A 117,426-nucleotide genomic window follows, 5' to 3' on the forward strand; every position below is an offset into this window, starting at 1 on the left:
GGAATGTCACTCATTATATCAGAAGTCTTAGTGATAAAGTTAAACAAGGAAAATCTCCACCAATTTGGACTGTACCTCATCAAGGCAATTTCTGTTTGCAAATCAATGGCCAAACTACTGCCCCCGAACAAAGAAAAAGCTTTTGTTCCCATACTTACATCCACTCCTCTCAGAATTCGCCGCCATTAGTGCCATCTCAGGGCACATATTTCATCTGTCACGATAGAGCCTATACATGGTTGCCGACTGGTTTTTCTGTAACTTGCTATATAGCTTTTCTTCTTCCCCCTACATACACTGCTTCTTCAAATTTTCATTAAAACAGATATGGCAGAGGAATTATTGATTCCAAAGACACAGCAGGTCAAGAGGGAGGAGACTTCCTAAAGAGATTTCTTCCTTTTTGGGGTCTTATGGCAAACAGCAGGAATATGAGACAACTGGTTCGTGTCGTAGAGACTACCATAGACATCACTGTAGGAGCTTTGAGTAATATTACAGCGGAACTACAGGCGGATCGTCTTATGACTTTATAGAACCGAGTTGCCTTAGATATCATTCTTGCAGATCGTGGTGGAGTCTGTAAATTGATCAAATAGAGTTGCTGTATTTATATACCTGATGACGCTCCGACTGTATACCAGGCCATCTCTAAATTACATATAATCTCTGAGTCAATTCATCAGGACGAAGGAGATTGGTCGTTATTGGGATGGTTTTGGGGACTACTCTCCAAATGGGGTTGGAAAGTACTAACATTCCTTGGTGTAATTCTAGCCATCGTATTCTCTTGTTGCCTTTGTATGCACTGTGGTCCTGCCATCTGCGACCTTTGTGCTACTATGTGCATTCCAAAACCCAAGGCACAAAGAACAGAGAATATTAGAATGATGTTACAGCAACAGCTTGATGACCTCATGGCCATCGACATAGACTCAGATTGACGTGAGTCTATGTATCTTGCCTGAGTTCTGGCAAAAGGAGGGTCTGAGGAAATTCGATTTTCGATCACGATCGCATTGAGCCGCCATTTTGTGTTCTGCCGCCATTTTGTGTTGCCCTCACTCAGGCAGCACGACGATCGAAGTCTTTTTCTGCTTTTCCTGCAATATTGTGTCAAAATAGCCTTGTGCCTCTGTTTACGAAGCTGGTGTTAGAGACTGGCCGAGTACACTAATCCCTGTCTGGTTCCTCTAATCCCTGTCTTAACTATCTGTTGGTTCACACTATACTCTTCTGACTTTATATCATCTTCTGGCCTTCGCTGTCCTCCGCATGTATTCTCTTGTTTCAAAACTGTCCTCCAAAACACACAAACGCATCTCGCCACCTGCAAACCAGTTACAAACATGTTAATACCTTAACCTGTGCGAGGGATGGCAAACACCGTTGGGGGAGAGGCTTCTTCAAGTTACTCGATATCCTTGTTTTTCAACCTTTTCTATTTGGCATGACTTGTCTTTAACTTTACCTTATTGGTCCTCTATGTATGTTTTAGGTGTGTTCTTGGTTAATGTATATGTTATCTATGTACTATATAAGATTGTGCGCCACGGAGTGAAGTGGCAGTCTCCTGAGAACATACTGTGTGTACTTCTAGGACAACTGTACTAGCTGCAGCTAATAAAATCTGATCTTTTACGCCGACAGAGTGTCCCCGTGTCTCTGTTAGCTGAAGCAGGAGAACCCAGGAGATTAAGGCGTACCCTGCGCCGCCAGGTCCAAAACGGTTCTGGTTCTTCAGTGTCGCCGAACTGCCGCTGTCGCTTCACAACACAAAGCGCCTCGCATCACCAGAGAAGAGGATCGACGTTGCACCAGGCGCCGCCGCATCGCTGGGAAAGCGTGTTGCCGCTGCAGTTGTCGCATCGTTGCCGAAGCGCCTCGCATCGCCGGAGAAGAGGATCGACGTTGCATCAGACGCCGCCGCATCACTGGGAAGCGTGTCGCAGGGCCTTTCGCGGCTCAGAAGAATTGTTGAGTCACCGCGGGGCAGTCGCATCATTGCCGAAGCACCTCGCATCACTGGAGAAGAGGATCGATGTCACATCAGACGCCGCCGCATCAATGGGAAACGTATTACAGGGCCTGTCGCAGCTCAGAAATATCGTTGAATCGCCGCACGGACGTCGGGCGTGCACGCATCGTGTTGCATCAAGAAGAAGACGCCATCTTTGTTTCATTGCACCGGATCTTCATCACATCACGGCGTTGCGGGTCGCACCGCCACAAAAGCACAGTATGAAACCGACGCATCACCTCCCCTCGCAGAGAAGAACCGACGCATCCCCTACGCATCACTAGAGACCCGACGCATCACCGTTCTTGCGTGTAAGGAACCAATGCATCACCTTCCATGCAACACTTTTGTTGTATAGCGTTACGCATCCTAAGGTACATTGAACTCAAAGTGTCGCATTTTTTATCTAAAGAGAACTAAGCTAATTCTACCATTTTCAAAGGACAGTATTGTGGATTTTGTCGTTTGTGGTCTTGTGATAAGTCTATATAAAGAATACTTATTTTTATACTACAACTTGTGTGGTGTCCATCTGTAGTGTTGTCACTGGGTTACTGTATGTGTTTACAAATGCTTTACACACTGCCTCTGAGAAAAGCCTGTCTGCTTGTGCCAAGCTACCAAGGAGGTGAGCAGGGGTTATTTTATGAGTGTACCCACTTACCCTGACTAGACGCAAGGGTCCCTATTTGGTCAAAAGGTACCTACCTCTGCCAACTAGAGACCCCCAAATCTAACAGAGATCTTATGGATTTAGATGAGGAGGGGTTGCGAGAGGCACTAGCATCACCCAAGGAGGTGGCGATATCATCAAAGTTGAAACTAGTACAATTGAAAGTACTGCATAGAATATATTATACAGGGCCCACGTTGGTCAAAATAGGCTACAGGGATAATGCTAGCTGTAGGCGAGACTGTGGTCAAGAAGGCATGTTCCTGCACATACTATGGGACTGTCCGTTCATATGCTAAGTACTGGGAAGCTGTCTTCAGGTGCATGGGGGACGTACTGGGAAAGCACTTGAACCCAAACCCTATGTTGTGTTTATTGAATGTGGGGGAGCCAACAGACCTGGGCACTAAAAGAGAGGTCATGGGTAGCCCTGGGAGGAGCAGTGGCCAAGAGAAATGTTGCACGAAAATGGGGGGCGCAAAAGGTGCCAACAAAGAGGGAGTGGATGGAGGATATGGATTGGTGTATGTTACGTGAGAAAACAGTGTATGTTTCTAGGGGGTGTCCGAAAAAATGGATGCAATTATGGAAGAAATGGAATGTCTTCAGAGGGGAAATATGTACTCCGACGAAACTGCCGGATCGAACCTCCCTGGAGGAGATGGAGATGTAGGGGCAGACTTTGCCACTATATTGTGGACACAATTTACGGACAATGAAGCAACTGTCATTTAGATGTGATGAGAACATTAGCCACTGTATTACTTGTGAATCTGTGCTGTTTGCCGTTTGTCTTTAATAAAGAGAATTTAAAAAAAAATTGTCTTCATGGCCTTTCTGTCTTTCTTTAATTATCAGACGGTGATCATTGAGTTGGCACATCCAGAAAATTGCAAAGTGCATTCTTCTTGTTTTTACAGTTTACAGTATGTACTGATGAAGGCAAAAATGCCAGCTTAGGGTGCTTTCACAATTTTTGTACCAGCCAGGAAAATAACATATGGGTCATGCCAGTTAAAAACCCAGGTGGTAACTGGTAAGTGGGTGATTCAGAAGGACCCACTTGTGAACTGGTGCAGTTAGTGAAGGCAATAATCCAAAGAGACCAGTCCAGCCCTGGTCAGACATAGTTACTTAATTATTAGGATTATTGTGGATGTGCATACTGAGCAGCATATGCTGCAATATTTAGGTTGGAGCTTCTTAGTATTGTGGTGGGAAGTATGCCTTAAGTTATTTAGGAGGTGGCATTTGTGTCAGCGGGTGGCTCGGACTGTCAGCTGGCACTAGGAGTGTAATGTGGGCAATACCCTCCTGCAACCTGTTGTGCACTTCATGTAAATTGTAACACTGTAATTCCAGATTTGTGAAGAACGATTTATCACCCCTAAGGTTATCCAGGCGCTGGTGGCCATCAGTGAGATTAAGTGAGCTATTGCCCAGAGTCACACGATGATGAGTTAAGCTGCAGTCGGCGATCGAACCGCGAGCCCTGCGCTCCGGAGTCAACCACTGTGGCCGCTGCACTATGAATCCTGACTGTTAAATCCCGAACACTTTTCATGCTGGTACTAGTAGTTTGCTGTTTGCCTATAATACAGTATGGGTATACAAATCATAGCATTAAAAGTACACCTGGTTATTAAAAAAACAAGACTTGTAATCAATAGTGATTCATTTCTGGTGCTTTGCAGTACTTTCAAGATCTTTTTAGAGCTTCAAATTGCTTAAAACTGCGTCATTTCTGATATTCAATTCATCTGTTCCCATGCACTTGATTGCTTGGTTTTACTCGCGACAAAGCGTCATTCAAGTGTCTCACATTTAGTCATTGATTGTCACTCGTAAGTACACTGACACCACGAAAATGTCACACCTAAGCCGTCTGAAACCTTGGCAGCTATGCGTTTTGTTGTAAAGGAAGCTACAGAGTCCATCTGTACATGTAGGATACTTCTTTATTAATAGCTTGGTTCCAACATAGGTGGTCAGGATAGCAGGAGAAGATAGATGGTACAAAGATAGCCCCACCAGGAGCAAGCTCCTTACAGCTCAGCCTGAGTAGACCAACTGACAATCTCACCCAGAGAGGCACTCAGGCATTCTATGATGTCATGCAACATACTAACAGAGCAGTACAGTGGAGAATAGCTGACAAGTATTTTACTACACATCCTCTTTCCTTAGGGAACAACAGAAGTAAAAGTAAAGACAAATACGATACCCCAATAAATCTTTAGCAAGAAGGTGCAACAATGAGGTGCACATATCCACAGGTGTATTGCATGAGGTATCATGAATTTCACTGGCATGAACAGAAATGTGTTAAGATGCAAAAATAAGTTAAACATTAAAATCGCAAACAACATTACTACACGCCCCATCCCCGTCCCTTAGGGAAAACACAGCAGCTTAGATAAAAACACTGCAACAAAGAAGGGCAGTCACCCACACAACCTCCCCATACTCGGGTACACCACAGGGTAGACACCCTGTTAAACAAAAGTGGGTGTAAAACACAGACCCTTGGGAGAAAACAAAATCCCCAACAAAGAGATACAATAGGGGCTAGATACACTCTAGATAACAAGAAGAGTGCCACCACAACAACAAATATACTCCAGAGAGCAAACACTCTGTAAAGAAACACGAGGTCCCTTGGTAGAAGGCATGCTGACACTTAAAGAGGTCTAAACACTAAAGAAAAGCTTCCCACTCAAAGTTGTACAAGCGTGAAACCCTTGGCCACGAATTCCACGCAGGTAGACTTCGACCGGAGCATGGTGTCCACATGAAAGGAAGACCCAAGATAACATTAGGAACCAACTAAAAACTTCACCAGGAAACACGACAGGGTACTAACCCATGAAAACAAAACAACCTCCCCTAGACAGGGTACACCATAGGGTACACGCACCCAAGAAAACTGAAAACTAAAATAGAGGCATTGTTTACCCCCCATAACCTCCCCAAAGAGATGGGTACACTACAAGTTAAACACTTTACAAAACCACACGACTTCCCCTAGATAGGGTTCACCACAGGGTAGACACCCTGGAAAACAACAACACCTCCCCTAAATAGAGTACACCACAGAGTAATAGCTCCGGAAAATAACACAACCTCCCCTAAATAGGGTACACCACAGGGTAACAACCCTGGAAAACTGAAAACTAAACTAGAGGCATTGCCTACCCCCACAACCTCCCCAAAGAAATGGGTACACTCTATGTATGAAGACTAATAAATTAAAGGCATTAACAACCCCCACCACCTCCCCAAAGAAATGGGTACACTCTATGTACAGAGACTACGAAATTAAAGGCATTGACTACCCTCACAACCTCCCCAAAGAAATGGGTACACTCTATGTATGAAGACTAATAAATTAAAGGCATTGACTACCCCCACAACCTCCCCAAAGAAATGGGTACACTCTATGTATGAAGACTAATAAACTAAAGGCATTGACTACACCAACGACCTCCCCAAAGCAATGGGTACACTCTATGTACTGCGACTAAATCAGGACACCCACCTTCTAATGGCACGCTACACAGGAATAGACACACCCACAACCTCCCCCAAAAAAAGGATACATGCTGCGCTAACATAAAAGGGAAACGGAGTGCCACTAAAACCTCCACCCGCCAATGCATATTTCATAAAGTTGTCTGCGCAGTGCCCACCAAACCAGGAGCGCAGTACTTGCCCCTGCCAGGATAGACTATATGAGCTGCGGGTCCATGCATTGTCTGTTCCGCTGTCCGCACAACCACCACAGCACCAGGAAAATTGTTCTTGCTCCAGCTTAGACAGGCAACTCCCCGTGGACCTTGTCGGGAGCGTAGTGAACAGCAGCATGCCAGATCAGGAAGGCAAGACCGAGCACCTCAAGGAATATGAAGTCATCGCTTGGCTCGAAAAACGCTTCTCACCTCAGATCTTCTGAGCTCCCTGGCTCTACCTTCAGAGGAAGACGACCTTCATAGAGAATCGCGCTGTTACCGACTTCTTAGGGACAACGCGGTCTCGCAGCCCTCTTCTAGCGTTTCCTGCGAGACTACGCCATCCTTCAAAATAATGTGCTAAAGCCAAGCACAAGATGGCGGCACGTTTTTTGACGCTGGGCCGGGTGGCTCATGGCACGCATGCACTGGAAAGCGTCCAAGAGCAGCTGAGCAGATGCGGGAACGTCGGAAGAACTTGGGGTTTTGTGACGGAGGTAAATGCGTGCATGCTGGTGCTCGCGGCGAATATTAAAAAAAAAATATTCAAAAATTGCGGGCAGCACAGTGAACGGCTACACAACCAACTGTCTCACCTCAGAAAATGGCACTTCACAGTAAAGCCACACACAGCTTAACAGATGTCAGTTAAAACGCTCTGCTTCGCGTTACAGGAAACAGTGACCGATCAGATGGCTTGCGCAGCTTGCCGATCTCCTCACAGAGACACTTAGACATTATTAGGCTTGTCCTGTTACTGCTTGCGGCCAAGTCATTCCTCAGTAATCATTCGAGCAGAACGTAGTAGAAACAAGCCCAGTCACCGATCCAAAGGGCCTGTGCTGCATGCAGCTTCCCCAAACAAACACAGTAAATGCCGATTTGCTCACAGCAGGATGCTCAGACTGTCTAAAAAAAAAAACCCTGCCTTCCCTTTTTAAGTACAAGCTGCTCTCACAATAAGATTTTGATGGCAATTCACTGAAGGTGCAGACAAGTCACGACACTTCCAGGCAGGCTGGGGCTGAAATAAAGCAAGGGGACACCGCAGGCTTGTTGCCAGAGAGACTGTTCCCTCCTGAACTCTTACAGGTGACAGCAGGCTCCAGTGATGTGAATACAAACGCCCAGGCTGCAGGCTGTCCAGATGGTACAGGACACTGGTGGGGCTGGCCAGGGCGTTACCTCCAACTCTCAATTGACGTTTTGAAAGTCCTTAAATGCTTGTCCTTTAGTTCCTTGGTTGACCTTTTCTCCTTACTACACACATAGGTTCAAAATCGTCGCCAAAATTGTTGTAAAGGAAGCTACAGAGTCCATCTGTACATGTAGGATACTTCTTTATTAATAGCTTGGTTCCAACATAGGTGGTCAGGATAGCAGTAGATGGTACAAAGATAGCCCCACCAGGAGCAAGCACCTTACAGCTCAGCCTGAGTAGACCAACTGACAATCTCACCCAGAGAGGCACTCAGGCATTCTATGATGTCATGCAACATACTAACAGAGCAGTACAGTGGAGAATAGCTGACAAGTAATTTACTACACATTTTCACATCTCTTTTATCACCACCCAGAGCTAGCATCCTGTTGTATTCTATCTAGTGCATATTTCTATGTTTGCTTTTACCCACATCCATAAAGGCCAATTATTCCCATTCAGGCAGGAGGCTACAGATTTTTTAAGCAGTAATGGCTTTATTTTGGCTATTGCCCGCCTGAAATTGCCTCTTTCAATGAAAGTAAATAGGAAAAATTATTTTCCTTCGAAAATGTTTTCAAAATCTCCTTTCGCTATACTAATTCACCACTAACCCTTTTGGGTTCCAGAGTAGAGTGAAACTCGCTGGAAAAGCACTTCGACGCCTCGTCAGGGATAGTGAGCGCTACATAAATGCAATTACACTACAATACAACACTTTTCTCTTCTAAAATGTGGTCGTGTATGAGCATGGCCGGATAAGAGCAGCTGCAACACTCCGACGCAACCACACCCCCTATTCTAAATCGCGGGTAGCCGCAGCAGGGCCTTGTCACAAATTCGACCGGCTGTCAACGCCGTAAGCGGGTTTACTGCTCGACTCTTGATTGACTCAACCAACATTTTCCATAAAATAGATGAAAAACGCCGGCCTGGGGCCAGCGAACAGGTGTATGACGGATGCGGCAATATTTTTCACACCACCGAAAACGCGTGCAGAGTCCACAGCCAATTAACACATGGAATTCTGTGCAGCGCCCTCGGATTGGCTACGGTTCAGCCAATGCTCCAAGCTAACGTAATTTTCGAGTCCCGCCCACCACTTGAAAACTACATAAGACAGACATTGCGATTGGATGTCGAGTAACCCGGAAATAATAAAACAACCAACTATTATTTTATTAAAGAAATCGGATGTAAATTTTAATCCACGGACTGCCCATGTAAGTAGTAGACACGTGGTCACCTTAATGTTAGGGTATTTGTATCTCACCCTGCTTTGTATACCAGTTGCTCCCTGCATTCAGATATGGGGGGAGGGGGTGCCACTGGGTAATTGCTCCGCAAAGACTAGCGATACAGCACGCCAGAAGTGCTCAGCCACAGAGTACTTTAGAGCCATTTTGAAAAGTTTATATAAAAGGGTTATAAGCGCTTAAATGATGTTATTACAATAATATGCAACTTTAGTGCTTGAATAGGACCCCATTTATGTGCTGATTTATTTTTGAATTAATATTGTTGATGCATTTCTTCCTTCACACCATATATCTTTTCTTGCCTTTGTTGTTTCGTATAATACGATTATGGCTTTTCATCTTGTTCTGTTTGCTTTGTTTCCAGATTTAAAGTACACTGCTTTCGCAGCTGAGGTCTAAATGATTCTATGTGAAAACGATGTAAATAAGTAAAAATAAAGAGTGCAGGTGCTCAGTACTCAACCCAGTCTGCAGCTGAGCTTCTGTTAAACTAAACGAGTATTTCTGCCGGTACATGCCTGGTCCTAGTCTGTATCAATAGCTCTGCGTTAATGTCCCTGTTTTTCCCCGTTATTCCTCATGTATGTCTTGTGCTTCTGTATGCCTTCTGCCTGTCTGGAAATTCGGGCAGAGACCGCAAGTCTTCACGTAATTAAATGTAAAGTCTTCTAGAAAAAAACACAGGGTCTCGTGGTTTAAAGACAATGACCTTTATTCCTCAACCCTGTACGGCCGACTTCACCCATCCACCTCTAGTTCCAATGGTAGAAGCAGGAGTATACGATTTAAGGCTGAGGGCTTACCAGGCATGACTGACCAGGAGTCTACTGGGGTGGCGTATGTGTAGGTTAGAGGAAGTCAATTGTTATCTTGTTAATACGGTGTACTTTGTGGTGTTAGTATAACAGCCAATCCGTGAATCCGCCTTTGCAGATGGTTCGGTATGCCAGCGGTGACTCGACTTATTTGGAGGCTTCTATGGAGCATCGATGTTCAGTCACCCATGTGAATGTGGGCCATCAGAAGTATGACTGTGTATATTCCTCTCTTGGGTCATTGTTAATGTCAAAGAATTGTAGATGAATATTTTTGGTATTTGGTAAGTGAGGCTAGATGACTGTACCACATACATTTAATAAATTAATAAATCGGTAGACATGCCCATTGACTTACAGACCTATGTATGTATATAGCAATTGGTGGAAACAAGTGTTGGGTGCCGTAATAGCTAGCTATCAGTTCATCTCAGACCTTCCGATTTCCAGCTTGACCAGCCTCCAGTGGCGAACTGTATGATAACCTGGCACAGTTACACGCTGGTAGAGTGCCTGGACTCAATGATTTCCCGGCTGAGTTCTGGCGCCTACTGTGGCCACAGAACGGTCCTCTTTTACTAAAGGTGTTTCAAGAGGCCTTGAAAAAAGGAGAATTACCCACGATCTTAGGTCCGCCAAGATTGTGGTATTACCAAATCTGGGCACAGAAGGCACTCGCTGCGGAGAGTTTAGGCCTATTTCGCTCTTGAACTCAGAATTGAAAATTTTGGCCAAAAAGTTGGCCACCCGCTTAGTGGGCGTTGTTACTCGGCTGGTACACCCCTACCAGTCCGGGCTCATGCCCCAGCGCGCTACCCGGCTTAATCTGCGAAAGGCTCATAACACAATTGCCTTAAGTGGGGTCCAGCATGGACATAGAGCCCTCCTATCTTTTGATTTTCAAAATCCTTCGATTCGGTGGACTGGGCGTTTCAGTTCAACCTCCTGTCCATGTTCAGCTTTGGCTCCAAATTTATACAATTCGTGTGACTTCTTTATACCAACTTGGTAGCATGGGTACAGGTCAGTATTCTACATTGGGCTGGTTTCCAGTAGAATGAGGCACCCGCCTAGGGGCCCCCCTATCGCCTCTGCTCTTCGCACTGGTGATAGAGCCCCTGGCGGCCTGTGTGAGGGTAAATTTGCTCCTGAAGGGCTTTTACTAGTCCAAGGGGGTTTGCGACAAGATCCCGCTCTACGCCAATGATGTCCTCTTATTTTTGGAAGACCCAGATACCTCAGGTCCCAGAGCACTCCAGATCTTGAATATCTTCGGATCTCACTCTGGCTTTTTGATGAATGCGCAAAGGTCAGTGGTCTATCCCATCCTTCCCTGCCAGGCTGCCATACCATGGTCTGTGAGGTTACAGGTCCTCCCCCCTTGGGTTTAAGTTCCTGGGTTTACGTCACAGCTGACGTGACCCGCTCTTATGAGCACAACCTGGCACCTCAGTTGTTGGGCTCGGACGAGCTGTCCAGTTTCGATCAGCTCTACCCCTATCTCTGCTGTGGTGCTCGGCCATTTAAAAAATGTTTTCCCCTGCGCACCTACTCTATCATCTACAAAACCATTACTTTCCGATATTCAGCAACTTTTTAAACAACGTAAATGTGCAGATCCATTCACTACTCTGGGGGGGGGGACAGAGTGCCTCACATTGCTCTTCGGAAAAGCTGCTGACTGGCCCTGGAGGGCAGGTTGGCCACACCTGACATATTCCTTTACTACTGGGCAGTACATCAGCTGCTTGCGAATGATTGGTGGTGTGCAGGCTTTGCAGACCTGGCATATGCAGCGGATGGGTGGCTGCTGGGCGAACAAGATCTTACTCACCTGCTGTATGGTGAAGCTATTCCTGCGACTGTGCATCTCCAATAGCACAAACTGTCTGACATATGTGAAATGTTGTTATGTAATGTACAGGACCCAATGGTGGGGGTTCGGACAGCATGGGAGGGAGATTTGGGCCCACTAGATGACAATGACTGTAGAGAGGCAGTGGACGCCCCCAGTGAGGCGATGATAGCATCCCAATTCCGTTCAATCCAACTGACAGTGCTCCACATGGTTTACTATACGAGAGCCCGACTTCATAGAATGGGCCTTATCCTGACAGAAGACTGCCTACGATGCGGTGACCCGCAAGTGGATTTACCCCACAGGTTCTGGCATTGCTTGGTGTTCTCGAGGAGCATACTGCAGAAACTTGAGGGAGTACTGGTATTGACTATTCCCTGGGATCTTAAACTTATTCTCCTTCGCATTACAGAGGCACGCGCTACCAGAGGGCGCCTTTGTGCCTGAGATTAATTATTGCCAAGAGAGACATAGTCAGGGTTTGGAAGGAAGCGGAGGCCTCCATGGCAGAGGCATGGACCAAAGTATGGGGCTTGAACGTCCAATATACCTGTCACAGGGTTATCCCTAGAAATATTTGAAGATATGGAAGGACTGGTCGGAGGGCAGGGGGGTCCATTTGGAATCGCACAGAGACAGGCCCTGGGCGGCAGTTAGAACCAGCGATCTCAGAATTCAGTTACTTCTATTTTATGGTCTATGAAGATTGAACATGTCTATTTATTTTTTGTGTTATAAGATGCTGATGTATATGTATGCCTCACTTGGCGCACTGTTATTGCTTATTATGAAATCAATAAAATTGTTAAAAAAATAAAAGCACTTTTATCAGCATGATGCTTCTCTTGTCAGAGCCTGGTGCCTCCCCCCCCCCCCCCCCCCCCGGATCAATTAAAAGGCCCCCCAGGTGGGTCCGCACTGAAGTTTGAAGACCTTTGGTGTAGGGGCTAAAAAGAGCCTCTAGGGATCCCATAAGAATTGGGAGAGTTTCGAGATATTGCCTTCAGTCATACCAATGTGAGGCTGATTGGATAGGAATGAGGTGAATCACTTTAGGGCAGTACTCATAATCCCGAACTCTGGTCAAGTAGGGATAGCAGACATTTGTAATCCGTTGTATTGAACACTACTGTGAGTTTGAGAACTAGGAGGCAGAAGCTGCCACCATCCAGCATTCGATGGGCATTATCCAGAACTTTAGTGAGGTACTTTCCATGCCATAGCCCTTTCTGAACCCTGATGAATAAGTGGTAAGGAGGTTTCCTCTATTAATGTAGACTGTTCGCTGTAAAGCAACACAATTTTCCATAGCCTTGCCCAGGGAGGGAACATTTGATTGTGTCAATAGCTTGACTCCAATTGCATGTTAGTTTTTTTTCTTCTTTTCTTTCTTTAGAAGGGGGGTGATTTGAGCGCATTTTATAAACTCAGGAAAATCTCTTTGGCTAAGAGATGCATTCATGATTTTCCATCAGTGATCAACAAAGTAGGAAAAAAATCATTGATGATCATAACTGATATTGCATCTTTGTAGTCAGCTGGAGGATTTACAATTAATGATATTGGTATGGTCTTCTGTATTGACTAGTTTGAAGAAATATTTGACGTCTTGGGCGCTCTGTGGAGATGTTTGCTGCTGGGAACACAAGAGGCATGGATGTGGAGAATTTTAGAGAAATAACGTATCCAGAAATTGTTTAGACTTTTTGGCTGGTCTGATGAAGCTTTGACAATTGGGGTGATGTTGGCATGAATGAAATGCAAAAAGAACAATTGATAGACAGAATGCTGCGCAATGTCAAACATTCACCCTAGCACAGAGATCTGGGCCTAAATCCATCGTTTTTGTGTTCCCCATGCCATTCAAGTTCAGACCCAGACACATTCAAATCAGTCTTGACCCTGTTCCCCAGCCCGAACTGCCAGGCCAGGTCCTCCTTGGACTGGAAACAAGCATCCTGGGAACGGTTTCGGGGCATCACCCCTCATCAGCCAGACCATCTTGAATCCAGCGGCATAGAGAACGCAGGAAATGAACATTGTTCTGGCTGATTTGTGGGCTGTCGATTTTGAGGATTGATTTAGTTGGAATTGAAAAAACATCTGTTTTGTCCAACGAAATGCTATGGTTGTAGTTTTGGCTCTAAACTTAGGGGAGGTTGAAAGTATCCATTTGTTTTCTAGCTTATGAATGTATCCTTTTTAGGTCGAGGGACCGTCCGGTCTGCCGAAGGCAGAACCGGAAGTCCGGAGATTTAATGATTCTTAGAGTGGCTATTTAGCCCGCCTCTCTTTTTGCTTCTCCTCCATTGGCTGGCTTCCTAAACGGAGGCCAGCCATTGGAGGAGAGAGCCATCCCTCCAAATAGGCTCCGTCTTTTTCAGATTCGGGGGCGTGTTCCGTGCTCTTCTTTCCACTTTTTAGCCACTCCCCCGAATCTGAAAACCGTCACTGCGTTTCTCCGAGGCATTTCTGCTTCGCCTCGGAGAAAGGCAGTGGTGTGCTTGTTACAACTTCCATTAATCAATGGCCTCCGTTGCAACTTCGACAACTAGTGACACTGTGCTGCTGTTTAGACTGCAGACCTTGTGTGTTTCAGTTGCTGGTGAGTCTCCGAGAGCTCAAGAGGGGGTGTAGCAGCTGCAGGGTGTCCAGGTATGAGACGGCTGGGAGTTAAAAGAGAATCCGGACATCGCACTGTTTACCGTCCAAGAGACAACATCATTTCCTGTAGCTCCTCTAAATAGCAGGTTCGTACTACGGGGCACTGGGGTAAAGCCGGAAACCCGCCAGGCTCAGAGGCAGGCGGGGCTGCAGGAGCCATCAGCCGGAGATCTATGTTTGTTGTACGTTATGGGTCTGCTTCCCATGTGGAACCAGGTGAGAAATCTACAGGTGTGATGATTGAAACCTGTGGTGTTACAGTTTCCACTGTGTTTCTGTCCACTTGTAGTTATTGCTCGTATTTTAAGCGTCGTAAGCCCCGTTTGGCAGTTTCTGACAGGTTTTAGCGACCATATTTGCCGCATTCCAGAGTTTGGGGGCTCTGCATTTACCAGCATTTCCGCTGGCGTGTCAATTTGCATTTTCTGCCCACGCATGTTCTTTCGAGAATTATCCAGAAACTCCTCTAGGTGCTATCTAAAAAGCGACATCCGACTGCTCGGCGTGGATGTGCCTGGAGGGATTCAGTTTGGTGTGTTGTGATGCACGAGGCTCTTCGCTTGCACCAGTGCCATTGCCCAAGCTGATAACAGCTTGAACAGACAGACAGAGGACAGACAGGCAGATCTATAGAGCTGGATCTTGCCAGCGCTAAAAGTATATAATTGACAGCTCACCGGGTAGAGGAGGGGGTGGGGCTTTGAAGGAGCGGAGCTTTGTGTCAAGAAGATAGCTCAGTTGGGTAATGCATCTGCTGCAGAAAACTGTGCGAACTTCATGAGTATCAGGAAAATGGAAAAAAGTAACACATGTAGTTAGCAGGAAGGTGAGACCAAGCGTAGACAAATAAACTATCATTATTAATTATTATCCAGACAATCCACGCGATTCACTAGCTCTGGACAGCTGCAGCCAGAAAAGTGAATGTCTGATTATGATGAAAGTATAACTGTTTGCAGTTTCTGCATGAAATAAGAGCAACATCGATCTTTAAGGTGCTGCTACCCTGCTAGTGGCGCTGATCGGAATGCTGACTTGAGCTGTGGACTCAGACCACTCTAGTTCCAATCTCGGCGTTTCCACCTAAAGGGAATTATCCTGGGCAAACCCTCCTGTCTTCCTTCTTCCCCGATCTCTTCCCTGCCAAAGGGCAATCAATGTATGCTTCCAAAAACCACATGAGGGGGCGATGGAGGGGAGCGGTGGGTGTTGGGTGTTGGGTGCTGGCGGCGCTTTATAGCACTTTGGACACGTTCCAGTACGAGGAGGGAGGGGCTTTGGGCCCAGGGTGCGTAAACCTAGCTACAGAGGCACAGACCCTGTAAAACAGCGATCTGCTGTTAAAAACGTCTCATGCTAATGCCTTCGTTTTATGCGCACCGATAATATCTTTTTTTGTTGCTTGTCATTATATCATCCGACACTGTAGAAAAAGTGAAAGTAAAGTGGTTTCTTGCCGCTATTATTCCCCACGCGATGTACTAGGATTTCACGGTATGGAATCTGGTCTGTTTCTAGGTCTCGGCTTGAAGGCTGCGCTTGCGCAGTCTCGATCCGAGATTTAATGACTTGGAGAAGAGGGGCTTGAACCCGCCCCTCTTCTCCCCTGTTCTCCATTGGCTGGCCTCTTGAATGCTGGCCAGCCATTGGAGAAGAGGTCCGTCATTCCGATTAGGCCCCGTCCTTTTCGGATCGGGGGGCGTGTTTTTTTCAGAAAGTCTAATTATCTCCTCCAGCCAATGGCAAGAGGAGATAAAGCAAAACACGCCCCCGAATCCGAAACCGCCACTGCGTTTCTCCGAGGCATTTCTGCTCTGCCTCGGAGAAAGGCAGTGGTGTGCTCGTCCGCTCCCCCTGCTCTCGGCTCCCTCGGTGCCCCTGTGTCCGGCGGCTGCTCTGGTCTCCTCACCCTGTCCTCTCCGGAGCTGTGTGCAGTTAGCTGTACATTCTGTACAACTCGACTCTCACCTGGACCGCAGGGCGCCTAGTCTGAATTCAGGAGGTATGTTCCTTTCTGGTAGTAGATGTCTAAGGCAGTTGCTTTAACCCACTGAGCTAGCTAACCGGACAGTTTAGCAAAGGTTCTAGTAACAGGCACTTTAGTAAAACAATGTAAATTCTCCTCATAGAGGAGGAGCATGAGAGGGGCGGGGCGACGATCGGAATCGCACTGTTCTCCTGCAGCCACTCGAGGAGGCTTTGGAGGGGCTGTTTGAAGCTTTTGTAACCTGACTCCGGGGCCGGCCAGAGATCCTTTTCCGTGGTTCTCCTCCTGCCGGCCAGAGGTGGAGCCCACCCAGTCCCCTTACACTCACATCTTCCCCTCTGCTGCAGAGGTGCACTACAGGGGTGCGCAGGGAGAAAGAGGGGGCGGGAGCACGGAACAGAGTGGGAGAGGGGTCTTTGAAAGAGAAAGGGAGGACTGGGACAGGGTGGTCAGAAGAGAGAAAAGTGAGAGATAACCGGGAGGAGAGGGGCGGAGAGTGCGGGGTCAGCCGCAGAGAGTGGGGCAGGGGGGCTCTGTGAGGGATGCTCGCTGGAGGGAGACCCCTGCACGCAGGGCGGTGCTCCTGCTGACCGGAACCGGTGAGATGACTTCTGGGAGGGGGCACAGGGCACAGCGACCCAACCATTGAACAAAGCCTTTCTGGGGCCCCCCTTGTACCACAAACTTCTGGGCGTGAAGTGCAAGTCAACTGTTGGGGTCTTACTTTTTGAGGAGACCCCCCTCTTCCTGTCCTACAAAGGACCCCCGCAGATCGGCTGCCTGCTAGGAGACCGTGGCCCACGTCTTGGGGGTACTCGTGGGACAGCCCGCCTGGAAGGAACCCTGCCCCCTACTGCTGGAGCCCCCAACTTCCACTGACAGTCGCTGCCCTGCTGTATCCCGGGGGTAGCGGGGTGTCCGGTGTGAATCTGTGAGATGTGTCGGGGGCTTGCTCTGTGGGTCCAGGCGCTGGGACTGCTCTGTGCCCACCGGGCCCTGGCACAGCCTGGGGACCCGGAAGCTCACCTGAACATGCACTACTTCGATGACAACGGTGAGTCTTCCATGTGGGTGTCTGTCTACCTTTTTAGATATCCGCCCTTTCGGTCTCTTTCCCTGTCTGTTTCTGTCAATGTCTGACAGTCTCTGTCTATAGATCCTGCCTAACCTCTCCGGCCTGCCTGTCTCTGTCTACATTATCTTCCCGTTAAGCTGTCTCATTTCGTGCTCTCTCTTGTCTGTCTATAGTATCTGCTATTCGCCTTGTCATGCTCCGTCTCGCAGAATTCCTGTCTGTCTCTGTTCTGTGTTTATCGGCTGTTTTAGCTGCCGCCTCTGTCTCTTTTACCAAAGGCCACTAGAATGAGCAAATCTGCTACCACAGTGTTTTCCTCTTAATTATGGGTTTGACTGTGCATCAATCTATAAGGTGAAATGTAATCTGTCAAATGTGAGCATGAAGGAAAACTGTGCATTTTTGGAATATGCCCAGAACTGAAATTAGAAATGGGGGTTATGTATACTTCTGTAAATATGAGCTTAATCTATAATATCTGGTGACTTTGCAGGGGTTTTGCAAAATGTGTGTATTTATGCACATTGACTTGGGTTTGGTAGGCAAAAATGTAGCAAAAACAATTGATAATATAAATAATAACAAAGATTCTTCTGTTCTGCACTGCCACACATCTGTTAAAATCAGTACCTCACGTGTGTAAGTGGGCTTATTGCAAAAGGCAGGAAAGGCCTAAAACACATGGCAACATCAAGATTTATGTTTTTTATTTGAGAGAGATTAGGCTATTGACATTGTAAATAACAATGCAGTTTCTTTAACCCCTTCGATGCTGCGCAGATTCCGCCGCTGTGCTGACGGAATCTTGCGCGGGTGTGGTCATGACGGAATGGTTCCGTCATGAGCACAGCTCAACCGTGGGTCATGACGGAACCATTCCGTCATGAGCACCGAAGGGGTTAAATGTTTTAAAAACAAACATAAACAAAAATGTCATGAGCAATGCCAATAGCTCTAACTTTAACAATGCCGAGACCATTGCATTGTAAATGCTTGTTTAACACTGCGTGTGTGTGCGCGCACCCCCTCATGTGTTTCTTTCCCACGGCAGGGAAGCCCGGCCAGCCACTTTTTTAGCTCCACGCGCCATCTCGATGGGAAAGGTCAGGTTTTAAATTCTCCCCAGGGTGTTTGCGTTGTCTGCTGTGGAAATTAGCGTTTTATTATAATTTACAAAAAATGTTGGCTTTGTCTTCTGCATAGCACAACAGCTCCCTGTGCTTCAACCCACTGAAATGTCAAAACCTAGCGCTCATGGAAAAATGAGCATGCCTGATATTAGGCGCTATATTTAAAGAAAACGGCTCGAGCTTTTAGAGCCGGGAGAGAGTAAACCCATTGCAATCATTAAACAATAGCTCATCGGCCCCCCCATCCCCCTCAAAGTGCAAAATCTGCCACTGTGTAAATAAACGCGATGGGTTCAACTAGAATATGGACAAGTGTTACATTTAAAAAAAATCTAGGCAGACCAGACCCTCGAGAGAAAGCGAATAAAGGACTTCCACTGCACGTTGAAAAGCCAACTTCGGCTCCTACCAGAGACAGGAAGGAGAAGAGGGCAAGCGGGTGAGACAGACATTTAAAGAGGCACCGCTTTTACCTGCATGTTTGCTGCTACCTTTTGAACCCTCGTGAGAACCCTGCAGCCTGCGCATACTTTCAAAGGATGGCCCTTTAACTTGTGTACATTCCCACGTAACCCCGACAGCTGGTCTGCTCTACATTCCACTGACAGCATGGGAGGGAGCAGCCTGGAAGTGGCTCATATGGACACGGCTTTGCACGCCCGCCCTCCGTCACGTGTGTGAGCCTTGCCTCTGCATAAGAAGCTGCCATGGAAACCAAACAAGGATGTCTCCTCTATTTACCAAACCATGTTAAGAGCAGCGTCTGGCCAGTTATTCTAATAAAAAACAGGATATATTTTGCTCTCAGATTTGGATCTGGCTCCCTTCAAATTATACTTCACTTCCTGTTGTAAAAAAAATAATTACTCATGAAATCTTAATCTTCATAGAGCCTGTTGAGGGGTTTGTCAGTTGATCCAGCAAAAAGTAAATGTGTTAAATTTTGAGGTTACTGTGTGTGTGGGGGTGGCTCTGTGTGTGTGGGGGTGGCTCTGTGTGTGTGTGGGTGGCTCTGTGTGTGTGTGGGTGGCTCTGTGTGTGTGTGGGGGAGGGTCTGTGTGTGTGTGTGTGGGTGGCTCTGTGTGTGTGGCTCTGTGTGTGTGGGTGACTTTTTTTGTAGGTGGCTCTATGCGTGGTGGGTCTGTCTGTCTGTGTGTGGGTAACTCTGTGTGTAGGTGGCTCTATTTGTGTGTGGGTTGCTCTATGTGAGTGGCTCTGGGTGTGTGGCTCTGTGTGTGGGTGCAAATGCAATATGTCTCGCATTTAAGAGTTATTAAGCTATTGACATTGTAAATAACAATGCAGTTTCTTTAAATGTTTTAAAAACAAAAACATAAACAAAAAAGAATGTCATGAGCAATGCCAATAGCTCTAACTTTAACAATGCCGAGACCATTGCATTGTAAATGCTTGTTTGTTGTTAAGTCAGAGGAAACCTATGGTTGAGTGGGTCTTTGAGTTAGTTGCTACAGCTTCATTGGAGCAACTGTGTCAGCTGCTTGAGTGGTGAGGTTGTTGTATGGACCAAGCCTTGTATTCATATTGTAATTTTGGAGGAGAGTGGGCATTTTTGGGCATCTGTTGAGTGGTTTCTGAAAGATCATTTCCATACTTTGTGCAGTTAATGTTTAGAGGTAATGAAGGGATAAGGAGAAGGATCAGCAAAGGTATGGGTTAATGGTCCAACCAGTCGATCTCAATAGGACCCCTGCTATAAATCACGGCAGGTTTGGAAATGATGAGATCCAGAATCCAAAATTTGTTTGTGAAGAGAGGAGTACTGAAGATCACCCATTGAAGTAAGGGGCTTTGGGGTTTGAAAAGTTTCCATTTCTCATTTCCCCCAGTGAATGTTGACATCTCCTAGGTATATTGTTCTGAGGGAGCATTTGGCCCATGTAGTCTGAGTTTGCAACTGTAAATCTATGTTGAGATAGCGGAGTGTTAAATAATGTATAAGAAGTGGGTGTAAAATGGAGAGACCCAAATTACAACTTTGATGCATTCAAATGTGAAAAAGAATAATCTTGCAAGCATTTGATGGCCATTTTGTGGGTGATTGCAGTGCCCCCGCTAAGTTAGGATTGTCTGTCCTTGCAAATTGTTGTGTAGTTTTGAGGAACTAAGGAATAGGGCATTGGCGTGGAGTTTTCATTCAGTCAGGATTCGGTGATGCATAAAAGATCGAGATCTTTAGAAGTGATGAGGTCAGCAACATCAACATTGTAAGCGTTTGCTCCTGTGGGGTTGTGAAGCATGCTAGTCAGTTGATATTAGCACAGTGTTTTGGAGTGACAGCATATAGTAGATGTTAGTGGATGAGATTGGCTATCCTTACTACCTTTTTTATAGGTTTGGAGGAGAGTAGGAAGGTGTCCGAAACAAGCTATCAAGAAATATTGTGCTGCTTCTAGAGTAGATACATGCTACAGGTGAAGTGAAGCGTATGGAGAGAATAGAGGAGGGAAAAAAATGAGGCCTTGTCTCAACCGCAAGACACAGGTGGAAGCGTGGAGATGCGTGATGGGGCAAAGTTTTTCAGGATAAGAACGACACTCGCCTGTAGGGGTAGGATGGACACAAAAATGTGAGTAGGCCTTCAGGGCTATTTAAGAGGTTAGGAGAATTAGCATTCCAGGTGGGGATTAGGGGGAAGCTGGGTCTGAATGGGCTGGGACAGAATAGAGGAAGAACTTTGGAATGAGGTGCAGTTACCACCTAGTAGCCTCGCATGGTGGAGTAACTGAATGAATCTAAAACTGGAAGAGCAAAAAGGAAAGTAGAATGAAAGGAAGAATAAGGAGGAAGGTGGCAGAGGAATTTTGCAGCGGAATGAAGTGATGTGAAGCAGTAAAGTACTATCTGTTTGATTGTTACTAAGCCAGCAAGACCTTATACACTATCGGAGAGCATATTTATCTATTGTACACTTGTATCACGCTCCTGTAGTTAGATACAGCTGCTTCAAAAGGCATGGGAGGAAACAACAAGTTGTTGTTGTGGGGAGAGGGGACAAAGCAGTTAAACAGATAGGTCTTGAGTATTTTTTCCTGAAGCAGATAAGGTCACATGTGTCCTGGAGAGTATCTGACCGTTTCTGAAAGCAGATGGCAGATACAAGAAGCTAGAAGCTTCAACGTCCAAGCTAGTGAAATCTTGGAAGGTCCATCAGGGTGTTTTTTATGACTCGATTGGTCCGATGTGATAATTAGCCCTCATATCAATATTTGTTCCCATCTTACTTTTTATATATTTGTTTTAATCAAATGTCTCTCCATCCTATTCCTATAATATAGAACCTTATAACCTTAACCGATAATTATCCTCGCGCTAAGCACGCCTAGTGATAATTCTCGCCGGCCCTTGCTGATATGCCCCATGATTCCTAGAAGCCAGTCTACAGGGATCGATGCCTGTCTGAATTTCAACATCCTCTCAAGCTCAGTGCCTCTTATACATTTAGAAATTTCATCTGGTATAGTTTTTAGCTTTTGTGCTTCTAGCACCTTTTCAGTTCCAAATAATCACTTTTATGTCCTTTAGTACAATTTATGACTAGTTCTAACATCTAACTTGACTGACAGAAATATATTCTGTTACAGATACTCGCAGACAGTGACGATCACAGTGGAGAGCGTTGGCAGCTGAAATTCAGGATCAACAGTCTTCTACAGGTAAGTGTTCATTGGAGTCGCAACCGACACATTAAGCTGAACCAATCCTGATTACCTAGTAGTTGAGTGTGTGTTTGTTTTACAACCATTGCCTTCGAAAATGGCAGACATAATTTTGTAATCTCGCTCAGCTAGTTGTTTTAAGATTACTTGTGTATATTGCTTCATGTAGAAGACAACAGAGACTTGATAGTCTCACAGGACTAGCTATATCAAAGTGTCTGAGGGAGATTGCTTCATAAGTGAGTGTGCACATGTGGAATAACAAATGTGTTTTTTCCTGCTAACGGGCAGGACACAGCAGCCAGCTTCTACCTCCATTACTGCACCTTGGTGGTCCAGTTTTCCCACTGCACTGTAATGCAAATGTCCATAGCAGTACCCATCTTTAAAGACCACAGTGTCGGCAGTGTGCCTGAATTCTAGTGGTATTTCTCGTGAAATTGTCCTCGTGAATGGGGGGTATAGGTTTGTGAAATTGGTTCCCAGCACCATTCCTCTCGGTCCAAGCCATTCTAATATAACCAGTAGTAAACTTGATTCCTGATCATTTTAGAAACCAATATGTGATGTATATCATATTCTTCCTCTACATATTCTTCCTCTACATGTATCAGTTTATTGGAATACTATTGAACGATTGATTAATTGAGAAATAATCAGGAAGGAATTATATAAAGAATAAGAAATAAAAACAATGAACTCAAATTTATTTTGTGCTACAACATTTATTTGTTTATAGTATGTAACATTACTCCGCTCCTTTCTATTATATTTCCAATGTTTTGTATTTAAGTGGCTTTAACGGTGGGCCACTAGGAGTGAGCAGGAGACCATTAATTGTAGGTAAATGACATTATTACACTAGATATTACTCTCTGGTGCACACATAGCTGTAACCCTCATCGTTGTATTCATTGTATTAACCAAAAATAATGTTGCATTGGCCTTAGTTATACCTGGGTGTCAAGTTATCTTTGATTCATGACAACTTGCTGTTGCAGGTCAGTAGTTGGCACAAATAGAGCCTGATATTGTGAAAATGGATCTGCCTCTTGAGTTATTTGTGCTAAAAAGTTGTCAGAAGGGCTAGTGAAAGTTGCTACAATTGGAACATTTACTGAAGGAGTTGAATTGGACGCTAAAATCAGAGGTATTTCAGGTTGCTTTTCTTCAGGATCAATGACCTATATGGGCACAAGCATTAACCTGGGCCACTTCATGATGCTAAGGTCAGTCGCAAAAGAATAATGTCCAACTCAATTAACATGGTGTTAGAGCCTGTGCTGATTTAAAATACTGTTGGGTTTCAGTGATCTATCTACAGGGTGACAAGGCCTGTTCAGGCAGAGTCTCCATTCTTCAAATGAACACTTGATGGCCTAAAATTCCTCATCCTTGATACTGTAATTCATTTTACCGGGAGCGAATGTACAAGAACAATGTGCCATTGGGTGAACCTGCTCTGTGCTCTGAAGTATTTAGGACAAGATTCCTCTATGGTGTAATGAGAAGCATCCACTTCATCAAAAAGGCAAACTAGTATTTGAATGACAAAACAAATTAACTGTCGTGAAACAGGCCTTTAACCTTTGATAGGCAGCACCAGCTTCTGCTGACCATCGAAATGCTGTTCATTTTCTCTGAGAAGTTTTGCAGTAGTTTGAACAGTAGATGAACCGTTCTGAAAAACACACCTGTAAAAATGAGCTAATTAAAAACAATCATTGATAATAGCTAGAGTATGAGGTCCAAGTTAATTAACATATTACTATTTGTATAGTCTTTCTTGAGTATAAACATAACACAGGGCTCCTTATTGGTTTTTTCATAAATCAGTGGATTGATTTATTCAAGATCTGTTCCTGAAGTTGCGCACTGATCCAAATATCAGAACTAAACCAGGCCAGCACGTGTTTCATGATTTTATGGTCGCTTCATCAAGTCCAAAATAATTCAGAGTATCTGCATGATTAGATGACCATATTGCAACATATTACAGACCAAGATGACCAAACACCAGTATTCGAGTAGGTTAGTAAGTTTCAATGACAAAACCGGCTTTGCCAGTGCTTGTTCTCTGAGACCTACCAGGTCACCACTGTAAGGATGCCTGTAAGAACTCCAATGAAACATCATAGTGTGAGAAAACTTCGACTTTATGGCCACGACACTGACAGAATATAGCTCTCCAACCCTTATGACTTCCTTTGGCAGTGTCTACTTCCCGCACACATCAGCAAGGGCCAAGTTGTGAAGTCACTGCTCCGGTAATGCTACCTCATGCCATCTGAAAACCTCCTCCTCAGACTCTAGTTCCTTCTGGCACACCAATACTGTCCCTGTCGCTCCAGTGGAGACAAAAATAGAAGTCCACAGTCCCAAGCATGTAACAGTTATGGACTCTCTATTATCCATTAGCTATCGAGCAGACAGGCAGAGAACTGGAGCACCTCTGAAGCTTCAAAGTATGTGCAACCATCTTGGACCCGGGGTAGTGCTGCCTCCCCACGGTCTTTGCACTTGAACTTCTGTCTTCTAGGTAACGTCTGCATAAACGCTAGCGCTCAACACGCCTTCCGTCCATCAATTGTGTGTCTTTTGCAACACGCTTTCCTGGTCATCCTTTCATTCTGCTCCGACAGTGCTGATGCGTCGTGACCTGAACACTTCTTTCCTCCTCATACACATCATCTAACTCTCAACATAAAAGGTCACACCCACAAACACTACCCCACTTTGCAATCTTGCCCGGTAAGCTTTTGCAGACTAGAATAGTGCCACAACACCACACTAGTGTCAACAGTGCCCTATATCACTACACTGAAAATGAGTGTCATGAGTGGATCAGAGCCTTATGCAGGGATGTGGAACTCCTATATCCCAACACCCAGGACATATTATTTGGGATCAAGGACAACACGTTTTCATGATTATTTTGCCATAGGGGCAAGTAGGCCCAACCCCATGCAGCACAAATCTTTTAGCTTTCAGTTAACAGCACCGCATTATGTATCAGGGAAGGGTATATTGTCTGCAGTTCAGGTAATAATTGTGTCTATATGTTAATGCTGTTTGAACTTGTATTCATGGTTCATTAATGCAAAGCCTCTATTATTAGGGTGAATGCTCTAAAGAAATGTAAACTCGGACTGCACTACTAACAGTGGTTTGAGTATACACTTTTGCAAAGCTTAACAATATGAGTCTATGTATAATGCTCTCAGAATACTCTCTGATTAGTTGCAGATATTTGCAAAAGCTTAAAAGCAAGATTGATGATTCCTTGCTTTTAAAATAAAATGGTCACTTAAAAATGCAATTAGGAAAACAAAACTTATTGCTAAATTGCTTTGAAATTTTAGAGACCATTTCTTTGAAGCATCATTTAGTAAAATGTGTTGATGCTTGCTAGTATTTTAAAAAAATATTCATAAAGGAAAATCAGTGTAACCAGTTTCAACAAGATTATGGGAAACATAAAAATAAACAAGCGTTGGCAAAGCCAATAGGTCCTACATTGGTTATCATCTTTTTGGTTTATCAATGTGTGTCCTGTTTTGTCATGGTTTTTTAAAAATGTTATTGTCGTGGGAGCTGCCGCACCCTCACCGTTATAACAAATATTGGCATAAAGCCGAAATATTTTTTGGTCTCTAAAAGCAGCCATTGCCACAGTAGTCCTTGTCGCTAAAAGAATATTGGTTTGATGCCAGTATGCTCCTTGTAAAATAACAGAATGCTGCCACTCACAGTGAAGTCAGCTGATAGAGAGAGATAATTTTTTAATAAAAACAAAAGGACTTAGTTAACACCAGACCTAATTAGGGGCCGAATTCTTAAAGTCACAAAAGTGTGCCCATGATATATGTCCTTGCGTTAATGCTGATTTACGGCTTTCATGAATGCACAAGAATCGTACTTCTACAAAATATTTGTGACCTGAATTTTAGCATGAGCAAATATGCACGTGTAGATTTGATCATGCAAAGATCTCTTACAAGTTCACTTTCCCTCCAACCCCTTTTTTCCACAGCCACAGAAGAAGTTTTACTTCTGCCCTTGTCAGGAGTAAATTTCCAACCTTTCTGGTGAGCTGGTGAAAACTCTTAAAACATGCAAGTTAGTAAGTTTGCACATACTTAAAAGGAAATCCAAGCCGGGGACTATTGCTTACTGCTACCTCTAACTCCAGTATGTAGATCTATGGAAAGGTGGCAAAATAAGGCAATTGCTAGTATTCAGACTCTACTGTTGTACGAGCGCTGGCATGATCAGAGATGCTATTATCAGAGCTCTTATTATAATGAGATTGCTGCCATAATTTGTCGCCGTACTAGATGGCACCGAAGAGAGAAGTTGATTTTTTAAATTTTTATTTAACAGGACAAGTATATTTATTAAGCAACCTGGCCCATGATATTTTATTAAACTCCACCCCCTGTCAGATCTTGAGATTGTTGGCATGCAAAATCCATGTTAAGTACCAGGAAATTCTGAGAAGTCTTTTGTCCTATAGATTGTCCATCTCTGAAGAATGAAATACTGGTCATTCATGCTTAGCCATGTTGTATATAAAGCCAGGACCTCGCATATCGTAGTTTTAGGCAACTTGCCCATGATAAGTGGAAACATCTGCATTAATTTTTCTGAATGATGGTCGTTCTGAAGATGATGATGTTCACTCATCACAGACGCTTCCTATGTTCATTCTCTGCCTCCCTTCGTAGGAGCCTGTCCAGAGATGGTCCTTGCTGCCACCTGTGGCTGCACAGCTGCCAATGACCTTGAGAGGGCAGAGAGATGTGCTCGGTGAGAATTTGCGATGGTGGAGATTTGGACCAGTAAGTGCAGTTCCTCCTCTGCTGGCTTGCTGTACTGCCTGACTTAAGAGCAGGGTGTCAAGTTGAACTACCGCTCCAAATGGCGGGCTCATCTCTAGCATCATAAACCTACATACCAATAGACCCGATTCAGAATGGAGAGTTCTGGTTTTTGAAGCCAAAAATTGATTTATTTTGGATGGCTCCCATCTGAAATTGCCTGTGCTCAACAGGCGTCAATGGGGGAAGTACAGGAGTATTATGATTTCTTTGAGCGTTCACTGCTATGGTGAAATTACCTCCGTGTGTGTTGGGGACGCTTCACGTGGTGTCGTATGTAATGGAAACTTTACCAGGCCTAGTCCATAGTGTACCTGTTCTCCGTATATGGAGATTCTGCACTACTGCTACCAATGCTGTAGTGTTCGCCATACAAAAGCCGGAACTGTTGGTTTTGTCGGCGTCCCTTTAATGTTGCCTTTACAGACTGTTTCCCAAACTCATTCAAATTCATTGGATTGTTTCAATATTAGCTGCTAAACTGTCACTGACCAATGGAGATCTAGTAAAACTAGCTACTGCTCCATACAAGTGCTGACCAGACAGAAAGAAGCAAATGGCCTTCACTCTTAGTATGGTGGGAACCAGCATCAACCTTGGTCTACACAAACCAGGTCTGCCTTCTCATGAATAAAAAGCATTAAACTTCAACACCTTTAGTTGCTGCTGGTTTTGGTTGGCCGCATGCCGCTGGCTCGGGTTCAGGTCAGGTGTTGCCATCTGCAGCGTCTTTTCTGCCCCCCAGCACCAATTACTCAATGAAAACTGGTTCCAAAACCTATTCAATCCCAGTTTTGTCTAACCATTAAAATGGCTGGCCTCGAGGACACAAAGATTGCAGGTTGGGCTTGTAAATCGGCAGGTCAGGCATCACTTATTTTTAATGCAGTGCTATCCCACACGTTAATTCTTTATGTTAAATGTGCTTCCCGGAACAGGCAGTTTTCTCTAAGCAAATTAACAAGCTATTCCCCACCACACCAAATTAGGCTACTTATGTTATATAGTTGCTCCTTAAAAATCGAAATTGCACTATTTCTTTTCAATCCGCAATTTGGTATAGGAGCATCAAATTGTGTTGTAGGAGGGAATGGTAACTTTGGATTTGGGTCAGCCCCTTACTCATAAAGGATGCTTATGTTTTTACTCTCTTCCCTGGATAATTCGATTTGTGTCCTCCCTAGTCTTCATTTATTCTGCATTTAGTTTTCACAGTGCCCTGATTGGATGATCTACCCAGCAACTTCTAACGTCAGACCTTGCTTTCCAGTGCGTAGGAGGGACTATTGCTCACCCTGCTCCCCAGTCCCCTATCTTCCTCCAGTTTTCCCCACCTGGCCCCGACTAGCCGACCTCCTCTTAAACTGTGCCCCAGCCAAATGTTTAAAAAAAATGTAAATTAAAGTCAGTGGATAGCTTAATTAAAATGCTTTTTGAAACGTTTCAACATAGCCACCGGCTTACGAGCATGCGGACTCACGTGAGTATACCCACAGATGGTTTTATTTTATTAAATGCCAATCAAAGATGGCTGTCGCAGATGTGTGTGCATCCCACAGCTATCTTTGAACAGGTTTCATTAATATAAACAAAAATGCATTTGATGATGGCGGATGTGTATGCATATATTGCAGCCATCTTTTAATGCATTTAGTAATTAATGTTTTACAACCCTTTAAAAAATGGCCCCCTCAAATGAACGTGCATTCACTGCGACTATCTGAGACAAAAAAAATCATTGTGAAAGCCGATAGATAGCTTTTACTGCTCCTATCTATTTGCATTGCCAATGCTTGTTTGTTCCCAACATGCAAGCTTTGATCTATTTAATTTGATGGATTTTCAGTTCTTTACGGCAGTCTGTTCAAGGACCCCTTGTAATGAACTTTACAAAATGCTAGACATGCAGCCTCTGTTCTTCATTACGTATGCTGTAAAAGTTAAGCAGAGTTTTATTTCCTTGCCTTTATTTGTGGCGTGTTGAAGAAATATACAAACTCCTTCTCAGGGGTCTCACTGATACTTAGTCCATTCAAACCAATAATAAAGAATTTGGCACAGAAGCTGAAATATAAAATTAAATTTTTATTAAACTCAAATGAGTGTGACTACGTCACACAGAAGCCGTAGCAACTGAATGAGGTAGTCCATAGAATGGTCTTACTTCACGTCTTATATACTCTTTATCCTGCCCCAGGCATGTAAGGGAGTTGTACCAATTACATTCCTAAACAAATGGAAAATCTGGAGGGTCAGCAGGTGAGTAGCCTTTGGGGTTTTAGCAGGATATGGGCAAAGCATTATAATTACATAGTTCACAAAGGTTAATCTGATTTAGATGGCACTGCAGGGCATGGCATGATTACATGTACAGTATCTTGATTGGCAATCTCAGACAAAGATCGATCAGGGAAATTGGCTTTGCGAGGTCAGTTTCAGGTGAAGAGGTCAGTTTCTTACAGTTCATTCCAGAGTCAGAAAGAAACCTAGTTAATGTATACATAGACTAAGAAGGCCAGGCCACTTTGTTCGCCAGGCTACCTTCACAGGCCTACGTGAGGGCAACACAAAATGGTGGCACAATAAAATGGAGTCAGTCTCGAGAATTACAGAACCTCAGACCCTCCTTTTGCCATTACGTAGGCAATAACCTAAGACTCATGTTAATCTAGGTCTATATCGATATTCATTAGGTCGTCAAGGTGTTGCTGTAACATCATCTTATTATTCTCTACTTCTCTCGGGACAGGTCTCCGAACACACATAGTAGCACAAAGACTCACTTCTGGTGGACCATTTTTGGATGCTAGAGGCGGAGCCACTTCCTCTTCCATGGCAATTCAGTCAAATGAGAACTTAATTAACATTTACTTTATACAATTGCACTGGAATCGCTTGTGCAACTGTGCCCAAAGTCCGTTCCAAGCCTCTCTGGCAGGCTTCTATCGTCCATCAAATCTGCTTCCATTGTCTTCTTCCGCATTGGGCCTCTCGATCATGCCTCTTCATGAAAATAGTACTGCTTAGTTGGAGTGCCCTCCTGGAAAACACTCACAGCTCACTCGAAAGTCTCAATATCTTAAGGCAGTGCACCAATATATTTCCTTTGCGGCAGGCACTAAAGAGATTGTGCTCTTCGTTGGTCATGGGCGCAGATCATCTCGTGCAGACCCAAGTACTATTAATCGGAAAGAGCAACAGACTTTCACGCTCAGCAACACTTTCAGGCTCTAACACTCGCTATTCAGTGTCAGAGGATGTTTGGGCTGCTCTTTCATTTACTTTTCCTTTCATCATGTAGTGCCTTAGATCCTCCGGTGCACTGCCCTTCCGTTGGAGCAAAGAAAAGAGAGGGGTTGACCAAAACACAGGCCAATGGGCTCAAGGGACTGCACACTGTCAGAGGTTACCAGCACATGACTGGTAGAAAACTGAAGCCTCAAACCAGCCCTGCTATCAACAACAGGGATCCTTCTCTTTCGCTCTTTTACACTGAAACTCTGGTTTTGTGATGTCCAATGCCGTCTGATGGAGCAAGTACGATACCATTGATGGCGCGCTGGCGATCGCTGTCCAGCCTTGCTACTTTCTGGGTGCTGGGACTGTAGGGCCAAGACGTCCGCCTTTCATCTGTAGCTGTCACTGATGGGAATTAGGCTTAAATCAATGTTCTGCAGGTTATTATGACTTAATTCCCGCAGAATCTAGTGACGTAGGAAATGTGACACAGTTGTTGGTTTCCTTCAGTTTAGTATAAAAACAGTTCATTGTATTTAACAATAGGACTGCAGGCAGGTGGCCTGCAATCTTCAAGGGAGTGGCCAGAAGCCATAGGACAACTCTGGTTTAGAATGCACTGTCACTCTCATAAGATGCAAAGGCAAAGGCAGTACTTCTAGTCAAGGGGTCTCCAACGAGTAGCTCGGGAGCCACTGGTAGCTCGCCAGTACCTTCAAAGTAGCTCTCTGAGGTGAAGTTAAGCCCAGAACCAATTTCAGAGTAGGTGCCTTTTAAAGAAGGCAGCACTGATCATCTCAAGACCCTAAGAGTGACAGCCAGCCAAACGTATCACTGTAACTCATACCAACACTCAAACACAGTGTGCCAGCCTATAGGATCTGCTACATGACAGTCTGTATCCAATCTCAATATAATTAAGCCACAAGGAGATTGACCATGTTGCAGTCTCTCCTTTATCAGTCACAACATGTGTGTGGATAGTGCACCATCAAAAAGGTATGCCAGCAGTAGCCTGAGCTGTAATCAGTGCTGACCCACCAAAATGCGGGACTGCAGGAGTCAGAGTGAAAATGTGTCAGTTTAGATGCATGATCAACTCAAAACCTGAGGAGAACAGGGTATGATACAGACCAGAGAAAACTAAGACTTTTAGAACAGATCACCATATTAAAGGCTCCTAATGGAGAAAGAGGTTGCTCCAAGGGGGGTGTGAAAAAAGAAAGTGCTCATGAGGTAGGACAGATATAAAGGAGGGGAATCCAAAAGGAAAATTCAATAACCAATCAATTAAACATTCTGGTATCATTAGTAAAACTGGACGTGGTTCATAGTGGCACCAGTTTTACACATAGGCCAGTCCCTTATGGATTTACAAATATTAATTTCATGATTTTCTAATGGGATAAACATCTCTTAAATTACTACATCTGTGTGTTCCTACATTCCTTATCTAGAACACCTCAAAAGGGGAAACGCATGATACAAATTATCAGGGGCAAGCAGATACCTCCCTTTAATAATTGTGCAGCAAGTGCACCATGCAATACACAGGCTAAACAATATCTCCTCATGATCACTGAGAATACCTGTCACCCTAGTCTAATAATTCTCAGGTCTCTGGTGTCTGATCTACAATTTTTCCTTTCCCTAGTCACCTGTCCGGAGGGGGCACTATACCCACTTAAAATCACAATCCTGCTACTCAGGACAGCAAATAAGAAACTCTTGGTGTCTCTTATGACTACATGTAGAAGTGCAATATCATAAGGAAAGTTAGGTCACCTTTAGCAAGAGCCACAGATTTATAGTTCATCCTTATGGTCTAATCAGGGAACATCAATCTAGGCTGCTCGTCCCTTAAAGGAAGGAGCAGTAACATGACTAACTGCAGGTGACACACTTTTTTTTTTTTTTTTTTTTTTTTTATATAAAGTTTTTATTGAACAGTAAAAAGGATACAAGCATGGGCCTACAACCACCAGGGCCGGCCGCTAGAATCAAAAAGGATCACACAGTGTTAAAGTCATTAACCGGCCCATGGGGCCCAGCCCATACAGAAGCTCCGGTTACACATAAGGGAATCAGGATACATACATTTAACATAAATAACAACCAAAAAACAAAAGGCGAGGCGTAGTGACATGAAGTGGGCGTCAGACTACAGCAGGGGGACTTCACATCCGACCACCAGATGGCGGTCAAGGGGAAGGAGGACTAAGAGGTCAGGGGGGGTCACGGGTGAGCCAGGTCTACACTCGGATATTCCAAATACGCAAGGAACCATCACGGGTCAGGGGGACAAGGCAACCTCGGAAGTGTCCACCAGGGGGGGAGCACAGATATTCCCCCGATACTCATTCCATTGCCCCCAGATTCTGCCCCATGCCCCCGGTTTACCACGAGCCACATACACAGTCTTCTCCCTGAACATGCACCAGTCCATGTTCTCCATCCATACAGACACGGTGGGAGGCCGCTGGGAACCCCAAAGCTGCGCTATATCTCTCTTGGCAATCATGTTCCCCAGGGCCGCCCACCGAGTCTGAGCCGCGTTATAATCATTGGGCTCCCACACATTCAGAACACAGCGACGCACCTCCGGCAACAGAGCAACCCCGGTGACTCGTCCCATAACCTCATGCACCCGGCGCCAGTATTCCACCACCTCGCGGCACTCCCATAGGATGTGGAGAAAGGTGGCACTAAGCCCACAGCCCCGCTTACAGAGCCCGTCGTCAGAAAATCCCATCGAAACCAAACGGGGACCCGTCACGTAAACCCGGTGGAGAATCTTAAGCTGGACCAGACGGAGACGGGCCGGGATGGCCACCTCCTTAGGGGACGACAGTGCGGACTGCCAGTCCTCGTCGTCCAACTCCACCCCATCTCCCGTCCATGCCTCCCGAAGACGCACCAAGAGGTCAGCCCGATTATTAATCAGCTTTTTATAAATTAGAGAGATAGTACTGTCGGGCACGTGACCATCGAGTATGCGGTCCTCGAGGGGCGAAGAAGCCGGGACCTTGGTCCCTTCCCCAAAGACAGAGAGCAGGGCATGCCGAACCTGGGCATAGCGGAAGAACTCCCTTTCAGTAAGCTCGTATTCGCTCTGGAGCGCCGCTAAGGTTTTAACCGCGCCCTTAACCCATAAGTCTCCCACTCTGCTAATACCGATCGTGTCCCAGTGCTCAAAGCCTTTCGTAGTCCAGAGGCTACCCAATCGGTCAGAGGCGAATAAAGGAGTAGCACACGTTAAACGCTCACTCCAGCCCATGGCTACATTAGCTGCCTTCCGGATCCTTACCGCGATCTTGGTAGGGCCCGTAAGGGTCCTTCCAGCCAAGCGGGAGTAAAGCGCCCTATTATAGTTACCGCCGGGAAGCAGAAATTTATCCATCTCATACGCCGGGTTCAAGCCGGGCGCATACGTGGCGTGGTTAATGGCCGATAGTTGGGAGGCCCAATAGTACCTTCTAATGTCGGGGAGCGCGATGCCCCCGTCGTACCAGGGGAGAGTAAGCTTTGCCAGAGCAATACGCGCCCGCCCGTCCCACACCAGTCTCCTCTGCAGGCTCTCCACCTCCCGAAAGTAGGCAACCGGAATGACATCGAAGGAGTTCTGAAGTGCATAAAGGAATCTGGGAAGGGACATCATTTTAAACAGAGCTGCACGACCAAGCGGGGACAAGGGCAGCCTACACCACCGAGCCGTATCCTCCCTCAAACGCCGAAGTGGAAGCAGGAGGTTCTGCTCATAGCGAACCGCCGGGTCCAACGAAACGTACACCCCCAGGTATTTAAAGCCGGACAGAGATAGTTGGATCGGAAGCCGAGGCGGCAAGAGAGGAGGGCCACCAGAGATAGGATACACGCAAGATTTAGACCAGTTAATAGTCAGGTTAAGAGCGGTATTACGATGAGGGATGAAGCCGCATTGATCCGGATGGATCAGATCACAGATAACGCTCAGCAAGCGAGTGGCGAGGACTTTAGCCAGTATCTTAGGCTCGGCGTTTAATAGAGAAATAGGCCTGTAGGAGGCACAGCGGTCTCGTGGCTTACCATCCTTGGGGATCACGACTATAGTAGCCAGACGCTGGTCGGCGGGAAGGGAACCCGTTTCGAGGGACTCCTGGAACATACGACGGAGGAAAGGCGCGATCTTATCCGGGCGCAATTTGTACAACTCAATAGGGAGGCCGTTGGGACCCATAGCCTTGCCAGAGCGCAGGGAGCGAATCGCAGTTGCAATCTCGTCAACCGACAAGGGGGCGTCCAGCTGTTCACGGTCCTCGACGGACAAGCCGGGCAGGGCAATGTCCCGCAGCAGAAGGCGAGAGTCTTCCTCATCCCGATCAGTCACCGGAGAGTACACGGCCCGGAGGTGGTCAGCAAAACACTCCACAATCTCACCAGGCTCAGTCACACACTCTCCATCCGAACCCCGAAGCTCCGGGACCACACGATTCACTCTCTCCTTCCTGTCCAGCCAAGCAATCAATTTACCCGCCTTGTCCCCGGAGTCATATAGTCTACCCTGCTGCTCCCTATACATAGTCTTGGCAGCGTCAGTGACAAGAGACCTGTATTCAAACTGCTTCAAGCTGAGGGCATGGAGCCCTTCCGGAGTGACACCCGCCTCCAAGGCCGACTCCAGCCCCGATATGTCAGTCTCCAGCTTCACCACTGCCTCATTCTTGAGCTTCTTAGCCACGACTATCTGGGAGAGGGCTTGTCCGCGGAGCACGGTTTTAAAAGCTTCCCACAGGGACATTGCGGACGACACCGACCCCTCGTTTTCAAGGAAATATTGGTCAATCGACTTGACCAGGCTATCGCGAGTCGTGGGGTCTCGCAGGTACCAAGGGTTAATGGGAGCGATCCGCCCTGCAGACCGCGACCCGGTGTCAAAGAGCAGCCACAGCGGGGAATGATCAGAGATACCCCGCGCCAGGTGCCTAACCTCTCGAATCCGGGCAGTCTGGGCCGCGGGCATAAGAAAATAGTCTAATCTGGAAAGACTCCCATGCGCCCCAGAGTGAAAGGTGTACTGACATTGTGTCGGATGCATTAATCTCCAACTATCTACCAGACCAAAGGTCTCCAAGAGTCCGACGAGCCATGCCTGGGCAGCGGGGAGGGCCCTGGGCGGGTGACGATCCAGGTCACCCGAGACCACCGAATTAAAGTCCCCGCCCAGGTGACACACTTTTAATCCTGTATCTTTTTTTTTTCTTTTTCTTTTTTCAATACCATTATAGCCAAATAGACATGCACTGGTGAAGTGTTGTCTGTCATATTCACAGCATGAAATATCATATCTGTGAAATTCAGTAACCAGAACAAGTCCAACCAACTGTTGCGTAGCGATGGGCATCATCATGACCATCCCTCACAACACAGGGGAGCTTGTAACAGTATTAAAAGCAAAAGCGTAAACCCAACGCAAAAACAAAAAAAGTGCATAAAATAAAAACACACATGCCAAGCCATCAGGTATACTTGCTGTATACCAAGCACAGAAAGCATAGACAAATTACAATAGCACATATAAATGAGCGGTGACACATGCACTTCATAGACCAATTAGAATAGCACATGTAAATGAGCGGTGACGCACGCACTTCATGCAGCCCAAAACCCAATATTCGGGCCTGCTTAATTTGTCAGGCTTAAAATTAAAAGTACACTTTCTTTTACTTTCCTCACCCTCCTTTTGACAACTAGTCACCAGTTAGTGATGATCAGCTGTCAAATACAACTTACTGTGTCGCTTCTGACACACAGGACCAGCAGGAACAATTCATAGAAGGACAAAATGCAAAAACGTGAAAAACACACAAACATTTTTTCTTCAAAGGAGTCATACAAAAACTAATCTTGTTTCAACATACTGCTAACCCCCACCTTACTGACCTCAAGGTCAAAATCTGCCTCTCCTCAGCCCTCTCTCTCTTCACCCTGAAGCTGTCAAAGACAAAAAGCCTACCTAACTCTTTCTAACTTGCAATAACCAACCCTATCCAAAACTACATACCATATATATTACTCCCTTTAGGGGCCACAATCCACTCCTATTCCCAGACTCAAAAACATCTACTGTGAATAATTCACAGAACACAACGACACAACATACCAGCTTTAGAACAAATGCTTGTTACCACCCTATGCAATGGTACTCATTTCATCAACCTTAAATGGATGAACGTCTCAGTAGGTGCAGCTAGAGTTAAAACCTTCAACCCTGATATTAAACTCAAACCTCTGCACCGGGCACATTGGCTCACTGAGCCATTAAAAGCAACCCCAAATGAGAACAACCTGCAAATTTTGTATTATACTTAAATGTATGCATTTACTGAAGCCTAAGGCACTTTAAAAGCTACTCTAAATGAAAAAAAATGCCGCCTAAATAGTGCCCTCACCCAATTTCGACTTTGACACCTGGGGCACTTAAAAATAAATATCCTATAATTGTGCTACATGTTAATCATCCTCGGAATGTTCTTTACAAATTGCAGAGATTGGACATTAGACATATCTCATGTAAATCCTTAGAAAAATGAGTTTTTTACGCCTGCGCCAAGTGAAATTCCATATGCAAATGTTCTCATTTTTGCGGTTCAACACAACTTAATTTTTTTTTTTTTTTTTAAAAGAACAATTATTCTATCATTAGAACCAAGAATATGCTTATAAAAATGCTTAAAGAGAGGAAACCCTTAATTGAAATGTCTTCTTGTAATACAAAATAATGAACCGTAGTTTTGGAACCTTTTTTAAAACAGCCTGAAATGCAAAGTTCCACCCGTGTTTAACTGAGGGCGAAGTCCTGGCTTGAGTAAACATTCCTGTCTATTCGTGATCTGCTATTTGCTCCGCGGCAGTAAAAGCTTGTCTCTCAGTGTTCTAACATGAGCACGGTGTCAGTCTTTTTCAAACTCTGACATATCAATGCGTGTTGCGTTTGAGTTTAGCAAAGATTTACTTCAGCTGAAGTGTTTGCCTGTTAATATCTAATACAATGTATGTAAGTAAAAAAATACTATAAGTTTATTTTTCTACAAAACACACAATTTCGTTTTTGATGCCTTTTTATTCCTAGTGAATGTGAATTTTAATTTTATCTTTTAAGCATTTAACAGTTTGTACATATGCATAATTGCTTACTCTATAAATTAAATAGCAACATATAGCTATTGTAGCATATCACATGGTTCATTTCCGGATTTTTATTTAATTTCTACTTAATTAATTAACTGACATTTTGCCTAACAGACTGAAAACATCAAGAAAAAACCACAAACACACATTGAGCTCATTTCAGACATAAACAGAAAGGGGTCAAACACTCAGGACACACAATACAGCGCGTTTTAGTCATTTATTTCATAAATAGCGCCATCGCTATTTACTTACAGAAGTTGCACTAATGGGAAAACCACATAGACATTTAAACACCCATTTAACCCACAGATCAATACTCAAGACAGAAACAAAGGACAGCCCACAGCCATTTGTAAATACTAGTTGTAAGTCATATTTACAAGAAGCGCTTCTCAATGGTGTTCCAAAAGACTGCAAAAACAGCCCCACAGACCTTTATTTCCAAGAAGCCAAGATACACTCAATTCACCAGCTTTGGCTGGCAGAACACCAAAAATCGCTCTGCATATCTCCATTCATAAGATTGCGCAGAACAAAGGATCCTTGTATGTATTATGTCCATATTTTAATTCCCTGGGGATACAGAATCACCAAGGAAGAAATGTTTTTATACCTAAACCTATTTAGGTATTCCCTCTAGGCGTGCCGGCTAATTTACTTCACATCACACCAAGAAAAAAGCAACACATTCTTCAATGTGAGCTTTGAAAACAGGCATGCCAAAAATACTGCAGAATATGCAATATTAGTAGTGCTTAAGGTACTCTTCGTACGTTGCACCGTTCAACAAAACCAGATAGAGAAAAATCTCCTCATTACCTGCCTACACAAATTGCAATTCGCATATACAAACCTATATAAATCCAAAATTGGCCAACACAAATTCCAAAATTCCAATGCTATAGTAAGTGTTACTAAACTACCTTACCAATCCAAGGCAAAAACCAACAGTAAGAGCCGCATAACGACTTTTACCAAACAAATGGTTGTCCAAATTCTAACTGCCAAGTTCTAAATGACCTAACGGTCTTTTTTTAAAATACTCACGCCAAAAATGTTCTCAGTCAGAGGTGACATCATGTGGAGGATCAAAATCAGGAAGATCAGAAATATACTGGGCTGTAGAGACAAAGAATCCCCAGAATCTCCGTGCACAGAGTACCTCCTTAGTAGAGCCCTGTCCTGTCCTCCTCAGTAGATTTCTGTCTTCTGACAAGATCACTCCCACAGATAACCACTTCTCTGATGAGCCCTACGTTGGGCGCCATTTGAAGAAATATACAAACTCCTTCTCAGGGGTCTCTCTGATACTTAGTCCATTCAAACCAATAATAAAGAATTTGGCACAGAAGCTGAAATATAAAAGAACATTTTTATTAAACTCAAATGAGTGTGACTATGTCACACAGAAGCCGTAGCAACTGAATGAGGTAGTCCATAGAATGGTCTTACTTCACGTCTTATATACTCTTTATCCTGCCCCAGGCATGTAAGGGAGTTGTACCAATTGCATTCCTAAACAAATGGAAAATCTGGTGGGTCAGCAGGTGAGTAGCCTTTGGGGTTTTAGCAGGATATGGACAAAACATTATAATTACATAGTTCACAAAGGTTAATCTGATTTAGATGGCACTACAGGGCATGGCATGATTACATGTACAGTATCTTGATTGGCAATCTCAGACAAAGATCGATCAGGGAAATTGGCTTTGCGAGGTCAGTTTCTTACAGTTCATTCCAGAGTCGGAAAGAAACCTAGTTAATGTATACATAGACTAAGAAGGCCAGGCCACTTTGTTCGCCAGGCTACCTTCACAGGCCTGCGTGAGGGCAACACAAAATGGTGGCACAATAAAATGGAGTCAGTCTCGAATTACAGAACCTCAGAGTTCTAGAAAGTGTTATGGCCAGTTTGAACATTTATAGTTAAGCTTGTAAACTGGGTTAAGTCTAGGTGTGTTCATATTAAATATCATGAAAATAGTCTGTGGGCACCATCAGGAGTACTAAAACAGTTTTTAATGTATATATGCAATGTTCACAGAGTTTACATACATTACTTAGTGAAAGAAAAACTGTGAGCATGCATATTTTGATAAAACCTTATTTGGATATTGCACTTTAAGCTCACCCCTTTAGCAGATGCTAAATAAACAAACATTGAAAAGGAATTATGTGACTGTAAGGACATAATGCTCCGTATTCTTTGAGGGATTTTACTAATACATTTCTTCCATAGATTATGTGTAATTCAAAACAACATACTCTTAATTGAAATATGGGTGACTTGTTTTTATCTGCTTCATTGATGGACGATATTCCATCAGGACAAAAGGTATTCACAGCCAGAATACCTTAGACACTCATTTGGAACCATTGTGACCTAATGTTAACAATGCTATACTTACATATGGGTGATCAATAACTGGGTCATGTTATCAGAAGTAAATCATGTTAGTATAGCGATGGTGATTTCTCTTTAACCATGGAGAGCCACTCGGTCAGTTGGCAGCGATGCACTCGTCTTATAACCAAAATGGCATGTAATGGCCATCTACCAAGAGTGCTTGGTTCGTAGAGTTTGTCTGTGGCAAAATACTATATAGAAAGCCCGTTGGTTAGCGACTATCTACTAATGTGGTTTCGAAACAACAACAAAGTACACAGATGCACTGACACACAAACGTAGCAGCACTTCCTGCACCAAACTGAATAAGATTTGAACAACCAAAAAGACAACTTTGCAGGACCAGGGCCTTATGGTTAGCATGTTGCTGCTACACTAGAAAGAGATCCTAGTTTGCAGACCAGAATATTACAATGTACAAACGTTAGAGTTTTTTTATTGTTATTAGTTCCTAATTGCATGATTAGTTAAAAGGTTCACCTGAAAATAACGGAAAAAAGAACATGGCAAAAGAATTATGCCATATAAAATCTTAATGAAGTCGTAAAATTCACCAGGAGGAAAACATCTCTGCAAGAATGTGCACTTATAAAAAATCATTTGCACCACATCCGATGACTGTCGAAGTACATACCTAGCCCAAACCGCCAGACAAGCCCAGAAAAAAAGTTATGCTGCTAAAGCTCAAAGTCTGTTGCTGCCCCTAGGGACAGCAGCTCCATAGGTCCCCCAGGGAGTACACTAGTGTTTAATGGAGCACCCAGCTGTCCGCTTTGGTGCCTCGCCAGAAACAGCGTTTGTGTCTACTGCTGTTGATTACTACGAGTGGCTACAAGCCAGGCCCTTAGAGGGCGCCCCTTCCCTCCAGAGCTGTTGACTCCAATAACCCTCTTCATATAGTTTTTTGACCCACAGAGCTGGAATAGAATGACTGTCTTCGCCATGGCCACCATTAGCTTGGGGACCTGTGGACTATCTGCTCCCACTTATCGTCCCTTGCATATCGTCCTCACCTTTACTGAGACATCAGCCCACAGTCTGAAGAGTAATAGTCTTCAGTTGATTATATTATTCTGCCTTCACTATTCTTCTGCGTGCACCAGGGGCCCCTTTACACTGCTGCCTGCTTAGTACAGGTGTGGCGAATGGACACAAGGGATCCCCTCCTGTGATCTCCTTACCCTCGCTCGTTGCTTGTGGCTCACAACTCACGGGCGCCAGCAATGCAGAGCACAGCTCCCCCTGCACATGATCTCAGGCAGTAAACAATTGTATCGCCACTGCGCTTCACCCTCTGCTATCAGGGAGAAGTGCGGACAGCTAGCCGTGATGTCCCCATTACTCTGGTCTAACCCCCTCCCCCAACAGCCCAAGTCAGCCACCAGCCATGTCGGGCAGCCCCACATATCATGGCAACCACTTGATCAACACCGACAGTGAGATATCTAACCTCTTTAATGACTTTGGGGGTCGGGATTGGCTCCTCTTCAAGGTGGGATACAGAGTGCCAACGTTTGGTCTTCTCCACCTTCAAGCACTCCCTTGCAATCTGGGTCTTCCATGCTTCAAGATGGTCTCTACGGTCGGACCCCCTGGTGAGAAATTCACATGATATTGTTTAGTTGCACAGAGTTCTCTTTGAATACAGGTATTCTGCTTCTTGTGAGACTGCATTTCTGTTATACGTTGTCGCTGTCAGATGGGCCACTGAGATCCAGTCTTCTGTGCTACATTCGTTTTAAACAACCCTCAGGCACTCTTGTGGGAAGTGCCAATTGAGAGCTTATATTTCTTTGGAAGGATAATTGAATTCATTTCTACCACAAAGTCTTGTATGACCTTTAGAGTGCATTGTTCTGAGTCCAACACAATATGTTATGCTAACATAATTTATAGAGCGCATGGCTGCCCCAGCAAAGGGGCTTGCCACTGCAGACGAGACATTGTTCAACAGAGAGAGTCCAGGGGGTACAAGAAAGGCCAGGGTTTACATGTTTTCCTGAAGCAGAGATGATTCTACGTGGCTTAGTTCAAGGGGCAGGGCCAGAACCCGGAAATAGCGACCTCCTAATCATTTTCTTTTGAACCCTGGGGTCACTTCCAGGTTTAACTCTGCTGAGTGGAGCCCTCTGGTAGGACGATAGGGTTGCATAAGTCCAGAAAGAATAGGGGTTCCTGAAGCATTCATAATCTTGTGTACAGTACCAAGAACTTTAAATTGAACATGCTTCTCAATAGGCAGCCAGTCGAGCTTCTGAAGGAGCCCAGAAGAGGGACAAAACTTAGGGAGGGAGGACAGCAATCTGGCCACACGTTTTGGACCAACTGCAGCCTCTTTAAGATCGATTTCTTGCCACCTAGATACAGTAGTCCAGGCGTGACAGGATAAGTAATTGGATGATCAACTGTGGAATATGAGGTTGGAAGAAACCGATAATGGGTTTGTCTTCTCAGAGGGCCAAAACACGTGCCAGCCAGAGAACTCACTTGAGTCTCAAAGCTAAGGGAATCTTCCGACCTAATACCCAAGTGTGTTTTATATAGATGATTTAGGTGTGGGAGGGGGCACCCAGGCTTTCCGGCCAACAATGATCTTCCTAGGATTGGGTGTGCTTTCCAAACAAGATCTCAGTCTTATTAGAGTTCAGTTTCAGGCAGTTATCTACCATCCAGCTGGCCAATGTCGGCATACATTTCTGAAAGTTAGCAATGTCTTTGGAAGCTTCAGCAGAGGAAGAGACGATAAGTTGGGTATCATCTACATACAAGATAATGGAGACCTGAAATGGCTTCACAATCTTAGCCAGAGATCCGACATATATGGTAAAAAGACCAAGGCTCAACAAGGTGCCCTGAGGGACCTTGTGCTCCAAGGGTCTGTGCGAGAATGAGAAAATAGGAGGAGAGATAAGCTGAAATGATCGGCGGCTAAGGAAGGAGGAAAACCAAGACAAAGCCTTGCCACCAATGCCTATATCATAGAAGTGTTGCAAAAGCACCTTATGCGAAACCGTATCGAGGGCAGCACTCCAGTCCATAAGAATAAAGGTTGAGGAACTGCCTTCATCTATCTCTGTCACCGCCAAGAGAGCAGACTCTGAGCTGTAATAAGACCTACAACCGTTTTGGGATATGGCTGACCTCTAAAAAGTCAGTCAGGAGATATTGACATGTTTTTCCGTGACATTAGCTAGAAAAGGGAGCAGGGAAGTAGGCCGATAGTTTTTGGGTCTGGTTGGATCAAGAGACACTTTTTTCGAGTGCAGAATTACTTTCGCCTGCTTCCAGGCCTGGGTAACATTGCCGAAGACAAAGAAAGATTAACAACCTCTAGAAGAGAATGAAGTGAAGTTTTAGGACCATATCAGATTTAAGGTGGTCGTGAGGTGAACATGATTTCACTAAAGTGCATAGGGTCATTACCGAGGGCAAGTCTAGGAGAGCCAATTCTTTGACTTCTGGTATCGGTTGTGGCTCACCTGACTGTCCTGGACAGACCTCAGCCTCGATACTCGCAAACATTTCCCAGAGGGCCCCACAGTATTGTCTGTGGCATTCCCGAGGGCCGCACCTATACCAGAAGGGTGAGAGTCTGGTAATTATAGGTGGGTGTAGGGGGACGTGAAGCAGATGCCTATTGTGGACAACAAACCGAGCCTTGTGGCTTCTGTCTGCCGCCAACGCTCTATTCTCAAGTACCAAGAATTAAAGTCAAAGGATTAACTTTTAATGTAAAATGGTAGAATTGTAAATATAGAACAAGAAAACCTTTATTTATGCCCGATTCATGGCTTTCTGAATGTTCCTGGTCTGTCAAGTGAACAGCAGCCCGAGCTGGTCACCAGGGGGCCGCAATTAAAGGTCAGGAGGGCCTCATGCGGCCCCCGGGCCGTACTCTGAGTACCCTGGGCTAAAGCCTTGGGCTGGAATTCGGCATAGATGACATTGATCTTTTCAACTAAGAAGTCTGCTGTTTAATTGCAGTGGTCACTTGAAACCTCAACAGGCCCTGTGGTGCCTGGTTTCGTTAAACTGTTAACGATGGAGGAAAATCATTTAGCAGGATTCTTACTATTTAAAATTTTGTTAGCAAGGAACTTGACTCTGGTTTTCGTTATCCATTTATGATACGCTTTAACTCCATTCATATAGTGTACTTTTGCCACTGTGTCATAGGATTTACTCCATGCTCATTCAAGCACCTTGCAGCACTTTCTTTCCACAACCAGCACCCAATTGAACCAGGAAACTGAGGGCCTACTTCTGACCTGAACCTGGCAAAGAAATATGGCATTGGGTGAACAAAGCCTTTATCTCTGAATCAGCGTAATCCACATTGGAATCTAGCTGGAGGATATTGGCTGAGATGTAACTATCGAATTCCGGCAGATTCAATTTATGCTTGGGCCTTTTTTTAGTAGAATTGTTGGTCGTGTTTCTCTTACTGTTCACTCATAAAGAGAGAGAAATCAAATACTGATCTGACCAAGTCTAAGGCCTGGGAGATGCCATGTGCAGGTGTGGAAGATTCGATAAGACCGAATCTAAAAGATGACCTGCCATATGTGTACGGCCTCCCACTAGCTGACCCATCTGCAACGATTCCAGATCATCCAGTAGTTTGTGGGCCCCAATATCATTTGGTTGGTCAAAATGAAGAGTGTCTCCATTGATACTAAAATTAGATAGTTTGATAGCTAATGGTGCCTCCTGTTTGACCAGAGCTACTCTAAGAAGCTTTGAAAGGGCCAGCGGGTTTGTAGTTTAAAAGATCTGATGGGGTGAAATTTTATTTCACAACTATCTGGAATAAGGCGCTTCACAGCCTTGGATAGAGAAAGGAACCAGGCTACAGCTTACCTTGGATTTATGAATAATAGCTATACCACCCCTTCTGCACCCGGTTCTGTCACATATATCGATGCTGTAGCTCAAAGGCCGCACCAGAAGGGGTTCTGCAGTGATATCAGGGGTGAGCCAAGTTTCAGTAAGAAATAATACTTCAGGTGCCTTGTCTTGAATAAGTCGCATAACTCTGCATGGTGGCGAACCAGAGAGCGGCAGTTGATGACACACATTTTGAACAGTGAGCAATGCTTATCCTGAACAGAGGGCGCGAGTGCAGGAGGCAGAGCTATGGCAGGCACGAAGCCACACTGAATGCACTTAAATACCCTCTTCCCATGCAAGACTTGCCTCAACTTTAGCACTGCAGATGCAGAGTAGAATATCGGGTTACTCATTGAAGGGGCAGCGTTCCTAGCACCGTCCAGGCGGGGATGGGCTTACCTTTGGCGTGCCACGCTCGCTGCGCTTCCGTGTATCTGTCCTCTTTATATGCTGGTATTGCGAGAGGAAGGCAGCATGTGAAAACAAGTAGAGTGCTACCTACTCCAACTAGCGGCCCAGCTAAAATGTCTGACAGTAAGTGAGGATATGGCAAAAAATGAATATGATGCACTCAAGTAAATGCTTCTGCTCTGTAAAACTCCCCCAGCCCAAAGATGCAAGTGCAAGAATGTATCCCACAACCCTACACCAATTCAATATTGCAAATGACGAAATTCAATGGCAGGTCATTAAAATCAGGTCAAAGTTAAAACACAAAAAAAGTAGATCATAAATAGAAAACAGCCACGTTAAACAATTCTCTCATTAAGGAAATACCAGCCTTATTGGGACCTTGCTTGATGCTTTCAGCAGAACATGTGGAGAAAATCAGAAATGCAATGCCTTGGGTTTCTGATCGGTCTTCATCTAACACTACTGAACGGACTATGACATTGGACATGATGCCACATCTAGTAGCGCAGATTTTTGAAATCTTCTCTACAAAAGACTAACCTTGCTGAGATTCGTCTCTCTTTATGAACCCCATCCCTCCCGAGCTGCTGCTTTCCATTGCCTTTGTCAGTCTTTCTTCCTAGTACAGAATTGAGATGGAAAAGTTATGCTTAATGTAGGAAGATATAGACTAAGACTCTTAAGATTAACCAGTGTGCAGGGCATTTCTGTACCTGTATCACCATGGTGCAGGAGAAGGACCATGCTTAAGCCTTCTCCCACTATACGCCTAAACCCTACATGAAAAATTGACATTGACTTACTCTCTTGATTCCTGACCCTCTTCTTACCTCCATCCTCTGCATGCCTTCCATTTCTGAGAATAACATTGTCTCAGACTTATGCCTGTCTGCCTCTGAGCTGAGCTGAAGGAGTGCATGTCTTCTATCGAGTCAGACCACCCTTAGTATCCTGGAGTGGGGACTGTGGAACTTCTTCCTGTATTTAAGGAATTGCTTAATAGTTCCTTTTTTCCCTTCTTATCTAAAGTAGCTGAAAAATATATCAAGCAGCAAGTGTCGGGTTTCATTGAGGAAAGGGATCTTCCACATAGTACACAGTACACAATCTGGTTTCCGCCCTGATACAGCACCGAGTCAGCCCTCCCGTTAGCCTCGGAGTCCATGGACAATCGGAACACTGCAGCTTTAATGCTACTGAACCTAAGTGCCGGTTTTGACACTGTGTCCCATGGCCGTCTTGTGCAACGGTTATGTAGTTAGGATGTTGGCCATATCGCCGTAAAGTGGTTGGCATCTTTCCTGGAAAACTGCACTTTCCAGGTCCTCCAGAAGCCTTTATGCTCCAAGGTGGTCCCTTTGTCTCGGAGTTCCACAGGGCTCCTCTCTGAGCCCTACCCTTTTTAATTTGTACATCCACCCCCTGTCAGACATCATTGTGCGACATGGCGGTGACATAATATCCTACGCCGCCGCTCAGCACTCTGCTGCTAGTGCTGTGGCTTTGAGGGCCTGCTTGTCTGAGGTATCCCATTGGGTGGACTTTAACTGCCTGAAGTTAAACGCAGGTAAGACGGAGGTCCTGACCTTGACAAGTAGCCGTCGATCTGGTCCTCAGCCTGGTGCCCAGAATCCCTAGGTCCCTATCCTCAGCCTAACCCCAAGGTTAAAAACATGGGTGTTTGGTTTGATGATGAACTCACTTTTGAGAGTCAAATCACAGCCTTAGCAGGCAAGTGTTTTGGCATTATTAGAGCTCTCAAACGTTTTATCCATCTCCTACCAATCTCGGCCCAGAAAACTGTGATCCAAGCTTTAGTGGTCTCTCAGGTAGACTACTGTAACGTCCTAAACCTGGGAGCCTCTCAGGCTAGTATCAAGAGACTCCAGCGAGTACAGAACTCGGCGGCCCGCCTGCTGCTTAAACTCCCCAAGGGTGCATCTATGAGTAGGGCACTTCAGAAACTGCACTGGCTCCCAGTGGAAAAGCGCCTTTCTTTTAAGGCCCTTTGCTAGTATTATAGGATCCATAGGAAGATTGGGCCAACATATATCCACTCTCTTCTCGATCCATATTCTCCGAAAAGGTGCCTCAGGTCCTCAGAGGCACTACTTTTGCAATTGCCCGGAATCAAGAATGCTCACGCTGGTAGCAGATCTTTTTGCTTTCTTGCTTCTAAACTCTGGAATTCCCTTCAGCTGTGGCTGAGTCAATCCTTCGTTTCGCCAAAACCTCAAGACTTTGCTTTTTTAGGCCCCCTTTTCTGTTTGTCTCCTCAGCTTGATTCCGACTGCTCAGTGCTAGGACACTCCTTACAGGAGTAGCTATGCCCTCTATAAAATGTGTATTCATTCATTATTCATTCCTCAATCCTTCTTATTGTAATTCTGCAATTGGCTGACACCTCATTTCGTAGATCACAAACTTTCCTCTTTAAAACCCTATCCCTATAATCTAACATTACCTATTCTCCACCAGCCTGTCTCATCATCCATTCACCTGAAACCACATAGCCCCCACTAATGATCACACTTACCTGGTATTAATATATAACAACGTAAATAGAATAAATGTATGCAGTTTTTCTTGACGACACTTAACTAATCACAATAACCACTGGACTAACCTTGGGTTCTGGAGTAGCGTGCTACTCACCGTAAAGGGCTTCAACGCCTCGCCAGATGTAGTAAGCTCTATATAAATCCAATGACAATTAAATAAAAATAGGCCATTGAGAGAGCTGCCGTAGGCACTACGGTTCTTTTGTTTGGCAAATTCTCACTGTCTGGCAAGGTCCTACTCAACATATGAGACTACGTGGTGGGTACCTTACAGTGCACAAGTGCCTAATTGTGCAGCTGTCCATCGGACATAAAGTGCATATGAGCTATGCAGATTTTTTTTTCCTTAACGGTATTGGGTCCCGAGTTTTTGGGGGAATATAGACAGGAATTTTACCAGTTTCATGTTCAAGGCCGTGTTGGCTGGATTCAGCTCCTCTATAATAGCCTGCCTGCCTGCCTGCACCTTGAGATTATTAAAAAGCTTACACAATAACTGCCTGCGGGCTTCTTAAAGAACAGGGCACAGACATACAATGTGTATAAGGGTTTCTTTTCCTATTTTGCAGAGTTTGCAATTGAAGTCCATGGGCTGCTTGTGCCACTTCGGCAGAAATTCCAGTGTTGTCAGACCCCCGAACCGATACATCATCATTTATGTTTTGATGTTTTTTTATAAATTTGTGTCCATATACGCCTGCTTTCCTTTCACACTGTGTGTATTGATCCCCATCCAGGCGTGGCTACAGTGTGCTATTGAGTTTTTGTCCTGCAGTCTGCTCAGATTTTGAGCACTGGTGGTGATGGATTTTTAAACACCGCATGGGTGACGTGCAGGTTCCATAACTCCCTTACCAGTTACGTATCTAGGGCTTTTCCAAAAAGAGATGATGTGGCAGGCTACGGAGTCTGCTTGGTATTTCTTACCAAGTAAGTTTATCCAGAGTATCTGACTCATTCAGGTCTCTCAATTTGTACCACAATGTAAGAAATGCACGCTGTCGGGCTAGAAGTTGATTCTGCAAACCAAATTCTATGAAGACCTGAGCTGGGGATGCTGTCTTTGGGAAGCGGAAAATAGATTTATATATTTTAACCACCAGAGCCTTCAGAAGTCTTTAATCTTCCCCCAGCATGATCTCACTCCCATAGGTTATTGCTGGTATTAACTTCGCCTTCATGAACTAAAGGGTTGGGTCTAGGCTGGAACCCCATAAATGCTTCGCAGCGCTTCAAATGTTCTTGGTTTGATTTTTCCAGAGTTGGATATGTGGGGTTCCTGAAGTATACCAAAATTCTGATGTTATATTTCAATGTTTCTATCCAGCGGCCTGCTGTTTTTCCTAGTTGTTCTGTCTCTCATCTCCTAGCCAGTATATGCCACCCTTAGCCCGTACTGCCCTGGTCCAAACCGTATACACATACAAAAAAGTGCCCCCAGAGCACCAAGCCCACCTCCTCTCTCTCACAGCGCTGCACTCACTGACCCTTTTGTTCAGCACCTACTTAGCGTAGTGTGCTACTGGTTGACCCTTTCTACCGCCACATGGAAAGAAATTGAAAATCTTCTCCCTGAGCATTTGTAATCATTGAATAAAATCCTGACATACGAGTTGCCCAGGATTTCAGCAGGAAGGTCTTTCCTTTTGCTCCGGTGATCCTCTGCAGTGGACATGCAGTAGAACATAAGTGCTGCTGCTTTCATTTTGAATAAATATTTAAATGAATGCCTCCAAAAAATAACAGGACACAATCTACAGACACTTGACTAGATCCACTAAGGAACACTGTCCCTGTCTAACTTGTTAATGGTCCCTTTTTCTAAATCATACTGACCTATCTTATTTTTGTTGTGCCTCTGGCCTCATTTAATAAAGATCTCCTAAAAATTGACCAGAGCCGAAGATGTGGCCACTAATGCAACCACGGCCCCATCCAATCCATAAATGTTCCTACTGATCTTTGAAGTGGTGGTCCCTCATTGGCCCCAAAGTAGAAATCATCTCTGCATGCAGTATTCAATCTCCGAATTCTACTGTTCTGCCCAGTCGCAATTCCAACGGTGCACCAATCTTGCCTTAAAGAATGTATTCAATTTGAACTCACCTCATGATCCAGCCCTCTGATTTTTGGCCCAACAGCAATATTTATACTTTTGTTGCATTTCAATTACTGTACTATGACACCGTCATACCCCCCCCCCCCCCCACCTCCCTTCCACGGTGCGTTTAGGTGATCCAGTCTGTTATAGAAAGGTGTGAGGAAATTATTCCTATTTAGGAACCCTCTTGATTTTTTTTGTTTTATATTTTCCATGTTCCTTCAAAAGATGCAGTGTGAAGACATGAATAAAATGCTGTAAATAGTGTCTCTAGTAGAAGGACTCTGGACACGATCACACCAACCTTTATACAGCAGTACCATAAACTTCCTTTGCTTCTAGTTAAAATGATTCATGTTCACGCTAGTTTAGTGTCCCTCATACTTTGGTTGCTGCCATAGTTGATGCAAGGTAAACACAAGGAGATGATGGACGGAGCACTGAAACTTTTCAGACACTCACCCCCAGTCACAGATCTGGGTTGAATCCATCATCGTTCTTTAGCTCACTTCGCCACCTCAGTTCAGACCCAGCTATATGCAAATCAGTCTTGACCCTGTGCTCATGGGAATAGTCCGGCCCGAACTGCCAAGCCATGTCTTCCCTGGACCGGAAACAAGCACCCTGGGAACGGTTTCAGGCTAACAGCCCTCATCAGCCAGGTTAGCTTGAATCCAGTGGCAAAGTGAGCAAGGGATCCACGTCTGGGCATACCCTGCCAACTTGGGGCGAACAAAGCAAACACAAAACTGAACTGGGGTGGTGAAGTGAGCTCAAGAATGATGATGGATTCAACCCAGATCTGTGACTGGGGGTGAGCGTCTGAAAGGTTTCAGCGCTCCGTCCATCATCTCCTTGTGTTTGCTTTGTTTGCCCATAGTTGATGTAAGTGCTACACTATGACCATCCAGTTTACTCAGTACAAGCAAGTGTTCACCTTCTGTGTACTTGGCTTTTTGTGACTGTAATTGGAGAGTTTTAGAAATCAAAATTGGTTACTGTTCTGTTTGCATATTGTTTTTACAGGTTGCACAAAGAAAACTATCTGGCATGGCTGCCAATCAAATTATAAAGTCGAAGCAAGCAGAGGAAGAGATTGGCGGCATTCGAACGGAGGTGGTGTGCACAGCCTTTGAAGACCGTATCCTGGTGGTGGCGACACAGTTTGGGAAGATGGGGACCCTCGTATCTGTGACCCCCAGTGTCATAGCCAATGATATAGGAAGGCCCTCGCTAAGCACAAAAGTGCTTCTTGGCAAGGATGAAGTAAGTATTTGATAGATGGAAAGTAAAACGTATTACTTCTGCCTCCAAAATTATCTTCTGAATCAAAAGCATGAACTGAAGTCTGTCTAGTTTAAAGTGTAGTCTTTGGTTACCTGAACATTTAGGGTGAGATTTACCCACAGTAAGGTTTTTCATGTCTGCTCATGCACTTTTATACTTCCTGATGCAGCTTGTCCACAGATCTGCAGGAATAAATATTGTTGTGGAGATGTGTATTTTCACATATATTCCAAACTTCTACAGGACTAAAGTCAACTGTGAACATAGATCGAGCAAGATAACTGAGTGTTGTTAGAATACACACTGTATTGCGACTTTAAGGTTTTTCAAACCTTGTCAACTGCCACTTACGTTGGAACAATAATTTTCCAACCTCTTGACTTAGCTTACTGCAAAAAATTCGGGAATCTTGAGAGACTTTTCGCAGCAGGAAGCGTTATTTGTGGTCTGAACTACAAATTCGATCCCGTGAACGGAATCTTGGAGGTCCAAGAACATTCAACTTTTTTTCTCATTCATAAGTTGCATAATTGACCACAATAAGTTTTGCAAATCTGGCTCCTGCTCTGTGTGTGTGTGTGTGTGTGTGTGTGTGTGTGTGTGTGTGTGTGTGTGTGTGTGTGTGTGTGTGTGTGTGTGTGTGTGTGTTGTGTGTGTGTGTGTGTGTGTGTGTGTGTGTGTATATATATATATGTTTAGAGAAGATATAGATAGATCTATATAGATAGATAGATAGATCTAGATAGATAGATAGATCTAGATAGATAGATAGATCTAGATAGATAGATAGATATAGATAGATAGATAGATATAGATAGATAGATCTAGATAGATAGATCTAGATAGAGAGATCTAGATAGAGAGATAGATATAGATAGATAGATAGATCTAGATAGAGAGATAGATATAGATAGATAGAGATAGATAGATAGATCTAGATAGATAGATAGATCTAGATAGATGGATATTTTTATTTATATTTTGTGTCCAGCTCTTGTTGGCTCTCTCAACTGTTGGATATTACACGATGCTGTGCTTATGGACCCTTTACTTCAGGTTGAAAAGGGCCCTTGATGTATTACTATCAAAGAATATTGATCATATTCCCTCCTTTTTGGGTCTCTAGTGTTATTTGCCAGCACATTTGCACATTCTGGTGGCGTGAAGCACTGGGAACAAAAACTGTTTTTGTCTACTTAAAACCGACTGCTGCACTATATTTATTAAATACATAGCTGTCGTTGGTCCACAAGTTCTTCCTTCCAGAGGACCGTGAGGTATTTACTTAACATATTTGTCCTCCAGCCACAGAGGTGATATTGATATTCCATGTTACCTATTGGGAAAAGTTGTGAGAAAGTCAACAGCTGTATTTGCCAATGGATTGTTCAATACACTAACTAGGAGACGCCCCTTGGTGCAATGAGTCCTAAGTACACAACATTAATAGTAGGAGTATCCCCAGGGGAACTTCTCTCCTATGGCAGCCATCGTGTTATGCTTTGCAGTTGGTTTCAGCTAAATAAAGTTCAAACGTTGACTTGCTGTTCCAACGTTGACTTGCATTTTCTCCTTTGGCTGAGGAGCTCAGCTGTACAGCTGCCTCATAATTTTGCAGACAGAAGTCTATATGCGTCTGCTAGGGCATGAAGAGCTCTCGCTTCTGTATTTCATACGGAACTGTATCGTTTATCCTGAACTTGATAAGGAGCATTGACATATTGGCCGTTAAAGCATGCACAACTGGGACTTTCTTTCAGGTCCATAGATGGCTCTTTCATTCTGAATCAAGCAGCTTGAAGTGTCAGTTGTAGAAGGAGAGGCAGTGATGGGGAAGTGGAGTGATGGCAATCTAACTGAAGCTGTATCATTGCCAGTAGGAGCATATTGTAGGAGACTGAAAGCTATACATAAAATCTGTATCAATGAGCGTACGCTGCACCAGCTCTTGAGGAATACCAGCTCAATGTGTATCGTACCTCAGTATTACCCAACAGCTGATGGTTGTGAGACAAAGCTCCAGGCAGCCATCTTGGAACATCTAGACCTGGCTCCCTTGGCTACAGGAAGACCGTGTCGTCCTCTGTGTTGGTTCAGCGTATAACGGCTCTCGGTGTCAGCAGTGATATTTGAATAGATGCGTTTTGGATGTTCTTCATGCTAAAGGCCAGCTTAGGTGTAGCTATACAAGAAGGGTACAACTATTCCGTCAGTTAAATCTCTTCTTTTGAGCGCTAGGACCCGTGTGATCCTGCTAAACATCTAAGAATGTAGATGTGGCTTAGAAATCGATTGGAATTAGCAACCAGGGAATTGGGCACTGTCAGCTCTGCAGAAGAGCCATTCAGTAATAATAATTTGTTTTGTATTTGTATCTTTTCATGGCAAACTTTTTGCTGTTTCTAAGCACTACTAATAACGGGCATTACTGTTAATTGGTTTAATTCAACAGCCACTGAAAGGTAAAAGAATGAGCTGACTTTGCGGGAATTCTAACTTGAGACCTGCAAGTCATATCGGATATCAGCAGTGAGTGCTTACCACGCTGACCCATTTTGTCGACTATGGGTTGCTACAGCTGTATATATGAATCCATCAGTGATCACCCATGTGTTTATACCTAAATGGCTGTTGGCAGGGCGCAAGTCCTGAAAAAAAAAAGAGAAGTGGGAGGACTAACCAAGTTGGGCAGCATGCAAGTGACATCATGGTATGACATCGCGTGTGGCAGCACAGGAAGAGATATCGCAAGAAGTGACATCAGACCTTAACACCTCAGACGTATTTTTAGCAGTTCTATCACAAGTACATGAGCCTATTATAAGATTTGACTAGTAAGATTTTGTGTTGGGGCTGTGCCAAAAAAATGACATAACCCCTACACAAAATCTGGGCCTCAACTTATACTTTGTTTAAAAAGAAATTCTCTGCCAAAGACAAATTTGCAGCAAGGATAAATGTGGCAGTAAAACTGTTCTGCTTAATTGGTCGCAGAGTCTGCATTGTAAAATATCTTATGGAGTTAAGTCACCTGCTGCAGAGATCTAAGTGTGCTCAGTAAATCTCAGGGAATAATAATAATGGTAAGATAACTGAGGAGGTTAATACATTTTCTGGTGTGATCTATGTTTTGCCTAGCCCCAGTTTTGAATCAAAGTATCATAGACCGTTAATGTGTAATATGCAAATGACAGATTTTTATTTTATGTAGCTAGGTAAGTGGGTTACTGCTTGTAACACAGAGATCCATTTGTTACTTGTAGTTCATAAATCTTAATCCATCTAATATAGCACAGTGAGCTTTGAAGTGCATGTGACTCTTACACCTTGTAACCCTCACTGTCTTCTGTTACACATCCTGTACATTGATTTACACGCATATGATTTATTTTCAATGTATTTACGTATGATGTAATGTGCTCTGAACCCTACATTGGGGTGAGTTTCGCTATAAAAGAAATAAAAAAAAAATAGTGGTACGTAAATTGTTATTTGCATAAATAGTGCGACAGACCAACACATCTGACATTCTTACAATGCATGCATATCTTTTATATACAGGAAATGAACAAAGATGAAAGCATATCTTTTAAGTAACTGTGAAGTGAAGAGCTGTGTGCCTTCGTTTCCTTTCCATTGCATCTAGGTGTGAGGGCCAGATAGCTCGCACCCAGGATACTCGAGCAAAAGGAGGCCTGATGACCCCTTAACTTCAGCCTTTGTATTGGTCCAGCAGGAATTTAAAATAAGAAAGCTCCCCTCCCCACCTTCACATTGCTGTGTGGAACTAAAGCAGACAAAGTACAGGCGCTGTTGAAACTGTCTAATGTGTCTGAAACCTACACCAGGGTAATTTCAGTATATTTTAGTTAGGCCCAACTTCTTGGCACATTGGGCAGTGTCCACCCTGTGAAAATAGTGGGTGGGTGCACTCTGCACTCGTGTACCCCCAACTTGTGCCCTGGCTGTTGGGTAGTTGTTGTAAACTCTTGATTTTCATCTTGGAACAGCAGATCTCTTAAGTTTCTGTGCTGTCATTCCAGCTAATCTGCGTCATACTTTTAGGTCTCTTCTCTCCTTAGGCTGGAGACCAGAAGAAAATGAGTTATTCACCATATAGAGTTGTTGAGATGTCCCCGCTTTACACAATAAAAATAATTAATGTTCCAGTTCCCTAGTATTACTTCATTATTTTTCCAGTTTAACACTATCTTGGAAAGTTGCATGTTATTAGCACCACTTTAACACCACAATACAGCAGTAAGCAACTGAAAGATGACCCATCAACATTTGGGAAGGGCCTTTTACAATGCAGCAAAACATGACGCTGCATTTTTTGTAACTTTTGATCCTTCTGAGTGAGAAACAACAGCAGCAGCTGATGGATTATCTGACAAATGTGGCAAATCCATAATTATGTAGAATACACTGCTGCTGCAGAATTGCATAGTTCAGGTGATGCTGTTAATGGCACTATATTGAGCAAAAAAACACTGAAATTGGCAACATTTTTCACTCTTCGTAAGTAAAAAGACTTGTCAAGTTTTACTAATACAACACAAGATACACAATGGGAAGGAGCAGTGCAAGTGTCTATTATGTAAAGAAAAGAAATGGCAACATTTCCAGGGCAGCACTGGCTACATGTGCTGCCGTTGTCCTGCCTACTCAATCTCTGATTTGCTCGCAGAAGGCGAAGCTCGCTAATATAATTAAAAGCACTTTAAACCGACACCCCACTTTGAGGCACCCGTGACTGCGCATTTATTCTCTCCCATCAAATTCTCACTTTTTGTGTTACGAATAGAAAGAAATGGATTACAGTCAAAGCCACAGAAATTGTGCAATTCTGACCAGAATTGTATGCTTAGTTATGGAGTTGTCACATCTGCCACATACATTTGCCGATTTTAACAAAAAGCCATCTTAAACTGATCAAAAGACACTAAAAATGCAGTGACATGTTGCTGCACAGTGGCAGCACCTTCACAAAGGTTTACTGGTCACCTTTCGGCTGGTTATGCTGTAGTTGGGTTTTAAACTGGTACTACTGAGATTCAACTTTTTTCCAGACCGTGTTAATGTGCAAAAAATGACAAAATAATAAAGTGTTACAATCCACATTGTGCTGCATAATTTAGTCAACCCTGCTGAATAATTGTTCCTACCCGTTGCATAATTCCAATGCCCTGTTTATAGTGCTACTGTTACTCCTTGGCACATGAACTGATAAGAGAAGGTACTATACTGGGCTAATGCACTTGCTGCAGAGATATTCCTACAATCAGTGGCTTCACAAGTTCAAAGCTTGTTACCCAGCCTTCTATTTCTGATAAGGAGTGAGACGGTGTAGGAAATCTACCTTTTCTGCATGGTCACCCCAGATTTTTTTGTCTTTTCCTAGAAAGTATTTTGCTGGTTTTTGAATTCTATACACTTTACTCCTACTAAGAAGGAGTAAAGCGCCTGTGCTTCCCCTTTAAACACGGTTAAATTGGCTTATTCCTAAATGGCACATTTTACTTGCCTGCCTATATCATCTAGAAAATGCACCTATGGCCTGGAAGTTAAATGTTATCTGTGGACTGCAGCATCTATTATGCGATCCACAGAGTGGACCTGCAAAACCTGGTTCCAGGCTTACCATTCTAACCCGACTGCTTAAAACCTGCAGAGCAACCTATTAAAATAACCCTTTTTGACAGACCAAGACCTCTCTTTGAAATCTGAAGTAACCCCTTGTTCCATGGGCCTTGTAGCCCACAAGGTAGGGTGCATGGTATTTTGAAAGCGGGACACACAAAAAATTAATGTCACCATCTCCCTACAGTAGCAACAACACAAAAGCTATTTTCACCAGTGAAGAACAGATGCAGAGGCGGAGAAGGGCCAGGCGTGATTACGCACACCAATTCACCCACACAGGCACATGCACACCCCTCATTCCTTTACATGCACTAAATCATTACCCCATAGGCAGCAGCAAAGGGGAGGCTGACATAAGAGGGTGAGCCGGAAAGTCCAGGATGAGGTGGAGAGAGAGACGGGTGAGGTTGAGAGAAGAGAATGTGAAGCAGAGACTTGGGAGGGAAAGAGGGAGGAATTAGAGGCAGGAGGATGTCAAGGGGGAGAACAGGGGGGGTGGAAGGCCAGGAGTGCGAGTAGTAGTAAGAAGAGGGCAAGGAAGAGAGAGAGCAGGGTGAGGAAGCGAGAGAGAGAGAGAAGCGTGAGGAAGCGAGAGAGAGAAGGGTGAGGAAGCGAGAGAGAGAGAAGGGTGAGGAAGCGAGAGAGAGAGAGAAGGGTGAGGAAGCGAGAGAGAGAGAAGGGTGAGGAAGCGAGAGAGAGAAGGGTGAGGAAGCGAGAGAGAGAGAAGGGTGAGGAAGAGAGAGAGAAGGGTGAGGAAGCGAGAGAGAGAAGGGTGAGGAAGCGAGAGAGAGAAGGGTGAGGAAGCGAGAGAGAAGGGTGAGGAAGCGAGAGAGAAGGGTGAGGAAGCGAGAGAGAAGGGTGAGGAAGCGAGAGAGAAGGGTGAGGAAGCGAGAGAGAAGGGTGAGGAAGCGAGAGAGAAGGGTGAGGAAGCGAGAGAGAGAGAGAGAGAGAAGGGTGAGGAAGCGCGAGAGAGAGAGAGAGAGAGAGAGAAGGGTGAGGAAGCGAGAGAGAGAGAAGGGTGAGGAAGCGAGAGAGAGAGAGAAGGGTGAGGAAGCGAGAGAGAAGGGTGAGGAAGCGAGAGAGCGAGAGAAGGGTGAGGAAGCGAGAGATAGAGAGAAGGGTGAGGAAGCGAGAGATAGAGAGAAGGGTGAGGAAGCGAGAGAGAGAAGGGTGAGGAAGCGAGAGAGAGAAGGGTGAGGAAGCGAGAGAGAGAAGGGTGAGGAAGCGAGAGAGAGAAGGGTGAGGAAGCGAGAGAGAGAAGGGTGAGGAAGCGAGAGAGAGAAGGGTGAGGAAGCGAGAGAGAGAGAGAAGGGTGAGGAGAGAGAGAGAGAGAAGGGTGAGGAAGCGAGAGAGAGAGAGAAGGGTGAGGAAGCGAGAGAGAGAGAGAGAAGGGTGAGGAAGCGAGAGAGCGAGAGAAGGGTGAGGAAGCGAGAGAGCGAGAGAAGGGTGAGGAAGCGAGAGAGCGAGAGAAGGGTGAGGAAGCGAGAGAGCGAGAGAAGGGTGAGGAAGCGAGAGAAGGGTGAGGAAGCGAGAGAAGGGTGAGGAAGCGAGAGAGCGAGAGATGGGCGAGGGAGAGAGCGAGAGATGGGCGAGGGAGAGAGCGAGAGATGGGCGAGGAAGAGCGAGAGCGAGAGATGGGCGAGGAAGAGCGAGAGAGAGAGATGGGCGAGGAAGAGCGAGAGAGAGAGATGGGCGAGAGAGAGATGGGCGAGGAAGAGAGAGAGAGAGAGATGGGCGAGGAAGAGAGAGAGAGAGAGAGAGATGGGCGAGGGAGAGAGAGATGGGCGAGGGAGAGAGAGATGGGCGAGGAAGAGAGAGAGAGAGAGAGATGGGCGAGGAAGAGAGAGAGAGAGAGAGATGGGCGAGGAAGAGAGAGAGAGAGAGAGAGAGATGGGCGAGGGAGAGAGAGAGAGAGAGAGAGAGATGGGCGAGGGAGAGAGCGAGAGAGAGATGGGCGAGGGAGAGAGCGAGAGAGAGATGGGCGAGGGAGAGAGCCAGAGAGATGGGCGAGGGAGAGAGCGAGAGAGATGGGCGAGGGAGAGAGCGAGAGAGATGGGCGAGGGAGAGAGCGAGAGAGAGAGAAGGGCGAGGAAGGGAGCGAAGAGTGAGGTGGAAAGAGAAGAGTGAAGGGGGGTGAGAGTAAGTTGACTCAGTGAGAGTCTGCCAGGTCATAAGAGAGTGAAAATAAGATATGGTGAAAAGAGAGGAGAGAAATATGGGGGTGAAGTTTAGAAAGAGAAGGCCATAGCAGGAAACAGGTGGAGGGAGAGGGGGATGTGGTGAAGAGAGAAGAGATTGAGGTGTGCGAAAAAGAGAGTGAGGTGAGCAGGACAGGAAGGTGAAGTGGAGAGAAAGGAGGCTGAAGTTAGAGAGAGGAGGTAGAGGCAAAGTGAAAGGAGGGTGAGGTGGAGAGAGCCGAAGAGATCAAGCGCATAGGTTTAAAGCCATAGTAATACTCAGTTAACTCTAGTAAACCGAGCCTGGCAATTGGTTTGGTATACAGCTCACATCCAGCATGGCAGACCCATGACGTGGGAAACTCTGGACACCCCCACTCTTGCTTTTGGCCTACCCGTGCCTCCTCAGGGCCCTCCCAGATGCCCACGCCTAGAGCCGGGCCTGCCTCGCATACGGTTTGCCCCAGGCCTTGGAAAGACTTTTAGCCAACCTACCCCTCACAAAAATGAAACCAAGCTAATTACATTCTGAAAGGCATCAGAGGTGTTTTTATGTTACCTGTTGAATGAAAGCAGGCGTTTTAACCATGGTGGGAGGTGTACTTTTCCGCTACACTTCTTTTTTTGCTCAGTGAAATTTTACGTAACTTCTGAGCATCCCAGCAGCCTCGCGTCGACACTCAGTAGACAAACTCGAGGACATCGCCACGCCTTGAAGACGAGCGGTGCCGGCAGCCAGCGCTGCAAAGGGAGGTCTCCTGTTCGCTTCCCTCGTTTTCTTAAGCTGGGAATTCTGGTTGACTAGCCTGGTCCTTTCAGCTTGCCACCATCGGTTAAATATTGGCAGTACTTCGGGATTATTTGGGCATTGACCAGGGCACAAGTCGAGGGGGGGGGGGGGCGCAGGTACACGGCTTCTACCCACTCTTATCACAGGGTATACGCTGCCCCCCCTGCAAAGAAGCTGGGCCCCATATAAGTATGCTGAACTTGATCCAGTGGCGTAACGAAAGTCGAGGTATCCCCACTTCAAGGCACCTGGAGGGGCCCCACTCCGGATTTAAACTGGTGCTCTCAGGCCTATACCTTGCAGAGGACGCCCCCTGCAGCCCAGGCCCCCCCCCCCGCAGGGGATGCGGGGCCTGTGTTACGTGCCTGATTTGACCCAGTGTAATTTTCAGATACCGGACACGTTCAGTAGCGCCTGTACGTTGTTTGCTTTCGATTCCCAGCAACGACGACAAAGTGAGGGGGGGGGGCTTTTTAGGTCTCGGCTAGCGAAGGCTGCGCTTGCGCAGTCTCGCTCGCGAGATTTAATGACTTTGAGAAGAGGGGCTTGAACCCGCCCCTCTTCTCTCCTCTTCTCCATTGGCTGGCCTCTTGAATGCTGGCCAGCCATTGGAGAAGAGGTTTGTCACTCCGAACAGGCCCCGTCCTTTTCGGATTCGGGGGCGTTTTTTTGTTTGTTGCTTTTAGCTTTTTAGCAGCCCGCCCCTTACACGCCCACAAGACAGCATGTCTTCACGCTGCCTACACGCGCCAGTCGGCTCTCTGATTGGTTGGCAACTACCAAATAAGCACTGTGATTGGTGGACCTTGTCAACCAATCAGAGAGCCGACTGGCGCGTGCAGGCAGCGTGAGCAAGACACGCTGGTAGTGCGATGCAGGGCTGTATTCCGTGTTGACGAAAATGCGTGCCCCGGTAGGTCTTCCCCCTCCTCGCCGTCGCTCTGCATTGCTTCGGGCTGGTCTAGGACGAAAATGCGTGCCCAGGTAGGTCTTCTCCTCCTCGCCGTCGCTATGCATTGCTTCGGGCCGGTCTAGGGCCCCCTGCAGGCTCTGGGAGCCGAACTTGCGCAGCGCCTCTTGGTTCCAATTCTACTTCCCCACGCCCCCGGGGATCTCTGTCAGGTTTCAGCTCAAGTATTTCCCATCCCCTGTCCTTCGCTTCAGCCTCCACGCCCCCTCACACCGCACCTGTATGATGTCGCAGACCCGGTGCTGCTCGGCGTACACCCCCAGCTCTGGGGGCACCTGCAGGGGTCGGGCGCAGACGTCCATGGGGCCGGTGCCTGGGTGGGGAGGGCGAGGGCAGAAGCCGCCTTCAAACTTCAGCCCAGAGTGCAGCCGCTAACCGCCCCTAGCAACCGTCGTATCCAAGGACTCTGCGACGTCATCAGCGTGTGCGGCGGGAGCGGAAGAGAGGAACGAGTCGCGGAGCAGATCCTGGAGGCCAGGCAGCCTTAACCTCAGGCGGCGAGGCAATCTAGAGTCTAGGCCGGCCAGGGGCTCTTCAGAACAAGCCACGCCGGCTCAGTCGATGGAGACCCATCCTCACCTCTCCAGCCCTGTCCTTCCAACTATTTCCAATCCCCCACTCCTGTCCACCCCTGTCTCATAGTCCATCACAGGCCCCTGCTCAATCCACCACCAGTCCAGCCTCTCGATGCACACCCATCCTACACTTCAGCCACACTCCTCCGTAGCGATGGTTGCCCCCTCCTCAGAGAATAAAGTGCCCATTTGTCCACACTGTGCAACTTCCCCTCCACCACGAGCCCAGCCTCGCAGTGTAGTGCAGCCTCCTAGGTCCAGCATCAGCCACTAGGGCAAACTCGGTCTAATCCAGCCCCTGTCCTCTCAATAAAGCCTAACAGCTCTTCACCACCCCTTCAGTGCAGCCTAACCGATATCTACCCTTATCTTTAATCTGAAACTCCCTACTGCGAGTGGCGTTTTTCTTTCTTATTTCTTTATGCTATTGTATATAGCAGGAACTCCAGCCGAAGGTACAAGAGCGCTATACATTTGGGCTAGTTACATTATAGAAGGTCACATTCATTTTGGTAGGCACCGGGGAGATTGAGTGATTTGGCCAGAATCACAAGATGTTGAGCCTAATGCCAGACTCGAATCCAGTTTCAAAGTTGGCAGCTCTAGCTGTTACGCCACATCCTCTATACTTTCAGGCTAGACAGAAAAGACAGACGAGGCATGGTTACATATCTGAATTTATCCATGCTTGTAGGTTGAGCGGATCGGGCCAATGTTCATCTGGGGTCTTTTACCCAGCATGCTATCTTAGATTACCAGCCATATGCAAATCACCCTGCTCGAGTGAGAACAGTCCAGCAGCTCTGATTGGGGCTCGCCTGCTGTGTGTAGCTTGGTTCCAGCGGCACAATTGTATTGTAATTGCATTTATATAGCGCTTACTACCCCTGACAAGGCGTCGAAGCGCTTGAGCACAGAACCCATGGCATACCCTTGCCACTTCGGCCGGTACATCAAAAACACAACATGAGATGGGATTGAAGAAGGCTTGTAATCCGTCTAAACACTTGCTAGCATTCCTACTCGTCACACTCTTGTCCCCCATGCATTTCATTTTCACTTAAAACCCATCCATATGCAAATCAGTCTTGACCCTGCTCCAATCGGAAGAGCCCAGCGGCTGGGACTCTGCTTGGAAGTCCGCCCACCAGGGGCTAAGTGAGCCCCTTCACTCCAACGCCCCCAGCTCCCTTAGATGCTAAAATCGGGAGCCTATAATGACAGGATTATTAGGAAACATTGGCCCGGCCCACAGCCATGATAGGCCGGGAAACTGCGGCGGGGCCAGCTACCAGCAAGGATCAAGGCGAACGGCCAAGCCGCCCTCTGGAGACGGCGTGCGCTGGAAGACATTCCAGGTCTACCCCACTCTCTCGACTGACAAATTAATAAAACAATGAACATTAAAACAAAGTTACCGGGCTTTTGCTAACAGACGGAGGAGATGTGTTCTCCAAATTAAAACGGAACACTTCCCGAAATATTCTTTTGCGCCATTTAATAAAATATATTGAACAAATATGTAATGCAAGACAAACACGCCTCAGTGCCTGGCTGATCAGTGTGAGCGGAAGGAGCCGAGCTGTAAAATGTTCAACTCGCTGCTCAGAAGATTCCAGCATCTCAGTCAATCTCTGCTATTTGCACTGAGCACCAGCGCCAAGCCGTGAAATGCGGCTTCTATGCGCCAGCTCCTTTAAGAGCGTGGCGCAGTACCAGTGTTGTTACTAGTGCGGTCAACGGAAGGTCAAAGGTCACCTCAGTGGCGTAAGGCAAAATGATGGGGGTTGCCCTGCAGAAGTGATGAGGGACCCCGGAATCTCCGAGACTGCACATATGTTCGTTGGCCTTGGCCTGGATGGGGGTCCCCTGAAAGGTTTTGGAGCTCCCGGAAAGGTTGGTGGGGGGGAGGGGGAGAAGGTGTTCCTGCTCCGCAGTGCCCTGCGTTACTCCACTAGTGCACCTACGTCACAGGCTTTACATACATCTTCACACATTTGTACTGGGCTGCTCACGTAGGGAGCAATATACAGAGATTAGAAAAAACCTAAACTAGGGTCTGTGTAACTCCCACCTACGAATGCACGAGGCACACATGACTTACGACTGGTAACCCTCTATCGGGTCCGGGTGCGTACTTTATGGAACCTCAGATCTCTCCTTTACAATAATCCCAGGCACCAGACTGGGTCCAGTGTCCGTGTGCTGGGAGATGGGGCATGGACTCCATGGTGGCCTGAGGCCACAGGAGAACGGACAGCGCCGATGATATGATATGCTAGGAGCTATTTATAGCGCACTGTCACTCATGACTGAGCATCCTGGCGCTAGGACAGCAACAAACACAGTAAACCACCACCTAGCACATAAGAATGTAGTATGAAGAACCGAGGAGAGCAAGCTGAACCTAAAACTCCGTCGGTCGATTGCCTACAGGAATCATCAGACAGAGAAACAAGCCACGTTTGGGGACGTTTCCTGAAATCCGTTTCACTCTTGGTAAATCTGAAAGGGACAGGGAGAGGATTCAGATGTTGGCCCCCATTACAGAGAGATTCGTTTAGGTTGTGAAAACCGGGATGGCTAGCACATTAAGGTGGGAAGATTTCAAGGTGACTTCTATTGGATTGTCAATTATTACCTTTTTCCTATTTCACAGTTATGCCCTCCCCCCTCTAATCATCTTATTGTGTTATGATCTTTTTATGTGGTATTATGTAAAGCTCTTTGATTTTGAGTCTAGTACGCGCTATATAAAAAGCTTTAAATATAGACACACACTGTATGCACACCTCTGTGGAGAAAAGAGCTAACCTGCTTTGTGCATCCCCAAAATATGTACATATAGGGACATCGGTAAGGAAGAGGGTTTTTTACTAAAACACCCCTCTTCCTTATTGATGCACCCTACATGTACATATTTTGGGGATAGATGGGTGAAACATCCCCCTCACGTTGTCAGCACCCTGTGGGAGAAAGAAAGGGAGCATTACTCTGTTATCATGCACACATATGGGGAGGTTGAACACTTTACACACTTTTTAGGCATAGGAGGGTTGGAGCAATCCCTCATAGAAACTGTAGGCACACCTCTGACGGCTGAAAGCATTGAACAAACCCACCTCCAGCCTCCTCACCCTTCAAAGAAATCTGAAGACTGGATGAAGTATTGCATTGAGAAAACATACTTTGAATTGAATTCATGATTGAAGAGGACAAGAAGGGTTAATATCTTACATGTTTTCCAAACCCGCTCCCCCTGCACGCATTTTATATACAGTAGACGGGCAAGGAAAGGAGGAAGTGGTAAGGAGATGTTTGCGTGTGCCTCTTCATTCGTATGAGTTTCCAGAGTGTGGGCATTGTGTTTGTGTGGGCACTCATCTATGCATATTAGTGTGTTCGTAAGGATGTGTGTATATGCGTGCTTTGCGGTGAATGGCTATACCGGTTGTGTTTGTGTATTTAGAGCAGACGATTGTCACGCCATCATAAACACCTTTTAATAACTGTGTGTGTGTGTAGGTGGCTCTGTGGGTGGCTCTATTTGTGTGTGGGTTTCTATATGTGGGTGGCTCTGTGTGTGTGGGTGGCTCTATTTGTGTGTGTGTGGCTCTGTGTGTGTGGGTGGCTCTGTGTGTGGGTGCAAATGCAATAGGTCTCGCATTTGAGAGTCATTAAGCTATTGACATTGTAAATAACAATGCCGTTTCTTTAAATGTTTAAAAAAATAAAACATAAACAAAAATAATGTCATGAGCAATGCCAATAGCTCTAACTTTAACAATGCCGAGACCATTGCATTGTAAATGCTTGTTTTCACCTCCAGCTGGGACATGGATAAAGGCGGAAGTTAAGGGGCCATCAGGCCTCCTTTTGTTTTAATATCCTGACTGGAGGCGGCCTGGAACCTCGCACTTAAAAGCAAATGCAACTGAGTGGACTCCAAGGCACACACAGCTTTTTATCTCTTCACAGTACTTAAGAGAGGCGTGCTTTGTGGCTTGTGCCTGTGTTAAATCCCTGTATATAATAGATGCATGCACTGTAAGAATTTCATGAGTTGTAAGGCTGCCCGGGGGGGGGGGGGGCTGCGCAGCAGCTCCCCCCCCCCCCCCCCTAAAAGGGCAGCCGCCTTAGTGCCACAGGAAGGCACAGGGGTGGGAGGTCTAGTCCCTGGGTCCTGCCAGGGGAGACCCAAGCAGATGGCTACTTCCGGTGGGGAGGGGACAGGGGTATTTATACTGTCTCCGCCCCTTCCTCGCCCTCTTGTTCGCCTTGCCGGTCGCAGCTCCATCGTCGCGCGCCTCGGAGGCTCACGTTGCGGTGAGTTCGCCTGCCTTCTCTCCCCGCCCCAGCCTTGTCCCTGGGCATCACCAGGCGACGGGGCCCTGTGGTCGGAATACCACTTGCGTGGGGGGGGGGGTGCGGGCGCCGAGCCAGGCCCAAGTCGCCGGCCTGGGAGGTTGCGCGGGGGTGGGGGCACGCATGTGTGGCTCATCGGTCGGGCATCGCAGGCCATCTGAGTCACTGTGGCCTTAGGGCTCCTGATTTGTGCAGGTAGATCTCGGGAGAGAGACTTCTCAATGATTTGAATGGGAGAGAGACTTCTCAATGATTTGAATGGGCATTTCTTGGGTAAATGTTCACTTTGCAAGTCACGGGTGCGAGTCCTGCAAGTGCAGCCACCCATGATTAGGAAGGGAAGTTAGCGTAATTAATTTGTCGAAGAGAAGATGTGGTCCGTCGGCTACGCTGCTGACATTGGTGCTTAAAAAAAAAAAAAGAGCGACCGTCGAGGTCGCGTGCATGTCCGGTGTCCCTAGTGTGTGGAATGGGGGCCCAGTGGGCAGGACGGGCGGCTTCGATCTGGGGAATCCAGGTTCGGGCCTCAGCGTAAGCATTATAGTGAGAGGCGGTGTGGCCTCAGGCACGTACGCGCTATCGCTGGCAAATCTTAGTTTCCCCGCGCCTGAAGGTGTATGTATATTCGGTGCCATGTAAAGCGCTCCTTTACCGTCGGACCGAGTTCGCGCTATATACATATGCAACACCAAAGCAGAGTAACAGCCATGGGAAGTGTAAAGCATATGCCTGAATGTGCAATGTAAATACGGTGTCATGTATAGCCCTCCAATACCTTCTGGTCGAGTACGCACTATATAAATATGCAACAACAAAGGCAGAGTACCTGCCATGGGGAGTGTAAACATTATGCCTGAATGTGTAAGGTAAATACGGTGCTATGCAAAGCGCTCCATACCTTTGGGTCGCGCTATATATTTAGCAGGGTGCCGATAGTACAGTGGTTAGACCGGCGGATTTGGAGGCGGCACTGAGGTGTTCGAGTCTCGCCAGGTTTGGTGGGAGAAGCGCAATGTGTATAAAATAGACTTATATTTGCTCGCCTCGTTGAACTTCCGGTGATGCTGGGCATCCACTACCCTCCCGTGCCCAACAACTTAATTAGGTGCGTCCCCTTGTAACGGAACTGGTGCCATGTACAGCGCTCTGATACCTAATTGGATTTGGGCAAGCTAGCGCGATATTTAATAATAAAAAAATAAAAAAAAAATGTGGGCGCTCCGATACCTGATTGGATTCGGCTCAGGTTCGCGCTATATAAGCCCTGGAATAAGAAATTACAGTATTTGGCCTATTTCTAAGATCACTTGTTCGGTCCCGGCCGAGCCTCCATGTTGGTTTTGGGCCTCGCAAGTGGGACACTGGCGCCACTCGCGCGTGCTGGCAGGCGCATGCCGGGGGTCGCGATACGCCTGTCGGGGGTCAGTAGGGATTGATGCGAAAGGGGAGCAGTGAGGGCATCCGGGTCTGCGCGGCCCCTTCTCCCGCAACCTCTTAAAGGCGGTGGCATGTGTCCCGGGGGGGTGTGTGCTCCGCCTGCAGCGACCCTGCTGTGGGTGAAGGTCCGGTAGATTGCGGTAGAAGGCGCACAGCTGGTGTGTGTGGCGGCTCTGCCAGGTGGGACTCCTTTACCCGGACGCCTAGCGGGTGCCGCGATTCTTGGCTTCTTGCTGATTTGGACATCTCCGGTCCGGGGGTGCGGTGGTGCCTCTCGCTGCTTTGAGGGGCAAGAGCCTGGGCCTCGGTGCCGCGCATCTTGCGGTGTTTCTAGGCTATACACGTGACCCTCAGAGTCCTGCAGATTGTAGTGCGGTGCACAGGCAATGGGCGCCATCCATCCAGGCATGGCGCAGCAGACAATGGGGACAGTGTTTTGCGTTGAGAGGCCTGCGCGTCCTATGGTGGACGATGTCGCGGCTTTCTCGTGGCCCCCCCCCCCCCTACACCGTTGCAGGGTAATGGGACACAGCAGGGGCAGCGGGCCAGGCGGGTCGCGAGAGTGTGGTTAGGTGTTGGCAGAGCGGACCGCCTCGGGGCTCAGCGAGCTGGAGCTCGCTTGCACCCGGCTTGTCCTTGATTGCTGTCCTCTGGCTGGTGTTGTAGCAGGTTTTTATGCCAGGTGACTGCCGGTCCGGACCCCGGCCGTGGTAGGAGGGGGTTAGGTGCTCATTCATGCCTATATTTCAGAAGAGCCAAGTGGTAATAATAGGAGATTGAGGCCTCGAATCGGGTTCTGCCATGTGTGGGCTTTGGAAGTGGCTGCTGCGGGATCGGACCTTTGATACGCAAGTGCACACTTCTTACCTTCCAGAAGCACAGAGCACGATGGCAGGCAGAGACAGGGTGATGCATGTGTGGTGCACTGGCCTGGCAGGCTGCTGGCAGTGCATACAACACCCCCACCACTCCTTGTGCGAGGCTTTGTTGGTTTTTCACCCCTTCTAGCCTCTGCGTTGCCACTCTGACTATTGCTGGAAGAAGGAGTACGTTACACATTACCATACCCTGTCAGCGGAAACTTCAGAGGAAGCGGGTGTTGCTTGCAGGAATCGGGAGGTGGGAGACTAGCCCTGAAATCGGTAGTCTCCCACCTGTTTTGCCTTTCTTTTCAGTATGCAGACTCCTCCACCTCCGGCGCACTCCTTTCTCCTCGCTGGTTTTGATGGTGCTGTCACTCTTGCACAGGGAAGTTCGTGGCAGGGGGCACAAAGGGGCAAATGAAGATGTTGCCTAAACCGGCATTTTCACGCAGTTATGATTTGCGTGCTTGGAAAATGCTCTGGGAGATTCTCGGGTCTGTTTTTGCGCGGAGGGTGGTGCATTTTGCTGTGGAGGTGCTTGCTCCACGCCCTCTACTGAGATGGCCATCTCCAGGACGCTCTGTGGGAGTTAGAGCCTCTCAGTGGAGGCCCAGCCATTGGTGCACCCTGGTCCCTCATGGATGCACGGAAGACGCTTCTTGTGGCCATGTTTCACTTATTTTACAAGTGCGGTGAAGTTTCATTAGGTATCACATTTGGTAGACCTTTTTGTGCATGGTGTGACTCATAGAGTCCACATACATATTGTTAATCTTGATGAGTTTCACTCATATCCAAGGACAATCTTTAGCTCTCCCACATTATTAGAGATCTGGGAAAGCCTCGTGGAAACGCAGCGGTGTCCCAAGCACGCAAGCGCTCGGAGAGGTGTGCAGGCCCTGCCCGGGGAAGCCGGTCCTCTTCTGGCCGGGAGGAGGCGAGAGTCAAGACAGGCATCTCTTTGACATATCTTCCCTGTTCCTGCCTTACAAATTGAGTCTGTGGCCAAAACCGGCCTGTACGCGCAGGATGCAGGGTGTATGTGTGCAGCAGCACCCCCATAATAGCCATGCTGGAGTTCTGAAGGTGAATGGACAATGAATATGCCTTTAAAACTTGTTTACCACATGTGCTGTGCATTCAAAGACGGGTCATATGTCCCTGGTTGCGGTTTGTGTTAGCGGTGGTTGATTTGCCCTCCTTCCATGCATTGATATGTCATGGCACTGTTGCTTGTCTTAGAGATTGGGTGGACGTTGCGTGAGTTCTACCGGGCTGAAAGCTTTCGGAGTGCATGTGTGTGAGTCGGCCACCTTGGAGGCAATGCTCCTTAAGGGGTAATGTGTAAACCGCATCCATCGGGGGGAGGTGTCCTCCGCCACAGCAGACTACCTCGTGGGCCCGAGTCGGTCAATGGCATAGGGTGAGGGGCCCGTTTTGGTTGTGTCCGTCAATGTCTCTTGGCCAGGAAGGAGGTGTGATTTCTCGGTTATTGCCTGCGTTGGGCCAGGCAGGCTGACATATTGTGTGAGTTCTTTGTGTGGCCAAGTGCAACATCTTTCAGTGTCCACTGCTTTACCAGCCTTTTGTGTAAGTCGTTCATCGCCACCGGCCCAACATCGTATTCTGGTGGTTATGCTTTGCGGATGTCCTTAACGTACGCCGTACCTCCAGTAAATGTTTTAAATAGACCTGGGGAAGCAATGATCTGCCTGACTTTGCCCGGGCTCAACAGTAATGACTACGGCTCTCACTGTTGGTAATGCACATCCTTCATCGGGATGGGCACGGGCCCGGAGGTATTCCATGTGCATTTTGTTTCAAATAATATTTACACTGAAAGGGCTTGGGAGTGTAAAACGTTAGTAAGTTTGGCTAGTAGTGTTGGTGACCCGGCCTTACCGTGCTGAAAGGAGGCATTTTCAAGAGGACATGCCGGTTAGCCACAATGATGACTCATTTATCTTACGCAACATAGAGGCATAGTCAAGCCAGTACTATAATCTCCCTTGTGTGTGGGCACAGCTGGGCCCTGCGTAGGTCCAACCATAAGGGGGTATGTCGCATGTCCTCTCCTGCCCAGGTCTCATAACAAAGGCCAGTTGCTTGGGCATGCTCCTTGCTGTATTCAGCACACGAATCTAATGCATGTGTAGGTAAGGGCAGGGTTATCCCAAGGAGTGTAAATTACATCATCCTCCAGTACCTCCATGATACAGGCATGCCCATTTCCACACTCTCCCGGTGGAAGGCTAGCAATTCCGGGGGATACGAAGCAAACCAGGGCATAGTTTGTTCAGCACCAAGGGTCACTGTTGGTCAGCAGGTATGGTCCCTGGGATAGGACTCCGCAAGTAAGCAGGATGGGCGGGGTATGGGTCAACCTACAGGGGTGCAGTGACTGCAATTTTGGCCACACCATGAAACTTCCATCAATACATATTGTTTCCATTCATGAGTTTTCCATTTTCAGGATGCTTCAATTAAACAACTTTCCCTGCCCGGACAACCATAGGTACATGGGGGAGGAAGCTGACTTATAGCAGTGGGGCTGCTGTCCCACATTGGGGGAAACAAGGTGTGTAGAGTACCAATGGCTACAAAGTTTGAAGAAATGGTGGCAGGGCCATTATTCAAGCGAAGCGAGGTAGCTGGAATTATAGTGCCCCTCTGTCCTCACCTACTTGGTGCAGGACTTACACGAGGAAGGGATTCAGCCTGGAATCACAGCAATTATTTTGCAGGCAAAGCTGAGGGGGTAGCACGCACTATGGTCATGTTATGCAGCCGGTCTACGGGTATTTTATTTACAGGTCTCCGGTATGAATACTGGTACATTTGTTCTTCTAGGTGTGGTCGGGTCAAGTGACGGAGGAGAGCAACCATCGCATGGTATATCTGGGCATGAAGGAACGCCAGGCAAGATGGTAGCGTAGGGAGATAGTGGTACTTATTGGGGATTGGAGGTTGGTCTCCATGGCATGCCGCCATGCAAAGGGACCATGTACCTAGGTCACGTACATCAGGCAGTGACAGGTGATTTGGGACCATTTGTACTAGGATATACAGGAGTGGTTCCCACCACGGTTGGTCAGATGGGAGGCTGTCATCTTAATTCCCACTGGATACCTACTCCATCACTCCTATTGTAAGCTGAGGATGCCTGTTGACGCTGTTAGACCTGCTATTAGTTATTACACTCACCGTGTGCTTTGGCATGGTTTGTCTCGCATCAGGGCCAGTTTGGGGTTTGCTGTAGGGCTGAAGCGGGTGCTTCTAGAGCAGGGCAAGATTGATTAGGCCAGGCAGCATGAGAAAGGTCTTTTCGGCACTGGCAGAATGGTTCAGGCTGGTAAGTAGTGCCATTGCAGAACATAGATTTGTCAACATTCTGCTAGGAAATGATTAGTAGCAGGAAGGTATTGAACCATGGTGAGCATTTGGTTGTGGGTTCGGCTCAACAGGAGCAAGGGATTGGCATTCTGTTCCATCAGGCTACGGGTACCGTCTATAGCACCAGAAACTGTAAAGCTGCTATTTTCGCCCGGGACTGGGCTGCCAATGTCATCTAACTTTGCAGCCAGACACTGAGTAGGCAAAGACATACTTGCGATGGTGCAACGGGCACCCAGCAGTAGAGTTAGATGAGTGTAATCATACCCCGATATAACTTCAGTGATAAAACGTAAGGTTGTGGCTACACATGACCAGGCACTCTACGGCAGCTGGTGCGGGAGGGTGCCAGTGCCAAGACGGTGCGGGTTGCCTGGTTAGGGCTGCTGGTTTGGAGGGAGCACTAATACGGATCGCCACAAGAGCACATTTTGCATTCATAGAGGGCTAAATTGATACTTTTATGGCATGGTGCCATTTGCTTTAGTTATGCGCATGTTTCTTGGCAGTGTCAGGAACATTCAGAATGCAATGCTGGTGGTTAGCCTGTTGTCATGCTGTTCAGAGGTGTTTTAGCTCAGGCATGGCCAAGCATGGGTTAAATGTAAATTGATACTTGTATAGCGCACTACTCACCCGCAAGGTTCTCAAGGCGCTTGTACGAATACCGCTGTGGAACCCATCCTGGCTTTCCCTGTGAGGCGTCCACTCCTGGGCACCCCCAAGGTGGAGGCCAGGCATCCTTAGCGTTGTGGGGGCCGTTGTGGAGATTAAGCAAGCTATTGCCCAGAGTTGCAGAGTGGGACTCCATGATTGGAATGGCACCGAGGCGAGAATTATCAGGTCCGTGGAATTTTTGAGCCCAAGACCCGCCGAGGCGGGGAATTGAACCCTGGTCCCGGGCTAGACCTCTGCATCAGGGTCTGCCGCTCTAATCATTGAGCCACACTTCTCCACGGAGGCCGGTGGTCTGCCCTGGGATTCATGTTAACAGGCAGGTGAAGCAGCAGAACCTAGAGGGGCTTGGGTCTGACCTCTGGATTCAAGGGCGGAGCCTTGTTGCTCACTTAGTAGCCCGTCCGTGAGTTCGACGAAACAGGTACCATTGCTGTGAGTATCGGTACCGGGTAACTTCTCCCGCCCTACAGCACTGGCTGGCAGCTATGCAGGTTGTGGAAGTGGCCTTCCATCGGGGGCGATTTGGTCCATATGATTGGGGGGAAACTCCTGGGAAACATACCTGGGCTACAAAGTAGCAGGAGAACTAGTGGCATTCCCAGTATTCATCATAGAGAGGTATTTATGCTTTGGTCCCCCCCCCCTGGGTCACGCTGTCCTGTCTGCTCCCTGGTATGCTGGCAGAAATTTGGGAGGGCAAGGCTTCACATAGGGTGGTGACTGTCGGAAGGTGATGGTCATACTCCGACTAGTGCGAGACTCAGATAACTGAGGAAAAAGGAAGTAGAGCGGGCTTGTCAACTCTTAACTCCACCCGTATTGGCACTTCCTGGCAGGAGTGGCTTGTCATAGGTATTGTTCTTCAGCCAGGCAAAGGCAACATTGGACCATCGCCTAATTTTAGGTTTCAGGTCAATTCAGTCAAAAATCCACGGGGAATTTAGAAAGGATGGGGGCACCTGTCCTGAGGGGGCATGCTGGCCTCCGGTCCTGTATTGGTTAAGACCTGTTTTGGCTGGACCTGGGAGAAGCCCGGCAATCAGCAGGTTGCAAGTGGTGGGGGGCCCTGGTAGTGACGGTGGCCACTCCCCAGGCTGTGGAGGAGTTACAGGGCGATCCAGAGTCTGCACATACCATGGGGTACATCATGCAGCAGCATCGCGGGGTGCTAAGCCAGGATACCCAGGGATGTTTTAGCGTTGTCCCCTGGAAGAACGACGGCGCCCCGTTAGCCGACAGGCGGTTGTGGGTCTGAGCAACCGGGGGCTGCCATGTATGCTCCGCCCACCCCTCACGGGGGGGCGTGAGTAAGCAAGTGGACTGGGGGTCCACGGATGGGAGGGGTGGCACCTTCCAATATTTGGTATACACCATTTGGCGTTGCCATGGTGACTTTAGGCTTATCAGACGGGCAGGCAGCATAGGGGCTGACCTGCCCTGGGATCGCCCGTAAGATAACCCACCATGTTTGCATATTGGTTATGCTAATAAACCTGCAGCAATATTTCTCCACTTACAATACAGTGTCGTGTGGTTTATTTACTTATGTGTTTTGTGACAACTGTTGCCGATATTGGCACTATGGTCTGTGGCAGTATTTTATTCCTTTTACAGTGCTATGCAACCCAATGCAGGGTGTCAGATCTTTAAGTAACATACACATCATACATTGACAATAAATCATGTATGTACATGAGTAAATCAATGTACAAGATGAGTTACATGAGAAAGTGAGAGTTACAAGGTGTAGGAATCACTTGTCCTTCATACCTTACTGTGGTCTTTTAAAAGGATTACAATTTATGAACTGCAGGGAACAAAAGGATCGCTGTGTTAAAAGCAGCAACCCGCTTTACTAGCTACATAAAATAAAAATCTGTCATCAGCATGTTAGATGATGTGCTTTGCAGAAGACACACTTACCTTCTCTACTACTTTGATTCAAATCTGGGACTTCTCAAAACACAGATCTCTCCAGCAAGTGCATTAGCTACCAGAGTTTTCGCACCATTATTACTTTTCACGGAGATTTACTGGGCACCTTCACAGCAGATGCCTTAACCCAATCAAATATTTAGAAATGTAGACTTTGCAACCATTTAAGATGAACAGATCTACTACCATGCTTCTCCTTGTTGCCAATTTCTTTGTGGCAGGGTTTAAAAAAATGAATGTTAGTTGAGGCCCAGATTTTGCGTCAGGATTGCGCCTTATTTTGGTCCACAACCCCAACGCCAAATCTCTATTGTTAAATCTCATAATGCCTCAAATGTACTCATGATAGACCTGATAAACATGTGTGAGGTCTTAATATCTGATGTCATTTCTTGTGATGTCATTTCTTGTGATGTCACTTCTAGTGAGGTCACTTCCCGTGATGTCGGGTGCAATGTCATGCGTCGTGACATAATGCACTGTGATGGCACGCATCATGATTTCACTTGCATACTGCCTAATCTGGTTAGTCCCCCCACTTCTTTTCTTAGGACTTGTGCGCTGACAGTGACAATATAGAAAAGTTCACAGTGATGTTCCCCTCTGCTGGCATTACTTACTGCAGACCGGAGTGATAAAATACTTATTTTTGAACTTAAAATGTATGCAAACAATACGGAATTGCGATGTATATTGTTGCCCTATTGTTTCTAATTCAGCCTTATTGTGTTTTGTTTTGATAGCCTCTCACACACGTCTGCGCTAAGAATCTGGTGACGTTTGTGTCGCAGGAGTCTGGGAATAAACCCGTTTTACTAGCCTTGTCCTTAAAGGAGCAGAGCGCGGACGTGGTGATGGCCGTGAAGGCGGTCATAGAGCGGTGCAGGGTCTGGTGAGAACTTCTCTGGAGCACCCGGAGCCTCAGAACGGGACCAGCGAGTTCATGCTTTGAGAAGGCTGCCTAGTCCTGAATTACCTTCAGCAAGTGCAGGCGGAGGCCAGCGTGCCACCTGGCGGCAACCTTGGGCACTGCACTGTGGCTGCAGAAGTCTCAACCTCTGGATTACTGACAGTTTTTGCACTGAAATTACAATTTAACATTTCTTTGCTATATTGTTTTTGTTTACCTCTGTAGATAGGGATGGCATGCTGTGCTATTATAATTAACTCCTATTTCGATTTCTGATGGTTGTGGGCATTCAAGTATGGTTCGAGTAGTGAAGGGTAAATGTGAACAATTCCATTTTTGTACCACCCTTTGCGGCGCTCATTTAGCTGCTATGAAAAAAGAGATTGGGAATTAAAAAAAAAAAAAAGCACTAATTTTTTCCCCCTTAAAAATCTTCATTCAGAAGGTAGAGTGTGGCCATCCACTCTACGTCATCACGTTAAAGGACACTTTTAAAATGCATAAGTATATTAAGCACTTTGTAGTCTTGAGCTCCAGCCCTCCGTTCCACAAGGACTTGCCTGTGATCCTGGGCAAGAGACCTGCTTCACTGTGTGTAGGGGGAGGCAGCAACCATCTTAAAAGGCACAATTCTAAAATGGAAATACAACTGACGCAGAGAAAGCAGGGCAAGCACCTGATTCATTACCAAAATGCATTGTTTAAATGTGTGCGTGGCTGTCTTCTTAGTTAGTTTTTGTAGCCAGTGCCAGTATGGTCTGCTGACGTTTAGTTGCTGTGTTTTTTGTTTAAGTCCTGCCCAGCACCTTCCCTTCTTCATGAATGTCTTTCCCTGCTCCACAACAGACTAGAGAGGTCACCGGAGGCACTTAACCTTCCGAAAAGAATTGAAGAGCTGCAGCAAAATATTTGACTCTCATTTAACCTAATGAACTGACGACTTTATCAACTATTTTTATATAATACATACAGAATCATTGATTGAGTTAATAAAATATTGACTTTCCAGTTTCTTTTTATCACATGAAGTTTTTAGGTTAAAATTGTATGCAAATTCCAAGGTGCTATTTTGCATCAGTGTATGGCGGTCGAATGGGTGGTGGCGGTCGAATGGGTGGTGGCGGTCGAATGGGTGGTGGCGTCGAATGGGTGGTGTATGAAGGAAGAGGGGGTGGCCTTGGAAGGATCGGGGACTTTAGAGGGACTAATACAGCATGCCCGAAGGGGCCAGGGAGGGTATTAAGGATTCACATGGTGCGATGTCATAGATGAGTGGATTTAACCCCCTCCTAGAGGTAACATGAGAAATGCTGAGAAATCTAAATATGGGCAATAGATAGTGTGATTGGGAAACCATGATTAAAAGGAAACCATGAAAGGCATTGCTAGTTATAGCAAGGCTATCGTTATGTTTGAATTTGTCAAGAAATCAACAACAAAATTTGGGAAAAAACTAAGGCAGATGTACCAAAAACCTTTCATCCTTATAATGCAATATTTGCCTTCGTTGTCAGTTTAGGACTACTATCAAAAATATTACCTTAACATGCCCAGAATTTAGCATATTACAATACTTTTTTTTTTTAGTTGACATAGTGCCAAGCGGCTCCTTATAATTACACCTTGATCCGTTCTTTTTAGCCAATATCAAATTGCGTTGAGTTGTATTTTCAGGTTTATCGTTACAATGGACTTAGATACTTCACCATGCAGGGGTGGTGGCAAAAAGGCTGGACTGGCTGGCAGTGTTTCACATTGCAGCTATCAGTCTCTTTCATCAGTCTTAAGTTTTTGGTTGAAACGAATTATTAATTTTATCATTCAAAAGTAGACTTACTTCTGGTAGTCTACTACATGAATAACTTACTAATATGTGAATATAAATTATATTGGCAGGCTTAATGATAGCGATGGGAGGTGTGATCTTAAATAAGTACGGATATACATAGTTCATGTAAAAAAAAAAAAAAGGTATCTGTTGGATGAGGCTGTGATCTGTAATTATGTTAAAGTCATTCCTGCCTCTCAAGGTAGGTTTACACATGCTTTGTATACCCCTGTGTGACTGTTTTATACAAATACAGCTGGTATGTAAAACATGTGCTTGTGGGAGTCAACAAATAGGCCTTCGGGGAAGTGTACAGAAGAACCCGCCTGCCTAGTCTGAGGTTTGCAGCCAAAGATATTGCTGCTGTTTTCAAAACACATTTAATGGCATAGTTCATATGTGTGAGATTTTTATACCTAGCATCAAGATTAATTTATTTGTAATCTTTTGAGTTGCAAACCCTTCTACCTACAGGAAGTGCTTAGTGACGCAAGAGAAGATAGGAGAGGTGAGACTGACACACACACAGTGATCAATGCAAAAACAACACTTTGTATTATTCAGTGTAAATGTTGATTCAAAGTTGGTACACACTTATCCCACACCAGAGTAAATATCCTGCTACTGATAAGTTATCTTGTGGTAGCACGTTAACCACACACCAACATGGTGTTCCAATACAGTGGGTGTCTCATACATTGCTTCGCCAGTTGTGTGCATCATCGGACTACGTGGTAAAGTTGTTTTTTCTATGCAGTTCCACAGTTTTCAATGCCGTAACCCTGTCATAACTTACCAGGACTGCATGAAATTGATCAAACCTTTCTATTGTAACCGAAAACTTAATCGCAGAAAGTCAAATTGTTTGTGTTGTGATTTACGTTATGTTGGGGGGAGGGGGATCTCGGGCCACACACGTGCCTCCTTGGCTTGGCAGCTCTGCTTTACGTAATTGTAATGAAGCTTGCTCTGTGCTGGACTCTAGGTAACTGCGATAAGATTTATGCATTTTCAGTGACGTCCACATCATTCAGATTAAATATTTACAACAGTTAATTCTAGGATTTTTTTCATGATCACGGACTCCCTCCTTCACTTCCTTAGCTCACGCTTTTGCTGAAGGTCCAGGATTTCTAAACAATTTAGGTCCAGGCGAGCAAATCTTGTTGAGAGGACCTGCACTAGCTATGTTTTGGGAGCTGGTGTGATCTCACCAACAAATAGTTTTTAATGAGTATATTAACAAAGGCATACCCTATGCACTCATGCACAGGAACACAGAAGTGGACTCCATCCATGATTTCTTTTTTCCACCAGCCGGTTGAGAGCTCAAATCTGGTGTTCTGTGTGGAAGCATAGTCACAACTCAATAAGAGTGGTTCAATGCTAACTGGACATTGAGAACACCTGGGAGTTTTATTCAGAGACTAAATATTGCCACAGCATTTTGATGCCACTTCAGGGATCTTCTTTAAGTTATTTCATATCAAATTACTCCAACCAGGGAAGGGTTATCAAAAACACTTTCAATTCTGACTCAAGTGCAATATTACGTTGGCACTGTCTGATTGCCATTGGATCAATTTATGCCTTTCTCGCGATGATGAATCAAACTGATCGACGTGTCAGCAGTGTGAGTGCAAAAACACAGTACTTCAGGATTATAGGTGGGCTCACTACGCCACCATGGACTTGAAGAATACAAGTGAAGATGCCCAAGGAATGAGGTGACTGAAATCAGTGCTGAGCTAAGCGACTAACATAGCTGTATAGGGGTATTAGACCCAGAGGAGGAGGCTCGAGGCCAGCCAAATTTACAATATTATACATCCTGACATAGAGTACATTAAAGAACTCCTTTAAAACACTTAAAAAGGGCAGGAGTACCAAGGCTCTGTCTCAAATGAAATGTACCGAGTGCTCCTCGGAGGAGGAAACCAAGACATGCAGGGTAAGCACTAAAGGAGGACCGGCTACAAAGAAGAGCATCCGCTGCATGGCACTAAACAACTTCCCAAGGGTCTTTAGCATGCGAAAGAAAGGTTGCATAATCAAACATTTGTGTATACAAGTGAGTGGTAGTGAAAACAATCATTGATGCTCTAAGAGCATCTAGTTCACGGCCAGCCGCAAATGATCAAAAATCATCGATGCTTAAAGAGCATCTGGTTGAAGGCCAGCCTCGAACGTGCCAAAATACCCCTTGAGTCAATCAGTGCTCGAACTCAAAATGAAGCCCTGATGTCTTTTCGGACTCTAAAAACCCAAAATGACTCCGGAAAGCCCCAAAAGTCAAGGAGAAACAGGAGAACATTGAGGGAGAAAAAAGGTATGATTTTAAACCGGTGAGACTCTATATTGAAGCAGACGTATGTCACACCTAACCAATAGGAAGGTTAACATTCATAACATAGCCGACATAGAACATCAGAGGCTACCAAAAGGTAAATCTCTATTGAGGCTGCAAATATGCTCCCCTCAAGGCACACACATTTCCAACTATTTACAACACCAAGTTTCACAGGGGAACTGCACACTGCACCAGCTTCACTAGGCTAATACAACATCTAGATTCAGAAGAGGCTCCTCCCACACAAGAGGAGCAATGGAGGGTTAAATACATGGCTGATGCTCAGGATTCTGGCCTATGGGGAAATGGTGACGAGGAACCTTTAAAACAAGGCTCTCATTGTCAAAATATCTGCCTACTATTCGGTCATAGAAAGAGCGGGCCTTTCAAGCTGAAGTAGTGATTGTAGTAGAGCAAGATGAGAATGACTTCCAATGTGATTCTGCCACGTACAGGGAAAATCATTCGGTATTTACCGATGCTAAAGACGGTGTTAAAGACTACAGTAGAGGGCTTTTCAACAGCTGTGCAAACCCGCTCAATGACCCGTTGGTGGAGAACACAAATAGTCCCCTTATGACTCACTTTACATTAAAATCCACACACCCCTGACTCCATGATGGTTCACTGTGTGGGGAAAAAAAAGTCTATCCGCATAACACTGAAGAAGCTGTCCTAACACCCCCCCCCCCCCCCATACGATAAAGAACAACATCCTTTCATTTACGACATTTTCATGGTTCAAATAAAGGCTGCGGTAGAAGGATCCAAGGCAGAGTATCCGTTGCTCCCAAACTATGGCCCTGTCACTATTCCCCCTATTGCAAAAACACCACTCGGTAGAGGGCGGTGGAAGGTTCAGGGCATGGCTGAGGGACTTCTCTCAATTATGGAACATTACTACTGGCGCCTGATTAATGTCAATAGGGACAATGGATGTTGGATAGAGCTCGAACACCTTCCGCTACACATTCCTCCTCACAAACGCAAATCCAACAAAGACCCTTTGCCTCTGCAGATAAAACGCATTACAGCACCCCAGTCTACAGTGACAAAGAAGAGTGGCTTCACGATCAACAGAAGATGGAAGTCTATTAATCTATTTACTAAGCCTAAAGACATCACCCTGAGGTCCTTTCTCAACATGAATGAACTTATTACCTATGTGAAGGGCATTCACCGTCGCATGAGGTCATTCCATTTCTGATTCAAGGTGATATCATAACTAAACATAACCGCAAGAAGATATACTTCCCCATACCAACGCATCCGAAACATCAGCATTATCTTCTGTCTGTGGTTGGTGGAAAACATTACAAATTTAAGTGCTACCACTTGGGATACAATCCACTCCAAGTATTAACTGTGGCTTCAGTACTTAAATGTACATCCTTATCTAGATGACTGGCTGTTTAAGGGGTAGCAGACCATCATCACCGAGCGCACACGCACAAGAAGCTAGATTTGCTATTCAAGCTGGCTTTTACCCTCAATATGAAGAAATTACATCCCCAACTAAGGCAGATTTAGAGTTTTCTAGGATCAATACCATCGAAGTGCAAGCCTTTCTAGGGAGGAGAGAGTGCAGGTATTTGAAAGGATGATTCCTTACTTCCAGATAACACAGTCTCCGACAGTGAGGACAGTTTTGAAAGTGCTGAAACTGATTGTATAATGCACAGGCATTTGGTATACACACCAGCAGATGTGAATATCTGGCACACCAATGGGCTCAGGCAACTGGGTACTCACAAGATCTGTGTTGTCACCCCAGGTAAAAAAGAAATTGCTCTGGTGGCACAGGGAACATCTCTAAGTGGGCAGACACTTTGCAGAGCCTCAGCAGCTTCTAAGACTCATCTTGCACGTCTCGCCCAGGTTGGAGAGCGCATCTGTCTGGACTTCCATTTCAGGGCAAATGGACCAGCCTGGAGGAGTAGCAGACCATCAATGTCTTGCGTTAACTGCAGTCTTTATGCCTCTGAAAACATTTGAACCACATCTCTAGCATAAGTAAGTCCTCATTCCCACAGTAGAATCTGGCAGAGGGCCTATTTTTTTATTTTTTGTATTTACCCCGCCATCCACTCTTGGCACCACTGTATATTGTGAAAAGTGTGGGGATGTGCGACTGCTTGCAGACAGACTGGAGGTGAGAAACTGCAGGGGAATCCGGGCCGGACAAAACTTACCTGATTTTGGGTTGTGTTTGATTTGAGCAGTCATCGCAGTTCTCCTCGTCTCCACTCCAGATCTCTCCAAAGAAGCTGCAGGCAGCAAGTGGCAACAGAGTAGACCCAGGGAGTGAGGTGGTTCTAGGATAACTTGGTCCCGTAGGCAGGTAGGGAGCCATAGACTAACCTGCTTGCTGTTTTCCCTTTTATCCAGTTCAGCAGTCAGTGCTGGGCCAATAAAAGGAAGGGGTCGCATGCTTTGAATTTTGCAGACACATTTGCAAAACTGCCAGTTTAGCAATTATTTTGCAAATCACAAAATCAGGAAGGGCCTGGTAAATACACCATGCATTCAAATGCATAAGGGATATGGGGGTCCTGTGTATCCATCCATGCTTCTTGCTCTAATTTATTTTTGCCTTTTTATGTTAAACCAACAGATGTTCCCCAATCTGCATTATAAACTGAAAGGGCCCTACACTCACTAGATGTTAAAAGAGCTCTGATTTGTTACATTAACACAACAAGCATTCTTAGAAAGGTGAAACCTTAGTTTCTGTCTCCTACTTTCCCACATCCACTTCAAAGAGTGTGATGGCATGTTCGAGGTTGTGCTGTGTACAAGGAAATCTCGGGCATCTTCCATACACACAAAAAAGAACCATTATGAATTGAATCTGGAAACTTTCCTTAGCAGACTTTGCGAAGCTGCTACTTAGTCGTCGGTACCCACATACACAAAACAGTATAGTATTGAGACCTGTGAATGGTGGGTAGCGCAGATGGTTCAGAATGTGTTCTAGTCTGTATGTTAGTGAAGTAATGTGTGAGTGAGTGTGCCTTATTGACTTAGAAATGGGCATAGTGCAAGATGATTTCGTGTTAAGTGCTAGAGGTGTGACTGATGTAGATATAGGGCAGGTGGTAGCATTGAACAACTATACTGTGTATGGTTTTATCAGTCGTACTATCGAACGGTGTAGTAGAGGATGTTGATGACAAGGGCACGCATGGTATCGAATCAAAAACGCAACAAAATGCTCCGGTCTGAAAAGCTGAAGGAATTGTATGAAACCTAAGATGTACAGGTATAGTACCTGATTATGACAAAAACCCTCACCAGCAATGGTGGCATGCTTCATCATAGGGTTTCTCCTCAGGCAGCAGCAATAAGTCGCAGTGTTGGCTACAACTCCCAAACAAATTAGGAGGAGCTGTTCTGATGTTTTACTACAATCCTATTCGAGTCAGTAGTCTATATGGGTGATGCGGAGTGAAAAAGTGCTACGGTGTAATGGAGTGAATAAAAATGTGAATGAAAACTAACTCCACAACAGGCGTTAGTTTTTATCAATGTCTATCCGGGTTAGGATTAAAACTATGCAAAAAGCAAATGTTCTGGGAGGGGTTTGCTCAACCCTGATGATGCTCTCTTCTTTAGTCAACATGCTTTTGCCCTCAAATGACTTGTATCTAAGGTGTGGGTGCATTCATCAGGATCTATGTTCTTTCACTTCTGCTAATCATTGTCGTGAATGACAGTCCGTGCTCAAGAATAATAAGAAAAATATAAAGTGGTCACCAAACCTCATGGGGAATCCACTTCTGCAAGACCAGCAATAGTAGGGTCTAACGTCTCTGTTCGAAGTGTCCCTGGCGAGGGGCTCAGGGTGCACGCCATATTGTGGCCCATAGTAATCCGTGTCACGCCAGGAGTGAGGACAATGCATGATGTCAGCCACTGGAGTCATGTTGATTTTGAAGTGGGTGGGTCTAAGCGAGGAGCCTTGTGATACTCAACAGATGAGTGGCTGGTTATCAGATGAGTAATGCGACAAGTTGACCATTTGGGTTCATCCTGTTGAGAATGTGCAGAGCCATTAAAGGTCAGGTCCCTGAATGCTACCCCATGCAAGGTGTCATATCAGTATAGGATGGGAGACTGTTTTGAATTCTTCTGAGAGGTCCAGTAGGATGAGGGCCACAGTCTCACCTCTGTCAAGAATAATCATGTCATCTGTTGCTGCAATGAGAGCTGTCTCTGTGCTATGGTTGGGCGTGGTGTAGCCGAGCTGATGGTTGATTACGTATGCAGTCAGGGCGCTGTTGATTGCGTTCCCCAGGACTTTTGCTGTGTAGTGAAGGAGTAAGATTGTTCGGTAGTCGGTGAGCTTTGTCGGGTCTGCTAATGACCTCTTGAGTGCAGTATTGGACAGCTCCATGCTTCCTGTTTTCTGGGAATATGTCTTTGTCAATTGAGGTGTTGAGAATGCTGCTGAGAGCTTTGCTGATGGAGGTGAGTTTGATGCAGGGGTAGTGAGGGCAAGTGTCGGATGAGGCTCTGGAGAAGATAGACTTAATGATTGTGGTGGTTTTGTCTAGGGGGATATGGTGTTCCTTGCGTTCATGGTGTGTTCTTTGTCTGAGATTGGCAGACTGGCAGGCCAAGCCTTTAGTCGTAGGTATTCTGTGTTTTGAGATGTTGATTTTGAAGCTGATATGGGTGAGCTGGGTCCAGCTGATGGGCCTTAAATCCTATGTATTCTGTAATGTGGGTTGTTGATTCCTAAAGCTAACAAGGGCATGGTTGCTCCAGTGATGGGTTTTGTTTGTTCATTGGGATGTTAGTGAATGAGAAGAAAATAGGGTTCAGGATGTGTCCGGCAGCGTGGCTGGGGTTGGAAACATGCTGAGTCAGTCTGAGGTTTCCAAGGCTTTTGAGGAGGGTGACTGAAAGGGGGTAGGTGAGGTCCTCTAAGTGAAAGTCGAGGTCTCCTCGGAGGTTGAAGGTGCTGGAGTTGAGAAAGTGTAGCTACAAAATTTAGGATGCTGTTGGTGAAGTTGCCACAGGAACCTGGGGGTTGGTACGCCAGGGTGCCGTGTATGGAGAATTGATTTGCAATTTGGTGCTTCATGTAGTTGGTTTAGGTGTCCATAGAGGCCGTGCAGCTGATAGTTTCCTTGAGGTGAGTCCTCACCACGGCCTGTGATGGCGGTCTTGTCTGATGATTTTGTATCCAGTGGGTATGGCAATGTCTTGTGTTGATGGTGGGGTTAGCCATGTTTTCGTGAGCTAAAGGAGGTCTGGGAAGGAGTTGTCCAGCTGGTCCTAGAACTGCGTGGCAGGTTTGCTGAGTGAGCGCGTGTTGAGCATGCATGAGAGTGGTGTGCAGATGGAGGCTGGTTTGAGTGTTTGGGCAAACGGGATGCCGGGTGCTGTTGGTGCAGTCATGGTGGTTGTCAGAGTGCTGGGTGTGGGGTGCAGCTGTGGGGGCAGAAGGAGCAGGTAGAGGCTCCTTCCGTATTTGGTACAGCGCAGTAGTAGTGCCGCAGGGGCTCTTGGTATTGCAAGTGTGGAGAAGGACCGCAAACTAGCAGTGAGTCGGGGAAGAACCAGGGTTCCTGGCACTGGGCATGGTCAAAGAGTGGTTGAGAGTAGACAATCTTACATTCTTCAGAGCTGTGGCACACCAACAGCGCATCCGTTCCACAAGTCCATTCTGCAGCTGCCATTAAGTAGGTCCTGGGAGGGTCGAGGAACACGGGGCAGTGGGCCTAAGAGTGGGAAAGAGGGAGCGACAGGCATGTAGAACAGGTAAGAAGTAGCAGGGAGGGGGGATCAGAAAAGGGCAGGAAAAAGTGAAAAGAGCATACAGTAACTAAGACAAAGGTCACGAGAAAAAGCTAAACAGTGGCAAAAACAAAGGCATAAAAGAGACAAACAAGGGCACCTAAAAGTGAAAGATAAGGGCACAAAAAAAGAAACAAACTAGCAAAACGGCAGTCACAACGGAGAGAAACAGTGCAAAAACAAGGGCACAAAAGAGAAAGGCCATGGCAGAACAGCAAGAAAAAGATGAAAATATTGGGAAAACCGCAGGCACGAAAGATGCAGACAGTGGCAGAAACAAATGTTCAAAAGATACTGGCAATGCAGAGCAACATGCACAAAGGACAGAAACAGTGGCAAGAAACAAAGGGCACATGAGAGAGCACGGTGACAATGAGAGAGCGTGAGCAACAGAGATTGAGAGAGCGAGTGAAATGTAGTGAGGGGGGTGCCTGAACACTGCGGAAGCGATTCCTTGTCTGGAGGAAGGACCGGGCCCGGGTTATCTCCTAAGGAGCTAGAGCTGTACATCTGCTCTCCATGTGTGGACCATATGTACCTTTAAAAGCAATTGCAAGGCTGCCCAGGGGGGTTGCGCAGCAGCCCCCCTAAGAGGGCGGCCGCCTTAGTGCCACAGGAAGGCACTGGAGTCGCCGGTCTAGTCCCTGGGCCACGGCCAGGGAAGACGTCCGGCCGACCCATTTCCGGTGAGGGGGGAGGGGACAGGGGTATTTAGGCTGTCCCCGCCCATCCTTCGCCCTCTTGTCCCTCGCCTTGAGGGCGTCCGTCTCGCCTTTAGGACGTGTGACTCCCTCGCTGCCATCTCAACTTTCTCCTCGTCTCCCCACGCGTTTCCTGGTGAGTGACTGCAGAGCCCTTCCCCCTGCCTGTGCACTTCTCGGTAGTGCTGCATGGCTGAGCAGCCCAGCGTGGGCTGGCTGACTGCCGGGGGCAGCGGGCTTCTACCTGGGATACGGAGCGGGGGTCTGGGAGGGCATGGCGTGTGCGAGTGGAGATTCCCAGATGGGCAGCGCTGGGGGCTGCAGGCACCCCTCGGGCGCGCCCGGCTTCGACCAACGCGCGCTGTCCTGCCTCACGGGAGAGGATGTGGTCGGTCGGCTAGACCGCCGAATTTGGTGTTGGAAACCTGTGTTCGAGCCTCGGGGTCCCGTCCACAGCCTGTGATTCAGGGCTTACCACTTAATCTCCCGGTCCCTGAATATGTCTAAATACGGTGCTCATGCACAGCTCATCATTTCCTCCGGGTCGAGTTCACACTATATAAAAGATGCAAAAAATTAATATATATTGTTTCCAGGCTAAGATAACCTACCGACGTTCTATAGACATGGGCCTTGGGACGGGAGCGGCTGTGCCTCCCATGCGAGAGTCACTGATGCCTAATGGTTACACTCAAGGTTATAGGTTCAACTCCCAGTGACTCGGTTCAGCTAGATATCCTTTACCTTGGGGCCCCCACGGCTGTTGTCTCTCCCGGTGGCGAGATGCGGCCTAGCGGAGAGCCACTCCTGCCTGCTGGGGTTCCTGGAAGGCCCAGCACTGTGCTAACAAATCGAAGGTGCCGCGCAGGTATAGCGCCCTGACACCGGGGTTCGAGTTTGCCTTAGAATCTCCCTCACTTTCGGTGCAGGGTACCTGAGGGAGCGGGTCGCGTGCGGCCTTTTAGCAGGGCGCGTTGCTCCCGGTGGCTCGCCCCCCGCCCCCCTCTTCCGGGCCACCCGCGGCTTCGCGGCGGAGGTTGCCGTGCTCGGCCTGGGCCCAGGGTCGCCCCGGCCTTGGCGTCTGGCTGGTGGCGCCCGGGGACTGGGGATTTTGTGCTTGTGCAAGGTGGGCCGCTCACGGGCCAGCCATCCCTCCCCCCCCCCCCCCCCCCCTCCCCAGGCCAGTGCCGCCTCCCTTGCGGAGGAGGGGATGACTGCTGCCTCTTCCGGTGGCGAGATGTGGCCAACAGAGAGCCATTCTCTGCCACGCTGAGGATCCTGGACCAAGTCTCTGTAGAGACGCCAACATCATGTTGTGCCCGCCTGGTACAGGAAACCACGGATCGAGGCTCGAGGTCGCGTCCACATCGCGTCCACATCCCGTTATTCTGGGCAAATCACTTATGATCCCCGGGACTGAATATTTATGCACGTCCGGGCCTCGGTCCCGCTGGTGCGTCGGCACCTGGGAGGAGGGGGGGGGGGGGGGGGTTCGACCCCCGCCACAGTTCGTGCCGGCGTGCTCGGCGCTGGAGGGACAGTGGCGCTTCCGCTTTCCCCCACGTGGGGGGGCATCCAACAGCCCCGGGCATGTGTAGGCTTAAACTGCCGACTTTGGGGCAGGAATCGAGGGTTCGAGCCGGGGGGGGGGGGGGGCGGTGGGGGGGGGAGGAGTTGCGAACACTTCTGTAATCTGGGTTTATCTCTCAATCTCCCCTGCCTGAATGTGTAATGTAAATACAGTGCTCCGGTGCGCCCCAAAACCTTCGGGTCGAGTTCGCGCGAGCGCCTGGTTGCTCCTCCTATCCATGGGTCACCTATGCTATGCCCCAGCGTGGGGTGCGGCTCGCCTGTCTCGCCGCTTGCTACTATCCAGCCCGCTGCTTGCGTTGGGAGCGTGCTGGGTTTATCCCCCTGTCTTGCGATCGTCGGCTGGCCTCGCCTGGTTTGCGGTGGGTTGGGCCCCGGCTTCCCGCAGTGGGGGACAGCCCATGGGGGAGAGTTTCTGCACCGAAGTAACGCTGCGGGTTGTCCTCCGGTGTCACGACAGGTCATTGTTTCGGGAGGCAGGGGTGCTGTTTTCTGGAGTGAGTCCCCTCCCGGGAGACGCTGTATTTGTCCAGTTGCTGCCTTAGGCGTTCTGCCCGGTGCCTGTCGCGGAATACATCCTCCCTTTCTTCCTTCGTACCAGGACAATGGGGGGGAGGAGAAGGCACAGCACAAGTGCTGCCGACTTTGGTGCTGGAACCAGGGTTAGAGCCTCGAGGTCGAATTCACACAGGTGACCCTGGGCAAATCACTTCCCCCGTGCCTGATTGGGTAATGCCTACCGCGCTCATGAAAGCGCTCCATACTTTGGGTCGAGTTCGCTCTGCTGACGGAACCAGGGTGCGAGCCTCAGAGTTGCGTTCATTTCCTATGAATCTGGGCAATTCACTTACGCTCCTTACCTGTATGTGTTATAAACAGCAGACATCGGTGCCACGCTCACTGGGCAATTCGGGGCATGGGCATACTTACCCTGGAGCGAAGGGTGGTACCTGGTTTGCGCGCTCGGGACGACTCACTTGGCGTGCCCTGACTTCACCTGCAATGTAAGCAAGGCGTGCATTGTGCTACCCCCCCTCCCTCCCCCGGGGGCCCTTCAGCGAAGGGGGCGGTAGTCTCGCTAACTTTTGAATAGGGTTGGCCTCCTCTGTTGTTGCCCGTGCCTGATGGAGTTTGCGTGGCACGCTGGGCGATCAGGGTGGATACCGGGTAGTGTTGTGGCCAACGCTGCCGACTTGGTGTTGTGGGGCTGGTCCACGCTCCCGCGGGTGGCGCTGTCGTGTTCTTGGCCATGCTGCAAGGTTACGAGAGTGCTTAGTGGCGCGCTCTGACCCTAGGGGAGGCCTCGGGTGTTTATCGTCATCGTCCCCTCTCGGTTTTGAACACTGTTTATTAATAGGTTTGGTGTTCCGGATTTCCTAGTACTAGGAGCTCAAGAACCTCTCCATCAACACATGAATCTTAGCCAGGGGCAGTCGGCACAGATAAAGAGGTTAGGGAACTCCCCGCTGATGGGGTCGCCATCCACAACGGAGAGATGCGGTGCATGTGCCCCATACTGTAGTTAACAGCAATTTAGCGTGCTCCGTGTTTGTAATTACCTTGTTTTTGTCCGGGCTACGTTGGGCATGATGCGGCTTAAATCATGCTGCATCCAGAAGGCCACGGCTCTCTTCGATCTTCTTTATAATGTGTATGAAAGGAGTCCGGACTAGATTGCGGAATTTCGAATACCGAAACGTCACCGACAAGGGATAGAACCTGAGCAGAACATCCAGGGGGCACAGGCTGCGATTGCCTTGGATTACGTTAGGAAGGAGTGCGAGTGCTCACGTTGAGCCTTCTTGGCTGCCCCTAGATTTGTGGTGATGAAATAGGATGTAGTAGGAGCTATCCGGTGGTGTGGCATGTTCGGGGATTCGGGTCCTCCACTCTATCGGGGATGGGCTCCCGGGCAGATGGAGCCCATTGTTATAAAGCCACCACAGTTCACGGTTACTCACGGGGGCAAGACTTGGTAATTTAAGGTCTGGATTTGGTCTTTAATAGGAATAAGGTGACGAGGCACGCATGCAGGATAGATGCGATTGTACGGTGGTAATTGTCTTTTGTCGGTCATGCAGCTGTCTTCAGCGAATTCTCCAAGGTGCATCTGTGATCGTCTGCTATTCCTGGAGTCAAAACGTCCGAAGTTAGAGTTGCATGGGGCTGGCCCAGAGGCTACGGTGCCCCACGTGGGGAAGGTACTAGAAGAAATTGGGCATCAGGAGTGTGTGTAGAAGCTGCAATCTAGTCCCTGCGTGAAGACAATTGTACGCACCACTATGGTGATCTGCATTTGTATAAGCTGGACAGGAGATACTTAGACAATGCGCCCTGCTACAAGTGTTAGTAGGGTACACTGCAGATTGAGTTGATGCACAATGTTCTGCTAAGTACAGTTCCTACCAGTAACTACTAGGTTGGCCTAATTGATATATAGGGCGGTGGCCCGACGGAACTAGTGTTTCATGGGTAACCTCGGAAGTGACGAGGTTTGGTAGCACAGTGCAAGACAAGCAGTGGGAGCTAAGTTATCTGTTTAGGAGGATACTATGGATAATTTATATAACCGGGTATGGAGTCTCCTTGGTGGTGTGCCTAGCTGGCTACTGTGGGTATGCGGTTGGCACATTGAATGTACACTGCCTCTGGGATAAGCCCAAAGGCGCTGCCGAGCTCCATAGGGGAGGAACAAGCGTTGCTTATGTGTGTATTCCCATCACCTGACTAGAGTGGTGAGTTCGGACAGGCTTAGGTGCATATCATAGCCAACCGCTAACTACATTTATAATATTGGGAGAGAATGCCTAGGAGTTGTTTTGCAGTCATTCGCAACAGCCCCACAGGGGAAGGTCTTAGGCCACTTGGTTTGTGGTGGGCTCTTGTGGGGACGCCTACTTGAAGAGCTAATGTCAGACAATGATGTCTTGTGCGTTCATCGCACTGGGTGGTCCCGGGCACGAGAGGATTGTATCCGGGTGAGCTGGCAGGGGGTCAGGGAGCACCGAGGCATCAGAAGCATTGAGCAGTTTTCAGCCAGGTTGGTAGGGTTGATATTTGATTCAAGGGGCATCTGTTAGACTAGAGCTGTGTTCAGATATACAGCCTTAGGTGCTTGGAGTGCTGCTGGCACCGCCTTTCATTGGAAGCCATTGTCTAGCGTGTTGCTCCGAGCGGAGTATTCGCAGGCTAAATTAACATTAGCAGCTGCCAGTTTAAACGTGCACCCTTCACTTATTTATACAAGGCAGATCTCTAGAACTAGTTCCCAGGCTCCAGTAGTAGGTGCGTGAAAAGGTTGGGGGAACCTGGCGAGGGAACTGCGTCTCGTGTGGTAGGTAGCTTGGGCAGGAGCACGTCCTGTCGCCGGTGGTCGGTGAAGTTGGTGGCCTGTGCTCCCAGCAGTCATGCTTGTTGCGCGCATGGTTGGTTTGCATTGGTTTGGCTTTCATTATCCTGGCACTTGCGGTCAGAGAAAGTAAAACATCTGGTCGGCTATAACAGTGCATGATTTGGGACACTTAGCAGTTAACCGGCAATGATGAAGCGCATACATCATCATCCTGAAGGGGGATGCAGATGTCAGTTCCGTTCGGACAATTGCTCGGTAGTATGAGAGCTCACGGGTTAGGCGTGCACCGCATGGATCTGGGGGTAACCAGCAATGGGTAGCTTCCTGGGTTTGTAAAGGTGATCAGATGGGCCAAGTTGTGCGGCGAAGCACCGTACACAATATGCAGGTCAGTCTTGAATACTAGCACTGGCCCTATGCACAGTAACTATTAGGTTCTGATTCCTACACATTATCATATTTATTGTACATTAAGGACACCGGTTTTCGTCCCACCGACAGGCGGCAACGGGTTGGTGAGGAAATAGGATTTGAAGGTTCTGCAGGGCGCCTCTAACCTGGCCACTGCTGGTTGTTGATGGTGATCTCTAAGGGCTTAGTAAAGGTCTTGACAAAACACACCTGGGCTGATGCACAGGCAGGGGCGGTGGTGCCACCCCACTTCACATGAGTCTCCCGGTCGGGTCTGTCTAACGATCATCGTAAAGGTCTTTAAATTCAGCCTCCCTTCTCTCTACCTTACTGTGAGCATTTGCGAGCGGTCGGAGCATCAGTGGGGGGGGGGAGCACGTCTGTTCCCGGCGTTGTGGCTGTGATTCCTGATGTGCCTCTTGGAGTCCTATTCCTGCTTGCTGTAGGTGGTATGATGAGTGTTGATTACTTATCTGTATGCGGTGGCTGAGGAGGCAGAACCTGGCAGCACCCCCTGCTAAGCGATGTTCCTGGCGAATGGTGTTGCCCCTAGGCCGAAGTGAGAGCCTCATCAGATCTTGCAGTCCCGCCTTTGCAGAACATAGAGTTGTCAACATTCTTCAAGTAAACCTTTATTAGCAGGAAGGCATTGAACCATGGAGAGCCAACGGCGGTGGGTTCGTGCAATCCGGTAGTAAGGGAATTACATTCTGATTCAGCAGGTTAAGTGTACCATCAATAGCAGCAGCTGCGGTAAAGCTTCTATTTTCGCACGGGACTGGGGCTGCCAGTCGCAGCCAGACACGGTACAGGCACAGTCATACCGGTGATGGGGCAACGTGTACTCAGCAGTAGAGTCAGCTTAGTGTCATCATACCCTGGGACACCGTGAGTGACATAAGTAAGGTTGGGGCTACATACGAACAGGCACTCTCTGTCTGCTGGGGCGGGAGTGTGCCAGTGCCAAGAGGGTGTGGGTTGCCTGGTTAGGGCTGATAGGGATGGGAGGGAGCATTATCCGGACAGCCACAAGAACACATTTTTGCAGTCGTAGAAGGTTAGATTGATAATGTGATGGCATGGTACCAGTTGCTTCGGCTATACGTATTTTCCTTGGCAGTTGTCAGCGAACATTTTGAATGCAATGCTGGTGGTTAGACTGTGTCATGCCTTTCAGAGGTGTTTTAGCTCAGGCAAGGCCAAGCTTGGGTTAGATGCCTGTGGTCTGCCCTTGGATTCATGTTAACAGGCAGGTTGAGCGGCAGAACTCAGAGGGGCTTGGGTCCGACCTCTGGTCACAGGTGCAGATCCTGGTAGGTTCACTTAGTATCCCGTCCTTGAGTTCGATGAAACAGGTGCCATTGATTTGAGTAATGGTAACGGCTACTTTCTCCCGCCCTCCAGCACTGGCTGGCAGTTGTGCAGGTTGTGGAAGTTGCCTTCCAACGGGGGCGAGTTGGTCCATAAGATTGGGGGAAACCCCTGGGTAACACATTTGGGCTACAAAGTAGCAGGAGAACAATTGGAATTCCCAGTATTCAAAATAGAGAGGTATTTTACACGTTGGTTCTCCTCTGAGGTCACTCTGTCCTGTCTGCTCCCTGGTATACTAGCAGAAGTTTGGGAGGGCAAGGCTTCCCATTGGGTGGTGACTAACGGAATGCGATGGACATACTCCGACTAGTGCTAGACTCAGACAACTGAGTGAAAGAGGAAGTAAGGCGGGCTTGTCAACTCTTACCTCCTCCTGCATTGGCACTGCCTGGCAGGAGTGTCTTGTCAAAGGTATTGTTCTTCAGCCATGCAAAGGTAACATGGGACCAACGCCTATTTATAGGTTTCAGGTCAATTCAGTCAAAAATCCACGGGGAGTTTAGAAAGGATGGGGGCACCTATCCAGATGGGGCATGCTGGCCTCCGGTCCTGTATGGGCTAAGACTTGTTTTGGCTGGACCTTGGAGAAGCCCGGTCATCGGCATGTTGTAAGTAAAAAGGCCTACCTTGGTGGGGGGGGCCCTGGTAGTGACGGTGGCCACTCCCAAGGCTGTGGAGGAGTTACAGGGCGATCCAGAGTCTGCAGATACCAAGGGGTACTTCATGCAGCAGCACAGCGTGGTGCTAAGCCAGGATACCCAGTGATGTCTTAGCGTTGTCCCCTGGAAGAACTACGGCACCCCGTTAGTACTACGGGCGGTTGTGGGTCTGAGCAACCGGGGGCTGCCATAATACGCTCCGCCCACCTCTTTCGGGGGGCGTGAGTAAGCAAGTGGACTGGTGGTCCCTGGATGGGAGGGGTGGCCCCTCCCAAGATTTGGTATGCACCAATCGGCGATTGCCACGGTGTAATTTAGGCTTATCAGACGGGCAGGCGGCATAGGGGTTGGCCTGCCCTGGGATCGCCTGTAAGATAACCCACCATGTTTGCATATTGGTTATGCTAATAAAGCTGCAGCAATATTTCTCCACTTACAAAAGTGTTGTGTGGTTTATTGATGTATTATGTGTGTTATGTGACTACAGTTGCCGATATTGGCACTATGCAAGGCTGCCCGGGGGTGTTGCGCAGCAGCCCCCCTAAAAGGGCGGCCGCCTTAGTGCCACAGGAAGGCACTGGAGTCGCCGGTCTAGTCCCTGGGCCACGGCCAGGGAAGACGTCCGGCCGACCCGTTTCCAGGGAGGGAACAGGGGTATTTAGGCTGTCCCCGCCCATCCTTCGCCCTCGTATCCCTCGCCGTCTCGCCTTGCCCGCCCCTCCGCTCACCAGGCAGCCGGAGGTACAAAGTGTGAGGGGGGTTAGGTTTTTTTAACATGTTATTTTGTGTTGCAGGAGGAGTTACAGGGCGATCCAGAGTCTGCAGATACCAAGGGGTACTTCATGCAGCAGCACAGCGTGGTGCTAAGCCAGGATACCCAGGGATGTCTTAGCGTTGTCCCCTGGAAGAACTACGGCGCCCCGTTAGTCCTACGGGCGGTTGTGGGTCTGAGCAACCGGGGGCTGCCATAATACGCTCCGCCCACCTCTTTCGGGGGGGGGGGCGTGAGTAAGCAAGTGGACTGGTGGTCCACGGATGGGAGGGGTACCCCTCCCAAGATTTGGTATGCACCAATTGACGATTGCCACGGTGTCATTTATTCTTTAGTAGACGGGCAGGCGGCATAGGGGTTGGCCTGCCCTGGGATCGCCCGTAAGATAACCCACCATGTTTGCATATTGGTTATGCTAATAAACCTGCAGCAATATTTCTCCACTTACAAAAGTGTTGTGTGGTTTATTGATGTATTATGTGTGTTATGTGACTACAGTTGCCGATATTGGCACTATATGGCACACCACCAAGTGTGCTGTGGAAGGATCACCGTTTGGCCGCGTAGTGTGTGCCTAGTTGTGGTACTGCGGATGAGCACGGTTGCATGTCTGCTTTGTAGCTGATGAGGGATGGTTTGCAGCAATATGTTTAATGTCATTGGCTCAGTTGAAGATGTGTGTCCTGTGTTTGGTTCAGAAGAGTTATTTCCTCCTATCCAGTGGTATGTGCAGGATACTGCTACAAATAAGACCCACATCCTGTGGGTCTGGTCCGTAGAGGCTGCTAAATGTTGAAACACCCCCCAGTTATTCTGGGTGGTAATCATGTCTAAACCACTGCTTTACAACATTCCATACATATTGATTTAATCCAATTTCAGTTCAACGCATATTACCATTTAAAGCAAGCATGTCAGCGACCACTCCCACTTCTTCAGCTAGACGGGTACCTAGGAGACCTTGGAATAAACTCAGGCTGGAAGATTTTCATTGTCTTCTGTTAGTGGAGCCCCTGGGCCCATCTAACAATGTAGACGAGGGGTATGACCTCTTCTGCTCCTGGCTTACTAGGGCTCTGGACGCTCTGATACCTATTGTATCGACTAAGATCAATCCTCGTGAGTCGAGTCCCTGGTATGATGGGGCCTTACGCGCCTTGAAGGGAGCCAATAGACGGGCGGAGAGGGCTTGGCGTCCGTCAAGCTCTATCATCGGGCCATATGTCGTGCTCGAGCGGCCTTCTATGCCGAAGAATTCCGGAACAGCACCAACCCATCAAAGGCCATCTTCAAGGCGGTTAAAGATCTTATGGCTAAGCGGACTACCTCTACAGCCGAGAGTTCTGTTTCCCACTGCGAATCCCTTGCTTCCTATTTCTTGGGAAAAGTCCAAGCTATTTATCGGACATTCCCTAGCATTGGGGTCTCGTCGGGAAGTTCCAATGAGACACCTCGTCAGATCACCCTGCTCTCATTTCCCCCTCTCACCTCGGATGGGTTTGATAAACTTGCTTTGCAAGTTAAATCTGGATCTCCATCCGATCCAGTGAGGCCTGCTCTCTTTCGAGACCAGACCTTTATGGGACGCCCTGTTGTGCGTTCCCTTGTCAACCTCTCCTTGGAGTCGGGGGTAGTTCCAACTAAATGGAAGCAGGCGGTGGTGTCCCCGATTATCAGAAAACCCTCCTTGGACCCGTCTAAGCCTGAAAGTTTTCGTCCCATCTCGCTGCTACCCTGGCTGGCAAAGTTGACAGAGGCCCATGTTAATCTGGCCCTGTCAGAACATCTAGCCCGGACCAACGCCCTCGACCCCACACAGAATGGCTTCCGTGCTGGTCACAGCACGGAGACCGCTCTTCTTGTGATGGTGGAACATCTGCGTGCAAGGTTGGATGCTGGTCAGACGGCGGCGCTGATATTGTTAGATCTCAGTGCCGCCTTCGACACGGTATCTCACAGCATCCTCCTGCATCGGCTCGAGGAGATTGGTATCAGTGGTTTGGCGCTGCAATGGCTCCGCTCCTTCCTGGACAACCGCTCCTGTGTGGCCATCCCTCCCTTCACGTCCAGTTTCCAGCCTCTGGCCATGGGGGTTCCGCAAGGGTCCTCGCTGAGCCCCACGTTGTTCAACCTTTACGTGAGACCGCTGGCTGATGTCGCGAGGCAGTGGGGCCTAACTTTGGTCTCATATGCCGATGACACTCGGCTGGCGGTTACTCTCAGCGGGGATGTACAACAAGATGCCCCCAGGTTTCAGTCTGGACTGAAGGCGGTGGCTAGCTGGTTGACAGGAAACTGTCTCCAGCTTAATGCCACAAAAACGGAGGTAATGGTTGTCGGGAAGGGAGTAGAGCTATGGGGCGATCAGTGGTGGCCTTCTGAGCTGGGCCCCACTCCGACCTCGGTGTCGGAGGTGAAAAATCTGGGGGTCTGGTTGGACGCTGGCCTTACCTTTGTAGGGCATACCAAAAAAACTGCAGCCGGTTGTTTTGGTCTGTTAAGAGGACTTAGACCAGTTCTTAAATGTTTCGATGCCCCAACCAGACAGCTTGTAGTCCAGGCAACTATCATCTCTCGTCTGGACTACGCTAGCTCTCTCCTGGCTGGGGCCAACCAGGCTGAGTTAACTCGCCTACAGTGGGTTCAAAACGCTGCGGCTAGAGCCATTGTTGGCCTACCCAGATTTTGCCCAGTGGCGAATGTCCTCCGCTCCCTGCATTGGCTCCCTGTAAGGAAGCGTATTCTTTTTAAGGTCCTTTGTTTGGCCTTTAAAATCTTAAGAGGTATAGGCCCTGAAATCTTGTCCAACTGTATCTCTTTCTATGTCCCCACCCGCAGTCTCCGATCTCAGGGCCAGGCCCTTGCTGTGGTCCCCAGATTTAGACTCAGCCGGATGGGGGGTCGTTCCTTCAGCGTGAAAGCTGCACTAATTTGGAACACCCTCCCAGTTGAAGTCCGTCAGTTAGATGATCTGCTGTCTTTCCGGAGAGCTATTAAAACATTCTTGTTTTAGTTGTCCATTTTAGGTCTTTTTCCTGTTGTGTTATGTTTCTCCTTGTCTCTGCGCCGGGACGCTCCTTGGCTGGAGTAGCTGTGCGCATAATAAATTAATATAACATAACATAACATTAGCAAAGCCCGTAGGTATAGCCTTTGAAGGCTGGTGCAACCGTTATTAGTTTGGGAGGTAGGTGCCAAAAAATACCGCAAACAGAAAAAGAAACAAATGCTGCCTAAACATGGCAGCAAATGCTTGTGATAAAATTAACCATTGCATATCATTTTAATAGAACTGTAGGCTGCTTTCTGGCTATTGGATGAACTGGAGGTGTTAAAACCCTTTTTTTTTAATTTTAAACAAGTTCACTGGAATTATTTGATTTTGCAACTGGTATTTCCCGCATAAGTAGAGATTTGCAGCATTTGCCACATGATTCATCACCTGCTACATAATTTGCACAGTTTAACACAAAATGCTGAAACTTATCAAAAGTTACTAAAAGCTCAGCCATACCCAGTTACCATGGAGTAGAATGCCCATTTCAACGGTTGGCTGGTCACCTTTCAGTTGTGTATTGCTGTGTTTGGGAGTTAAACAAGTACTAATAGTGTAGAACCTATGTATAGACAGTGTTAACATATAAAAAGTAAAATACATATATAGAAGTACAGGGCTGTTTTTCACAAAGGGGTTCTGAGTTACATCAAATAGACAATGAGAGCGAAGCTCAAATTGTCTAGAATGTCACCCAGAACCCCTAGTCGAAAAACATCCCCTAATTCACTTTTTACCCATCTATAATTTTATATATGGCCCCCAAAATCATCTGCCCCTGCTATGCAGTGGCAGAGGGGTTCTGCCCCTGCTTTCACTGCTATGCAGTGGCAGAGGGGTAATGGGGGAGCCATGCACACGTGCTCACCAGATACATGCCACAATCACGCATTCATTTTTGTCGCTGATCCTGCTTCGATAAAGGTATTTTCTTTGCCCCTTCATTGTTGCTTCCTCCTTCCCTCTCCCGTCGTTGCTGCCCATCTCCCCATCCCAGCACCATTAGTTGATTCACTATGAACATTTGAGGATCTCCCCCCGTTACGTAGCTAAACCTTGAAGAAGTTACAAATGTAACGAAACACGTGTCGGCTGTCATGTCTCTATTTCACCGTGCTATTCTGTTCTTCCAGCAACAAGAACTGGACCTTGAAAAAATAACTGTATAAAAATGAAATGTTTTTGAAAAAATGTTTTTCTTGTATGAATATATGTACAGTATGTATTGACTAAATGTCACACTGATTATTAAATTTGAGCGAACCCCATTACAAATATTGTCATATCTTGTGATTTGAGTGACCAATAGAATACATAGATATTGTTTTTAAATTTTTAAAAATCAATGTTGTAGTAATATTGTTGAGTGCTGGGCTACATCTGTCTGTCTAAAAGACATTAACATTGACAAGGCCAATAGCTTGGGCATTACTGAGACCTATTGGCTTTGCCAATGCTTGTGTTATCAACTGCTGCTATCTCATAGCAGTAGGTTACGAGACTTGGAAACTAAAATAATGATAGAGTCTTATCCAACGAGAGAAAACGGGGTTTCCGAAAGCAGATGTGTGACTCTCATAACTGGTTTATCCTCTGGTCACCCTGAATCTACAACCTGCATGGACAAACAGGGGCCTGCTGACCAGCATTTAGGGGGCCAACAGGAGCTAATTTCACCAGCCCACATTTAAAAACTCATTAAGCAGATGAAACACAACCAGTGGACATCTTCAAATGTGCACCGGAGGGCTGGGCAACGGTTTTCTCGCCGCTATGTAACTCTGCCTGTAGTTCGAGTCAAATTCCAGAGACCTGGAGAGGTTCCACTCTATGCCCAATATTTAAGAAAGGTGATCCGGGGAGGAGCCTAGCGCGCATCCAAGATGGTCGCGTGAGCACAGGGCTCCCCGGACCCTCGCTGCTCCTCGGAATTTATCCTGTATCTATCCTGACTCGGTTGATGGAATCTGGGAGACGAATGCTGGCTGAACACTAAACTCCTTTCAGAAATCAAATCGGACCTGGCAATCCGGAGTTATGGTGGTTTGAACTTTTGAGGCCCACCCTACGGCTGTGCCCGACGCGAGGGTGATCTGTGGAGCCGGGGCGTAGTTGAACAACAACGGCAGCGGAGCGGTGCCAGTGGCCGTCACATCACTTTCGGTTTCACTTTTGGTCTTTGAGGGGCTGGACTGTGGACTTGCTTGGTGCGACTGGGCTTCCATTTTGCCTTCGTTTGATGCCGGTGGCTTCGTCTGCTGCCAGTGTGCTCATTGACGGTGGTCCCCTCGCTCCGCCATGGTGCGACACGCGTCTGCCTGGCCTGTGCCACCTCGACGCTTCCTCGGTGGTCCCCTTCGGCGATCGAGGTTCTCATGGGAGGCAAGGGAGACCCCGAGAGGCGTAAGACCAAGACATCCCTACGTGGGGGACCGGTCCAGACGAACAACATGGACCGCTACACTCAGGGTAAAGGATCCCCCGGGACAGCCAATGTCCCCCCGGAGGACACCAGTGGTGGCCCGTCCGTTTCTCCGGATCTGTCCCTGCAGGACATCATGGGCGCCATTAAGGGCATCAGAGAGACCATCGCTACACAGTACGAGGCCTTGGCCCGTAAAATCGACACGGTGGCCATTGACATTACGCTAATCCGGGCGGATCTCTCTAAGACCAACGAGAGGGTTCAATCGCTGGATGTGCGGACGTCCTCCCTTGGTACGGACGTGTCGGACCTGCAGGCCACTCTCGGCGATCTCAAGTCGGCCAATGATCTGATGGCCCGGCGGCTGGAAGACTTCGAGGGACGGGCCCGCCGCAATAACATCCGCGTCATAGGCGTTCCGGAGACCTCCGATAACCGCCCGGTTGATCTCCTGGTCGAGGAGCTCATCCTCGAACATCTTGCTCCCGCTGGCCTGAGTAAGTTTTTCGCTGTGGAGCGGGCCCATCGAGTCCCAGGTGGCCGGCCGCGACCGGGTGCCCCCCTGAGGCCTATCGTTGCGAGACTTTTCCATTACAGAGACCGAGACGCGATTCTGCAGGCCTCACGGGCTCATGGCCCGGTCCGACATGAGAACTCGTCCATTAACTTTTTCCCGGACTTCACCCAACTTGTCCAGAAACAGCGGATGGGCTTCCAGGGGGTGAAGCAGCGTCTCCGGGACCTCGGTCTCAAGTACTCTATGCTTTATCCTGCAAGGCTCCGAGTGGGACATGAAGATCGGACTACCTTTTTTGACTCTCCTGTGACTGTGAGTGACTGGCTGGATTCGCTGCCAGACCGGGGTGACCGGACTGGGCCCTCTGCCGGTACCGAGGGTGGTGGGTCTCCTTTGGAGTGACTTATGGTCCCGGACTCTGCCAGGTTGTACTGTTCGGCTGGGTTCTACTTCTTTTGTGCATTTTGTTTCACTATGCTGTGTGTGGGGAGGGGGCGGGGACGGGTCCCTTCCCTCCTCCGGGGTCTTTTCGTAGAATGGGGTTTGTAGGGCGACAGGCACACTGCAAGTCGGGGTGGTTTTTTGGACCGCAGGGGTGCAGGGTGGGGGGTGTTGGAGTTGGGGGGGGGGTTGGTGGGTGGGTGGGGCTGTTTGCATTTGTGTTTTTTGTTTTCAAGGCGAAGTATTGGCTATGGTTCATCCTTGGGTGTTGAGCTCTTTGCTAGGGGGTCCTTGATCTACTGGATGGGATGGGGGGGGACGGGTTGAGATTGATGTCTTGGAACGTCAATGGATTGGGGGACCGTATCAAACGGGGTGTGGTGCTGCAATATCTGCGTCGTCTGACTCCTGATGTGGTGTTCTTACAGGAGACGCATCTGGTTGGCAATGTTTGTCGGGCTATGAACAGGGGGGGATATCGACTTGTGGCCCACTCTGGTTTCGAGGGGTGGGCATTCTCTTGCGAGCTTCACTTCCGTTGGAGATCACCAGGGTGGTCCCAGACGATAGAGGGCGCTATGTGGCTCTGACTGGGAGGTGGGAGGGGCAGTCCCTTTCCTTGATCTCGGTCTATGTTCCCCCGGGCCTCCAGAACTCCACCTTCTCAGACTTGGGTCGTATGTTGCTTGGGCTTCCTGACAGTCTTTTGCTTATGGGTGGGGACTTTAATTCGGTTGTCTCGGGTGACCTGGACCGTCATCCGCCCAGGGCCCTCCCTGCTGCCCAGGCGTGGCTGGGCGGGCTCCTGGAGACCTTCGGTCTGGTGGACTGTTGGAGGTTAATGCATCCGACACAGTGTCAGTACACCTTTCACTCTGGGGCCCATGGGAGTCTCTCCAGACTGGACTATTTCCTTATGCCCGCGGCCCAGGCTGCTCGGATTCGAGAGGTCAAACACCTGGCCAGGGGTATTTCTGATCATTCCCCACTGTGGTTGCTTTTTGACACCGGGTCGCGGTCCGCTGGGCGGATCGCTCCTATTAACCCTTGGTACCTGCGAGACCCCAAGATCCGTGATAGCCTGATTAAGTCGATTGATCAATATTTTTCTGAGAATGAGGGGTCGGTGTTGTCCTCGGTGTCCCTGTGGGAAGCTTTCAAAGCAGTGCTCCGCGGGCATGCCCTGTCCCAGATAGTGGAGGCCAAGAGGGTCAAGAGAGAGGCGGTTGTGACGCTGGAGACTGAAATATCGGGGCTGGAGGCAGCCTTGGAGGCGGGTGTCACCCCGGATGGGCTGCATGCCCTCAGCCTGAAGCAGTTTGAATATAAGTCTCTCGTCACTGATGCTGCCAAGTCTATATATAGGGAGCAGCAGGGCAGGTTGTATGACGCCGGAGACAAGGCGGGTAAGCTGATTGCCTGGTTGGACAAGAAGGAGAGAGTGAATCGTGTGGTCCCGGAGCTTCGGGTGTCGGATGGAGTGTGTGTGACTGAGCCTGGTGAGATTGTTGAGTGTTTTGCTGACCACCTCCGTGCAGTGTACTCCCCGGTGTCCGATAGAGATGAGGACGACTCTCGTCTTCTGCTTCGGGATATTGCCCTGCCCGGCTTATCCGTCGAGGACCGCGAGCTGATGGATGCCCCTTTGTCTGTCGAAGAGATAGCTACTGCGATTCGCTCCCTCCGCTCGGGCAAGGCTATGGGCCCCAACGGCCTGCCGATTGAACTATATAAGTTGCGCCCGGATAAAATCGCGCCTTTCCTCCGTCATATGTTTCAGGAATCGCTCGAGAGGGGTTCCCTTCCTGACGACCAGCGTCTGGCTACTATAGTAGTGATTCCCAAGGAGGGTAAGCCACGTGACCGCTGTGCCTCCTATAGGCCTATTTCCCTGCTAAATGCCGAACCCAAAATCCTTGCTAAGGTCCTCGCTAATCGCTTGCTCAGCGTTATATGTGACTTGATACATCCGGATCAATGTGGCTTCATCCCACATCGTAATACCGCTCTCAACTTACGGCGTCTGCACGGCGTCCTTGCTAGGGCTGAGTACTTTGCTGAACCGGCCATATTGGTTTCCCTAGACGCCACGATGGCCTTTGATACCATTGAATGGCCATTTCTTTGGGCCGTCTTGGCGAAGTTTGGGTTTGGGGAGGGGTTCCTTGGCTGGGTGTAGCTCCTTTATGCTGGACCAATGGCTCAGGTGGTTGTCAATGGGCGGGTTTCTCGGCCTTTCGCTCTCGGGAGGGGAACTAGGCAGGGGTGCTCGTTGTCCCCGCTGCTCTTTGCTCTCGCCCTGGAGCCGCTCGCTGCCTGGCTCCGTTGGGAGCCCTCGATTAGAGGGCTCCGGTGGGCCCCGGGCTTCGAGGATCGGGTTTCATTGTACGCGGATGATATTCTCTTGTATCTCACCTCACCGCGGAAGTCGCTCAATGTTCTCTTTGATGTCCTTACTTCCTTCGGGAAAAACTCGGGTCTGATAATCAACTGGTCCAAATCTTGTGTGTATCCTATCTCTGGTGGTCTTCCTCTCTTGCCGCCTCGGCTTCCGCTCCAAATATCTCAGTCCGGCTTTAAATACCTGGGAGTGTACGTTTCGTTGGATCCGGCGGTCCGCTATGAGCAGAATCTCCTGTCTCCACTCCGGCGTTTGAGGGCAGATACGGCTCGGTGGTGTAAGCTGCCCTTGTCTCCGCTTGGTCGCGCGGCGCTGTTTAAAATGATGTCCCTTCCCAGATTCCTTTATGCACTCCAGAACTTCTTCGATGTCATTCCTGCGGCCTACTTTAGGGAGGTGGAGAGTTTGCAGAGGAGACTGGTTTGGGACGGGCGATCGCGTATCGCTTTGGCCAAGCTGACTCTTTCCTGGTATGACGGGGGCATCGCGCTTCCTGATATTAGACGGTACTATTGGGCCTCCCAGCTGTCTGCCATTAATCATGCTACGTACGCTCCTGGTTCGAACCCGGCATATGAGATGGATAAATTCCTGCTCCCCGGCGGTAACTATAACAGAGCGCTTTACTCGCGGTCTGCTGGTAGGGCCCTTACGGGCCCTACCAGGATTGCGGTCCGTGTATGGAAGGCGGCTAACGTTGCGATGGGCTGGAGTGAGCGTTTAACGTGCGCCACTCCTCTATTCGACTCAGACCGCTTGGGAAGCCTCTGGACAACGAAAGGCTTCGAGCGCTGGGATACGATCGGCATCAGCAGAGTGGGGGATCTGTGGGTTAAAGGTGCGGTTAAATCCTTCGCGGCGCTTCAGCGCGAGTATGAGCTTAGTGACAGAGAGTTCTTCCGTTATGCACAGGTTCGGCACGCCCTGCTTTCGGTCTTTGGGGAGGGGACCACGGTCCCTTCTTCTTCGCCTCTCGAGGACCGCATACTCGACGGTCACGTCCCCGACAGTACTATCTCCCTGATTTACAAAAAACTGATAAACAATCGGGCTGACCTCTTGGTGCGTCTTCGGGAGGCATGGACGGGAGATGGGGTGGAGCTGGACGATGAGGACTGGCAGACTGCACTGTCATCCCCTAAGGAGGTGGCCATCCCGGCCCGTCCCCGCCTGGTCCAGCTTAAGATTCTCCATCGTGTATATGTGACGGGCCCCCGCCTGGTCTCGATGGGGTTTTCAGACGACGGACTCTGTAAGCGTGGCTGCGGGCTCAGTGCTACTTTTCTCCATATCCTATGGGAATGCCGCGAGGTGGCGGAATACTGGCGCCGGGTGCATGATATTATGAGACGAGTCACCGGGGTCGCTCTGCTGCCGGAGGTGCGTCGTTGTGTGCTGAATGTATGGGAGCCCAATGACTGCAATGCGGCTCAGGCTCGGTGGGCGGCCTTGGGGAACATGATTGCAAAGAGAGATATTGCGCAGCTTTGGGGTTCCCAGCGGCCTCCCACCGTGTCCGTCTGGAAGGAAAACATGGACTGGTGCATGTTCAGGGAGAAAACGGTGTATGTGGCCCGTGGTAAACCGGGGGCTTGGGGTAAAATTTGGGGGCAGTGGAACGCGTATCGTGGGTCTATCTGTGCTCCCCCTTTGGTAGATATGTCCGAGGTTGCCTCGTCCCCCTGATCCTTGAGGGTTCCTTGTGCATCTCGTACTTCGGAGTACAGATTTGGTTCTCTCGTGGCCCCCCCCTCCCTCTCAGGTCTTCTTTTATTGACCGCCCTCGGGTGGTTGGGTGTTGACTCCCCCGGCTGGTGTTCGCCGCCCTTCATAAGTCGTTTCGCCTTGTTTGTTGTATTTTTGTATTTTTCTTTTTTGTTGTTATTTATACTAAAAGTGTGTATTCTGATTTCCTTTATGTGCAGTCTGATTTACTGTGATAGTGCGGAGCCCCTGTGGGCCAGCCATTGTTTTCTGATATGCTGGAACACTTCGACTACTAGCGGCCAGCCCTGGTGGTTGTAGGCCCGTGTTTGTAACCCTTTTTATGCACAATAAAATCTTTAAAAAAAAAAAAAAAAAGATGACAAAAAGTAGACGGATTTAAAAAAAAAAAAAAAAGAAAGGTGATCCAACAAAGTTGTTCAATTACCGCTTAATAGCTTTGCTCGACCTGGAGGCTAAAGCAAATGCCCAAGTGCTACTAAAGAAACTGGAGTCCTTTGTAACAGACAATGGGCTGCTTGCATTCTTTCAAACAGGCTACTGCAGAGGAGCAGCCCCCACTGACAACATAATTGCGCTACCCGCCCTAAGTCATCAAGCGGCTCAATGTACACAGTTCCCATTCTTCTGCTCCTTTATAGATTATAGCGCGGCTTTTGATAAAGTTGACAGACCGACATTGTGGAGGAAGTTATCACACTGAACCTCCTAAGGGCGATAATTTCCCTTTACTTCGCAACATGGGTCCGTGTGAGAACTGGTCCATACACGCTCACCCCCAAAATCCCTACTGCAGGTGCTCTGAAGCAAGGATGTGTGTTAGCGCCTTTACTTTTCAACTTATACACAGCAGACTTGGAGAAAGCTCTAGCAAACAGTAGCCTCGCTCACCCCCGACTAGGCCACAGGCTGCTTCATATGCTACTGTACGCGTGCGACATAGTTATGGACGACACAAAAGTGGGCCTCCAACGAGCATTGACCAGCCTCCATGTATACGAGAAGAACTTCCTCACTATTAACCCAGCAAAAAACAAAATCATATTTTTGGGCCGCTACAAGAATAAGAACTTCCTCTCATGTACCATGGGGCCCAAGACCATCACTATGGCAGCAAAATATAACTATCTGGGGGTGTGGTCACTGAATCTGCTCAACCCTTCGCCCCCAAAGGTTCGCTAAAAAAATAAATCAAGTGCTATCATTTACGGACTAGCCAGCCTCAACAAGAAACTAAACAACACTTATGTTGCAGCAATAATTAAAGTTACTCAGGCCTCCCATCTCTACAATATGCCCACTAGGCTTTTCCCGCTGCTTGTTTGGGATGCCTTGAACGTGATCAGTGTGCCCGGTACACGAAGATCTTCCAACTGCCTAAATATCTCCGCAGATCAAGACTAAGACTGGAACTTGGCCTGGTAAAACGAACTCTAATCAGTGAGAGGAACTTTCTGAAATTCTAAAAACATACACTGAAAGCAGCAGAGAACTCCCTCAAGGTCTGCCTCAGAGTCCTCTTCGATAAACCGGGAACTCCGTGGAATAGACAACTACAGAGGGCAGTTGCATCCTCTCCTATAGATCCAGCAGCACTTGCCCTTGATTCCTTTACCTTCCTGACATTTAAAAAGGCAATCAACACACAGGTACAACTAGTTTCATTTCAGGAAGACCTAGCCGTTCTAATGTCCACGGAGATCTTGCGCTCTTTAAACTTCTCATACTTGGTGGGAAGATTCCAGCCTTACTTATCTGTTGCCATCAACTGCAGAGTGCGGAGAGATTATGCACATGCGCCTCCTTGGCCGACCAATAGCAGATTTTAACCCAGTATGGGCCAACCAAGACAACGGAGGGGCCTGCAGGCTATGTAAGTTCAAACGAGAATCATGGCTGCACCTTCTGTGCTGTTGTCCGGTGATTGATGATGCAAGGAGGGCTCTACTCAAACCAATATTTTTGAATGAGGGGGGTCCGCACTTGTGCAGAGGCGTCTTCCATATGTCTTTCCCAAGCCGACGCTACCACCATTTCACGGTGCAGAAAATGTGTTAAAATACTGAGAAATACTTTCCAACCTCGTCCTGGATCTTCTCAACCTGTGCACTAAGTTCAAAAACGTATAACTGATTATTACCCTAAGAAACTTGGAATCACTCAGCCCTGCGCTCGAGGCCATTTCCCCTAGAAAATTTATCAAGCACGTCATTGCATGATTCCATCTTCTGTCCCGCCCAGGTTTACATCTGCTGGTTGTATTGAACAACTACCCAATCTGTTGCATTTTAAGTAATTACTGTAAGTCATACTAATTTTAAAATCTTAAAAGTGCTTTAAATCTATTAATGACATTATGAACCAGCACCTTATAATGTGAACAAACAATAATCAAGCCTCTCTGAGAAGCAATCTTAGCCACTCAACTTATATCTTTATAGCTGAATGTAATCAACGGCTGCGGAGATTAGCATCTGTTTTAAATATGTATAACTGGTATATTTATTGTATTGTATCAAAATATGCTAGCGTTCTGATTGGCTGTCGGGTGGCAGGATTGCCTCACTATGTTATTGCAATGTTAGGACTGGGACAAGGAGGACCCATGAAGGGGTAAGGAACATTTGAAAGAGGCTCTTATAAGAGCCATTCATACCAATGAAGTAATGCTCTTGCAAAATGTACTGCATTACGCCATGCACAGTGAGTGTCTTTTCATCCGCCACAACCGGGCTTCCATTCGCGCGCACGTGCATCAATCTCGATGCACTGCAACCCTCCAGGTGTGCCAATCTGATATGTGCAAGATCAGCAGGGAAAGGAAGTTGAACTTAAGCGCCGTGCAGGCCTCATCAGTCACAATCAGATTGAGCGTGCATTTTTCCATCAGGAAAACTATTTAAATGAAGCTATCGCTCTGCAACCTGAACGACCCTGCTGCCTGCCGCTGGTTTATTAGAAGAAGAATAACACCAGAGCTAAGTGGAAATGACAAGGCAGAGGGGGCGCCGAATAAATCACGGATACTTGAAGCGAACGAGTGGGCTATCAATACGGTCTGAGCTAAAATGGGGCACGCAAGGACGTGCAGAGATGGGATCTGACATTGAAAGCGAGGAAGGGCAACTGCTGGTTTGAAGGATGACGTCTGCGCAGAAGCAGCGGTGCGGGTTTAATATTCTTGCACCGAGGAGAAGCCTAGCTGCCAAGCAGTCCCTCGTCATCTGTGACACAATCAATTCTTGCTTGCTTATCATGTTCATTTTTATGATTTGTAATGTTTTTATTTTAGATGTAAATAAAACTGCACTTGCGTAAATTGTTTGCGAAAAGTGTGTGAAATAATGAGTAATTGTGCGAAATACAAAACCAGCATCAGCCACTAAATTTAAGTGCAAACTAGGACACAATTTAGCAAAAAAATAATAATAATTCAATGACCCGAAGAACAGGCAAATGCAGTAACTTGATGAATTAGTATTTGCGCTGGAAATGGCATGTTTCTATGCAGGTGACTCCTAACCGTGGGGGGGGGGGGGCTAAAAACCACCAGCAAGATGGCTTCAGACTTTAACCGACAACCCTTTCGTTTAGACCAGTGATACTCAAAGTCCTGACCTTTACATGCGGCCCCCTGAGCAGCAGCCGCACTGGGCTGCTGTTTACTCGACTCAGCACTAACATTAAAAACAAGCATTGGCATAGCCAATAGGTCTCACCTTTAGGACTATAAGTGTTTAGTTATTCAGCACAATATCCTTGGTGCAACAACCAAGTGTTGTATGGCTAAACACTTATAAGGTCCCAAAGGTGAGCCTTATTGGCTATGCCAATGCTTGTTTTGAGTGAGTGGCTCGTGCAAGTATGCCACTGTGAGGTAGAGATGCTGCAAGTGCTTTTACAGGAGCCCCTGTGACATTGCGCCTCTTCAAAATGTATCTTGGGTCTGGTGTAATACTTCTAGCCCCTATTCCCGTCTTCTCGCACCCAATGCATCCTTAAATGCCCCATGTACAGCCAGGGTTGACACTCCTATTACCTCTGCCTTCCAGTGACACTTTACCTGTTATGGGTGGTGGTGGTGGTGGTGGTGGGCGTGGTGGTGGTGGTGGACGTGGTGGTGGATGTAGTGGTGGACGTGGTGGACGTGGTGGTAGTGGACGTGGTTGTGGTGGTGGTGGTGGTGGACGTGGTGGACATGGGGGTCGTGGTGGTGGACGTGGTGGTGGTGGACGTCGATTGGGTAGGAGGGTGCTGGCAGAATGTGGAAGGAGAGGAGAATCTCGAAAGGGGCACATGGGAGAGCAGAAAGAGGTTGAATAATAGAAACAAAAAACGGCGAGTAGATAGAACACGAAACAGATTTAACGGGCTGGTCCCTTCTTATAGCGCGTGTGAATGTTCCTTAGCACCCCGTGTTTAGTAAACATGGGGACCATGGGAGATTAATTGATTAGTCACGCATGACGATCGCTCTGTATAGCCCAGTACTGCATTTAAAATTTAAAGCGCAATGCTTCGTTAATAAAAAGAAAAAAACACGTTGTGCCTGCAGTGAGAGTGGCTCATGTAATGTAACTGGGTGTCTTGTAAAGGTCTCTACTACTCTTGAGTTCAGTTTGCGCTGTATGAATTTGCTAAACAAACAGCCAGCAGACCTTGTAGAGCAAGAGTCTATTATATCCGTTCATGTAGCACACACACATTTGTAGAGTGCGTTGCGACCCGTAGGCATCCCAGCGCTGGTTTTTCGACATAGACTATGAAGTATGCTCTGTCAGAGGTTGTTAGTTCTTGCATAATCTGGTTTTAAGGCATTTTCAGAAGGACAATTCATTACCCACTGTCTGCATGGTCTGGGGAAGAGAGTTCCAGAGTTTGGCTACATTGAAGCTAAATGATCGTCCTCCACTTCTTCCACTTCTACTAGAGGGAACACAAGAAAATTGCGCGTTGGAGTATCCGGTGGGCTCTCTTGGGGGGTGTAAGGGGCAATGAGCTGCTGAGAGATGGGATGGCCTTGAGTTAGAAGGGCTCCATGTGCTATGCACAGAGCCTTGAATTTGATCCTTTGGGCAAACGGGAGCCAATAGAGATCTGCCAGGGCTTGCTGGACTGAGCTGTGTCTGGGAATATTTAGCAAGGTGTGTGCCGCTGTGATCTGCACGACTTGCATTTACCTGATGACTGCTTTGGGCACACCCAGGTAGAGCGAGTTCCCGTAGTCCAGGGGGCAGAGGATCAGTGCTTGGATTACTAGCCTCCTGAGGAGCTGGGGGAGCAGGTGAAGTACTTTATGTAGCATTCGGAGGATACCCTAACAAGAGGCAGAAAGTTTAGTAGCCTGGGTTTCCATCAACAAAGTTTTGTCCAACCATACCCCCAAACTTTTTATAACGAATTGCCGGCAGGCCCAGGCAGATCCGCCAACCCAGGGACTGTTGGGGGGGTTTGGATTGTTCTCTAGGTTTATACGTTCGGTCTTGTTTCCATTTTGCTTGAGGCATGGCTTGTCCATCCAGCTTACTACTGCCTTCAGACATGGTCCCAGAGTGGGGGCTGCGGGGCCCCGGTCTTACAAAATGTATTACCGTTTTGGGACATAAACAAGGAACCCTTGTGACTGCAAATCATAGGTTGGTGTATTAGTGGAGGAGGCGAGACAGGAAAGCAGGAAAGTTACAGTGAGGAAATCATAGAACTAAAGTGTGAATTTCAAAATGCTGCAATGATGGGTGCAAAATGGACTTCTCACAACCATCATTATTAAGTACCGATTGTGGCAAGTAAACAGAGGAGCAAAAGGGGCTCTTTTTTTAATGAACAGCTGGGCCGTCTGCACAGAACTGCCTTGCAGAACGGGTTTAAATTAACAAATTAATAAATATGAATGCAATAAAACTTGATGTTTTTCAAATATTTACCTGCACCGCTTCTTAGAAAAGCAGTGACTCAGCTTTTTATCCTTCGAGTGGGTGGGGGAGAGGGGGTATTTAAGTGGGTTTTATAGTTCATGCCTCTGTGACAGCGCTAGATTCGTTTTACAGCTCTGGCGCGTAGCCTATCCCTAGCTTCTTACAAGGTGGGGTGTGCCGATAAGAGTTGCCGACTCCACCCAACCCTTTGAGTTAGAGAAGGGTGGGAGCTCATGGCTCCACTCACTGAAGGGCCTGTAGCTCCTAACAGCGCAGAGCTTCAGTCCTAGGAGCCTGGAGCGAACTTTACTTCCTTGTCATCCGACCAGGAGGTCATGCCTTTGCTGGGCTGATGATCTCAGAGGCTTCAGGGCCTGTTTGTTCATCCGCCCAGCACATGTTGATTAAAGGTTGACCTGGCACCACGTACGTGTGCTGTGCACCTGGTTTAAATTTTCTGCAGCCCTCTACCTCCACTGCGTGTGACAGACACCGTAAGCTAAGCTGGCAATCCAGTTGTCTGCATTTTATTTTAATTAACAAAATAAGATGCAAAAATTAAGGCATACAGTGGGGAAGGGCGGAGCCCTGAAGACTGCATTGGTGAGCCACCACTGGTCTACTCTGAGACTTGTGTGAATGTTACAAACAGGTGACAAAAGAATGCTTGCAGGCAAGAGTGACACAATTAGGAATATGTTCTGAAACAATTGTACCAAATTCAGACATTTCACTACACAAACTCGCACACACCAGAGGCTATATGAGAGGCGGAGCCTGGTGGACCCGCAGTTGTTTAACTGATGGGCAGACACTATAGAGCTGTTTTATTCTTTCACTTAATTACTTTTTTGAGTTCAAATTACAAGAAAATTGTTTCAAAAAAGAATTTATCTGGAAACAAGAGCATTCGTTTTTAGCTAATGCAAACTCAATGTAGGAAGTCGTGGAAATCCCATGTTTTGCTGAACACGAATGGTAAGACTGTTTCTGTGTCCTTTCCTCGCTTGTATTCTACTAACAGGACCAGGGCCGGCTTTAGCGCTGGTGGCGCCCTGTGCGACAATGTTTGTTGGCGCCCCCCAATGACCACCTCCACCACAGATTCTCTCACTAGCACCCTTTAACAGTGACCAAGTCTCCATAACCACACTCTCTCAGATGCATTGAATTAGTGATATAGCGCCACTCATACCAGTGTAGGGTGTCTGAGCACTTTGCATCACACACACATCACACAGAGACAATCAATCATACGTGTGTAAATCAGTGTATAGGAAATGTTACGTAAGCCAAAGGACTAAAAGTGTAGGAGTCACATGTCATCCATACTGGTAGGCAGTATAGTTTAAGAGTGCTTGGTGTGGAGAAGCACAAACTCGGAGTGGAAAAAGAAACAGCATAGTTGGGAGTTTTCTTTAATAATAAGAATCGATTTCTAGCCAAATTAACCCTTTTGGCAACATTAATCAATGCTCTAATAATGTATACTTTGCAGTGTGTATGCAGTTCTAGGATGAAAGTTAATAGCTCACTATTCTATATTAGGACTTTAAGTTATAAATTGCAAGTAACAAAGGATGTCTCTTTTGAAAGCAGTAACCTGCTGATCTGTTTACATCATACGCACTCTGTAATCTACTTGGCACACATTCTTTGCAGCAGGCATATTAACCCTCTGCACTAACTTCACCGAAGTCAAAACCTCAACTATACAAAATGCTGATCCAGGAAGATAATTAATCAGACAAGTTATCTTGACATTTATGTGAGGCCTGGTAATTGCCGGGGGAAGGAAACACTGCAGCAGGTGCTTCAAAAGCATAATGAACTTTCAAGTATGGCGCCCCCTAGAAGCCAGCACCCGGTGCGGTGGCACCGGTCGCACCGCCCTAAAGCCGGCCCTGAACAGGACTTTGGTAACCCTACCCACATCAGCAGACTGGGACCTTGTTTTATCTCACTTCTCTTTGGAAAGTGAGATTAGGAGAGCAAATGTCCTTGTGTCTGCACTCCAGCTGAAAGTTCAGTTAGATGTTTATGCTCCTCTTGTTTGATTTTGGAATCACAGTGGCCTTGATATCCCCTTGATAAACTCAGTAACCTCTCCTGGTGTGGATTTTATTTCTGTGGATCCTGCGGAATCATAAGCCCCATTGCAGAGCTTAGTTTGAACACATTTTAATGCAATTCTAATTGAGGGTATTATAGCGGACTACTTTTGTTTCAATTTGTATTCAATTTGTGTTATTTCTCTCTTTTGCAAACATATGCAGTAGGCATTGAAAGCAATAAAAAGTAAAACTGCAGCTGTCGAAACATAGTGTGGCATTAGCCACTGGCCGCAGGGGGCTGACCCATGGCCCCATGCTGTATGCTGTAGTGGGCAGAAGACCAATGTCAATGACATCATAGATGAAAAGGGCTGGCTGAAAACTCCTGTAAGTGAGTTTATAGTGTATATCATTTGAGAAAAATTAAAAGGTTTTGGCTAATGTGAGGCCTAAAAATTGAGAGCTAAGTTTGTGATTTGGGATCGATTGGGTGGATAATGTTGGGCCGCTTTGATTAGGGATGATTGTTGCTCTTAACATTATGGTTGTATTCACGAAGAGATGAAGTGTGATTTTACTCAGACTTAGAACAATAGATCAACCAGGTACAAACATATCCTTATTACTATTCGTCCCTTATAGGTGTACAATTAGTGGTGAATACAGCATCACAGCATCAAGAGGGAATGCATTGTTGAATACAGTATTCCTTTATTTAGAAGCCCCTCTACCAGATGCGCCTTATTGACGGTGGCACATAGTTGCAGAAGATGGAGACTCCTGATTGGAATCGAATGTACAGGAAGCCAGAGTTGGGAGGGAGAGGTAGGAGGGGTGGTCATAGGGTGACTACCTGGCTCCAGGTCTTTACAGACGCTGTCTTAAGTCCTGAAGTTTTCACTTACAAATCATTGTTTTCAGGTCTGTTAAGCTAGCATGTTTAATCAAAGCAAAACAAGAATAGAACACCCAGAATGTATTAAGCTGTCACACAAAAGTCTAGGACTGGAAACTGCATCATGTAGGGAGGTGATCACCACCGTTGGGCAGCTCATTCAGTTGTGAAAACGTGAGAGGGGCATTTTGAGGATGTGTTTGCACTCTGGATGGAGGAGGGTGGCTTGGATATTAAGGACGTTCCATGATAATAGTATGGACAATTCAAAGGTCAACAAGCTAGAAGTTGCTCAAAGTTGTCAATGTGCAATAGATTGTGGTTGCAGACAGCACCGTATGAGACTGGTGCTGGTGTCAGGGGTGGGTGGGATAGTGTAGCGGGCAACCCACCATATAACGTTTTGAAGATTAAAGTGCAAAGTTTTCCTTAGGCCTGTGCTTGTGGGAAAGTAACTCAGGAGGACCAGTCAACCCCACACTTCTCTATGCAAATGTGCACTGTTCTTTGTTTCGGAGAAGCTAAAGAAGAGAGAATAGTTCACTCTTCACGTACAACCATTCCATATGATGCATGCTCTGAGAACCAGTAAAGATGCGATTTGTGATGGTGGTTTAAGAGCTTAGGCTGCTTACCTGATGAAGCTTGCATTGAAGCTGCTAGGACCCGCAGCTTAGAGCTGGAGCAGGGAGCGGATTCCAGATACATCTAATTTAGATGAGATCAGATCAAGCGGACAGTGATGGGACGAGCTGTCTTTAGTTTTAAGTGATTACTTTGATACAACTTGGCACAGATATCTACTTAAGAAATTCAGCAAGTGAGTCTGGGAGACATTCTGAGAAAGAACTATCACAAGGAAACATCTTAGCTGCATGTGTTCTCCTTAGTATATTCTCTCATGCACAACTAGTCCGCAGCCTCAGAGAGCTTAGGGGATACAGGACGCGAGACTGTAGAAGGAAAGATGAATCGTCTTTGTGATGATCACTCGTCTTTGAGACAGCGCTCGGATTCAAAGTAGACAAGACTGAGGTTCTGCATATGGGCTTGGTGGAGTGGGGAAATGTGCAGCTTTTGCCGCAGATAGGGTTTAGGTTCTTACCATACCCATTGATGATGACTTGTTATGCTAAATGTGTAAAGCAAAACCAAAGGGGATGATGGACAGAGTGTTGAAAATTGCAAGCACTCACCCCCAGTCAACTGATCTGGGTTTACTCCATCATCATTCTTTGGCTCACTCCGCCACCCCAGTTCAGACATGGCCATATGCAAATCAGTCTGACCCTGTGCCTCATGGGAACAGTCCAGCCCGAACTGCCAATCCATGTCTTCCCTGGACCGTAAACAAGCATCCTGGGACCGGTTTTGGGTTCATAACCCTCATCAGCCAGGCTATCTTAAATCCAGTGACAAAGTGAGCAAGGGACCCACGTCTGGGCGTACCCTGCCAACTTAGGGTGAACAAAGCAAAACCAAAGGGGATGATGGACGGAGTGTTGAACATTGCAAGCACTCATGCTTGATTCCGGTCCAGGGAAGACATGGCTTGGCAGTTTGGGCTGGTCTGTTCCCCTGAGGCACAGGGTCAAGACTGATTTGCATATGGCCATGTCTGAACTGGGGTGGCGTGGTGAGCAAAATAACGATGGATTAAACCCAGATCTGTGACTGGGGGTGAATGTTTTGCCAATGTGCAACATTCCGTCCATCATCTTGTGTGTTATGCTAAATGTGTAGACATTTTATAGAGTACTCGCAGTCGGGAGATTTCTCTACCTCTTGTAAGCAAACTTGAATCAATCTTGAATCGTATCCCATGCCTCTCACCTGTTGCTCAGCTCTCCCCTGCTCTCCAACAAGCCTTGGGCCATGCAAGTACCACTAAATACCTTTATACAGATTCACTGGCCTCACTTGGTCTTTCACAGCCCTAAAATGATGACAGCCACATGGCACTTACAACTTTGACTAATCAGTGACTCAGTAAGAAGTCTTCCGCTAGACAATTCTTTTCACTCATTTACATTTGTGCCATCTGTAGAGGCAATGTGGATCTCTTTGCTGCTATTGCTAAAGGGTCCTCATCCTATAATCTGTAGGACTAGAATGAGAGCTCTGCTATCTGCAAGACTAGTGATGATAATTATTTTAAATATACAGAAAGCTGGCTTTGGCTTCACCCACAGGGGGCTGTCTCAGTTCATGCTATCAGCTTTTTGGTGTATCATTCTGCCTTCCAGGAAGCACTTCCATTGCAATGCATGAGTAAATATTTCACTTCTGAACAGCACATTCAATCATCATACTGTTTGTCACTTTACATTCTGTATCTCTTATATGCATTCTATGAAGAAAGCAATTTTTGCTACTTTTTCCCAGCAAAGACAAAGTAAATGTGACTGGCAATAATGCAATATATAGTATTTGCTAATGCAATGCATGGAAGGATCTTTTGTGAATGCATGTGTTTACTTTCGTTGACACAATAAAGCCAGAGCTATTGGCTTTGCTAGTGCTTGTCTATTAACTTTCAGCTGCACAAACTTTCACCAACAATAAAGTGTGATTTGTCATAGAAAGAAACGGACCCCAACTGTGATTATACGGTCTGACTAAACTAAAAGCAACTTTGCAACATTTTAACCTATCAGCCCCTATACTGCATTAAAGAAGTATAGCCAGAGTGTTTTTAGGGTAGTGATATATCTACAAGCAACATTTAAAAGAATAGTCCATTACAAAGCATTTTTACTCAAGGGTGTGTCCGAGTATCCACGAGCAACAGCAAAACCATCTTCATGTAAGATCCTGAGAGAAGTCTCCTCTCTTCCTATTCCACGCTTGTGCCCTGGGGAAGAGGTGTGGCCCAGCTCAAGTATGTATACAATATATAGGCTGTGAACCTAGCAATGTGGTGCTGTACAAGAGTAAGGTTTACATACATGAATTCGGGCCCACCAATGGTGGTAAATAGGAGGAGGGGACGGTTAGGTTGGTGGGGCAGCAAGGTTAACCTACAATACCTGAGAGGAGTGGAGGCACTTGGTGGGGGCGGGTGTTAGAAATTGGGTTTCTGGTTGGCTAGTATATGCACTTAAACCAGGCAGAACTCACCACTCTAGTCAGGGCAAGTAAGTTACACACCAAAGATAACCTGTGCTCACCCCCTTGGTAGCTTGGCAGAGAGCAGTCAGGCTTATCCCCAGAGGCAATGTGTAACGCATTTGCACAACACACACACCAGCAACACAATGAATACACCACAAAGAGACTCCACACAGGATTATATAAAAAAGATCTCATATATTGTACATAAAAAATAGATCAAAATGACATAAACCAATAATAACTTAATTGTCAAATATCATAATGAGTGAAAATAAGAGAATCGCTTCTATGTAGCGCATGTAGCACATGTCATAAAAACACCCCTAATGTGCATATTAGGGAAATCACGAAGTAGTTCTTGTTATCCAGACAATGCAAGGATCTACACAATATACCTTAGCCATCAGGGCATGAAATGTAACAGTTTAGGCTAGGGAAACTACGTGAATCACATAGCCCTTTTGCCAAGAAGGCAGTAGGAGTAAACATCCACATGTAGAGCCGTAATATCCCCTAAACAGTTATCAGTATTACAGTAATCACACATACCTTGCAGTGAGGACCTAGGGCATGGAGCATCTGCGCTCCTAGTACAGTGTATACGGTATTGCTGTGAGCCCTGGAGAACCAATGAGCCCCTTTGGAATCAATGTGGGCACAGCGCTTGCACATTTATTAGGGGCTTCACAGTATTCCTGTATTTAAACTCAAAATGTCTTTGATCTAGAGGTGACTTCAAAAGAACCCTTAGAAGTGCATAACACCTACTTTCAATTCAGTACTCACTCCAGAAGTACACAAGGCCGGCTCTAGGGTGGTGCGATCGGTGCCACCGCACCGGGGGCTGACTTGGGGATGGGGCGCCGTGTTTGCATGTATGTTAGGTTTTGAAAGCACCTGTTGCATTCTGGCCTCGAGCAATTTTCAGGAAACCATAAAAACATCAAGATAACTCCAGGTGATTAATGTTCTTCCTAGATCGAGATCGAACTTTTGTCTAGTGGAAGTTTTGACTGTAAGGTAGCAGAGAGGGTTAATATGCCTACTGCAAAGAAAGTGTACTCTGCAGATCAGAGAGTGCATATAATATAAATAGGTCAGTGGTTAGTGCTTTTGTTAGAGAGATCATTTTGTTAATGCATTTTATAAGTTAAAATTCTGTGATGGAGCAGTCAGCTATTGACTGTCGTCAAAGAGCTACATGCTAACTGCAAGGTATAGATTAGAGCTTTCTGATTCCCCTCCCACACATTTTTTCATTATCCTAAT

The 117,426-nt window shown here is 47.1% G+C and overlaps 1 protein-coding gene across 2 annotated transcripts; it reads left to right on the plus strand.

Annotated features, from left to right (window-relative positions):
- The first annotated feature begins 8,749 nt into the window (after positions 1-8,749).
- PSMG3 (proteasome assembly chaperone 3) lies at positions 8,750-75,784 on the plus strand. Of its 2 annotated transcripts, XM_085629242.1 has the most exons (5): positions 8,750-8,845; positions 22,013-22,084; positions 26,815-26,928; positions 50,774-51,013; positions 74,607-75,784. In XM_085629242.1, the coding sequence occupies exons 1-5, from the start codon at positions 8,759-8,761 to the stop codon at positions 74,757-74,759; spliced, it is 666 nt and encodes a 221-aa protein (XP_085485368.1). In that variant the 5' UTR covers positions 8,750-8,758; the 3' UTR covers positions 74,760-75,784. The 2 variants fall into 2 exon arrangements, with proteins under 2 accessions (XP_085485368.1, XP_085485369.1); XM_085629243.1 differs by lacking the exon at positions 26,815-26,928 and having other exon boundaries at positions 8,751-8,845.
- Positions 75,785-117,426: the final 41,642 nt, after the last annotated feature.

This window comes from Triturus cristatus, chromosome 10 (genome assembly GCF_964204655.1).
Source record: "Triturus cristatus chromosome 10, aTriCri1.1, whole genome shotgun sequence".
Lineage (NCBI taxonomy): Eukaryota > Metazoa > Chordata > Amphibia > Caudata > Salamandridae > Triturus > Triturus cristatus.

Coding starts and splice junctions, on each gene's coding strand:
- PSMG3 (XM_085629242.1), top strand. CDS start 8,759: ATGTCGAGTAACCCGGAAATAATAAAACAACCAACTATTATTTTATTA. Junction 22,085..26,814: donor GGATCAACAGTCTTCTACAG/GTAAGTGTTCAT, acceptor CTCCCTTCGTAG/GAGCCTGTCCAGAGATGGTC. Junction 51,014..74,606: donor TGCTTCTTGGCAAGGATGAA/GTAAGTATTTGA, acceptor TTGTTTTGATAG/CCTCTCACACACGTCTGCGC.